General features: G+C 56.3%; 2 protein-coding genes and 1 long non-coding RNA gene across 4 annotated transcripts; all 3 read left to right on the top strand.

The window, feature by feature from the left end:
- The first annotated feature begins 17,986 nt into the window (after positions 1-17,986).
- Positions 17,987-23,373, top strand: Kbtbd11 (kelch repeat and BTB domain containing 11). Its single transcript, XM_026380160.2, has one exon. It carries the CDS (start codon positions 17,987-17,989, stop codon positions 19,955-19,957), a length of 1,971 nt encoding a protein of 656 aa, XP_026235945.1. The 3' UTR covers positions 19,958-23,373.
- Positions 23,374-26,107: 2,734 nt separating this feature from the next.
- Positions 26,108-32,048, top strand: LOC113175828 (uncharacterized). 2 transcript variants are annotated; one of them, XR_003300008.2, is made up of 4 exons: positions 26,108-26,282; positions 27,072-27,214; positions 27,815-28,410; positions 28,531-32,048. It is a non-coding gene; the product is annotated as an uncharacterized LOC113175828 (long non-coding RNA). The 2 variants fall into 2 exon arrangements; XR_003300007.2 differs by lacking the exon at positions 26,108-26,282 and adding an exon at positions 26,513-26,733.
- Positions 32,049-38,070: 6,022 nt separating this feature from the next.
- Positions 38,071-101,202, top strand: Myom2 (myomesin 2). The gene is made up of 37 exons (XM_026380158.2): positions 38,071-38,179; positions 41,950-42,067; positions 43,268-43,417; positions 47,408-47,546; positions 47,665-47,822; positions 48,853-48,945; positions 58,269-58,357; positions 58,437-58,487; positions 59,274-59,438; positions 60,467-60,628; positions 61,633-61,774; positions 63,619-63,818; positions 64,362-64,415; positions 68,542-68,669; positions 70,983-71,166; positions 72,421-72,595; positions 74,027-74,148; positions 75,520-75,707; positions 77,194-77,320; positions 78,300-78,478; positions 79,499-79,613; positions 80,785-80,941; positions 81,025-81,131; positions 83,176-83,220; positions 83,644-83,780; positions 87,682-87,826; positions 87,920-87,979; positions 88,970-89,037; positions 91,763-91,876; positions 92,065-92,152; positions 92,660-92,698; positions 94,253-94,358; positions 97,987-98,150; positions 98,392-98,428; positions 99,360-99,382; positions 99,854-99,909; positions 100,589-101,202. The coding sequence occupies exons 2-37, from the start codon at positions 41,961-41,963 to the stop codon at positions 100,904-100,906; spliced, it is 4,392 nt and encodes a 1,463-aa protein (XP_026235943.2). The 5' UTR covers positions 38,071-38,179; positions 41,950-41,960; the 3' UTR covers positions 100,907-101,202.
- The last annotated feature ends 38,374 nt before the right edge of the window (positions 101,203-139,576 follow it).

Below are 139,576 nucleotides of genomic sequence, written 5' to 3'. Positions count from 1 at the left end.
CATGGTGGCCGGCGAGTGCCTTTCCTGGACTCTGGGCTGTCCATCTGGAGCTCACCCCAGCCTCGGACAGCATACTCAGGGGGTCCTGCCATCTTCAGCAATTCAAACAGCCTGAAGAGACATGGCTCACTGGCACATGTAAGCTCCACAGTTGATTTTTAACTCATAGAACAAAACATTTTCATATTTGGGAAGAAATCAATCGGTGAAATGAAGCTGGGAGATGTACCAGAGATGCCAATTGATTGTTAGCACACTGATTCCCGTACATGATGTCAGGACATGTGGGTGCCGTGATCACAAGCCTCCTGGTTTGTGTCTGCAGCACGGGTCGACTCGTTCATTTGGAAAGGCAGCTTTACATCATGAATGTCAACAAGGGCTTTGGGCTCTGCAGGATAAGAATCGCTGCCTTACCCATGTAAAGCATGTGACCTTGATGATTTACATTAAACTCTCCAAACTCCACTCCAAAACCAAAATGATGCCCACTTCCTGAAGCAAAGCCAGTGACCCATCACAGTAGAAGAGCAAGGACAGAGAGTGTCAGACATTCATATAATGGCATCCCTCTTCCTTTATCCAGCATCGACCAAGCATGACTGCACAGTGCTGGGCCCTGGGGTGCAAAGCTGAACACAGACTCTCTGATTACCTCAGAAGCTTCATCTCAGAACAGAGCTGTCTGGAGCTGAATCCCTGGAATGACAAACCAGTGTGGCCAGCATTCGAGTGTCCGCCACAGCGGTCTGCAGTGTCTTGGGTGCTTAGCATATTGCTCCCTGCGAACAAGGCCTTCAGGCGCTTGCTGGGGCATGCCGGAGGAACCAGGGCCCAGGGAAGAGAGAGGTCATAACATTCATCAGTTTCCCAGGGATGTAGGTGCAGAATTGGTCAGAGCTGCAGGGAGTGGTCCAGTCATGGTGAGGTTGGCGTAGGGGAGTCGACGGAGATGGCTTGACTTTTACACAATATGGATGCAATTTTAAACAAACCAATGCACACTGTTTCAAACCAAAACACATTTTCTAATTATTCTTTAGTGCCAAGAGCTGGAAGCACTTATAGCAATTGGCTCTATTCCTGACAGTTATTGGAACTTAATTGCTTTGGGGGTGGGGAAAAAGAAGTGCATGGAGTCTTATGGCTGCTAAAAGCCCTGGGGAAGTTGTCTGTGGTGAGGTCCCTGTACGTGTAGGAAAACAACACTGTGTCCCAGCAGGATCCAAGCCTCCGTAGGGGGGTGAGGAAGCCCAGAATAAGCAAGGGGACCTACAGACCAGCTGCCTCTTGTGCATCACCAGTGCTGTGTATGTGAGGACATCTACACAGGGGACAGGAGAACCAAGAGGTACGACCCATTTGCTGAGAATCACCCTGGAGTCATGGTGGAATCAGAAGTGACAAGTGTGAGCCAAGCACAGTGGCCACACCTGTAATCCCAGTGACTTGGGTGGCTGAGGCAGAGGATTGAAAGTTCAGGGTGAGCAAGAGCAACCTAGTGAGATCCTGTCCAAAGTAAAAAGGGCTGGGGTGTGGACCAGTGGCAGAGTGGTCCTGGAGTCAATCCCCAGGACAGCAAAAAGAAAAGAAAGGTTAAGTGTGAGTTTGCTCCCTGGGAAGCACACCCATCCGGTGTTAATCCTCAGGTAGGGTCATTCCCTCCTCCTCTACAGAAGAGGAGACCCAAGCAGAGGGAGGTCAAGAACCTTGCCCAAACGAGGAGGCCTGTGAGGGCGAGTGTGTCTGCTGTCACTTGTCATATTCCAATGCTGGCTCTCTGCACTGCCAGAGCAGCTTTCACATGTGGTCCAGAGTCCTCCGGCTGGGACCCCAGTGATTGGGGCCAGCATCCAGAGGGCATGAACCGCTGCACCTGGAGAGTCTGGGGACCCTGCATCAGGGTGCATGCTTCCTGAAGTCTGCCCGCTCTCGGTCCTTCCTGAGCCATAAAGACTGTGATGACATATCACGACCCTTGAAAGAACTTCATCATTTAAGATGCACCCCTTCTTCCTGTCATCATACCCCAGGTTCTGCTTTAGGACCCGAGAGACCCCTGTCGATACAAAACTCCCCGTAACGCAATCTTCCCTGACCTTATTGGGGCTATAGCCCATTTTCTAAATAAAACATTTAATGTATGAAAGCGGGTGTGGGGTACAGGGATTGAATGGATGTTTTATTTTTCATTCAGTAAGAATCCATGGAGAGCCCCGTGTAGGCCAAGCATGGTAAACCCAGTGGGGCTGAGGGAGGCCCCACATGGTCCCTGCTCTGCATGGCTGCAGAAGGCAGACAAGTCAGCACCACGGTGGGCCAGCGGGTGGGCACGGGCTCATCCCCAGGTCAGGTCAGCCTTCTCAAGCTTCTCTTGAAGAGTGGGTGTGAAGTTAAATGTATTCTCCACCAGAAGGAAAGCAGAGAAGCACCTAAAGACAGCAGGAGTCTCAAGTGTTTTGGAGTAAATTGAAAAAACTAACAATGGAGCAATTTGGGTAACATGTCCCAAACAGGAGTTAACTGACAAAATATTTTATCCCAACACTTTACCAGTTTCTGCCTCGTGTAATCCAGCTCCTGAGGCAAGGTGGGGTTTGGTGTGGCAATGGAATGGAAGGTTAAGGATATTCTCCGAGTGCGCTTGGTGCTGGAGGCTGCAGGGCAGGACATCCATATTCATCTGGCAGAGACTGCCAAAAGCCAAAGAAAGGAAGCAGCGAAATTCCAGGCTCCCGCTCTCTCTGCTCACGGGAGTGCAACCATCGCACAAACCATCACAACCAGCATTCCACCAGTCCGCCTCGGTGGAACTCTAGGCCCAGCTAGGTCTGGCGGCCTGGGCAGTGTCAGCGCGCAGCAGGGACTCCGGGACCTGGGTGGCCAAGGCGGGTTTGGGACACGAGAAAAAGTCGTCCTGCTCCGTGTTCCCAACTTTCTCAAAAGTCCGGACGGAACCCAGTGGGCTGCCGTGCTCCAACCGCGTCGGCGACGCACGCTGCCCGTGTCGGAGAGGCACACTCGACCCCTGCCTCGCGGTGGCGGGCAGACCTGCTGGCGGCCCCCGCGGGAGCCGGGCTGTCGGATGCCGAGCCCGGGAAGGGTTAACCGCGAGGCCCCGGCGCGGCGCGCGGCCCTCGGGAGGCGGCTCGCAGCCCGGGCGCCTCCGCGGACCCCGGCCCGAGGCGCACGCGCGCCTGCCGCCCCCGCCCCAGCTCCCCGGCGCGGTTCTCCGAGCGCCCGGCGCACGCGGGGTGCGCGGCCCGCTGCCCAGCCCCGGAGGCCGGCCTGGCAGAGCCCGGGAGCCGCGCTTCAGGCGGCAGGAAGGACTCGCGGACCGCGGCGCTCGCACAGGTGCCCGAGGGCCCTCCACCCCCGCCTCCGCCGCGCTCGCACAGGTGCGCGGGAAGAGGCCTGTGCGCATGCGCGTGCAGACCCCCGGCTCGGGTGGGCGTCGGGGTGGAGGGAGAGCGCGGAGCGGCGAGGTAGGGCCGGCGGGGCTGCGGCCGCCCGCGGGCGAGCACGGCGCAAAGCCCGGGAGGGGCTGGGGCGCACAGCGGGTGGGCGGGGGCGGCGCGGGAGTCGGGGGCGGTGCGGGGGCGGGGGCGGGTGTCCCGGCGGGCGGCGGCGGGCGTGGGGGTCTGCGGCGCCCGCCCGAGACAAGGCGCCGCCCGCGCTGGCCTCCCGGCGGAGAGGGCCCGGGCCGCCGGCGCCCGCCTCCCGGGAGCTGCGCGAGCCGCCGGCGGGGCGGGTGGGGGGTCGGCGCCCCCTCCCGCGCTGACCGGCCCCGGCCGCGGACGGCCTGGCGACCCGCTGCCCGGTCCAGGCCGGAGCGCAGCCCACGCCCGCCGCCTCGGCCCCGGCCGCGCGGCCTGCGGGACGTGGGCGCCCACACGCCGCGGTCTTCCCGGAGCCGACGCCCGGGCGCGGGGTGCCCGGTGGGTACGTGCCTGGCAGCACCGAGGGGAGGGTTGGGGAAGGAGCCCGCCGCATCTCAATGAGCCCTGCCTGCAGCCCGCTCCCGGCCAGGCCCCTGGGAGACGCCGGGACTGCAGTCTGCGGGTTTCCCTGGCAGCCCTCCGCCCCTCTGGGACCGGAGACCCCCCTGGGGCGACTGCGCCGGTGACATTAGGGAGGGCGTCTTTAAAATTCCACCACTGCTTAGATTCCCACCAGCCGAGTTCTCCTCCCCCCCTCGCATCTATGAGGAATGAAAAGGGCGCACTAACCTTCAGGGCTACTCTACCCACTAAGGCACGTGATGAGGAGGTTTTCAGTTCCTAAGAGTTCGCCCTGTTCCCTGCGGTTCTCGGCACCCCCTCCGTGTTTCCAACTAAATGGCAGTTACTCTTCTCTAATTAGGAACCCAGGGGATGTCAATGGAGGCCTTCAGCCTTTTCTCCCGAGCTCTTGGTTCCTATTATTAGAATAATCCTCCCGCGCCCTGCTGTCACAGAGGGAAGTCCCCCTGCTTAGCTGCGGACTCCCGGGCGCTATGTGTTAGGAACTTGGCGTTCCAGGGCTCCCTTCTGGGTACGATTCTGCAGGTTTCCATGCCCGTGGCCTGGACCTGTGTGATCACATCATCAGAAAGCACAGAAAGAAAACAGTGTTTTGCTCTCAGGGTTTAAGGCAACCTTGGGCTCAGCGGGAGGAGAGAAGGCTCCTAAATGTTAGGGATAGTGGATTGCTGGACCGGCGGCCTTCCCAGGCAGCAGGGTTTGTGTGCGTCCTTTGGTGTTCTCATGTCCAAGCCCTGACGTGGCTCCTGGGGCACTTTTCCATGGAAGGCTGGAGGGCTCTGGAAGTGGGCTTTGGGGATTGTCACATCACTCTGCACATTTCCCCAGAGAGTGCCAGTTTGATGGGATTTCCTCATGTTCCGGCAGAAGTCACACGTCAGCAATGGCAAGGAGAAGGTTTCTGTCTCTGTACCTTTGCCTTCTGGGTCTTTCCCTGAACTGGATCCAAGAGGCACACCAGTTGTCAGTGCCTCCATCTGGGATCCTATTTCAGTTGTTCCTAAATACTAAAAGCATCAATCGCTCCTTAATAATAGCTGGCTGCAGATCTGGAATTGCTGAGGCAGCTGTTTGCCTCTGAGCCTCCTTGCTCCTAGAGCCCTGGTCAGGGAGGTCTGCTGCAGAGTGGGCTTCAGAGCTGCCCTCTGAGCAGCTAGTTACCCCACCCAAACCAGCAGGGCCATGCTGGTCCTTCCCTGGAGTTCAGGGTTCTCCTCTCAAAAGTGGCCTCGATTTTGTCTTTTCTCTTGAAATTATCGTGGTTATGTTGGAACTCAGAATATCTTTGTAAAAATATTTAACAATGAATAACTTTAAAAACATCCACAACTTCCAGGAGCTTACCCACCAACCCTTCTCAGGCTAGACATGACAGTTAAACAGTGCCTCGTGAAGGGAAGTCCGCCTCCTGCCAGTCCTGTGCCATCGTGTTTCCTGCCCTCGTGACTGCGGTGCCTGCTGAGGGCCCGTACTCCTGATACAGCGGAGGACAGACGTGCAGTCTGGTCAGTTCTCTATAACAAACACGTCAGTGCTCCCAAGGAAGGGGTGCGTTCCATGAGCAGTTTGACGGAGGGCCGTGAGTTGAGGTCTTGGGATGAGATGGCGTGGCACAGACGCTGCTGCAGGGAATGGCATGTGAGAGAAGGCCACCTTCTGTGATGACTCATGGTCACCAAGGACTGTGTCCTGAGAGAGCCATCAGTGGAAGTGGGGCCACTGTTTCCAGGATGAAGTCACAGTGGGTCTCTCCTACTGTGCACAGAGGAGTCGGGTCCTTGCACCCAGTAGAGAGAGCACATCTAGTGGGTGCGTCCTCAGAGCTGTCTGCAGAGTGTAACCTGCCATGGCCTGCCTCCACTGCTAAGGTCACGGCCCTCCCGTGAGACAGGTCAGACGCAGGCTCCGCTTCCAGGCCCTCCAGTCTGGCGATTCCTCTCCACCTGAAGGCCTGTGGCGGGAGAGGTGAGCTCTCTGCCCCAGCGCTGCCAGCAAAGTCAGTGCAGTGCTGGCCTAGCATGTAGGAGGCCCTGGGTTGCCCTGTGGGGCAGGCTTAGGTCACTCCTGCCTACCCTCAAACTAGTCGGGGTTCCCTGAGAAACAGCCAGGAGAGAGTGTGTGTGTGTGTGTGTGTGTGTGTGTGTGTGTGTGTGTGCAGATTCACTGAGTAGCTGGTTGAAGGAATTGATTCCTGGAACTGTGGAGGTGTAGGCCAGCGGGCAGGAGACCCAGGTGCTGTGGTTTGAAGGTGACGTGTTTCCACCTAAACTCAGGTTCCACCTCAGTCCCCAGTGAAGCAGTGCTGGGTGGTGTGGCCTGAAGCCACTCAGGATGACTGCCTCACCTCTCAGTCCTGTTGCTGGAAGACTGCCCTTGTCTCTGCCTCTCCTGCGTGTGCCACTCACCCTTCACGTCCCACCGTGGGTTGGAGCCGCTTGACACCCCTCAGGTGCCCAGAAGGTGTCAGTACCGTGTCCTTGGACTCCCGGCCTCCTGCACTGAGCCAGGGGGACCCCTTTCCTTTATAACGTACCCCATCTTGGGTGCTGGGTCACAGCATCAGAAAGCCAATGATCCGGGAAGAGCAGAGGACGCAGAGGTCTCTCCTTGTCCGAGGCCTTCAGTTGACTGGAGGAGGCCCACACTCAGAGTCCACTGAGCTAAATGGAAGGAACAAGGACAAGAAAACAAGCCCTCCACAGTGATAGGTGGACCGTGTTTGACCTGGATACGGTGGCCTGCCTGAAACTGACCACAGGAAACTGACCACAGCACCCTTCTGTTCTGGGGAGAGAAACAGGTGGAGCACCTGGCCCTCCCAGACCTGGACACAGCTGGTGGGGCGGGTAGCCAGGTGAGGGGCTTGCCTGACCTTGGGGAGACCCTCTTTGCTCTGCCCTGACCTGAGGGGGCCCTCCCTCTCCCGGGAGATGCCTGGTGTTGGCAGCCGAGTGGTTTCTTGGCTGCGTCCTGCCCGGCACCTTGTGAGCCTCGTGTCCTGTTTGGTCTGGCAGCGTGACAGCACCAGGGTTTCTGTGGACCTGCTGGGGTCCGTGAGCTGGACACAGCGGCACCAAGCTGGCTGGCTGTCTTTGCTGGGACATGCTCCAAGTCCACTGTGAGAAAGTCCTGGAAGCCCTGTGCCCTGGAGGAGAGCAGAGTCCAGGGTCCTTTTTCTGACCATTCCTGAGGGACTGCTTCCGGTGTTTAGGGCATGGTGGCAAAGGACCTCACTGCCCTGTTGGATTTAGGTTTTGCCTGCAGGCTGCGAAGGGAGTTTTACTTTCAAACCCAGCACGGCCTGGTTCCCTCCGACTCCAAGGAGCTCATGTAGCTTCCTGGCAACCCAAAGCAAAACCCAACAGTGTAGACAGCAAAGATGGAGAACCAGGATCAAAGCGGACAGCTGGAGAGTCAGCTGACCACAAGGAGGGTAGCAAGACAGGAAGAAAGGAACAAAGACCATGCAAATAGTGGGAAAACTGAGAAATGGCAGAACTGAGTCCTTACCTGTGAACAACTGAGATCAGATGGGTTCAGTTCTCCAATTGAAAGACCTGGAGAGATGGTGACTCACACCTGTAGACTCAGGAGTCTGAGGCAGGAGGATTGCAAGTTAGAGGCCAGCCTGGGTAACTTAGAGTTTATCTCCAAAAGGGCTGGGGATGTGGCTCAGTGGTAAAACAACCCTGGGCTCACTTCCCTGTGGGGGCGTGCGATGGCTGTATATGCTGCCTCGGGGAGACACAGTGAGCCTTTGAAGACGGCCTGAGGTGAAGGGACAGGAGGGGTCTCCGTGCAGTAGAAGCCACAGAGGGGGTGGCTGTAGTATCAGAGCAGACTAGAGAGAGGCTGCAAGCCCGCCTGCAGCTCTGGGTGGTGCGGGGAGCAAAGGGTCAGCTCTTTAGCAGTGCAGCTTCCCTGCAGGTGGCTGGGCAGGGCCCCCTGGGTGGGCTGGGCATGGGGGCCCTGGGCAGGCTGCGGTGCTAAGGCAGCGGGGGCCGGAGGCCATGCCTTGCTGGGGTTCTTTCCTGTGCCCCATTCAAAGCAGAGCCGCGTTGGGACCTGTGTTCTTGAGGCTCGGCTTGCTCCTTCCTGCCATCTTGCCACCCCTCTGCTGTGGTTTGACAGAGTGTGGTGCTCTCGTCCTCTGGGCAGGCCTCTGGTACTCTCAGGACATTCACAGGTCTGTGGAAGTCCCTTTGTAGGAAAGCCTCCTAGCTAGGGCCAGTCCGTGACCCCCAGGGAGAAGGTGCAGATTGGCCAGGTGCAGAGCATCAGGAAGGCTCTTCTGGTGGGGGTGGTCCTAAGGCTGGAGCCACTTCCAACCCTCCCCCCAGCAGGGGCCCTCGGGAGCTGGTCAGGACTGGAGACCCAGCTGTGCAGAGTCAGAGCCCCTCTCCTGGTCTTGCTGTCTCACAGCTGTCCCAGGCACAGGGCTGAAGTTTCAGCCCTGGAGGGACCTCAAGAGGGACATGCTGCCCGGGACACCTCTCTCCAGGCCCTGCACTTCTCACCTGAGGCTGCGGCTCCACCCTTGCTGTTTGGCATTGACGTCTTAAATGACATATTTGCCAAAGTTGGACCCTTGTTTTGCAAAAGAGCGTCTCTGAGCCTGAACTGTTCTCTCCCCCTGTGTATATTGAAGTGATTGACTCCAAACTTTCATTTTAAGGGGGAAACGTGAAATCAAAATCACTGTTGGCAACTTTCACCTATAAACCATATTTATCCAGATGTCACAGATGTTAAAAAGAGTTTGCAAAACAGGAACTGGTGGCCCAGCTTGCTCCGATTCAGTCTGGGGCATGACTGGAGACAAATGTGCTTCCACCCTGGAGCCCGCCCAGCGGGAACACGGGGCAGGACACTTCTAGTTCACAGTGACAGATCACCCTCAGTCATCGGCCTCCTCCCTCCTCCCGGGAGAGGGCAGACCACCAGGCCTGGGCGAGGCGCCTCCCGTTTCTCCTCCGCCAGGCCCCAGGCCCCAGGCCCCAGCATCCAGGCAGCAAGTGCAGCTGTAGCTTCACCCACATGGAATCAGTGTTCCAGCACCTGAAAACCAGAACTCGCAGCTGCTGAGGTTCTATAGAGGAGAGACAAGATCACAGCCACCGTTGGGTGGGGTTCAAGTAGAACGTCAGGGGTCCTGATCCGTGCCTCTTCTAAGTTTATGGCCACTGGGTACAGATTGAAAATGGGGTGGGATGCCCTCTCCCACCTCTTTGATCTGTTTGGTTAGGATTTGAGAGTCCCTCACTCAGTATTGTCACAAACGGGCAGCACAATTGTCAAAAAGAACTGGTGCTGACTGTTCAGGTGTGGCAGACCCCAGACAGCTGTCGGCTGGCTGTCACTTGCCATGAGAGCTGACTCTTACTCTTAGAAACCCCAGGATACAGGAAGCACCTTCCAGCCCCCTTCCTCTTGGTATCCGACCCTAGCCTCCTGCCTCTCTCTCCTTCCTTCCTGGTTTTCACTTCCTTAAAAGACACTGGTATTTTCTGTGTTTAGAATGCATGTCAATGGCATTGTATGGTAACTTTCTGCAAATAAACCTTCAGAAATCAAGATTTGTGTTTTTGAGATGGACTTGGATGGACACAGGGAGATCCAGTTTTACCATTTTCAGAGTTCAGTGATGATGTGTACTCAGTACTCAAGCAGTCCTCTGTGTGTGTACAAAAGGTTTTGGAGGAATCTTGGTAAAACCTGGCTGAGCCCACGGATCCCAGCCCCACTGTCCTAGATTCATGTCTCCAAGCCATGGCTGACTTCCCATGTTGAGATGACAGAGTCCAGCTCCCCACGACTCCAGCCAGCCCCCAGTCCCCCCAGCCAGACTCAGCGTGGACCCAGGCTTCTTTCCACACTGTCTGCCTGGCTCTTCTCTCAGTTTTCCATGTGTTTCACATCCCAGAGGAGACTCACGGGCCCTGAGCAGGAGCCAGGGACACAAGCCCTTGCTTGTGTCCTGCCAAGGCCCTCACCTGGTTTGAAATCCATTAGAATTAGGCTGAGCTCCACGGGGCTGGGACTCCTTGCCATTGCGCAGGCACCCAGCCCTGTCTGCAAACTGCAGGTGCTCCCCACCTCTCCGCAGTGAGTACTGGTCATTTACCAGGGTTGAGGAGTGGGTGGGTATCTGAGTAGACGATTGGACTAGCTCCAGGATCCTGAGCCTGATGGCAGGGGATTTGCAGCACGCTGAAGTCAAGCTGACCTAGACATTGCTCGGAACTGGATCTCGGCTAGAAACCTGACAGGTTTACAATGGTACACCTTTCTCCAGGGTCTCGGTGGTTCTGGGGGTGATCTTCATATTCATGCTGCACGTCCAGCTGAACAGATAATTCTGTAATCTGGGCCTCCAGGAACAGCAAGTGCTTCCAGTTTCACAGTTTGCATCCTGATCTCACTTGCAGAAACCCAGAGCACGATTTGCATTCATCTGATGTGGAGACTCTTGAATGAGTCCGTCTTCTTTCAGTACTTCAGTCTGACTCAAGGGATTCAGCCATGCCTAGCAGAAGCAGGTTGGCAGAGTTGTTCTTTTAAGTCTTGCCATAAGTGGAGTCTGGGTGCCCACTCCCCTGCCTGCGAGGGTGGTCTTTCCAGTTGGGAAGCCCAGCACTCTTATCTCAGAACTCTCCAGCTCAAAACTTCCCTGATGGATGGAAGTGGCAGATGGCCAAGTCTGTCCAGCAACTTCCATGACCTGGGTGTCCAACTAGACGGGAGTAAATTCAACATCTCTAGGAGTGCTTCGAATTCCTGCAAATAGCTATGCCCTAGACCACCACCCCCCGTGAACCCAGGTCAGAGCTCCCGTCCCCAAGGCTGAGACCAGGCTTCTTCACTCCTGGCCTGCAGGAGGGAGCCCTGCCAGCTCCCCTGGGCCAGCAGTCTCAGACGTCTCTGAAGCCACCTGCTGCACATGCCAGAGGAGGAGCAAGGGGCCAGTATCAGCCCTGTTCCTGTTCTCTTGCTAATGGTGCTTGGGTCTTTTAGGGACAGGTACTTGATAGCGATCCTTGAGCATCTTCTCATCTGTTGAATCAGCAGTGATTCTCCCTCCTGTGCTGTGTGTGTGGTTGTGGGGCTGGGTGGGCCACTGCTGTGAGTGCCGGCAGAGTCCAGGGGCCACCGGTGCTCTCACCCTGCCAGAGGGAGCCTTTGTGATTTGGGGATTTGTGGTTCTTGGTGGGGACGCTTCTTTGTGCTTGTGAAGGTTCACGGGGCAGAAGCCACCCTGTATGGGGCTCCTTATCAACACCCCGTTCAATCCTAAACACTGGGCAAGGGAGGGATTTAATGTGTTTTTTGGTAGTTGTAGATGGACAGATGCCTTTGTTTATTTTTATGTGGTGCTAAGGATGGAGCCGTGCCTCACACATGCTCAGCAAGCGCCCTGCTACTGTAGCAAGTGCCAGGCCCCAGCCTGAGGGGGGTTTTGAGCTCAGAATCGCTCAGGTTTCCAGGGATGGGGATGCTCTCATGCTCACTGCAGCCAGCCACGGAGCCACCAGCTCAGACCCAGAAGCTGCGTAGAGCTGCCTCTGGGCAGGACCCATTCCGGCTCCTGTCTCAGATGTTGTGCTCTGTTGAGTTCCTTCTCTTCTGCTGGTGACGGGCTTTCCTGGGAGTCCGGCCGCTGGCTCTGGCCCGGAGTGCATGTCCACCACCGTGTCTGTGCACAGGCTGCTGGGACTGGCTGGGCCCCTGGGTATTTACTAGGATGGGGCTTTTCCCTAAGGAGCAGAACTGGGAGCTTCCATTTCCACATTGGAGTCGAGGTGACCACTGGTCGTGGTAATTGCCTCAGGTCTCAGCTGTAGGCTGAGGGACCTTGGGACCTGGGTTTGCGATGCCCAGGGGACACAGGATACACAGAGACTTCTGGAGCTCTGTGGCTGTGGGCTGACTCAGTCCTCGTCACACCTCGAGGAGGCCAGATGTTCCAGACGAGGGACTCTCACGGTGGGTGCTCTAGTTGAGGAGCGTCTCACTTTAATGCCTTTGTTCTCAGAGATGCTGGGAGCCGCGTGTTTTCCCAGACACCTGAGTTCTTGGTCTGTTCTCCACACCAGGGGAGCCCTCGGCTTGCACTGAAGGAGGACCTGGGGAAGTCCCCACCTCGGCACCTGCAGGGGAAGCGGCACCTGCCCAGTTGAAAAGGAGCGCCAGCCCACCTGTCGCCAGTGCCTCCCCCAGGTGCACACAGGACAGGTGAGATGAAGGTAGGACTCACCGGGGGAGGGACACACTGGGCAGCCAGAGGTGGGAGCCATGACGGTTCTCAGGCTGGTGATGGCGTGTGCCTCGGGAGCAGGACCTAGGACTCTCACAGGTTCGTGCTAGAGAACAGAAGCAAGAGAAAGAGCCCTGTCCCAGTCCTCATCCCTATCGCCAGGTTTTCAATCCGTCATGCATTTCAACTCCCCCGTCTTTTATTGGTGCAGTGTGGTGGTAGGCCTGATGGGATCTGTTGTGACGTGTTCATACGTGCACACAACATAGCAGTCTCATTGGCCAGCATCCCTCATTTTAAAGACAGACATTTATGAACATGACAACAGTGTGTATTTGCTTTAGAAGACCCCAAAACTCAGTGACGTAGACGATGGCGCCTGCCTGGACCCCGCCTCCAGAGACTCCCACCTTGGAACCACTTTTGGTGAGATGTGTTTCAGAAGCCGTCTCTATGCACGCGGTGCCTAAGAACCCTCTTCATGCCCGTCTGGCTGCCGTCTGAGCTGGGTTTTCTCTCCCTGCTCTTCACTCTCCCCTGCCCTCCTCGATGCCTCTCAGAGCCCACTCTGCTAGGGATGAGCCTTACTGCAGCCCTCCCTGTGAGATCTCCCTCTCTCAGGTGGAGGACGACACCGTCAGCACTGGTAGGCTGCAGTGAGGAGCACGGGCTCAGAGAACCACCTTCTCCTGGCTGCGGGAGAGTCACCTGGCAGAAGGCTCTCACTGCAAACACCGACGCCCCGTGCACACCTGCCACCATGTGGTCCCCGCCCTGAGCGCCTGCAGCAGGCGAGACTGGCAAGTGAGAGGAGCAGGTGCCCCGGACCTCACCTTCCAGCCGGAGCAGGGGGCTTTAAGAGCACCGTCTACACTGAAGCTCTTCAGGGAATTCTCAGTGATGTACTCCTCCCAGTGAAGTCCCGCCAGACTTGACCCCGTCACCCCAGAAACCCTTCGGAGACACGCTGGAGGCATGCCACAGGGCTCAGGCACTGCTGCAGCAGGCACCACCTGAGTCATTCACGGGGGCTGGCAAGCCGCTGCCGGGTAGCGTGTTGGGAGGGTTAGGACGTGACTCTGTGCCACTCAGGAGACCTGTGCCGGGCAAGGGGAGCATCAGTTACTTATTAGTGCCCAGGCACGGTCAGGAATATCACTGTCCATGCAGTCTTAGAGTGTCCTTCATAAAAACAACTTACAGGATGTCAGTCCACTCTGGTGGAAGAGACCCAACCCCTGCCACCTGACGTCAGGGACTTACTGCTGACCTGTGGTGGTGCCATTTCTGTGCTGCATGGAGAAACCTGCCCAGGGTGGGGCTGGGTTTTCTTTCCTGGGTGGATCCTTACTGCTGGGCTGTTGGATGTCCTGCAGACCCTCAGGGCAGTGGGTCAGATCTCAGGTCCTCAGAGTCAGCAGGCTGCCTGACTTTTAGAGCAAGTGGTGTGCACTCCTCAGTGAAAACAGGCTCCGTGGGGAGTGCCCCCAGCAGCTCTGGAATGTGCAGCCAGTGCACAAGGTCCTCCCCAGCTGGGCTGTGGCCTGAGCAGGTGGGAACGGGGCGGGAGTGAGGACTCACTTGGGTCTCCCTCAGCACTGCTGGGCAGGCCCCCTCCCACCGTGGTCATGTGTGCCAGAGACTCTGCCCAAGGAGGCCATGACCTTGAAGAAGGATAATTGCATGAACAGCTGCAGGCAAATCAGTACATTCTGTACTGAGATCCGAGTCCCTGGTGAGTCTCTGAGACTAGATTTTCTTTACTTCTTGTATTTTCTTTCTTAATTAACCTTTCAATTTGCTGGCTCTTAACTGGGTAAATTCTGGTGTTGGGGAAGGCAGACGGTGGGCGCGGCAAGGTGGTGTTCCTCAGGAGCCTGGGGCGGCAGAGGCGGGCACGGTGTGGAAGATGTCCACAGCCCATGCCACAGAAGTTCACAGGAGCTTCCTATGTCCCTTATAACCAAAGAATTAATTCCCTGTGACTGAGAGGAAGCTTCTTCACAGCAACTGGCATAATGAAATTTTATATTTAATTATGTATAAGCTAACATCCAAGTTAAATGTGCACAGAGGGAAGTAATTTTGTATTTTTAATTCCTATGAATAGTGAAGAAACTTCAAAATATTTTTGTTGAGGCCTGTATAAGGTCCAGAAGAAAGTCATGTTCTCCAGGGGAGAATGCTATGTAAACCATATCTAGCTGAAACTTGCACCACCTCCTACTTTCAACGCAGAAGGAAACTTTTGTTCCTCATCCCCATCCCTGGAAGCCCTCTCAGCCAGAGCCCGTGTGAGAGTCTGCCCCAGGACTGTGGCACATTGCAGGAGTGGTGCTCGGGGACTTTCCTGCAGTTCCACCCTCCACAGGAGCAGCTGGGGTTCCTGTCCTGTGCACAGAAGCCTCCCGGAGGGACTGATTCAGAGCCAGCCTGTGTGTGTGTGTTCCTGGGGGGGGGGGGGGTCCCAGCCTCTAGTCCAGAGAGATTTGATGCTAAGGGTCTTAGCAGGGTTGCTGCTGAGGTCTCAGAGGACTTTTTTTTTTAAACATCTCTGTTGTGCAGGCTTGAAATCTGACATTGCCCCTTAAGTTAAATAAGAAACATGGTGAATTTCAAGGATGAAGCACAGCTTAGAACTGCAGGACTAGCCGGCTTCCTGTGCGTGGCCAAGCAGGAAGAGCAGTGTCAGGTCAGATAGCTCAGGCCACCTTCCCTGGGAGAAGCCCGTGGAGCTCATCACCTCCTCCCAGGGCTGGGAAGTGAGCTGACTCTGCCCATCTACCTCCAGGGAAAATCCCAGCATTGGGTCACCCCCCAAAACAGGAGGAGGACCGTTTAACAGCCTCTGCCTTCTTCGTCCCTTCGTGGGGGGCAGGAGGCCGGATGCCGCTGGCTCTCTGCAAGGCTCTGGGAGACCACGTCAGTCAGGTGCCCCCCACGCTGGGGAAGCGGCTTTCGGTAGTGCAGCTCTGGCCCTGGTACAGGGGCAGCAGAGGCCAGCATCTCAGCCCTCGGGACAATCAGCACAGGCCTCAAGGTGTCCACAGTGGTGTGTCCAGCACCAGCTTCGTGGAGGGTGCAGGCGGGCCCCATCGGCTGGGTGGCTGTGCCATGCCTCTGTGGGCCACAGTGGGACTGCCCACCCCTGCCTGGGCCAGCTCACACTGCCAGCCCTGCTGCGGGACAGGGGAGGTCCAGTGGAGTGAGCACAGTTCAGGAGGCCGTTTAGTGACACTGGGTTGGAGGACATGCAAGCAGCTGTGGCGAGCCCAGCGGTCCTGCCTTCCAGACACCTGAGCTCTGCCTTTCTGGGCGAGTGGGAGTAAGAGCCACTTCCATTCCTAGAAAAAAATGACATTCATTTTCCAAAGTCTGTGGTCTTCTGTGTTTGCAGAAGCAGTGTTTAAAAAGCCAGTGATCACAGCCAGCTCAGATTCTGTGTCAGACACTGATGTTCACATCCACTTCTGAGCAAGGCAGGCAATTGTGTCCTCATTTTGACCTGGTCACCTTGGATGACTCAGCTGGAGTCCCCCTGGAGCCGCTGGGGGCCGCACATGCTCCTGATCTTCACGGTCCACAGCTTGACCTCATGCTTATTGCTGTGGCCAGCGATCTCTTCACCCCCTGGACAGAGCACTGCTGGATGGTGGGTGGGAGGCTGTGCTGGGCTGAGTCATGGCCCAACCAACACAGCAGCCTGTCCCTCGGCATCCCCTGTGACCACACAGCAGGACAGGGCTTGAGGTTACTCCTGGACTTCCCCAACACTGCATTTCCCAGGAATTTCACAACAGTGTGTGCAGCATGCCAGAAGGTGATGGGGAAAGCTGTCTGGCAGGGGGAGGGGGACGGCATGAATTCCCAGCGGGAAGACCTTCCATTTCTGAGAATAAGGAGAAGGCCTTTCCAGGGACAACTAGCAGGAGGAGCGGGCCTGCAGGTGTGCACCCTTCCCCCAGGGTTTACGGGGACTGGCAGTGGCCTTCTGTGTGATACGCAAACATCAGGACCTGCTAAGGGAAGGTGACTGCCAATTGCTCGCCCATTTGAGAGGTCAGTAAGCATTCTGTAGAATGGAGAGATGCCAGGCTCGCTGTGCATGCTCTCCTTGTGCACATCCTTGAGGAAGCTACTGTCCCACTTGCCTCTCCCCTAGGTCAAGCCGCCTCCGGGCAGGTGGGAGACTCCCCAAGGCTCTTCCAGTTTGGGAGAGACACTGTGTGACACTATCCTACACCCCTCTGCAGGGCACATGGGCCCTCCCATGCTGGTCTTTGCTTCCGTTAGCTGTCTGTGCCATTGTTCCTCTGAGGGTTTTCAGAGATGAGATTCCAAGGATGACCAGGTCAGGCTGGGGCTGGGGCTCAGTGGTAGAGCACTTGCCTGGCATGTGTGAGGCACAGGGTTGGATCCTCAACATTGAATAAATAAATAAAGGTATTGTGTCCATCTACAACTAAAAAAAAAGAAAACAAAGAGTGATGAGTTAGCAGATACAGGCACTGGACTCCCGGGGGTCCTCAGTGTGGCCGACCGCAGATAGGTTCCCTAACACTTTCAACAAGTATTTGTTGTCACCGAGTCTGAATAGGTGACTGAAAAGGAATGAGAGAGGCTGTCGACACTGATACAATGACAGCCCGGCCATGCTCTCTCAGTGAAAGACTCCGTGACTGCATACATGCAGTCAGGATGAAAAGGTGGGATGGTTCACACTGGGCTGCTTTTGACCTATGGAACCAACAGCTTCATTCAGCCCGACCCATTAGACCTGAGACCGGGTCTGGTCATGCCGTTCTTGAGCTGGTTCCCCAACATGATGCCTCTTCCTCATTCCTAGATAATATTCTGCACATCCCATTCACCAAGTTCCAGCAGTGAGAAGTCACATGCCCGCAGCACCACAACCAAAGCTGTAATCGGAAACCTGGGGAGGGACTGCGGTAGAGCCCAGTGACAGAACAGGCTCACTGCACGATGCAAATTCAAATCTCCTTTTTCTCCCATCAACAGGAACAGGGTGTGAAGGATCTGGAAGCACCGGATGACAGACGAGGGAAGCTGAAAGCAAGGTCTCCGATGTGCACAGTGACCTTTCCTGACGCCCACTGGGCAGGTGCGGATGTGGACTCGACAGAGCCTTGAGGCCAGGACATAGACCACACCCTCCAGCTGACCTTTGGGTGTAACTACAAATGGGAGTCAAAAAGAAGGATCCGGTCTGTACCTACAGTGGAACTAAAAACAGGGTCCTTAAGGTCCAGGGCCCTTCTGTCTGAGGCAGCAGCGTTGATACAGTGCTCCTGTGGGGACACTGGGGGTCAGACACACGTGACAGACCAGTCCCACAGACAAAGCCACATCAGCCAGCGCTGCAGCCTCAGGTCTGTCCGGTGCGTGGACTAAAGCCTCACAGTCTTGGCCACGCTGCTGGCCGGTTCCTCTCCACCTGAGCGAATCCCCGGCCAGCGCTGAATCCCCAGCGTTCAAGAGTTCAGCGAGTGCTGGGCACGCCCTCCTTGCAGGGGAGGAGAGGGGAAGGGCAAGAAGGGAGCAGTGTGCACAGGGGGAAAACTGTGGACATAGTGAAATCTGATCGCGTGCCAGAAAAGCGTGTGAAGCTAGTGACCCCTGAACAACGCCTGGCCACGACCAGGCATGTGCGGCCACTGAGCGTGCGGGCGGCGGCAAAGCACAGACCGCCATGGAGAATTCTGTGGCCCCCTGCGTCCTTTACCCAGGGGACCGCGGCGTCAGCGGGACGGAGCCTGGGGCTCCGGGAGAGGGCAGCCTGCAGCCGCCGGCCACGAGCGAGGGCGCGGCGTCCCCCACTCAGACACCCTGCAGTCTCCGCGCGTCCCTGTGCTTCAGCTCCGGGGACGACTCTCCGCCGCAGTCTCGCGCTGCCGCCGCGGAGGGCGCGGCGGCTTCCTCGCCCTCGCACCGCAGCGGCCAGCGCGTGGTGGAGACGCAGTGGGAGGTCGGCAGCGCGGGCGCCGCGTCGCCAGAGGAGCTAGTGTCCCCGGAAGAGCCCGTGTCCCTGGAGGAGCGCGCGCGCCCCGAGGATCCCGTGTCCCCGGAAGAGCCCTCGTCCCGCCAGGAGCGCGCGCGCCCTGCGGAGTCTCTGTCCCTGGTGGAATCTGAGTCCCAGGAAGAGCTCGGAGAACCCGCGCCTGTGCCCCCCGGGGTCGGGACCGCGCACGGAGAGCCCGACCTGGTTATCGAGGTGTCCGGCCGGCGGCTGCGGGCGCACAAGACGGTGCTGGCGGCGCGCAGCGACTACTTCCGCGCGCGCGCGTCTCGGGACGTGCTGCGGGTGCAGGGCGTGAGCTTCGCAGCGCTGCAGCTGCTGCTGGCCGACGCGTACAGCGGACGCATGGCGGGCGTGCGGCCCGACAACGTGGCTGAAGTGGTGGCTGGCGCGCGCCGCCTGCAGCTGCCTGGCGCCGCGCAGCGCGCCACCGACGCCGTAGGGCCGCAGCTGAACTTGGCGAACTGCTACGAAGTGCTGAGCACCGCCAAGCGGCAGCGGCTCTCGGAGCTGCGCGACGCCGTCTACCGCTTCATGAGCGACCACTACCTGGAAGTGCTGCGCGAGCCCGCTGTGTTCGGGCGCCTGTCGGGCGCCGAGCGCGACTTGCTGCTGCGCCGCCGTCTGCGCGCCGGCCGCGCCCGCCTGCTGGCCGCCGCCCTCGGGCCAGCCGGGGAGCGCTCAGGCAGCCGCCCGCAGAGCCCGTCAGGGGACGCGGACGCGCGCGGCGACGCGGCCGTCTACTGCTACCACGAGGCGGCCGGCGAGTGGCGCGAGCTGACGCGGCTACCCGAGGGCGCGCCGGCGCGCGGCTGCGGCCTGTGCGTGCTCTACAACTACCTCTTCGTGGCCGGCGGCGTGGCGCCCGCGGGCCCTGATGGTCGCGCGCGCCCGTCCGACCAGGTCTTCTGCTACAACCCGGCCACCAACAGCTGGAGCACCGTGCGGCCGCTGCGTCAGGCGCGCTCGCAGCTGCAGCTGCTGGCGCTGGACGGCCACCTGTACGCCGTGGGCGGCGAGTGCCTGCTCAGCGTGGAGCGCTACGACCCGCGTGCCGACCGCTGGACCGCGGTGGCCCCGCTGCCCCGGGGCGCCTTCGCCGTGGCGCATGAGGCCACCACCTGCAATGGCGAGATCTACGTGTCGGGGGGCTCCCTCTTCTACCGCTTGCTCAAGTACGACCCTCGCCGCGACGAGTGGCAGGAGTGCCCGTGCAGCAGCAGCCGCGAGCGCTCAGCCGACATGGTGGCCCTGAATGGCTTCATCTACCGCTTTGACCTATGCGGGGCTCGAGGTGAAGCTCAGGCGGCGGCCGTTCCGGGCGGCGGGGTCAGTGTCTTCCGCTACCACTGTCTAGCCAAGCAATGGAGCCAGTGCGCCGCGCACCTGCGGCCTCCGGGCGCCCCAGCCGGCCTGCAGCCCTTCCGATGCGCCGCCCTGGACGGCACAATCTACTGCGTGAGCCGAGCGGGCACCTGGCGCTTCGTGCCCTCGCAGGATGGTGAGCCCGGCGGCGACGCAGGCGCCGGCGGCAGCTTCGAGCCAGAGCCACTGGGAGCCCCCCTGGACATCCGGGGCACACTCTTCCCATTTGTGCTCAACCTGCCTGAGAAGCCGGACCGGGGGGAGCAGGGCGCGGCCTAGGGCAGGCCGGGATCACTGGGCATCTCCCTTGGGCAGCTGTGGGACCAAAGGGGTGGCCCCGAGGGCTGCAGTTCCCAGTGGGTAGGGGGCAGAGGAGAGGAGGAAGAGAGAGGTGGGGTGGGTTGCTGCTCACTGCACCATGTATCCGCTTTGAGGGTAGAAGCTTTGGGGCCCTGGGGCGTTTTTCCGGTGCCATTCTCAGCGCTTCTCAGTTATGGATTCTTTTTTGCTTCATTTTGCTTAGTGGGTGGATGGCATAAGATGTAAGACGTGCACAAATGGCTTTAGGATGAGATGCAGGATACCTAGGGGAAGAGAGGGGGGTCAACCCATGGGTCCTCAGGTGCAGCTGCCGCCCTGGGGGTGCAGGAGGGTGAATATAAGGTACAGCCCTCTGGGGAGCTGAGCCCTGAGCACAGAGGAGGCGATTAGAGGTGCTGGGCAGGGTTCCCTCCTGGCCAGGCCACAGAGGGAGTCCTAAAGTAGTGCAGCTGAAGAGAGAAGTCACCCTTCTGTTTTGATTTGGGCCTGAGGTTAAAGCCAGAGCTGATAAGTAAAGCTTTCTGTGATTTAGTTAAACAGCTCGTGTCACCTTGTGCTGCAGTGGTGGTGGGCTCAGCTGTAGAGTGACTTAACCTTTAATTACCAATGGGATTTCTAGGCCCTGGGGCCCTGCAGTGTTTCCTCTGCCAATCATGGACACATCACCGGGGTCCCCACAAGCCAGAGCAGTGAGGCCATTGAGTGGAGGGGCCTGGAGTCCTTGGTGGCATGGTGACGATTCACTGTGACTTGACCTTTTGATCTTTGGTGATGAACTGTCACCTGGCAGCACATGGAATCAGGAAAGTTCACTGAGAAGGCACTTGTCTGTTTTGAAAGGACCCTGTGACAGCCAGTCTTCTCATTCCTGCCACCTTCTAGAAGGAGCCAAGAGGGACACTTCCTAAAAAAGAGGGTTAGAATCATTTTTGACAGTTCTAAAAATGAATGATACAGGCACATTTTAAACCCATTAGCTAATGTTTTAAATGTGTATCATGTAATTCTGATGAGGGATATTAATTTTTACCAACATCATTCTAAGAGAACAAGGCAGAGTGACATGTCATAGGAATATAACAAGGGAAAATGTCATGTATTTGGAATTCATTGTGAATTCCAAAATACCTGAATAGAATGGAAGTGAAACTCACTACTTTGAGAAAGTACAAAGATATAAAAGAAATCAGTTGATTTCCCCTCATTTGTTAGGTCAGTTGACTTTTCAGAAATGCTGGCCAGGACTTCCTGTCCATTAGTAGTTCAAGGGTAGAATTCACGCTCATGAACAGGCAAACTGGTTTGGATTGCAAAGCCAATTCATCTTACTGTAATAGGACAAGGGCACAAGTTTCTGGAACATACCTAGATGAAACCGTGAAGACCTTGACATGACTTCCTTATTAACCAGTGGTGGGATAGTGGGACGTAGGCGGTGCTTTTTAGAGTCTTTGGTTGTGAAGGTCTTGGTTAAGTGTGTTTAGAAATGGTCAGCATGAAACTCATGCATGAGGGGAGTGGGATTCACAGTGGCAGTTGGAGTGTGTTCTGGTGGTGTGCATGCTTGCTTCTGAGTGTGCATGAACCAAGAAGATGTCTTGGAAACTTGGCCAATCATTTTGGGAAAGAAAGAGAGACTTACTGATTTTGTTGGCCTTTTATAGGCGTATACTCGAGAAATACTTAACAGCAAAAAGGAACAGGTAGTGTTTTTTGAAGAAATGTACATTGTATATGGTAGTACATACTCTCTAGAATGTTATTACTAATGCTAAAAGTTTTAATATGAAAAGGGTCCAGGCTAATACTTTCATCCCTTAAATATCAAATTCATAAAACACCAGCATTGTGATTCTGCTTGACAAGTCACTCCTGGGACGTCCACTCTTGAGCTGGACCTCCGGAGTGACGTTGCTCCAGAGAGAGGGTAGGAGTGCTGGGTGTCGAGTGGCATCCCCCGGTGCCCCGGGAAGCCAGCTGTTCTTGTTTGGCTTAGTGGCAGAGTGCCTGTGGGAACTGGTGGTAGGTCCCCGAGGCGGAAGCAACGACTGCTTCCTTAGTAGTAAAGGGATCCTGGCCAACCCCTGTTGGACCGTCACGTGAGAACAAAGGCCGGAGGCCCTGACACCTGGAGAGCACCAGGCTGCTTGCCCTTGTGGGGCCGGGCCCTGCGGTGGGCAGCAAGGCTAGCACCCATCAAAGACGCCCTTTGAGGACATCGCTGAGACTTGCCCCGAGGCCTGAGGCCTGAGGAGGGTCCTGCTGCCTTCTGTCAGGTGTCTAAGTCTGCGTCCCACACAGCTGAGGAAGGTAGTTGGTGTGAACAATCGCTGGTCACTGGGGCGTGGGAAGAGGTTTCTAGGTTTAGGACACCCGTGTTCTCCTAAGGTCAGCCTTCACACACTGGCCTCTCCTGCTGGGAGGACAGTGCTGCTCTCAGGAAGTGTGCACGCGAGGGCTCTGTCCTCTGGGTAGCTGGCAGCGTTGACTCTGGGTTGTCCGTCGAGGGCACGTGCTCCGCGCAGCCCTGTCTCCCTTCTGTTTCGTGTTCTGGGGGGGAGCACCCCAGCTCTGACTCTTGACAGCTCTCTGGATCTGGGTCATGGTGATTTGATCTTCCAGGTTGTGGTGACTCCTGTGTCTTTTCCTCTTAAGAAAACGCTGTGGGGATTGAGTTGCCCTCAGTTAAATCTCTGACCTGTACTGGTCTTGCTACAAATACTGAGGCAAGAAATGAGCCATCTGCTCCACTTGGTTAATTCTGGGCCTTCAGTGATTCTGCTGCAGCTGTGTGCTCTCCCGGTCTCTTAGGAAACTTCCTGTTGCTGTTGCTGTTGATGTCCGCAGCTCTGGGCTCTTTGCTGAAGTTGGGACACAGTCGGCGCACAGTTGCCGTCACCTCTTGTTTGTGCTTAGTCAATGCCTCCCTGGCTGACGGGGGCTTTCCTTGGCGGTTCAGTGTCACTGTTTTGACCCCCTTCTTCTGCAGTGTCATTATCCGCGAGGAGGCAGGGTCAGGGGCTCCAAGTGGAACCAGAGGTCGGAGCTGTGTCAGGGTTCCTTCCAGCAGCCACCACATTTGTGCTTTCTTCACGTCCACAAAGGCGACCGGACTGGGGAGCAGCGGGCCCTGCACAGGGCCAGTGTGGCAGGAGCTCTGGGTGGCTGGTGCCTGGATTCGGATTGAGTGAAAGCCCACAGTTGTATTGTGAGTTGAACACCCCAGTGCTTGGCAGAGGCTACGTAGTCCCACTAACCAGTACTTACATGCTGCCCTTTACTAATGACCAGCTAGCTGTACCTGTGTAAGGCCAGTTCAGAGCAGCTGTTACTGTGTCTGTTACGCGTTTATCAGCGCTTGAGCATCAATGCTGTAAAACCCTGTATGTGTGTCCATCTATGCAGAGGTGAAATAAACTGTGTGGAACGCCAGTGCCCACAAGTCTGTGTGTGCTTGCTTCTCCCCCTCTCGGCAGCAGGACGCCAGGCTGGGCGACCCCCAGGGCTGGCCTCCCCCATGTGTGAAGCAAGCTGTCCAGCTCAGAATGCCCGAGGCCGAGTTGCCCCTCACAGGTCCTCACGGCGTCCTGCTCCTTTGACCCCCTTCCTCTCCTTCCAGAGAGGCCACTGATCTGAGGACCTGTCCACGGCCTGTGGTGTGGTGGGGTCAGCTGGTTACAGGGGGAAACCAGTTGAGGCTTGGGAGGAAGAAGTTTATCACCTGCGGGGATCTCATGAGGGTCACTTCATCCAGGCAGGGTCAAGGGGAGAAATGCCAGGTGGTCAGGACAGGGGAGAGGACAAAGCCAGGCTGGGCCCTTCCCTGTGCTTCTGTGAGAAACAGCCGGGCAGAGCAGTCAGCTCAGGACTGGCTAATTTCAGTGGGTGAGCCATGGGTGTCTCTGGTGGCCTGGTCCCTGGCTCGGGGGTTTTAGGCAGGGAGCACCTTGGTGGGTGTCTGAGTGTCGGGGCGGAGGTGGGGTGTGTGGGGGGCATGCCCTGGGCAGGCCTGCGCTGGCTGGAGGGACCGGCTGAGGCTGAAGGTGGCCGTATCTGCCCAGTGGCCAGCTCTGCAAGATGCCCAGACCTGGAGGGACCAGGGAGTGTCACAGGCTCCCCCGTCCCCTTCCCCCCAGGAGCACCCCGTCATCCCACTGGAATCCCAGAGGGCCTGGGGCTGGAGCCAAGGTGCCTCCCTGCCCCTGTGCCTCCCAGCTCTTCAGAACAGACTGAGAAACGGGCTCAGTGGGGAGCCGAGGAGACCAGCGGCATGTGCACCCCCAGGAAGAGCAGCACTGGCCTCTGCAGAAGGGCTGTGAAGCCCCATCAGTGGGCCCCAGCGCACTGGGATGCAGAGCCTCAGGTGCCTGAGGTGGGCCCAGCTCACAGGCAGGTCCTCAGGACAGGCTGCCTGTGAGGAAGGGGCAGTCCCAGTGTTTTCCCAGGGACAAGGAGCAAGGCGGGCGAGTCACAGCCAGGCCAGAACGTGGCAAACTCCTGACATTTTGGAACAGTTCTGGGAGTGGCCCTTCGAAGCCTCGCCTGTCCTTGGGAGCAGCAGCTTTTCCTGTATGTGACAGGAAGTGACCTCAGTGGCCCAGAGCCCTCTGAGCTCTCAGGTCACCGCACACTCGGTCCTGAATTCCAGAGCTGGATGGTAGGTCACGAGGTTCTATCTGCGGTCCCTGAAAACGAGGCTCTGCGTTTGCTCGGCCCAGAGCCCTTGGCCCCAGCCCGCGCCACCCACAGATGCCCACAGAAGGGGGGGTGCGGCTCCAGCCCAGCTCAGCAGGACGTGTGGACCAGGCTGGCCATGCCCGGGAGGAGAGGGCTCCGTGACAAGGCGCAGCACTGCCTGGTGTCTGGAGAGGTGTCGATGCTGATGCACATGCTGGGGTGGGCCACCCAGTGCCTGCACCATGAGGTAAGTGTTCTCCCGGTCCAGTCTTCACCCGGGTCTGGGCGACAGCCATCCTGTCACCCCCCAGCTCCCCTCCTCAGCCCCAGCCCTGTCTCCACCCTGTGAACGGGAGTGAGCACTTGCAGACCAGACCTCACTGCTCAGTGGGCCCTGGAGGACCCCAGTGCCACTGCTGGTTGGTGACAGTCGGTCCAGGCAGTTTCCCTCATGGATCTCTCTTTACTCAGAGGGGACAGGAACGTTGCTGAAGGGCGGAGGTGTGCTCAGTACCCCAACTGCTGTCTGTCTCTCTCCTGCATTTTCTTCTGCAAATATTCTTCAACTTGAACTTCCCTGAGCCTCAGTGTTTTCCTTGCCAAGTTTTAGGATTTGGATAATCAATCAGAGTGGTTTTCTTTGCAGCCTTTGAAACCAGATGTAATGACAAAAAACATACAGGCTTTTCAGATTGAGGTGATGAATCATCTAACAGAAGTCGGGTGAACGAGATCCAGGAGAACCATTCACGTAACTCTAATAGTCTTGCTCAGTGAGAAGAAGGATTTTAAACCTCTTTAGATAAATGAAATAAAAGCTATTTGTGCAAAGAGGTGCGCCCTGTGTGTTGTGTTGTGCTGACCAAGGCGCTAATGCGGCCTGTGGGCACTGAGGCTGTGCCAATTGCCATTGTGTGGCCAATACCTTAGAGCTATCACATGGCGACAGTGTCTCCACACACTGCAGTGGCAGAGATCAAGCCATCGACTTGTGGACAGGCTTGGTCTCCAGTTCTCAGGGAGGGCACAGGCTCATGGCCCTTGGAGTGAGAGGGACAATCCTGGCTGCTTATGTCCTAGATACCCGGTTCCTGATGCTAGGTGGCATTGCAGAGGACACAGCACCCCTTGCAGCAGCTCTCCCAGGCAGGTAGTTTATGAGGCCTAGGTCTTGGAATGAAGCAGAAGTGACAGTCCTGCCAACATCCAGTGAGTGCCACTACCCCGCTTCTGCATGGCACTGGGACTCAGCAGGCAGATGAGACTTGCTTTGCTCAGGGGAGCTCAAGCGGCTGTGACATGTGCCGACAGCTGCTTGTTCAGTGCCAGCAGGCGTCCTGGGGTGCCAACAGGCCACGCCTGCTCCAGCACTGTGTTTGCACGTGGCCAGGCTGGAAGTCCAGAGCAGCCGCACGCCACACTCACCTCCTGTTCTCCTTTCTGGGCTGCACACTCATGTTCAAGGCAATGTCTGGCTGACAACTCCTGTGGCTTGGCTGTTACCATTGACCTCTCCAGTCCACAGTCTGGGGTCAAGGTCACTGTATCCACCACTGTGAAAGGAACTGTGGCTCCCAGATGGGACACCTCCCTTTGGAAGCTTCTGGTGAGTGTCAGAGCCAGGGTAGCACATGGGTGACAGCAACGTGAGGCAGGGAGAAAGTCTGTCTGGGTGGCACAGATGCAGCCAGGAGCCTGCCAGGAAACAGAAAGGCGAGTCCTGGGATGTGAGAGCGGAGGCCCAGGGCTGGCTGCGCCCTCCCTCTCCCCCGTGTGACATTGACACCGTCCTTCTGCACTCAGAGCAGACAGTTGAGAACGGGCATGGTGGCCTAGGGACACTGCAGGCTGACTTGAGAGGAGCCCACCAAGGAGAGGGAGGGCAGAGGGAGGGGCCTGCGGCAGGCGGCCACAGAACCAACCGGTAGAGTCAGGCGAGGCTCTGAAGAGGAACTGCAGAAGGAGGAGACGGCAGAGGCTCCTCAGCTCACTGGGAGGCACGAACCAAAGGTTCTTAAAAATAGTGATTTGGAGACAGCAGCAAAAATGAGTGGAAGGTACAGAGATTCCCCTGTCCCCCAGCTGAGCCCAGCCTCCAAAGCAGCTCCCCTTAGAGCCGAGTGTTTGTGGAGCTGGTGGGCTTGTGAGACCCCTCCCCCAGGGCCCACAGCCTACGGGGGGGCCACGTGGTTCTGGAGACGCCCTGGGTGTGGGCACATGTATGCTGACTCGTGTCCCCTGCAGCACCAAGAGTGCCTCTCTGCCCTAAAGGCCTCTGTGGCCTTGTTCTCCTCCTCCGCAACCCTGCTGACCACCGGGCTCTCACTGGGCCCACAGATTCACCTTTTCCAGCATGTCCTGTGTGGGACTCACAGGGCACCTCCTCCCCTGGCAGGCGTGGTCCTCAGGTGTCTGTCCCTGGGGAGATCCCCCAGACGCCTCCAAGCTGCCAACAGAGTGGCAGTCTCTTGATGGTATGAGCTGGAATGCTGTTGGGCACGAGCCATGTTTCTGTTGTATTTTGCCCACACTGCACAGGTAAGACCCGCTACGCCAGTCCCCTCCACGCTCTAAGGTTCCTCTCAAGTCAGGTACAGGACCAGGGCGAGGTTCTGGGACTTCCACTTAGCCACCGTGGAACACCTCCACATGTCTGGGTGGCCGTGCCCCCCCACCTGCCAGCATCCAGGAGCCCCCCTCGCACACAGCACCCCCATCGTCACGTGCCTTATTTTAGTCAGCCTGTCCTTCCCCTGGACAGGAGGTCACTGGCTTCACGTGTCTTTTCCTGCCTCCTCTAAGCCAAGAAACCTCTCACTCTGGGACCTGCCGATTTAACTTCTTTGATCTTTTCATTAAGTGTTTCCTGTTGATTTGTCGAGCTCCTGGTAGACTTTAGAGAGATCACTTTATTGTGGCTGTTTTTAGATATATTCTCCCACCTACCAGTGGGCACTTTTGGTGGGGACCTTTTACTGAATAGCAATCCTTAACTTGAATGAATGTCACATCTATTAACTTCCGCAGAAGGCTTCTTATTTGGGGATTAATCTTTACTAGAAGAATAATGAAAATGTTTAATGTTTGTTAACAGAATTGTGTAATATGTAAGCTGTCTAACTCTTAATTTATTGTCAGGATTTCCTATAAAAGGAAATAGTGTATTTCTTAAGAAACTCTTTTCTAAACATGTTCTCGTAACACACGGAGCGGTGGAATCCTACCATACACTGACATGGACTTAAGAAAACAGAACCAAACAGATACCAGGAGCAGAATCCCCGAGATCTAAGGGAGCGGGGACAAGGCCTGCGTTGTGGATCTGACTGAGAAGCAGCAGGGGTGGACCACGCCGTTCACACAGACACGGTGAGCACCAGGGGTCACAGAAGGTGCCCCGATCATGGTGAGCACAGAGCCAAGATGGAGGTCCCACAACCCCCCAAGCTGCAAGATGAGCTCAGTTTTCAAGCTTAGAGCCAAGTGTTCTAATTACACCTGGGTGAAGCACAAGCCACCGAGGAAACATTGAAAGACTGGATGGCTTCTGGGTGGTGACTGACTGGCAATGGGTGCATCCTCCGGCAGAGCCAGTGCCAGTGTGATTGCCAGGCCCAGGAGCAGCCTGCCTGAGGGCAGGCACCAGCCCTTCCACGAGGTCCCCTCACTGGGCCCCTGCCTCCTTGCCAAGGGTCCCAACCATCCTCCCCCCGGGTCGAGGGCCTGGTGAGCAGGTGAGTTTCTGAACTTCAGAGCAGACTGAGCAGCTCTTTTGGAGGGAGGCTTGGAGACAAAGGGGTTGAAATTTAAATCTGTCCTTTGACCTACAAATTTGACATTGTCCTTTGCAACAGTCTTACAGGTCTGCTTCTGCTTCCATGGTTTAATTTGGAACCTCTAAAGCGTGGAAGAGGACTGGCATAGCTGGTCTTACCTATGCATTATAAGCAAAAATATAACAAGAGCATGGCTCGTGCCCGCCAGCAGTACTCCCGCGTCCTGTTGTCATTTAGGGCCTTGCTGGTGGCAGATGCACAGTCATGCTTCCTCTTGGGTTTCAGAGCCCCTGGATTAATGTGAGTGCCTTGGTACAGGTCTGTGGAATTAAAAATGCCCTTCCAGTCGGAGGATTTCCTGGGAATTAGGAGGTCAAGCACTGGGTCCCACTTCCAGCTGACTTGCTTCCCCACAGCTGGGGCTAGTTAGATGTGTTTACACTTAGAGACTGACTGGCTCTGGGGTTCAAGTGGGAGTGGTCGGCCGATGCACAAGGACTCTCTGAGGCCGGCTCCCACCTCCACCTCCCTGCAGTATGAAGGAGACCACCAACAGCAGAGCCGCGCCTTCTCGGAAACCCCTCTGTGCAGAGAGCCCCGTCCCAAGCCCAGCGACCTGGGCTGGTCCCAGTGAACCGTGTGACCAGGTTCCCACAGTGGCACCAGGGGTGAGGATTTGGGCACCCAGGGGCAGCTGGCCCAGGACTCCAACTGCATAAAAGCACCCCAGGTTTTCTGCAGAAATCTGCCTTGGAATTTCCCATCTGTTTCCTGCTGCACTTCTCCTGCCTCCCAGCCCCCTTCCTTCTAAGGTCTCACGGACAGCGTCGATGGTTTCCGGGCTGCATTCCTACACAAGATGCTTTCTTTCCTGCATCTTGCTGGTCACAGATTACCCTCTGTCCAAAGGCAGAAGCAGAAAAACAGGGCAGAGAAGTGCCCATTGTCCTGCTGGGTGCAGGGAGGGACAGGCTGCAGGAGGCAGCTGCAGACAAAGGCTCCTTCTCTCCCTCCTGCCTGCCAAACGGATTTCCTCCCAAGACAGAGGCCCAGCACCGGCCTGCCTGGCGCGGTGGTGGATTGAGTCACGACAAAGCACCACGGCCCTAGTGCTTGTCCCACCGCTCTGGAGGCTGCAAGCCCAGGGACATGGTGCCTGCAGGTTCTGTGCCTGGCCCGTCTGGCTTTTAGAGGGCACCTCCCGGGTGTGACCGCTGGGAGGAAGCACAGTGTCCTCCTCTGAGGATACCAGTCCTACCTACAGGCCCACCTCTGACTTTCCTCTTTTCCTTCCTGTGGGCCTGACACCAAACAATCCTATGGTGGGGCTGCCACCTGAGAGGGACAGTCTTGGCCCAGACAGGCTCCTGACGGAAAGAGACAAGGGCCACAGCACCCCAGTCTTGGTAGGCTTGACTTTCTCACTTCCCACTGTGGGCCCCCAGCTGACCCACCGCGGAGCCGCCTCCTGTGTGAAGTAACCGTGTGGTAGTGCCAGCAGAGGGAAGCCTGGGGGCCACTCGGACTGTAATCTCCGGCCTTCATTGGATCGGCCAACTGCTCAGCGGGTCCTCCGGGTCCTCCAATTAGGGCGCAGGGCCGCGGTGGTCAGGGTGTGAGCGTGCGGACTGGCCAGGTCCTGCTGCTGCCCCTGGGCCGGAGTCCGGGCTTGCCCACCCACCTCAGAGCAGGCCCTCAGTACTTCCAACAGCGAGCTCAGTGGCTCCAAAGGCCCACGTGGTCTTTAGACCTCGCTGCGCTAGGAGCTGAGCGACCTTGGGAGCGCCTGGGGACACAGGTCTGAGGACCCCTGGAGGGAAGCAGCCGCCCGCTGCTGCTTTGCCTTCAGTGCCAGGTGGGACAGTTTTTTGAGGACCGGTGCCCTCCCTGCGGTGGCCACGTGGCCTCCTGCACACACAGCAGACAGGTGCCCACAGTGCTTCCTGAAATCCCGGCCATCTGGCCAGACCACGTGTGGCTGTTGTCACTCTGTCAATTTCAGTGCGTGAAGTAGTGCGAGATCCATATATATACATATGTGTGTTTAGTTTGAAAAGTTCATGGGGTTTTGGTTCTAACATCTGCTCTCCTGTTCTTCCACTTCTCAGGTCTCCTTCTGGGTTGTACTTTTGTTTTTTTTCCTTCATATTTTAACTTTCTCTGAAAAATCTTTTTTTTAAATTTTTTTTAGTTGCTTATGAACCTTTACTTTACTCAGTCATTTATATGCAGTGCTGAGACTTGAACCCAGTGCCTCTCACACGTGAGGTGAGTGCTCCACCACCGAGCCACAACCCCAGCCCTCTTAAAAACCTTCTGTCTCCTCCTTCCCTTCTAGCTTCGCCCCTCTCTTTTGGCCTTCTATATCTTTAGGGCGTTATTTGCTGTTTTTAACCATTTCTTGTATTCCTATGGCTTAGTCCTTATTTCTAAAATGATTTAATTTTTTCCCAATTCTTCCTGGTGCTGTTAACTTATTCTGACTTTTCTTTTATTTAATGATCTTTTAAGAATCACATTTTTCTGAGTGTCTTTCACTTTCTTTTGAAATATAGTCTACTTATTTGAGTGTGATATGAACTGTAGGGTGGTCTAGCTTCTATTTTCTTTACATAAGAACTTTGGTGAGACATTCGGATTTCTCTTTTGTTTTTGTTTTTTTTTTGAGATATCCAGTGTTGCTGGTGACAGTGGCCCCCCTGTGCTGTAGGATGGGGGACCTGCTCTCTTCCTGCCGTTCTGTACCCATGGCCCACTCTACTTCCTGTCCTGTCCCCTTCCCAGCTCAACTGAATTTTTCCAACATTGCCATATTGTTGGCAATCATTGTGACTCTCTACAGCTGAGTTACCATCACATGATCCTTTTTTCAAAATCACAAAGTATTTTTGGTAATCACATTATTTAATTTTTTTTTCTTTCCTGGCTTCAGAACCAGGTTTCGAGTTTTGGTTTGGAGCTCCCTCTCGTGGACACAGTGACTATCCACTGAGGCCAGGTTGGCAGGGCTTCCCAAGGTGTGGACAGGGCTCAGGACCAGCAGGGGTGGAAAAGAGTGCAGTGACCCCCAGGGGTCCGTGACTGTGTTGACAATGTGACTTCCCGAGTTCATGCTACTGTCCAGTGAAGGATGGACACTACCATTTCCCAAATGACCAGTGTCCTACATCACAAAATTGCCAATGGGAAAAAAGTGCAAAATGCATGAGAGTGTGAAGGATTTTAATGTGACCAAGTATGGGAAGGTCACTGGTGTGCTGGGACTGCAGGCGGCAGCTCCTCCTTCAGACACGCTCGCTCCTATTGTTGGTGAGGTCACAGGTCAATGCACTGTTACCCGGGGAAGCGTGCATCTGTCCAGGATGGATGTTTTCATGTTTCAACCAACAACTGCATGCCAAGCCGTGTACCAACTGTCTCTCCCAGAGCCAAGCACCAGAGAGATGGGTGAGCACGCAGGAGTTCACATTCCCTACCTGCTTCCTGCTGCGGTGGGGTCTTGCTGTGTGTGCAGGCTCGCCTCCAACACGTGTCCTCCTGCCTCAGCCTTCCGAGTCGTGGGTCACAGGAATGCACCACCGTGCCTGCCCATCTTTCTTTTTGTTTATTTCTGTTTACAAAATATTTATTTTCAATGTATACGATGGCTTCATAAACATGAGCAAAAGCTCCGTAAACAGGGACTTTGTGTGTTTATGGGAGGAAGAAGAATGGTCTTAGGGAAAAAGCCGACCACAGAGAGGGAGAGAGGCCTCTGGAGAGCTTCCTTTTCCAAATGTGTCCAGACTTGTAAATATCTACGTTCCCCAGGTGCAAAGGCCCCGGCCTGTGTGGGTGGTTGGACAGAGTGCACCCAGAGGCCCTGGGCAGCAGAGGCTCGCTCTCACCACGCGGGGATGGACGTCCAGGGTCGAGGTGAGGCAGAGCCCTGTCAGCCCAAGGCAGGGTCCGAGGGTGGAGGTGGGGTTCTCAGGTGGGGGGGTGGGCCGTGGCCCCTGAGACCTTTTATGAGGCCGCCAATCCCACCATGAGGTTGCCCCCTGCCCTCAGCACCCCAGCACCCACCTCCTGGCGCCCTCCCCTGGGCTGAGGACGTCAACACACTGGTCCCCGAGTGTGGGCACCGGTCCCTAGTGAGAATCGCGGCCACCTGGGCTGCTCAGTGCTTGCCTTCTGTCGACCATGTGCTGTGACTAGGGACGCCGCTCTGTGCCTGCTGTCCACTAGTTCTCCGTGGGCATCTGGGGCAGAGAGAGATCTCAGCTCTCTGTCCAACCTCTCCTTCCTCCCCGGCAGGAAGTCGCTCAGGCCTCGTCCAGGGCCAACAGTGGTGTGCTGTCTGACGGGGTCAGACTCCCTGAGTCATGTGCTGGACTGCATGGGGGCCCTCTCCAGGACCCTGACCTGGCTTTGTGGTCCCCTTCCCTTGGTGGCAGGTCAGCCCTCCAGGAGGCTGACTCACAAAGGCCTGGAAACCCAGGTGTGGGGATCCTAGTTCAGACCCGGGGGGCTCAGGCCCTGGCCCCTCTGGGCCCCAGTTTCCTCCCTCCTGGGGTGCAGCCAGGGTGTCGAGGGTGAGCTCCATTGCCCCGTGCCGGTCTGGGTGCCGCCTCTCTTGGCCTTGCCTACCCCTCCCTCTTCTTGAACCCAGGGCACACAGCTTGCCTCAGGCTCTATGTAGGTCTTAGCATGTTGGTCTGTGCCCTGGATCCATTTCCTGGATCTTCTTTGGGACCTTGTGCTGGCCACTTGTTCCTGTGTGACCGGCTCTGTCCCTGTGCATGATCATTCAGCACTGAACTGAGCCTGTTGGGGCTTAAACCAGCAGCATCTGTGTAAAATCACAAGACGAGCTCTGGGCAGGGCACGCGACTCCAAGGACAGACTGACAGATACAGAGCCCTGCCCTTGACGGCCAGCTCGGGCGCTGTGGCCAGCACAGCCTCCCGCTTGGTGTGGTTATTAATGGCACTGTAGCGATCAAGTCCCCAGGAGCCCTGTGTGCAGAGCCCCCAGGAGAGCCACGGGCAGAAGCGGGCTTCCACGCTGGGTGAAGATGCTCCTCCTTGGCTTGCACAGCGTGCGAGGCATTCAGCCCCAGCTAAGGTGCAGATCTGGACCGACCATCATCTCCAAACGAGTCTTTGGCCAAGTGGCATGGATTTTAGGAGTGAGTCTTTACCCTTCAGCCTTGACCTGGCCAGACAGGCAGCTCTCAAGGCTTTAGAAGCAGCAAAGAATGCACCGCCGATCAGATGACAGCCCTGCTTCTCCAAAGGTAGAGCCGTGTGTCTGCCCAGCCTGCAGGTGATCCACGCCTCCCGCCCCCGCCCCTGCCTCATCACGCACCAGGCCGGCATGTCCTCTTTGGTTTCCTGTCTGTTGAGAACATCTTTATCCTCTTCCTAGTCCAGAGGGACTGTGCTGTCTGGGGGAAACCTCCCCCTGCTCTGCTGGGTTCTGGGCTTCGTGCCGCCAAGGCCTGGGCACGTAGCACACAGTGACCAGGGTCCGTGCCAGAGTCCGCACACATGGTGCCTGAAGGGCGCAGAGCTGAGCCCTGCTGACAGGTTTCCTAGGATATGTTTTGATTTACAAAATATGGAAAAACCTTTGCACTACATCACAGAGTGACGCCAAACCACGAGCCATCTAGTGGCAGCAGAGTCAGGAAGAGCATGACCGTGTCACATGGAATTTCTGGCTGCCGTGGGCGGGGCGACTCAGCTAGTTTAAGTGTTTTGTTGTTTTACTCAACAAGGATTTGCTGAGCGGGTTTTGTGTGCCAGGTTTAAGGAAGGTCCTGGGACTCCACAGCATCCCGGTTCGAGGTGGGCTGGGACAGCCGCTGTGACAGACAATGCTTGGAGTCCAGATGTGGACCCGAAGGGAAGGAACTCGGCCCGTTGGTCACCGGGGAGCCTAAGCCAGGCTCAGCTGAGGCACCCCAAACCTGGTGCCTGTGCTGAAGTTTGAATGGAGGGGAAACGGGCGGAGAAGACCCTGGGGTGGGGGTGACAGTTCTGCAGCATGGTGGGGGCAGGCCGTGCAGGGCCTCGAGCACGGATCCTCGAGCACTGTTCTGGTCACAAGGGGCTTTAGAAGTGTGGGGGACTTGCTCTGGCCTGCATTGTCCTGGAGGGGACAGGGAGCTGGAGCACACCTCGGGGTGGGATGTCCTGCATCTACAGGACGCTTCACACTGACTGAGAGGGACAGAGCTGGGAGCAGTGGCTACAAGTCACCTGTGCCTCCTGGTGTGCCATTCAGCAGCACTCTCGGATGGCCCTGCCTGGCAGGGCCACTGGACTCTGGGCAGGACAGTGCAGAGTGCCATGCCACTCGTAAGCAAGAATGGGGTGGGCACGTGCAAGCCCCACACGAGTGCTACTGGTGTTCTGTCTCAGGGACCCCTGGGGTGTGTCCCTGCCCGTGTGGAGGGAGAGGCAGGCTGTGGACACTGTGGTCCCACAGTGCCACGGTGCCCAGGTGCCATGGAGCTCCCTGGTCACCACAACCCCATCAGCTCCTGGTGAATGCTGCCCACTCCCTCTGATTTCATCTCTTTTCCCGGCAGTCTCCCCTGGGAAGCTCCTTCCAGAGATGAGGAAATAGGCTGCGAGGTGTCCCTGAAACTGCCCCAATAACAGGTGACGGTCTCACTCTGAGCTCTGGGGACACTTCTGCAGCCCCAACATGTCTCCACCACGATGGCCCCACTCCCGCTCTTCTGCACCAAGAGGCTTCATCCTTGCGTTGGGAAGAGCTCTGAGCGCCGGGCAGTTGGCTATCTTCTAAAACCCATAGGACCACGTTTTGTTTTCTGAGGCCAATGTGTGGAAGTTGTCAAAATATCTTCAAGAATAATTTTATTTCTTGCAAATATTGAAAGTGATTCTCCTGATTTGAACATCAGTTTTGGCCTTGTGCTTTAAGAGCATAATTCTCAGGACTCCACTTGGCCAACAACCATAGGACCCCAGAGTCCTGCAGGATGAAGACACCTCCAATCCTGCTTTGTGGTCCCCTTTTCTAGGTCACATGACATTTCTCACTGACCATTTAGCAAGTTGGAAATTCCAGCTGTGGATCAGGATGCACCTTACTGACTAGTCCTTTGTAGCAGTCGGGATTCTTCTTTTTTTAAATCTACAAACTGTTTTATTTACTACCTCTACTTTTAACATAATTCGTGCACTTCTAAATATCGGATGTTCCAAATAGGACTCAAGTTTGTCCACTGTGTACCTAGTAGTGCTGGATCAACCACATACATGTCACCGTGGTTATATCTGAAAGGAACATTCTGGCCTAGAATATGCCTTTCTTTCTTCCACTCTGTGTCACATGTGACGTAGGCAATGTGTCACTCTGATGTGATGTCATAATTCCACTTCCAAAAAGCCTTTTCAGAAGGTCTCCTTTCTAGGAATTTTAGCACAACCTCTGCCCCACAGCTCACCCTCTGGCCTGTGCCAGCTGCAGCCCACCCTCTGGCCCATCCCCTGGCCCTGCAGCCCACCCTCCAGCCTGGGTGGAGGACCCCGAGGCCTGGGAGCAGCCACCTCCCCTTCCCACTGTGCTCTGCCACATCTTGCAGTTGGGAATCTTTGGACACACAGGAGCCCACCCGAGTAGCTTCCGCAGAGACAGCTGGTCCACCTGCTGGTGGAGACCTAGGCAGAGGGCCGCATCTCGGCGGAGCGTCATCTCTGGGTCTGTCTCTCACTGTTCTGCTTCTGGGTTCCAGTCAGGGCCACTCCACCCAGGGCTGACAGTGGGGTCCTGGGGAGCCAAAGTTTGGGCACACTCCTGGTGCAGGTGCAGGGCTGAAGCGCAGGTCGGTTGTGCATTTACAGTTTGCTGGGAAACTGCAGGGAAGACCCACGGGCCACCTGGGGCAGTCGTGGTGGTCATGGCTGAAGACGGCTGTTTTGTGTGAGGCGGGGTCCATACCTGAGGCCCCTGGGATACGGAGGGAGTAAGGCCCAGAAAACAAGAGCCCCTGGTCAGGGACAGGGAGAGGATGTGGAAGGCCTTCCTTCTCTAGTGCTGCCTCTCCTGACTCATCCACTGGCCTGGCTGGCTCCTGGGGCTCCTGGCAAACCAGAGGTGGAGCATGGAGGCATTTTTTTAAGGTTCTAGACACTTCTCATGTGTGATTTTCTAACAAACTCACAGGAGAGTGGCTACTGCACACGTTTTCAGATGGGGAGCCAGCTCTGTGAGGCTGCTGGCTGAGGCTCACAAACCAGTCTGGATGCAGCTCGCAGATCCTCAGGAGGCCCCTCTTCTTGGCCACAGCACGGTGCCAGGTGTGCGCTATTTATATTTGGACACACACTGTGCAAAGTGACGGACACCAGTGATCATGGTGCAGCTCAGCGGCAGCACACGTCTGTGGTGGTGACTCTGATCGAGACTTGGTCTGTGGAGAAGGCCTGCCCCTGGCCATGGCAAGGCAGATCCTGCTGAGTGGCCTGAGGTAGACCCAGTGCAAATCGAGGTCGTTTCTGAAGTTAAAACACATGCACTACACACAGGGCTGCCAGTTTCCCTTGTCCACCCTGGGGGAGGTGCCAGTGGACAGTCGGAGAGCTCATCAGCCCTGGGGGGAGGTGCCAGTGGACAGTGGGAGCTCATCAGCCCTGGGGTGAGGTCCCAGTGGACAGTGGAAGAGATCATCAGCCCTGGGGGGAGCTGCCAGTGGACAGTGGGAGAGCTCATCAGCCCTGGGGGGAGGTGCCAGTGGACAGTGGGAGATCATCAGCCCTGGGGGGAGGTGCCAGTGGACAGTGGGAGATCATCAGCCCCTGGGGGGAGGTGCTAGTGGACAGTGGGAGATCATCAGCCCCTGGGGGGAGGTGCCAGTGGACAGTGGGAGTTCATCAGCCCTGGGGGGAGGTGCCAGTGGACAGTGGGAGATCATCAGCCCTGGGGTGAGGTGCCAGTGGACAGTGGGAGATCATCAGCCCTGGGGGGAGATGCCAGTGGACAGTGGGAGAGCTCATCAGCCCCTGGGGGGAGGTGCCAGTGGACAGTGGGAGTTCATCAGCCCTGGGGTGAGGTGCCAGTGGACAGTGGGAGATCATCAGCCCTGGGGGGAGATGCCAGTGGACAGTGGGAGAGCTCATCAGCCCCTGGGGGGAGGTGCCAGTGGACAGTGGGAGTTCATCAGCCCTGGGGGGAGATGCCAGTGGACAGTGGGAGATCATCAGCCCTGGGGGGAGGTGCCAGTGGACAGTGGGGGAGCTCATCAGCCCCTGGGGTGAGGTGCGAGTGGATGGTGGGAGAGCTCATCAGGCCTGTACAGACTCACCCTGGGTTAGGGTGCACGTGCCAGGGAACCTGCAGCACAAGAGGACTGAGCACTTAATCAGAGACAGGCGAGTGTGGACAGCCACCAGCAGGGAAGTCGGTGGCTATCCTTTCTGGTCAGCAGCCGATAGCCCCTCTGCTTCCTGGGAATGAGAGTACATGCTGGGGCACAGGATGGACACTTCACACTTTCTAATTTGATTCCCCCTACAGCCGGACGTTTCCCTCTTGAGACCAGGCCAGTGATTTATGATGCGGCTCTCATTTGGGAGAGGCAGGCCCATGTGCCTAAATATAGCGCCTCCTCAGGCCATAAATGGGAGGAAGGACGGGGCTCCAGAGCCAGAGCCTAGGAAGCCAGGTGACCGGGCGGCAAGAGCCTCTCTCCTCTGTCACCTCCTGTAGTTGGGTAAGTGTCCCGTCGTCTCACCGTTGCTGGGCGGTGGCTTTGGGGGAAGAGCCACCCTGGGGTGGACCTGGTGCCGGGTGAGCTCTCCCAGGCTGCTCTGTCCAAGACTCCCTTCAGGGAAGCAGAGCATCAACTCGGGGGTCTGGGTTTTGTGGCGAGGCTTTGTGCTCCGCGAATCCTCTTCGCTTCCCAGTGCTGGCCTGTGTTGCCATGCTGTTCTCCACCCCTCCGAGAAGCGGGTCTCTTCTGCAATCTGCAGCATTGCACGGATGTCCCTCTGTTGACCAACACCTTTGGTTGTCACGAGGGTCTCAGAAATGAAAAGGGGGAGAGGGCAGATTTGCAGAAGGTATGAAGCAAAGGGGAGGTGTTCTTAGGGAGAAGGGAGAGGAGGGTCACTTGGCTTAGACCCAGGGGTGGCCGCTTCCCGGAGGGACTCAGAGGCTGGCTCCGGTGAAGGTCTTCTCCAGGTCCTCCCGGCTGCCTGCTCAGCCCCGTGAGGAGCTGTGCACTCTGCAGGGCTGGCAGTTAGGCTTCCAGGAAAGGAGAGGGCTGGCAGCTGTGCCTGAGGCCAGGCAGGACATCCAGCAGGAGAGAGGCGGCTGACATTCCCTATCTCCCTGCCTCGCATTCTTTCCTGACTGAGTACAAGGAAGATAGGAGCCTGGAGCACGTGGCGTGCACCTCTTCAGAGGTGTCTTCGTAAACAGGGTCCTCAGAGAGACTCTCGGGAGCCTGGCACTGACCTGCTGGTGGCTGCCCACTCCCTGCACCGACCTGCCCCTTCCTCCCTCTGGAGGGGCTTTCAGTCCCGTGCGCCCAGACCTTGACCTCTTGAGCTGTCCAAGTGGCAGACTGGGCAGAGTGGTAAGATGCGAGTGCTCTGGAGGGGTGTAGAGTGTCACTGTCAGCAGGTCAGCAGTGGATCTGTGGGAATGCACATGCCGTTCTTGGTCCCAGCAAGGGGCCTCTGCAGTGGAACTGTGGAATTTTGAGAACTGTTGATTGAATTCTCATGCCCGTGACAGCACGGTGGCTCCCTGGTTGCCGGAGAGCCAGCTGGTGCAGGAGGCAGTGTGGGATCCAGTTTCTCTGACTCTGCCCTATTCCAGCATTAGGGTGAGATTAGTCAGACTTCTCAGTAGCAGGAGGACTTTGTAGCTCTGAGGCTGGACTCCTGGAGCTCACGTTCTGGCTCTGGCAGGTTCCTGGAGGAGTTCTGGAAAATTTAGCTGCCAGAGATCAGACATCAAGCTATAGTTGATTGACCCCTATGTTTTTAAGGACTTTTGTGCTGTCATGATTTTTGATAACCAGTTTGGAAAAATCACTGGCCCACGTAACTCCCGGGGTGGAGGCACAGGAGAACGCCCGTCACGGGACCCCAGGGCTTAGTCACTAGGGCCTCTCCGAGTGCCAAACCCCTGCCTTTCTCCCCCCTGAGTGGCCTTCCCTCTGGGTGTGACTCTGGACTTCCACATCTTCAGCTGTAGAATCAATACTTTCTTCCACCAAATGGAAATAAACAGCTCTGAACTTGAAATGTCTTTGCAAATTGAAGCGGTGCCTGGCTGCATGAAAGAGGAGTTCAACTGGGCTCTTCCCAGGAAGGGCTTAGGACCAGGCATCCCCAGCCCTCAGTCCCAGGCTCCAGCACAGGCTTGGGTTTCAGGGTGATGTCAGAGTCCCCAGTCGTGTGGGGAGCACTTGTGCGTGGCCCCAGAGCTAGGCCGAGTCAGAAAGTGGCCGGGAGTGGTCAGAAGACCAGCTGACGCCTGGGCTCTGCAGGACCTGGGTGGGGGGTGTTCCTGGGGACCTTCAGCTCACACAGGGCAGGGTTCCACCAGTGTTATTTAACATGGCGGTGGACACACACATGGCTGGGGCTTCAGGGATCTAGTTACCACCTAGTGCAGCTCTCTGGCTTTACAGGGAATGGAGCAGGGCCCCGGAGTGACAGAGGGCTCCGCTCCCAGGTCCCTGGGGAGTCGGGCTTCTCAACAGCCCTGCACCATGGGCTCCACCATGAACTGCCCTTTGAGGAGAGGCTTCTCCTGGCCTTGGGGGGCACTTGTGCGACACGTAGCACAGCTGAGACCTCTTCTGCAGGAAGGCCGGGTTCTCTGTAGGGTGGCAGGGGCGGAGGGCCCCTTCCCAGCCTGGCAGCACAGTGGCACCGGGCACGTTCTCTTGAGGACCCTCTGCTTGACGCACACCTGCCCAGGCTGCACCACAGAGCCCACACGGAGCTCAAGGAAGGTGCTTCCGGGTCTCGCCACACACAGTGCGGGAGGGGAGGTATCCCAGCCTGGCCAGGGAAGCTCTGAGTTAGGAGGTGGCAGCAGGGAAGTGCTCAGGCCTGGACATGGCTTGATGTCCTGCTGCCATGTCTGGCTGGGCAGAAGCTTGAGGAGGAGTGGAGTCCAGGGCAGCTTGGCACAGGGGTCAGTGCCTGGGTCAGGGTTGCTGCAGGGCCAGAGCTCTGAGAGGTCCCCCTTCAGGTCCAGGGGTTCCAGGACCTGGGCTTGGACAGCACGTGGCAGGTGCTCGCAGTGACCGGGGTGAACTTGCACAGGGAGGTGACAGCATGTGGAGAGCACTTGGTGGCTCCTGAGTTTGACGTCCTGATGAGGAGAAGGACAAATCTGGGAACGGATGTGGCCAAGCCTGCCTCACCTTTCTCCGTGTCTGGGGGACACCTTAGCGGGTCTGTGCCTCACTGTGAAGAGAAGTGAGCGAGCTCGGCCCCAGCTGTGCCCCACTTGTACTCACGGAGCCTTTGGGGACTTCTAGGCCACCGGACCACACGTCAGGTGGAGTCAGCAAGGTCGAGTGCTGATGGTGCAGGAGCTTGACAGGCGCTGGTCCTCGCCCTAAAGACATGGGCCTCTCCCTCCTCAGAGCGTGGTGGAGCCAGTGGGCACTCCCTGTTGGGGACAGCACCTCCTGTCCTGTGATGTGGGCCACATTTGGGCAAACACACTGGAAGTTAACTCAATGTCGGTGTCAACACAAGAGGCACCAGGACGCCTCTTCCAGCCTGCCCTGCGTGGACACCACAGCTTCCCCACAGAGGCCCTCTGCACTGCTGTCCTGCCTGTGTGTGGCTCCCTCGTTCCCCAGATCCCCCCGCTGTCCGGCCAGCCACCCCTCATCCCACCTGGCCTCTGTGCTCCCTGCTGCCCGGCCTCCCGGCTGCCCTCTCCTCTCCCTTCCCAGGGTATTTCCACCTCCCCGGCCTCCGCCTCTTCTCCTTTTGTGTTCCAAGAATGTGTTGACTTCTCGATCTGTGTTTTAATTATTTTCATATTTTAATTATTTTAGTTGTAGGTGGACACAGTACCTTTATTTTATTTATTTATCTGTGCGGGGTGCTGAGGATCGAGCCCAGGGCCTCGTAAGGCTAGGTGAGCGCTCTACCCGAGCCCCAGCCCAGCCCCTGTTTTAATCATCTTTCTCCTCAGCACTGACGCTGCTCTTCACAGGGCCATGAACACACCAGGTGCTCTATAAACATGGGGTTCACAGTCGGACGAGGCAGACAGCCCCATCCTCCAGTGTTGGTGGAGGAAAGCCAGAGAGGAGCTGGGGCCCAGGGCGGTTGGCTGGGCTCCTGACGCCAGGCCCCATGACTCGCACCTGTGAGGTCTGCTTCGCTCCCCCGTGGGCTGCGCCTAGAGCGCATGTCCCATGATGCAGACGTGAATGCAGACGCCTCAGCAGGCCGACTCCCCAGAGACAGAGCTGGGCTGACTTTGACTCCTCCCCAGGAGCACGCACGATGTCGCTGGTGGCACTGCCCTTCTACCAGAAGAGACACCGGCACTTTGACCAGTCCTACCGTAACATCCAGACCAGGTACCTGCTGGACGAGTATGCATCCAAAAGGTCAGTCGCCGCCGGCTAGACTTGCCTGCTTCTGCCTGCGGGCCCGCGTGTCGGGTAGGAAGCATTCGTCCCCCGACCCCAGTGACGTCTGCTTTGTGGGAGAGCCGGGATGGCAGTGTCCCCTGGTGCACATGTCCTCTGTGTGACTGCACGGCATCCTGCAGGGTCCTTGGGCCTGGTGCTAAGCCCCTGGTGGAGACCACGACCCCAGGGACTCTTGGTACAAGCTCATCAGTTTTGCTCTTCCTCTGTGTCTTCTAGAAGTAGGATCTAGAAAGTCACCCAACTAGAGAGCAGAGGGACCGAGATCAATGGGACCATACTGGCAGGTGGAGCCAATGTCAATGGCTCTCTACATCGAGATAGTCCTGCGGCAGGAGACGGTATTCCTGCAGATGCAGCTGGCCGCAGCTCTAGGACATCTCTGGGCAGTGGCACATGCCTGTCCCATGCTGTTTGATGGCAGCATCTCTGTGATTTTAATGGGCTGGCTAGAAGGGAGAAGAGACCTCTGGCCTGGCACTGAGCTGTGGGTCCTGCCACATGTCACCCACACCCTATATTTAGATCACTTGTGGCACTCCTGTTGAGTTGCCATCCGCTGTAACCAGAAGTCAAACATCTGCAGCCCCTCCTAAGTGCCGCAGGGAGATTCGGATCCCTGAGGTGCACATACTCAGGACTTTGATCCAGGAGGGACCCTGGGAGGCAGTGACTAGCTTGCAGGGAACGGCCTCAGACCCAGAGGGGCTCAGGCAAGTGTGTGAGGGTGTGTGTGAGGCAGTGACTGGCCCTGGACCCGGGAGATGGGGGAACCTGACTTGGGGGATGTGGAGGGAGAGAGGACGTGATACAGGTTAGGGTTTGTGCATGTGTGCAAGTACTCATGTGTAGGCAGGTGGGAGAGCACACGTGTGCATGCGGGTGTGCCCCAGGTGTGCACTTGTGTGTGAGTATGTGCATGTGTGGACATGTGTGTGTGTGTGTGTGTGTCCCTGTGAGCACGCATGTCCGTGTTTGTGAGCGTGTATTAGTGTGTGTACCGTGTGTGCATGTGAGTGCGTGCCTGTGTGGGAGTGCGCTCTGTGTGCACATGTGTGTGTGGCCAGGACGGTTGGGGTGTATGAAAAGCCAGTGGTGCCTGCTGGGATGCGTGTCAACGATCTCCGGGACAGGTAATTGTTACCCGTGTCTCTCCAGGAGGGCGTCCTCCCGGTCATCCCAGAAGTCCCTGAAGCAGCAGTCATCCGCACAGAGCGCGTCTGGCCAGACCTTGACCGGAGGGACAACCTGCCAGCTCTGTGCCAAGCGGCTGAGCGCCTCGGAGGAGGAGCATAAGAATGAAAGAAGGTAACTGCCCAGCGGCCCCGCGGCTGCTCAGTGTGGTCAGAGCAGACTCAGCGAGCTGTAGGCTGGACGCCCAGGGTGGCACTGGAGTGGACTGGCCTGGCAGTGGGTGGACCCTGACTTCTCCATGCCCATGTTGAGCCTTTGCTGCGTGCACTCTGTGAACCCCAGCAGGGGCTGCTTGGGGGAGTCTCCTGCTCTGTAGCCTGGGGGCTGCAGCTCAGGTCCAGGGGGGCTGGAGGGCCTCTGCAGGAGTCGTCTGCTCACTCTGGAGCGGCCAAGCCAACCGCTGGAGATGGAGTCTGGATTTCCACTCCCAGCCTCTCTGGCTAGTGAGGAACAGTGGCTGATCCCAGCAAGGTCACCTTCCAAAGAGGGAGCCAGGGCCTGAGCAGTCGTCCCAGTGGAAACTGCAGGTCAGAGGGGCTCCATAAATCGTCGTACTTTGCATTTCTGTGGAGTTGGCTCAGCGGACAGAGCGTCATAGGAGAGAGAGGACGGAGTGCAATGTCAGTCCTAAAACTAATCCCAGGTGTGGAAAAATGGCTGGTGGCATTGCTTTGGTCTTTAAAGAACAAAATAAACAGATGGATACTTTACACCGTGATATTTCCCTCCAGCTCCCTACTCTTGCTTAAGGATTTTCTCTATGTCTGTGGACAACACGGAGCCTGAAGGAAAAACGAGACTGGGTTAACATGGCTCCTTTTGAAAATTGTTTTGTGATGGAGTGACTTGTTCAATCAGCCAATAGGTAGCTGTAAGACAAGCTCCTATTTTCAAAGCTTGGAGTTACCTTTTAAGTGTCTTTGGCAAATTTGCCCTGTAGATGGATTTTATTGCCAAATGAAAACTTCTTTTATTAAGGAATCACTTCAAAATGTAGACACAAAAACAATCTGCATATTTAAGTATTTAAAAGGTTTCTTCTATCTAGATTTAAGTTCTCGGAACTGGACAGAGAAGACGTGAGCTGTACCATGTCATTTCATCCGTTGCTCTTCCGTGTGACCTTGCACCGAGGGCATGAACTCCTGTTCCTCAGGTTTCCCACTGGTAGCTCACCACGGGAAGGGCCATGGGTGAGCATATGGCCATGGCTGCTGTCCATGTGGACATGGTGGAGCTGGCCCTGTACTGACCCCCATCCTGCTGTCCTTCTTCCTGGCCGTGTAGCCTTCCACTCTCAGATCCCACATGCACTTTTCCATGTGAGGCACCTGGACAGTGATCCCGCCTCCTTAGGAGGCAAGTGCGTGCTGCCGGGGTTTGATGAGCTGCCGGGGCCTGGTGATTCCCCTCGGATGCTCGCTGTGCTCGTGTGTGAGCGGGGCTGAGAGGTGAAGTGAACTGTGCCCTGTTTTCACACTTCACCTCACACACTAGCCCAGGTGTTATCCCAGCGCTGAATTCCTTACCTACGCGCAGATGACAGTTCACCAACCTGGACCAAGGTGGCGTCAGGGATCCTCAGGTCGTGCTGCTGCTCATGTGAAACAAATACGGGGTCCCGCGGTGGCCTCTGATCCCAGCTGAGGGAGGAGGGTTGCAAGTTGGAGGCCAGCCTCAGAGACTTAGCAGGAGACTGTCTTGAGCTTCAGAACAGGGCTGGGGAAGTCGCCCAGTGATGGGGCGGCAGCCCAGGGGGTCTGAGGCCCCGGCTTCCCCCAAACCAAGCCAGATGCCCAAGGGGCACTGTGCACTGTGTGGCGCTCAGGCGTCCTGGGGACATGGCAGATCAGAAGTGCCCTCCGATGCCTTCGCTTCTGGGCTGGCGAAGGGTGGCCCCCGAGTTCTGGCTGTTACGGGGCTCACCCTCTAGAGTGGACGCACCAGCGATGTCTGGTCAATTCTTCCCACAGGCCAGAGTCCAGCTCAGCTGGTGGCCGATGGGCAGAGACTCTCTCTACATGCCCAGCTGGGGCGGATGGGGGAGGAACTTCCAGACCCACGTTCGTCCTGAACCACGACTGTCAAGGCGGAGCGGGCCTGGGCTCTGTGCTTGGTCTGAGGAGCAGGGGCAGGGCTCACACGGCTTGGAGCCTGACCCTGGAGGCAGGCAGGACTTCTGGTCCTTCCCCGTCACTCAGGGACTCACTGGGCCTGGAGAGGCGCACGCTCCCTGCTCTGCAGACCCACGTTCTAGAGCTGGCCCCGGGAGGGGGGAAGCAGGAGCAGCCTCCTGCCTGGGTGGGTCTCAGGCACCTGTGAAGCCAGTGCCCCGACCCACAGCCGTGGATGCTCAGGACCCAGGCCGCACTCTGCAGGGAGAGAGGCGCCGAGGGACGCAGGCAGTGGTGAGCCGGGAGAGGCCCTGGGAGCCGACGGCGGGCGAGCCCCAGGAGAAGCGGGAGTCAGCGTTCAGGATCCAGGAGAGGCCCGCCTGGCGTGAGGAGGTGTCCTCTGACGGGCCGACAGGGGCCCAGCACATCTGGGCTAGACGGAGTCGGGCGGGGGACTCGGGGCCATGTGTCAGAGGTGACAGGAAGGCCTGTCAACATGGGCCGAGTGATGCTGGCTGTGTGTCTCTCTCTGTGTGAAGAAGCTGTGGAATTTTCTGGAATCCTGATCTCAAGTATGTAGCACTCAGTCTGAGTTTTATTTGGGGTTTGGGCAGCTGCCAACCTGCAGTCAGGCCTGTGGGTTTGTGGGAAGGGCCTTGGACGGGAGCCCTGCGCCTGGGTGCGGACACCCATGGTCCCTCTGATCTGGATGACTTTCCCCACCCCTGGGCACAGGGTCCCTCCAGCTCTGGTGGCCTGGCTCTGGGGCCTGGTGCCACCTCTGATGGCAGAGCACCAACTCTGACTTCCACAGCTTCTCCTTCCCAGACTCCCACACAACCCGCCCCTCCCCACGGGCACCAGAGTACCCCCGAGTCCTAGTGCGGGCATTTACTGGGGACAGTAGTAGGAGAGGTCCCTCCTGAGGAGGACAAAGGACACAGGCTGTCTGCATAAAGCCCACAGAGGAACTAGCAGAGCTCTGGGGCCCGTGGGCAGTGCTGGGGCCAGGAGGGGCTTCGTGGGAGGACAGAGTTTCAACAGGAGGGTGCAGTGGGGAGACGTCTGTGAGTGGGGTGCAGTCCCAGGGGTAACGAGAGCAGCCGATTCTGGTGGCCAGTGGGGTGCCTGACGAAGACGGGGATGAGGTCGGGACGCAGGGCCTGGTTCTGAGGACATCCCTGGCGCCGTGGGGTCAGGTGGAGCGGAGGGGCTCACAAAGGCGGGCTGTGAGCACTCAGCCACTTCTCCGTCCTCACGGACCGGAGGCTCTACGTCTTCTGCTTTCCTCTCTGGAACACAGACTTTTTCTTGACTGTTTGTTTAAAGCTGGCTGAGTCTCACATGGGTTCAGAAACCACAGCCTGCCCAGGAGACCAGGCTCCCCACACCGGTCCACATTCCCAGGCGTCAGTCAGGTCAGGGCCAACACAGAAGCGGCTCTCGTCCAGCAGCTTCTGACTGCTGATCTCCTAGGAGACAGCCGAGCCCTCTGCTTCGTCCAAGGAAGAGCCCACCTCTTGGCTTCAGTGGCCCCGTCTTTATGAAGTGCCTGCTGGGCACGAGTTCCGTGGACATGAGAACAGGGGCTGGCCCTCCTGAAGGACAGTCCCCCCACCCTCTGGCCCTGCAGCAGTCCTCCATCTCTGGAATCTCCAACCAGCACACGCAGCTCCCCGATGCCCAAGGCGGCCAGGTGTGAGTGTGGCGTTTGCCACGGCTGCTCCAGGTCTCTAGAACATGGCCAGCTGTGACAGTCAGGCCTGTCGTGGCCCAAGAAGACCTGAGCCTGTCCCTCCTGCCTGGTTCTCTTCATAAATCACACACATGCTCTTCTTCACAACTTCTTCCCCAAAATACACTCTAAAAGAAAGAGGCAGAATGAGTGCAGGTGGCGCGTCCCACTCTGGGCGTCCAGGAGGGCCTGTGGCCGGTCAGCCCACCTGGTCTTCTCTGCACTTGACCTTAACACAGCCTCTTGGACCTGCAGGTACCAGTCCCTGGTGGCTGCCTATGGAGAGGCCAAGCGGGAGCGCTTCCTCAGTGAGCTGGCCCAGCTGGAGGAGAACGTGCACCTGGCGCGGTCCCAGGCCCGGGACAAGCTGGACAAGTACGCCCTGCAGCACCTGGTAGGAGGAGCCGGGGTCTGGGAAGCGGGGTGGACGCGGTTGGCCTCCTCCCAGGTGGTGAGTGCCTGGCGCCCAGCCATGCCGCGCTGCCCCGACCCTTCTTGCTCCTGTGTGGCAGGTGGAGGACCAGATGGCGTGGGAGAGACACGCGTTTGAGGAGCGTGTGAGCAGGGCCCCTGAGATCCTGGTGCGGCTGAGGTCCCACACCGTCTGGGAGAAGATGTCCGTGAGGCTCTGCTTCACCGTGCAGGGCTTCCCCACGCCCGTGGTACAATGGTGAGGGGCTCTGCTGTGGAGGGACAAGGTCCCACCGTGTCTCCTTCCAGGAAGGGGGCTTGGAGAAGCACGAGGTGGAGACAGGTGAACAGGAACTCACAAAGTCTCCGTTTAATAATGTGCTGGCGTTTAGTGACGTTGACTCAGCCCATCTTCCAGAGCATTTTGAAGGCAGTTCCCTGTCACGCCCTGTGTTTGCAAGCCCCGCTCTCACCCAGTTGGCCTCAGCACCACTGCTGGTTCTGGGCGCCAAGCCCACGGGTCTGGCCTGTGGTAGGAATCAGCATGAGAACTGAAGAGCTGAATCTTCACCCCCCACAGACCCTGCTTGCTTCAGCATCTGCTGCAAAACCAAGTATCTGTGTGTGCGTTCCCTGGTGGGTCAGTACCAGGGAGTTCTGCCCTTCAGGGGAGGCCCTCCTTGGCCATGGGTCAGTGCTGTGGGTTCACCCCACGGGCTCCAGGGACACAGCCTGATAGGCCAGACTGCATCCTAGCTAGCACAAGCTACAGTTTTTTTGTTTTGTTTTTTTAATGAAATGAACTTCTGAACTCTTAACAAGGCTCAAGCAGATGTTTGGAGGTGGCCTTCTGCAGGTCAGAGGTTGCCTGGACAGCCCTAATGATGCAGCACAGCCTAAAAGAGAACCCCAAACAGAGCCAGGCTCAGTGGTGCATGCCTGTGTTCCAGCTACTTGGGAGGCTGAGGCAGGAGGATCTCAAGTTCAAGGCCAGCCTGTGCAAATTAGTGAGACCCTGTCTCACAGTTAAGAATAAAAAGGGGGGTAACTCAATGGCAGAGTGCACCTGGGTTCAATCCCAGTACTGCAAAATAAATAAATAAAAATAAAAATATAAAATATATAAAAAGCAAACTAAAAATGGACCTCATGCCTTCTGGATCCCCTGTGTGGTGCTGAGGAAGGGGCCAGGCATTGGCAGAGCAGATCTGCGTAGAGGGCAGTGTGGGGTCTGAGAAAGGTTGCAGACAAGTCTGCCTTTAAACTAAAATAGAGGTTTCCTTGACCAGGTACAAAAATGGCAGCCTGATCTGCCAGGCAGGTGAGCCAGGGAAGTACCGGATTGAGAGCAAGTATGGCGTGCACACTCTGGAGATCAACAGGTAAGGACCTGTGGGTGGTGGTGTATGCTGGGACTGCATTCTGGAATCTGTTCAAACTCAAGAGAAGGCAGGGCCTCACCTTGGCCCTGGTGCCAGGACTGAGCACACAGATTCTGGAAGCAAAGACAGAAGTGGTTTACGGAAAACGAGCAGAACCTAGTCTCCTAGCTGCACCAAAATGCAGGGCGATCCTGAGGACCCCTGCTCAGCAGACTGCCTCACTGCCAGGCCTGAGACATGACCCTCAGCTCAGGCCTTGCCCAGTGGACTGGCCTTGGTCGCCTTCCCTTGCAACGCACTAAACAATTGTAGAAGGTGCAGACGATTATGTTAAAACTGTGCCCACAGCCAGTGTTCAGTCAGTGTTTCGCTGTGCATCTAGCTGTGTCTTTTCTCACATGACATAGCACACACAGACACAGCACACACAGACACAGGGACACACAGACTTAGAGACACACACACACACACACACACACACACACACACACAGCAACAGATGGCATGTGCACACAGAAGCTCATGACACTTTGTTCTTCCAGCGGCGAGCTGTGCCGTCCCTGTGCTACTCACTGAGAACCTACGGTGTGCCCTGTGCTATGCTAGATGCTGGGGTATGCTGGCCACCAAAGCCCATCCTCCAGGCTTGACCTTTCACACAGCATCAGAATGTCACATGCCTCCTCTTCCACCCACAGCCCTCTAGGACACCATCTGATGGTGCAACTGTCACTTTTTAAACCAATGAGACGGCTTCATTACTGTAATCACAGTGCACACCTGCCCTGGAGGTGAAAGACCTCAGGTTCCCCGTGACCTGGATGGATCCTTAGCCCTTCCTGAGCACATTCTCTTCTGAAGGTGATCGTCGGGAGGCAGCAGAGCTTCCCCACAGCCCAGCAGGGACTGTGGAACTCAGGTCCAAGGTCACACATCACAAGTGTGTGAGTGTCACACCTGTGCATGATCTGTGGTGTGCACTGTAGGACAGCCGGAGCCCGAGCAGGCGGGAAGCAGGATGGGGCAGAGCCCGAGCAGGAGCGAGGAAGGCACTGGGGGGGAGGGGACCGGCCAAGCCACCTAGAGGGCTCTTGCAGAGGCATGCCAGAGTGACGAGGCCCCATGTGGTGGGGAGCCCTGAGGAGCAAGATCAGGTATGAAGGAAGGACAGGTACGGAGGGGATAAGGTGTGGGGGAATCAGGTATGGAGGAGGTCAGGTATGAATGGATGGTGCATTGAGGAGAACCATGATGGAGGAAGACCAGGGTGGAGGGGGACCAGGATGGAGGAGACCAGGATGGAGGGGGACCAGGATTGAGGGGGACCAGGATGGAGGAGACCAGGATGGAGGGGGACCAGGATGGAGGGGACTAGGGTGGAGGGGACCAGGATGGAGGGGACTAGGGTGGAGGGGGACCAGGATGGAGGGGGACCAGGATGGAGGAGACCAGGATGGAGGGGACCAGGATGGAGGGGGACAAGGATGGAGGGGACAAGGATGGAGGGGAACCAGGATGGAGAGGGACCAGAATGGAGGGGGACCAGGATGGAGGAGACCAGGATGGAGGGGACTAGGGTGGAGGGGACAAGGATGGAGGGGGACCATTGTGGAGGGGAACCAGGATGGAAAGGGACCAGAATGGAGGGGGACCAGGATGGAGGGGGACCAGGATGGAGGGGACCAGGATGGAGGGAGACCAGGATGGAGGGGGACCAGGATGGAGGGGGATCAGGATGGAGGGGACCAGGATGGAGGGAGACCAGGATGGATAATACCAGGATGGAGGGGGACCAGGATGGAGGGGGACCAGGATGGAGGGGGATCAGGATGGAGGGGACCAGGATGGAGGGGACCAGGATGGAGGGGGATCAGGATGGAGGGGACCAGGATGGAGGGGGATCAGGATGGAGGGGACCAGGATGGAGGGGAACCAGGATGGAGAGGGACCAGAATGGAGGGGGACCAGGATGGAGGAGACCAGGATGGAGGGGACTAGGGTGGAGGGGACAAGGATGGAGGGGGACCATTGTGGAGGGGAACCAGGATGGAAAGGGACCAGAATGGAGGGGGACCAGGATGGAGGGGGACCAGGATGGAGGGGACCAGGATGGAGGGAGACCAGGATGGAGGGGGACCAGGATGGAGGGGGATCAGGATGGAGGGGACCAGGATGGAGGGAGACCAGGATGGATAATACCAGGATGGAGGGGGACCAGGATGGAGGGGGACCAGGATGGAGGGGGATCAGGATGGAGGGGACCAGGATGGAGGGGACCAGGATGGAGGGGGATCAGGATGGAGGGGACCAGGATGGAGGGGAACCAGGATGGAGAGGGACCAGAATGGAGGGGGACCAGGATGGAGGAGACCAGGATGGAGGGGACTAGGGTGGAGGGGACAAGGATGGAGGGGGACCATTGTGGAGGGGAACCAGGATGGAAAGGGACCAGAATGGAGGGGGACCAGGATGGAGGGGGACCAGGATGGAGGGGACCAGGATGGAGGGAGACCAGGATGGAGGGGGACCAGGATGGAGGGGGATCAGGATGGAGGGGACCAGGATGGAGGGAGACCAGGATGGATAATACCAGGATGGAGGGGGACCAGGATGGAGGGGGACCAGGATGGAGGGGGATCAGGATGGAGGGGACCAGGATGGAGGGGACCAGGATGGAGGGGGATCAGGATGGAGGGGACCAGGATGGAGGGAGACCAGGATGGATAATACCAGGATGGAGGGGGACCAGGATGGAGGGGGACCAGGATGGAGGGGACCAGGATTAAGGGGGACCAGGATGGAGGGGACCAGGATTAAGGGGGACCAGGATGGAGGGGACCAGGATTAAGGGGGACCAGGATGGAGGGGGACCAGGATGGAGGGGACGATGATGAAGGGGACCAGGGTGGAGGGGAACCAGGATGGAGGAGGACCAGGGTGGAGGGGAACCAGGATGGAGGGGACCAGGATGGAGGGGGACCAGGATGGAGGGGGACCAGGATGGATAATACCAGGATGGAGGGGGACCAGGATGGAGGAGACTAGGATGGAGGGGGACCAGGATAGAGGGGGACAAGGATGGATGGGGACCAGGATGTAGGAGACCAGGATGGAGATGGACCAGGATGGAGGGGTCCAGGATGGAGGGGGACCAGGGTGGAGGTGGACCAGGATGGAGGGGGACCAGGATGGAGGAGACCAGGATAGAGATGGACCAGGGCACATTCTCTTTTGAAAGTGATCATTGGGAGTCAGTAGGAGATGGACCAGGATGGAGGGGACCAGGATGGAGAGGGACCAGGATGGAGGGGACCAGGATGGAGAGTGACCAGGATGGAGGGGTCCAGGATAGAGCGGGACCAGGATGAAGGGGGACCAGGATGGAGGGGGACCAGGATGGAGGGGACCAGGGTGGAGATGGACCAGGATGGAGGGGACCAGGATGGAGGGGGACCAGGATGGAGGGAGACCACGATGGAGGCAGCTGCCAGAGTTAAGCATCATGTCAGGTCTTGGGGACCTGTTGAGGGCTGATACTGGTGGAACGGCTGGTGGAGCCTGGCTGGAGCTGGGTTCAGGGGCTTCTCTGCCAGTCCCTCTCTGTGTGCAGAGGCCAGTGCACCTGGTTCTCTCCTGTCCAGCACTCCCTTGCCTTCCCCTCAGCAGCTCTCTTGCTTCCTGTTTCTGCTGACTCCTGCCTTCCCACTCAGGCTGGGAAGAGAGCCTGTGCCTCTGCGGGGGGTCCTGACCTTTAGGGGTGTCTGCTGTGACTGGCGGGGGCACGTACCAAGCTGTATTTAATCATTGCTTTAAGCAGAAAAGCAGAGGAAAGTCACCCAGGGATGTTTGCAGCATTCACAGTGGACACTGGGCACAACGTGGAGCAGAGTGGAGTAGAGTTCAGATAAAGCTGGCTGATGGCTGACGGGAGATCACAGCTCAGTCATCCACACGCTCAGGGGTCCTACACGCCCTGCATTTTGAACAAACCTGCAAATATTTGGGAAATTTGGGGAAAGGAAACTTCTGAGACTGGCTTCTCTCTCAGTCTTCTTACCCCCATCGTTACGTTTTTAGAAGATGAAATACTAATGTTCTTCAGGAAAAGAGCATCAGGGAAGCCCACAAATTATAACTAATCTCAGCTGTTCATTCCGAAGTGCTGAGCACACACCATCTGATCCGAGCTGATGGCAGGGTGTGGATGTGTTCTCCACCCCTCCCTGGGCTGGCACGGAGCTCCCCTCTGCCCAGGATGACATTTGCTCCTATGAATAGTCTTTGGCTACTGCAGCTGAATTTTTAAAGTGCCAAAGCAGCTCACCCTTTGGTACTCTCCGGATCTGAACTTGTGATTGACACTGTTTTATGTGCTCGTCAGTGTTCTCTAAGGACCCACACTGGCTTGAACGGAGACCCATTTCTTTACAGGGCACATGTGGGTGTTTAGGAGAACCTGCCTTTCCATTAGCCACGCCACCATTGCCCACTCCTAGCAGAATGATTTTAGAACTGAAATTTTCTTGTATTTGATTTTTGGACTTTGGCATTTAGATTGTGATTTGAGTTAAATTTTAAGTCCAGTGTCTGCCTCTTAACACCTGAGGGCACTGGGCCTTGTCTACCCACAAGGGATTTACTGCCCATCTGGAAACATGAAGTAGCCTTAGTTTCTTAATTGCTGTTGTGTTGGGGACGCTTGAACTGAGACCCTGGGAGGCAAAGTGCCCTGTGAAAGTTTCTAAAATTTGAGACCAAAGAAAACTCTCTCTATTCTGGGACTCTGTCCAAGTAGAAAATAAAACCCTTGCAAGTTCCTGCATCATGAAGTCAGGGCTGGAATTAGACCCCAGGCTTGCTGAGCACTGTCTCTGGTGTGGCCTGGGCAGGAGCAGAAGGCTGGGTCCTGCTGAGGTAATGGGTGGGATCAGCTCTTGCCTCTTCAGTTTAGCTGCAGACAGAGTCTGGCTGGACACCTCCCCCTCCTGGCCTCCCGGCCTCCCTGCTGCCTCCCGCCTCTGCCCCAGGCACTGTGCTTCCGCAGCCCTGAACAGTACCAGCCGTGGACAGACCCCTTTGTGCCCTCTCCTCGTACGTGTGTGCTTGTCTGGGACATGTCCACTTCTACTGCAGCATGTTTTCTGCTCTGTGAAACATTCACTAGAGAGACCTGTGGAAAGAGTGAGAGGAACAGGAGCAGGTGGAGGTCCTCGCCTATGGGGCCCTTCCCCGGAGTCCCCAGCTCTGGGGACCACTGCCGTAAGTCAGTGGGTCTCGGTCACTTTACAGCCCTCAGGCTCTCCTAAAAACCAGACGGAAGCCCGTGGACCTGTCCTGGGCGCGCCCAGCCTGGAAGGTGCAAGCTCTGGGCACACGGCTCTGTCCGCTTCCTGTGTCCTGCCCTGGGTGTGAGCACGAAGTGCTAATGGGTTACTTGACAGCTAATTGGTGCTAATGCGCTAGGTGGCTCTGGCCACCCTGTGCCCCAGTCTGTCTGCGAGGACAAACCAGGAGCCCAGGGACAGGCTGCTGCCTCGGCCTCTTGGGCTCAGCCTGCTGCTCCCCTCCTTCCCTCAGCCTCCGCTGGACTCCGTGTGTTCCATGTCCCTCCTGTTCCTCGAGCTCCTCCCTGCTCAGGAAAGGGAGGCAGCCATCATCCAGATTCAGAAAACGGAAGAGCTGTGCGTTCTGTAGGAAGGTGAGGGCCAGCAGGGCCCGAGTGGTGCAGAGCGTGCAGGGGACCTCTCCTGAGCCTCCGGTCCTGCTCCTGGAGTTCAGCTAAGACATCTTAATGGAGGACATGTAGGCAATGTTGATCCTAAATCACAAGGTTTTCCAAGTACGTTGTTTATCCAGTCATCAGAGTTCCCCTCGGAGGCGTAGGTGCTGGATACACACGTTCTAAGGGTTTATAGTAGGCACGGTTTTTCATGATAAAGTGAACCGACGAGAATCACCAGTCAGGGTCATTACCCTTCCATTAAGCACAGAGTTGAAGCCCAACTTGTGGCTGATGAACTCAAGTCTCATCCTCCACCTCCCTGAGGGATCTGATGGCCCAACAGAGAATAAAACCCTGATTCACAAGGATAGATGGTTGCAAAAGGAAGCAAGATTTACCCGGAAGTCTCAGGACATGATTCAGGTAGTAGGAACTCTCCCCAAGGCCCAAGCACAGCAGATTTGACTGTCATGCAAAATCCTTGTGATTGCCCTTTGTCAGGTACTGAGCGTATGATGGGCCTGAGCACAGGCTTTCACTACAGGCTTAAGAATCGCTAAAATACATAATGAACAAGATGTTTTCAGCACAGGATTCAATTTGAAAACCCTGGAGTGCAATTTGGAAACCACCTTACTGACCGTTGCCCCCGGGTGTCGACAGGTAGACAGGCTGGTGAGATTTCTGGTGACTGTTCCAGTCTCTGGGCCATCATCTGCCTGCTCCCTGAGGTCCAGACAGATCCTCTCTTCCCTTGGCAGTCGGGAGCCAGGGTTTGCCCTGTTGACTGGCCACTCCTGGACATCTTGCGTGGGGCTGCCCCGTTGGCTCCGCTATGTGCTGGGTGGTTGCATTGGGCTTCTGGTTCCCCCTTTCCAAGGCTTGGCCTGTCCCTGTGTGACCCCCACATGGGCTCCAGGTTAGGGGGGGTTGAGTGGGCCCTTGGCGCAGGACGCTTTGCCTCTTGGCCAGGTGCTGTGACCCGAACACTTCCAGCCAGGTCTGTGGATGGGTCTGTGCTTTTCCTCTGTCTGTCGAGTTATTGCTAGCAGGGGTGGGGTTGGAGAAAGGCTTAGGGCTTATCCCAGAAGGGCGTATTTCTATTTGGAGAATGCACTTAGGAAATTACAATGCTGTTTGAAAGAAGTAAACAAACAGTGAGTGAATATGGACAAGGAGAGTAGTGACCCCCAGCCCAGCCCAGGTGTGCTCGGGCGGTCCTGGTGGGCGTGAGCATGTGTGCTCCCCAGGCAGAGCCACCTAGGACGTGGGAAAGGCATCCACACGAGGACAGGACTTGTGTGCTGGCACCACCCTGTAGCTGTGTGTCGGGCAGCACATGAGGAGGTGCAAGGGAGCGTGGTTCCTAAGGAGCAGACACCAGAACCCTGGTTGAGCATGGCTCTGCAGTGGGCCGTGGCTACAGGGGGAGCCAGAAACATGCACTCAGTCTCAGCTTGATTTCTCCCTGAGCCGTGGCTCTTAAGGGAGCCAGGGGGCACAGCAGACTGCACTGAACCTCAGGAGGAAGGGAGGGAGTACCGGCAGGGCCCAGGCCTCCGAACCATCCCTCCCCTTCATGGGAGGTGGTGTATTGTCTGTTCAAAGAAAATATTTCTAGCTCCGAGATGAAGAGAGAAGAAAATAAAATTATTAATGACCCAGGGATGGGTTGTCATGGGGGCATCGCTTCTTAATGCACTTTAAAATCAGACTCTGGTAAACTCTTCTTTTTTCAACAGTGTGATTTTTGGGGTGTGTTTTCTTTTCTAGGTGAAGATCTTACCACGGGTCTGGCAGGGAAACTGTTCCAAGAGTGCAATGTTTGGGGTCTGTGGACTCCTTTCCCCAAGTCTTCCAAAGATTTGGGGGAAGATTCCTTCTCCCACAGGAATGGGAGAGCAGCACCTGTTTTCCAGGGTCCCGGAGGGGGCCACTGTGACGTCACTGGCAGAGAGCCTGGACAGGGAAACCCCAGAAGGAACGGCTACTCACAGCCCCTGCCGAGCCTCGGGTGGGGGGCGGTCTCAGTAGGACTGAGCTGGGCCTCTGCAGGACTGAGCTGGGCCTCTGCAGGACTGAGCTGGGCCTCTGCAGGACTGAGCTGGGCCTCTGCAGGACTGAGCTGGGCCTCTGCAGGACTGAGCTGGGCCTCTGCAGGACAGCTGGGCCTCTGCAGGACTGAGCTGGGCCTCTGCAGGACTGAGCTGGGCCTCTGCAGGACAGCTGGGCCTCTGCAGGACTGAGCTGGGCCTCTGCAGGACAGCTGGGCCTCTGCAGGACTGAGCTGGGCCTCTGCAGGACTGAGCTGGGCCTCTGCAGGACTGAGCTGGGTCTCAGTAGGACTGAGCTGGGCCTCTGCAGGACTGAGCTGGGTCTCAGTAGGACTGAGCTGGGCCTCTGCAGGACTGAGCTGGGTCTCAGTAGGACTGAGCTGGGCCTCTGCAGGACTGAGCTGGGCCTCTGCAGGACTGAGCTGGGCCTCTGCAGGACTGAGCTGGGCCTCTGCAGGACAGCTGGGGTGGTGTGGAAGTGCCGGCCGAGGCCTGGGGCTCTGCTACCTTCAGGTCATGGTCTTCCCAGGTTCCCAGGGATGGACCTGCACCCCTGCCTCAGGTCGGGTCCAGCGCAGGCTTTTTGTTTTAGTTGTTGATGGACCTTGATTCTATTTATTTATGAGGTGCTGAGGATCAACCCCAGGGCCTTGCACATGCCAGGGGGGGCGCTCCACCACTGAGCCCCAGCCCAGCCCTCCAGCGCAGGCTTTTTAATATGTCCTGATGAGGAATTTGCATTTGGGGGACCGTTTTGTTCGAGGTCCTGGGCATGACTCCTAGGAACTGGAAATCCTGTTGCGGGGCGGGGTTGGGTTACAGAGTGGGTTTTGCTGTCTAGCAGGGCGTGGCTCACTTGGGAGGTTAGTGGGTCTCTGCACACGTCTGGAACCCCCTTGCTTGTGCCGGACAAAACTCTGGTCCCTGCTGGGCCTCCCTGAGTTCTTGTGCACCTCTGCTGGCTGTCATCCTGGAGGGTTGGGGACGGTGCCAAGTGCACGCGCTGTCTGTCATGGTGGAGGTCATCAGGACCTGGAGATGGGGCTCCCTGTGCAAGTTCCTAGGCTGCCTGGACCTTCTTGTCATGGCTCCCAGGCAGGTGGCCCCGGGCCATGCTGACCAGGGGCCTGGCTTTCCCTGCCAGAGTCCTTGCTCTCGGCAGAGCGGGTGCAGGCCCCCGTCTTGCCCCTGTACGTTCCCCGCCCGGTGATTCTGCTGGAGGTGGAGGTCCCGGAGCCTGCATGCCGTGGAGGAGAGTCCTAGGCCCAGGTGGAAGAGGCTTCCCAGGATGAAACGGAGGCCGTCAACACCTGCGTCTTTTCCCTCTCAGTCAAAGCCCAGCTGTGGTCTGGGATCGGATGTTCTTCTGTCTATAATTAATTCCGCTGCCGTCCGCCGCTCCACGGCAGCGCTGGCATTGTTCTTGAACACACGCTCAGGAGCAGCCCATCCAGGTCACGGGGTTTGCTTTCGAGGGATGTCTTTGTTCAAGTTCAGGTCGCGGGCTTTTCCAGAGCCGCTCCACAGACCCGCTTTTTCTATTCAAGGGCGGACTTTGATGACACTGCGACCTACTCGGCAGTGGCCACCAATGGGCACGGACAGGTGTCAACCAACGCTGCGGTGGTGGTGAGAAGTGCGTGCCCACCCGGGGGGCGGCCAGCCTGGGCCCGGCTGGTCTCTCTCTTTGCCTTGTTCACCTGATTGTCCTGCAGGGTTCCGAGGCGACGAGGAGCCACTCTACTCCGTGGGACTCCCAATCGGACGTGAGTGGGGCAGGGGCTGGGAACACGTGTGCAGACAGCATCCGAGGGAGAGCCTGTGGCTAAGTCAGGTCCACTCTTAGTTTTGACGTTACATTTTGTTAGACTCCCAGGTCTAAAACATATACAGCTGGTTTTCCTCTGACACGCACCCCTCACACCCCTGCCCAGCGTACCTTTGAGATCGGGTCTGCCGACACTGCTGGGTCTAGTTAATTCGTTTGATGCACTAAAAATGACACTATTGATGAATGGCCACTGTTCATTTTGAAACTGACTTCTGAGGCCTCAGTTGGGTATGAGGTGGGGAGTTGGCCTTTGCTTAAGCCCAAGGCTCGGTCCGAGCTGTGCCTGAGTGACCGGACCTGACTCTGGGATGCCCGTCTGCCTCCCACCTGGCTCAGCTCGGCTGCTCTAACAGTCCTGTGGCTTATGTGACTGAACAACAGGTGCTAATTTCTCAGGGTTTTGGAGGCAGCAAGCCCAAGACCAGGGCACCGGCAGGATGGATTCTGGCAAGGTCCACCCCTGGTTTGCAGATGGCATGTCCTTGCTGTGCCCACACCTGCAGGGACCAGTCCTCAGAACCTCACTCAGCCCTGCTCTCCTCCAGGGCCACTGCCTGCTAGCCTGTGGGGCTGGGCTGCAGCCTACGAATGTGGTGGACACACGTTTGGGCCGGCAGGGCTCCCGAGAGGGGGCGCAGTTTGAGGTGGAGCACTCTGCTGTGGTCAGGGCACCTCTGGGCAGAAGCCACCACGGTGCTGACTGCCCCACTTGCTCCTGCAGTGCCCCTGTCCTCGGTGATCCCGTACACACACTTCGATGTTCAGTTCTTGGAGAAATTTGGAGTTACCTTCCGAAGAGAGGGTGAGACGCTCACGCTCAAGTGCACACTGCTGGTGACCCCAGACCTGAAGAGGGTGCAGCCACGGGCCGAGTGGTACAGGGACGGTGAGTGTCTGGCCGCCCGCCCGCGCTGAGTGCTGGGCAGCAATGGTCCTTGATGCTGGCATGGGTCGGCCTTCCCCCTGCCCCTGGGCTTGCTGTGGTGGCAAAGCCACACCAGGGACTGGGGGGGGGGGCTTGGCAGCCGACACTGACCTTGAACTCCATCTGGGAGGACCCTGGAGAGGTAGTGAGGAGCTTCCTGAATCCAGACGTGTCGGTGTGGTGTCCACAGCCCCGTGCCAGGGTGCCCACACTGACCCCAGAGGAGTCGTCCACACCTGCCCCGCCCAGCAGTGGCTGGCCACTGTCAGGGCGAACCGTGAGCCGGCATGGCTCTCTGTGTGTTGAGGGACAGCCAGGTGGCTCTGTTTGTAGAGGAGGGGCTGCCGTGACACCTGGCCAGCTTCCTCACTGGTGAGACACCCAAGACCATCCAGTGTGACCAGCCTGGGGGCTGCGGCCATCCATGGAGACACTCAGGCTGTTCCAAGGTGGAACAGCCCTGTTCAAGGCCCGGGTCCAGCCAGGTCTGCTGAGGTCCTGTCCAGTGTCTCTTCATTTTACTTATTTATATGTGGTACTGAGAATCGAGCCCAGCGCTCACTCCTGCCAGGCCAGCTCTACCCCTGAGCCCAGCCAGCCTGGTCACTGCCTTTTGATGCGTGGGTTGGTTGGCATCTTGTCCCTTCCCAGCCACAGTGGTGAGGACCTTCCCAAGGCCAGCCCTGGGGCGGGCTCTGGCCCACGGGAGCACCATCCAGTAGGCGCTCCTGAGTACCTGCTGGGTGCCGGAGGATGCGGGTGGGAGCAGGCTGTGTGCGAGAAGCGGGACCCACAGGGAGCCTGGCTGGAGAGGGCTCGGCGGTGGGGGCCTCTGCTCCCCCGGGCAGCTCTTCCCACTGCGCTTCTCTGCGCATGTGCTGTGCGTGTGACGGGACTGTCCTGCCTCTGGGAGCTGTCCCAGCAGCCACCTGGTGTTCCTGTGCGTCGCTGGGAGGCTTCTGAGCCAACCTGAACTGGTGCTCTTTCAGATGTGCTGCTGAAAGAGTCAAAGTGGACCAAGATGTTCTTTGGAGAAGGCCAGGCATCGCTGTCCTTCAGCCACCTGAACAAGGACGACGAGGGCCTGTACACCCTGAGAATTGTGTCCCGAGGCGGAGTCAGCGACCACAGTGCCTTCCTGTTTGTCAGAGGTGGGGCTGGGGCACGGCCTGAGCCTGCAGAGAAGGTGGGCCCACAGCGAGAGGGTCCGAGCAGGGGGGCGGGAGGGGCCAGGAGGCCGCTGTCCTTGCAGACCTCCCTGATGCAAGGCAGGCACTGCCCCGGCCCGCTGGTCAGCTGCCCTGAGAGAGGAGCCACGTAAGTCAGAAGAGAGGGCATTAAATGTACCTTCATTCTCTTGCCTTCTTCTGGAAAGATATTTCACCCCATTACAGTGTGATGATGCGACCCAGCTGGGACTGCCTTGCTTATCCCGCAGGAGGGGACCGTGCCCACGTGGGCACTTCACCCGCTGATGACTTGTGGGGACAAATGTGAGGGAAAGTATGGGCCCATGTCCAGAAGCCCCAGCTCTTCAGGTGCTGGGGAGACTGTGAGGGAAGCCGTGAGCTTACACTGCGGCACGTGCTCCAGCCAGGCCTGCCTTAAGCCCACCTCCAGACAAGGAGACGAGGTGCTCAGAGTGTGAGCTGCAGACACCTCTGCTCCCTCCGCTCAGCCAGAGTTAAGACCTGAACACACGACCTGACTGTGTTACGGCGGTCATGAGTCTGTAAAAAGAACAGGTCGAGTAGTGACCCAAACTTTTGCTTACGACTTCCAGAAAAAAAAAAATCCCTCCCAATTTTAGGGATTTTGAAATATGAACGTGTCTAAGGCAATATTTCTCAGGCATTAAAGTGCCGACCCATCAATCTTTGACACCGTGCCATCACGTGACCATATGAAACTAAGAAAAGGTGGACCTGAATCTCAGATCCAATTAAAAAGTCACACACTTGAGAGTCTTGCAGAGGGCTCGGTGTTCCGAGTTTTAAAACAACTCCTAGGTGTGTCCAGAGGGTGGACGGGTCTGAGTGAGCGAGGCGGACATGGCGGTGGTCTAGCCCAGCAGGCAGATCTGAGTTTGCAGGGGCAGGACCAGGCTTGCAGTGACCCTCACTTTAAGTGACAGTGATCATGTCTTCCCACTCAGATGCTGACCCGCTGGTCACAGGGGCTCCAGGAGCACCCATGGACCTGCAGTGTCATGATGCAAACCGAGACTATGTCATCGTCACGTGGAAGCCACCCAACACCACCACCGAGAGCCCTGTCCTCGGCTACTTCATTGACCGGTGAGTGGCTCGGCTTTCCTCCTGTGACGGAAGCTCCTGAAATCAACGTCAGCACAGACAGCAAATTCGGGTACATTTGCAGATGCAACCCTCTGTTGCTCTTCCTGACTGGCTCGGGAACATCACTCCTTGGGTGTCTCACGCTCTTGACTAAGTGGTTGGGAAATATTGCCTCCTGGTCTGAGCCCAGGGTAAGCCCGAGGCTACTTTGTGTTGGTATTGGAGCCTTGTTGGCCGGTGGCACCCAGTAACAAATCCGGGCAGGCTCCACCCCGGCAGCCCATGTGCTGAGTGTCCCCTGGGCCTAGAGCAGAAGGGGCGCCCATGTGGCCGGCGATGCTCGGCCCCCACCCTGAGTGTCAGCGCGGCAGGAGCCTCGCCAGGTCACAGTCCCCACAGCTCTGGTCTCTTGTTCTATTGAGTAAGAAGGTTTCTCTGCTTTCCAGGTTTAGCTCAAAGGATAAATACTGGATTTGTCTTTGTATTAATAACTTAAATTTAGGCCATCGTTAGATCCCCTGGTTTAGCTCTTTGATTTTCCTTTATTGGTTTAATCCTCAGAGCCTGGGAGGAGTACTGAGCTGGCCCAGTGCGTTTGTTAGATGTGGAGACCTTGGTCAGACGTTTCAGCCATGGGAAGAGATGGCTGTTACAGAAAGTGAATTTAGAAGGGGGGCAGAAGGGGCAAACTCTTGGGTTACGAGGGGGGTTCTGGCAGGGATTTAAGATACTATGGATATGACAGTAGAGTTGGTGGTTATTTCGGGAAAGAAATCAGTCGGTGTGACTTTTTGGCTTAGGCAGATGGGCTTCTCTTCTCCAGCCCAGTGGAGCCCCCTGTTTAGCTAGGCATCCGCCATCCAGAGACCTGGGAGCAGGCAGCAGGCCTGAAGAGTGCCGTGTTCAGGGCTTCCCTGAATCAACAGGCCTGCCACCCCTGGGACGCCTGTGTGTCCACCCGTGCCGTCACATTCCTCCACGCACCTTTCAGTCAACAATCCTCGCTCCTCCCCCCACTGACACCTATCCAGAGCCACAGAAGGCACGTCCTTCCGCGGCCCCCACCGTGGACCTGCTGGCTGTGCTGAGTCAGTCTCCTCAGACCCCAGGGCTGACCATGCAGGACTCTGGCTGGCACAGGCCAGGTGCATGGATCGGAGGACCTTCTGTCTGACCTGGGGAAGGGAGTCGGTTTCTCCTGACATGATTGCACCCTCAGGCTGACGTTCTCGTGGGCACTGAACACGAAGCCTTTATACTTAGATTTCTTGACCACTGAGAAATGGGGGCTGATCTTTCCTGCATTCCAGGCTCTGGTCAGAACTTATTTCCAGGTATTTCTGGACAAAAATATCTTAATGTTATTCAGTGTACTGCAAGTCAGCGTCCTAGGAGAATCTGTCCCCTGGCTCAGCAGGAGAAGGTGCATGTGGGGGCACTGAGGGAAAGGGGCTGCTTTGGCACACAAATTGGGGAAAGAACTCTGGAGGTTAGAGCTGCAATAACTGCTTGCGGCTATTGTATCCAAATGTGTTGGAAGGCAGGATGATCTGAAGCTGTAAAGTATGAAGACTCAGTAACTTTTCTACCTTCTGTCTATCTGGATATGATACCTATCTGCTGTAGGAGGTATTTATAAAGAGGTAGAGAAAGATACTGCATTTCCTGAGTAGCGCTGTCTTCCAGTTTGTTATTCTTCTGTTTGTGGAAATCCGTATTTTCACGGCCTGGATTTTGCCCTGTGGGAATCTCCAGGAACAACTGAAATGTGAAGATTCGCCTGTGAATATCTGGTGGTTGTCTGTGAGTGTTGTTTTCTACTTTCCCCCTGTTTTCATTTGAAGATGTGAAGTGGGAACTGACAACTGGGTTCAGTGCAACGATGCCCCAGTGAAGATCTGCAAGTACCCCGTGACGGGACTTTTCGAAGGACGGTCTTACGTGTTCCGCGTGAGGGCCGTCAACAGTGCCGGCGTCAGCAGACCTTCCAGGGTCTCCGATGCTGTGGCTGCCCTTGACCCTGCTGACCTCAGAAGGTTACAAGGTAGGCTGGGGACATTTAAGTGAAAGGACGACTGGGTGATTTGTCCTTTCCCTTGGACCCTCCATGTGTGAGCCGGGCCTTCCGGGATGTACTCCCGACCCCAGGTCTCTGTCAGGGTCCTGCAGGATGCGGGCGGCCAGGCTGGCATCTACACTTTCCAACCAGTGCTTCCTGTCCTGGAGCTCTGCCCTGGAGTCCCTTCTCAGTCCACAGATGACATATCACAGCACATAATGGGGCGCGGGGCCTTGAAGCCAAACTGCCCTGAATCTGAGTCTTCGCTTCATGTGATACAGGTTCCTCTCCTTAACGGCATGGGACCCTTAATTGTGGCTTTAATCAAGCCAGGGTACTTTCCTTACCTGCCAGGGTCTTTGGGTCCACTGTGAGGAGCTGAGAGGTGCTAAAATGGCCAGGAACCTTCCAGAACGCCGTCTCCGCCTGCTCCCGGGGACTGGCTGTGTGGCAGGCAGATGCAGAGTGGCTGCCAACTCTTTTAGGCACCCTTGGGTGCCAGCTCAGCATCACCCTTTCTCTCGGCAGCAATTCACCTGGAGGGAGAGAAAGAGATCGTGATCTACAAGGACGACCTTGAAGGTGAGCCACTCCGGGGCACTTGGTTTCGGCTGTGCTGCTCCGTGGTTAGGATGCTGCTTAGAGACATGGAGGTCAAGACGTTCGCACGATGGGCACAGTCTTTCCAAGTGGGAAGGAGGCTGCAGGTTGAGTCTGCAGGCTTAAGAACCACAGATGTTAAAGCAGGCAAGTGAGGCAGTCTGAGGAGCAAGAGGTGAGGGCTGCGGTGGCCTGTCCAGCTGGGCTCTCAGAGCATGCTTCTGGGGACCACGAAGGGAGGGCAAACTGAGCCTGAGATTCGGTGGCACTGGCCTGGGTCAGTCTTAGAACTGGGTCCTGTCTTAGAACTCTGTTAATAGAAGTGTTTTATTTACCTTTTTTTAAAGCAAAAATTTCACTCCTGACATTTAAACTCAATGGACTGAGTCTTTTCTGTGGAATGATGTTCGGTTGGAAAGCTCCCGTCTTTCCTTATATTTAATATTGTGAGCACTTCTCATTGATATCCTTCTCAGAGGCAGCTAGAAAGAGTAGCTAAGGAGATTCCAGTGTTGGTGATCACCTCACAGAGTGCAGGAGGTGAGATTCTGGCCCAGAGAGGTACTTCTTGTCTCTTCTTTATCAACTCCCACAGGGCCATGTTGGAAGAGCTTCTTCCCTGAGACAGCCGCACACCTGGGTTTTGCTGACTTGCTTCCGTGTTTGACGTGTGCACCCTCCACAGTGTGCCTGCTTTGTTTCTTCTGCCCGGGAAAGATTCCTTTCTAGGGCCCAGGGTGAAGGTGTGTCTCGGCTGCCCTCAGGGAAGTCAGGTGCTGAGGAAGGCCCTCAAGGGCTGTGCACAGGGGCCGAGGCAGCACCGAGCCCTGGGACACCTCCGCTCCGGGACCTTAGACAGCAGCAGGGGTGCTCCATACATAGGAACAGAAGGCAGTGTCCTGCGCAGGCTGACTCCCGACTCCCAGTCTCCTTCCCCCAGCCAGCGCCGTGCCCAGTGCACAGTCACGCTCTACCTTGCTTTGGTGGTTAGAATATAGAGGCTCGCACGATGGAGAAACGACTCCGGGCTACACTGGGGAGATTTCCTTGCCGCAGGCCAGCCCTGTAGGACAAGGGGTTCTGGTGTGCCCAAGGAAGGGCAGTTCCACCTCAGGGGAGATGGGTCAGGGGAGAGATGCAGTCTGCCCACCAGGGCGACACCTAGGCATTCAGACAGCACAGCACAGGGAGCAGGTGTGACTGGCTTCACACACATCACTAATGGACGAGACCCTCTCTGCGTCAAGGTCCTTGGGATGAGCAGTGGGGACAGGAAGTGACACAGACTGACAAGTCTTGGGGGCAGGGACCTTTCTAGCTATGCCTCTTGGTGGAGCAACTCTTACCTGTGGACGCCAAGTGCTGGTGTGCAAGGCGGGGCCAGCCCTCAGAGGCCCGAGTGCCTGGAGCAAAGCTTCACGGACAGCTTCTCCTGTGCGGTGGCTGGGCAGCTCCTGGGCTGCCCTCCTCCTCTGCCAACTCCTGGGTGGGGTGGTGCTTTGTCCATGCCCTGGGGACATTTCCAAGGCTCTGTTTACACAGCTGGCCATGGAGGCAGAGGCCAGGACCCTTAGATGAGGGCTGACCTCCTGGGACATTGACAGGGAAGGGGCTTTGCCAGGTTGAAGGCTCTGGCTTGGCCACAGGAGCTGGAACACTTGTCTGCTCCCCGTGGTCACCTAACACTCATCTGCTCCCCGTGGTCATCTAAACAAGGGGACCTCCCCTAACTGAAAGGTCCTCAGCGAGGAGGAAGCTCTACAGTGTTTCTAAGCAACTCACCTGGGCCGAGCATTTGCTGCCTGGGAGCTCCTTTTTCTACTCTGTCTGTCCTTCACATAAGCCGATTTAAAACATGGCGGTAGCCATTCCCTTTAGTGAGGTCCCTCTGCTCGCGGAAAACGGCTGCCTGGCTGCTGTGGGCTGCTCCCTGATCATTTTGGTCTCCGTTGGAGGGTATCTCCTTCAGGCCCGAGGTTGGAATGAACACTCCTTCCTTGATGTCGTCCACCTTGTCCAGTATGTCTTCCACCACCCTTTGGGAAGGCCAGGGATGGCTCCTGCAGAAGGACGTGAGGTTGTCTGTGTTCTGATAATGGGCTTCCCAGCGTCCAGTGAACTGCCCTGGACTCGGCTGTGAGAAGCTCAAGTGCCTGGCAGCAGTCCACTCTGGGTTCTGCCATGGGCCTTCCTGGCTGGGCGTCCTCTTGAATTCTGGGTTCTCCAGATTCCAGCTCAACCTCAGGTTTCTGTGGCTGAGAAATGTCTCCTGGGTGGTCATGGTGTGCTCAGGTTGATGGAACCAAACTTGGGATTTGGACTCCGAAGACCCAGGCTTGGAGTTCAGTTCAGCTATGATGGTGGTGGGCTCTGGAAAGGTCCGGGCTCCATTTCTGCATTCTGACGCTGAGCACGCTGACTCCTGTCTGAAATCCACTGTCATCTTGCTCCATGTCTAAGATGATGGCTGTGGAGGCTTTTCTAAGCAGCACCTGGATGAAACCTACACGCATACACACACGTATAATGTATGCAGTGTGTATACACACACGTGTAGTAATGCACACATAGTGGTAGATATGTATGTGTGTAAATAAGTGTTTATATATGTATGTGTATACATAATTTTTTTTTTTTTTAGTTTGCAAAACCACTTTTTCCTGAAAGCACAATCCCAGCGTGTGGGAGGAGCTAAGCGATCTGTCTTCTCCCACTGTCTCCTGTGCTGCCCTGGTGCGCTGGACGGGGCTCCAGGGAGGCCTTCTGATAGGAAGCAGAGGCCAAGGGCAGCGTCACCGACTAGCTGCTGGGAGGCATGTGCTTTTGCCTCCTGGGTGACACAGAACGTCTTCCTGACTCAGGAGTCTCACCCCGCGGGGGCCTCCTCTCACCAGGACCCGGTTCTTTTTCCTTGCCTTGGAGTCAGACAAGGCATTTCTCATTCCACTTTCTCTGGCTCTGCCTCTGCTTCTGCCCCCACACCTGCTGGTCATCTTTGTCTTCCCCTCTCTTCTTGGGAGCTACTAAAATTTCTAAGATTCATCTTTGGGAGCTCAGCGTGGGGTTCCCGTGTCTCCTCGCTAGCTGGGATCTCTGAGTGTGGACCTGTGTGGGTTTAGGGAGGCCAGCCAGGGTCCCCCACTCCACTCCTCTGCCTCTGCTGCTGCACTCCCCTGGGACACGCTGACTCCTATTTGAAATTCAACCCACTCACCAGAATGATCCTAGATCAGGCCTGCGCTCCTTCTAAAGTGCACTGTGCTCATGAAATGAAACCCAACCTTGTTTTGTGCTGTTTCCATGTGGCTGTTCAATTCCTCGCCTGCAGCCGGGTCCCAGGGGAGCAATTGGATATTGTGAAGGGCACAGAGAGGTCCTGGGGACAGTTCAACCATTCTAATTATGTGCTAATCTAATTGGAAGCTCACAAGATTTTATTTCACAATTAAAGGGGCCACAAGTCTGGAAAGCCTCCACCCTTCAAGAATCTCTTATAAATTCCAGTATAGATCTCTAACACCTCACCTCGTTTTTAAAAAGATGAGATCAGAAGGGAGGCGTGCCGGATGTCTCTGGTTGCAAATACTCTGTCCTGGTCATCTGCTTGCTAATGTCCCTGCAGAAGCTCAAGCACACAGGCGTAGCTCAGGGTCCTTGTGAATGTGCACAGACCCCCTGGGTGAGGGGAGAAGCGGATGTGTCAGGAGCTGACTTGTGAGTCGAGTGCTTGGAGGGCACAGGGGAGGAAAGCATTGGGGAGGGTTGTTGGCTCCAGCACGGTGTCCACAGCTGCCCGGGGCAGATGCAGGTGGCGGTCTTCCTGCACACATTCCCAGTGGGGTGGGAACTCGTGCTGGGGAAACACTGATTCCTTTCTCGCAAATCCTTTCCCCTTCCAGCTTTTGGATGACACTCTTGTAAATCAGAGAGAAAAGTAGCTGGACTATCTCTAAGGTGCCTCATGCTCTGGCTCTGAAACCGTAGCCTGGGTTGTTGGCCTTCCCAATGGCTCTGTGACAGCAGCAGGGCCCAGGCTGCACCACCGGGCTGCACCCAGGAAGCCTGGGGTTGGTGTTCACACGGTTCATGCAGTTCCTTTCTCCTGCAGGTGATGTTCAGATCCCAGGCCCTCCCTCCAATGTGCACGCCTCCGAGATCAGCAGAACTTACGTGGTCCTCAGCTGGGACCCGCCCACGCCCCGGGGCAAGGAGCCCTTAATGTATTTCATTGAGAAGGTAATCTCTTCAGACCCTGGCCAGCAGACCTCATGCTGTCCCTTTGCTGTGCTTGACAGAAGGGCTGGGTCCCACTGGTCTCCACAGACACTCACAGGGATAATGGGGGGGCAGAGTTGTGACTGTGTGGAGTGTCTTGGAGTGGGACCTGGCTCCAGGGGAAGGGGTCCTACCTGGGCTTTGCCACCCAGTGCAAGCAGAGCTGCGGCTCTCCTCTCTGGTTTCCGTGCCCAGCTGAGCCCAAGGGATCTGCAGACTTCCTCCAGCCCCCAGTGCTGCAGGTCCTGAGAAATGCAGCCTGTGCCCACTGGGTGGTGGTCTTAGAGGGAACCACCTGGTGGAGCAGGCTTAGGCTAAGGATCAGGCCAGTGCCTGAGGCCTCGATGACGGGGACACACTTAGAGAAGGCAGAGTGCACTGCAGCCCAGGATGCCCACACGCGGGTGCCGCGGGTACACAGGCACAGGTGCCCTGGATGCAGTAGGCTTTCTCAATCAGCCTCTTCTGTTGCATTGGCAATGCAGGCTGCGGCACTCGACTGATCTGGAGACCCACTGTTGGGTTGTGGGCTATGGTGGAACAACACTGTCAAGTCTTAGAAACCCTGCAGCTAAGGTTTTGTAATTTGCTCAACGTAGAGCTCAGTGCATGGTGTGCACAAGCAGTGTGGGCGTAACTCTCAGTGTGAGCATGTGGCACACCACACAGCTCCGTGAGGAGGTGGATGGAGAGGAGCGAAGTATCAGACTGTGCCTGGCGACACCCGGCCCCCACTGGCCAGCAGGCCAGCCGCCCAGGCAGTGCTACTTACTCTGCATGAGCAGGTGCTGTGGGCACCACAGAAGCACACAGGGCACCCACTCGCGGCCTATCCCTGGTGGAGGCACCTCCTCCCCACACGGCCCTGCTCTCCTTCTGCCCATGCCGTACCAAGAACCTGCGGACACGTTTTAGGAGGAGGGTCCACCTTTGGGCCAGGGAGTCGGGGCCTTGGTTCTTACTGGCAGAGGCCAGGACGGGCAGACTGGGAGTGATGGGTGGGAGCTCCCAGGCTCCTGCCTCGCTGTGTTCACCTCCTCCGACAGGAGACGTGCCTCCCTCCGCCATCCGGCTAGAGCCATGGGGCAGTCCTCAGGGCATCAGGGGGCCCTCCCTCAGCAGCTGGCTCCACAAAGCCTTCCTGAAAGCTGTGGCAGTGCCCACCTGTAATCCCAGGGACTCGAAGGCTGAGGCAGGCAGACGGCAGGTTCAAGGCCACCTGTGCGATTTAGGGAGACCCTGACTCAAAATACAAAAGGACTGGAGATGAGTAAGTGGTAGAGCATGCCCGGGTTCCACCCCAGGACGGCAAGATTTCAAAAGATGACTTTTACTTCTGCCAAACCGAGAGGCGATCTCCCCTTTCCAGGTGAATGTCACTCCCAGGGCTGTGGCTGCTCCCCAAACACCTGCTCCTCCTGCAGGCTTCAGCAGGCTCACAGGCACCCCGTCCCGGGCACCCTACCTTCAGAAGGCAGTCTCCCTCTGGAGGGAAAAGTCGAGGGACATTTAATAGAGATTTGGAAGCCGTGACCAAGGAGACACATTACCTATGCAGTACAGAAACGTGGAGACTCGGGAGCCCTGGTGAAGTCCGACTCACCATGGTTCCAAGAGGTGAAACAGTGCTGTCACCCCGAGGGTCGTGTTGGCAGCCTGCCTCATGGCCTTTTATGTGTGGCACGTCACCCACAGGCCTCTTGTGCTATACAAGATGGCAGGACCCTGTCATCGGTTAGAGACCTCCACACCACCATGCAGGTGGCCACAGGCTCTTCGTACACACACACCTGGCTGCGCTCGCAGCTCGGGTCACAGGCCCATCACACCAGCACCCTCTAGGCAGCTGCATCAGGGTAAGCCACCAAGCGACAGTGGGGTTCTGTGAATATTCTCCTAACGTACCTTTAATTGTATATAGGCCCTTCCGTTTTATGGAAATTGCAACCTGCGTATTGATTCCTTTATGCTGCTAAAATGCCTTCACTTTAACAGAATCACGTTTATTAATAAAATTTCCAACCTGGGCAATTTCTTACCCACTTCTCCAAATTGGCATCCCATTCATATAATTAGCAAACGAGTCCTGTTGTCCCCTGTGTGGGACAGAGGCTCCCAATGTCCTCTGTGCAGGACAGGGGTGTCTTACCGTCCACGGTGCAGGACGGGCACATCTCGTGGTCCTCCGTGCGGGATGCCATGGTGTGGCAGCTGGATGCTGTCTTCCTCTGCCCTCCCGGGGTCTCTGGTTTAATTCTGCCCTTCCCTCTGCAGTCTGTGGTTGGGAGTGGCAGCTGGCAGCGTGTCAATGCCCAGACGGCCGTGAGGTCCCCTCGGTACGCGGTCTTTGACCTTGCAGAGGGGAAGTCGTATGTGTTCCGCGTTCTGTCAGCCAACAAGCATGGCCTGAGCGATCCGTCGGAAATAACGCCCCCCCTCCAAGCTCAGGATGCCATTGGTAAGTGGTCATGGTGAGCAGCCAGGCTTGGGGACAGGCCAGCAGCAAGGTGACCTTGGAGACCAGTGGAAGAAGTCCCTAGTGTCGTGTGCACCACAGGGCACGTTGGTGTGGGACCCCATTTTACCAGCAGGGCAGGGACTGAACCCAGTGGCACTTAACCACTGAGCTGAGTCCTCAGCTCAACTCACCAGGTTCTGGTCAGTTCTCCACAGTCCTCCAAAGTTCTGTCTCGTCTCCATGAAGTCAGCAAAGGGGCCGACAGTGGGTTCAGGCCAGGGTCCAGCCCTCAGCATGGTTCAGCCTCTTGACCGTGTGGCTTGGAAGACCCTCTTGGAAGCTTTCGAATGTGAACCTGGGGATGTTTGACTCGAAGTCCACGCTGAAGCCCAGCAGCTAGCAGGAGGCCTCCCTCCCCCTGGGCCTCCCACGAGAGCTGGCTTAGGATTCCCACTCTGGCCCAGGTGTCTCCTCCCCACTCCAAGCCATATTTCATGGGAAGGCAGATACTAAATGAACCAGGTGGGGAGGCTGTATGGGGAGTGGGGTCGCAGCTGCCCCAGGTCTTGGATGCCCTGGTTCAGTTACTCAGGCTTCTGGGGCTCAAGTCTAGACCCACAGGCTGGACACTGCCGCCACCTTGCAGAAGCAGCCTGTTTGGCTGATTGGCACACACAGAAAGTGACAGTAAGTGGCAACAGGGGGCGTGTGGCTGAGGTGGTGAGCTAACTGGTTCCAGGGATGTTGGTGACACCAAGGGCTGAAATGCTAGTGGCCACGGCCCACGGGGGCCTGGCAGGGGGGAAAGGTCAGAGGGTCAGACTGATTTGATTCTGGCTCCCCTTCCTCCAGGCACCCTATTTGCTTAGAGGGTGTGACTTGCGTTTGGAAAGCAGCCTGGCCCAGCCAGGAGAATCTGTCCTTCCCGTGATCTATCTGTGGACTTGTGATGACAGTTCCTTTTGGGGGGTCGTGTGGGGTGTGGGGAGAGCACCCTGCAGCCCCATCTCCCTTGCTCCTTGTCCACGTTCCACCTGCAGCTCCCACCAGCTCCCCATTCCCTGGGGAAAAGCCCAGCTCTCTGCGGCAACACCTGTGTGCTGACCCTCTGTCCCCCTGCAGTGGCCCCTTCAACACCTGTGTGCTGACCCTCTGTCCCCCTGCAGTGGCCCCTTCAACACCTGTGTGCTGACCCTCTGTCCCCCTGCAGTGGCCCCTTCAACTCCTGTGTGCTGACCCTCTGTCCCCCCGCAGTGGCCCCTTCTGCCCCTGGCCGAGTCCTTGCTTCGCGGAACACCAAGACATCCGTGGTGGTGCAGTGGGACAGGCCGAAGCACGAGGAGGCCCTGCTGGGCTACTACGTGGACTGCTGCGTGGCTGGGACTAACCAGTGGGAGCCGTGCAACCACAAGCCCATCGGATACAACAGGTGCCCCACCTGCTGCCCCCGAGCAACACACTGCCTCGGTGGGCAGGCAGAGCACACACCCCAGCTCCAGAGCAGGGCCGACGTCTGGGACACCCCTAGACACCGTCTGTTAGGCTGGTCACAGAAAGGGGTGGGTAACTTAAAGCTCTGCCCACACGGTGAGCTGGCACTGTGCCAGCTGCTCTCCATGGAGTTGATGTCTGTCCATCAGACAGACTGCCCCCGTCTGAGCTCTTCTTACTGCCACAGAGGACTTTGCAGGAAGCAGGAGGGTTAAGACGGTGACTACGACGTGCCAGGAGCTTTGTTTTTCCATACTGACATTTTGAACTTTGCCTCTATTTTTTCAGTTATTATTGTAGTTGTACAAATTTATGGGGTTCAGTGGGACAATTGGGTTCACACCCCTAGTGTGCAATGACCCTACGTAGGCAGTGGTGCGTGTTTCTGGGGTCTGCTGCGGCTTCTGTGCATGCAGACCTCAGGCAGCCCTGCTTCACTCAGCCCCGACTGGGAAAGTGGGGCTGCCATGTCAGTCTGTGGCAGGCAGCACAGGGCCGAAGCTAGCACCGCGACTCCTGGAACTCACTACACCCAGGTCGGGCCGAGTGCAGGGAGGGCCCGCGGTGGGTGGGCCTCTATGCAGGAAAATACAGGCAGCCAAACAATGGCCCTGTGGGTGGTTAGCAATGATGGGGTGGCAGTTTTCAATTTAAAATCTTTTTAAAAAGCATGCTATAAAAAGCTATGGTTAGCAAAGGCAGGAGGAATTGAGGAGAGCAAAGCTGGATGGTCCAAGAGTCCTTGGCCCCAAATGGAGAAAGACCGAGCAGAACAAGAGCATCAGCAGTGTTCTCACATGAATGTCCACTACATGAGCTAGATGGCCATCGCTGGGGTTCACTGGATGCTCGCCACACGCAGGCTGGCTGGCTGTGTGCTTTCTTGTCGTTTCCCCTTGAAAGCTCATAGTGCCACCCCAAGCAGGTCTCATCACACCCGCCGTACAGATAGGAGCACAGAGCCCTGTGGGGCCGGGTCTGGTGAGGACACACTGTCTGCCAAGGGCACCGTCAGCCTGTCCTGTCTGCAGTTTGGTGGCTTCTCTTTCAGTTCTAGATGCATGTGGTTCCCGAGTGCCAGGAGCTGGATATTTATTTTCAAAAGGCCTTTGATTTGGACAAGACCCAGAAAATCACAAGTAAAGGCAGAGGCTCAGAATCAGTGACTCTGGTGCGAGGTTGGCCGCTCCTGGTGTGTCTGATGCTGTGCTGCCAGATGCTGAATCAGTTAATGGAGACTGAAAATGAAGGCCGTGTGGTGCTCCTGTAGGAAAGCTGGCTGGGTCTTAGTCCAAGGGAGCTTTTTGTCTGAAGAGCTGCAGGAGAAGGACCTAGATGAGCCTGTGCCATGACGCTGTTGTCTTCCCAGGTTTGTGGTGCACGGTTTGACCACGGGCGAGCAGTACATCTTCCGTGTTAAAGCCGTCAACGCTGTGGGCATGAGCGAGAACTCGCAGGAGTCGGAAGTCATCAAGGTCCAGGCGGCCCTGAGTGCGTAACCTGTGGGTGTCCTCGAGGGTGCCATGGGTTCTGCATGAAGAAGCTCTCAGGGTGCACTGCAGAGGACCGGAGGACAGGGGTGGACTCTGGCTGGGGGAGCACAGGCCTTCTGCTGAGGCCTCTGGTCAGCTGGCTGCTGTGTGGAAATGACAGTGTGGGGGGAAGCAAGGGGGTGCCCCTAAATCCCCAAGGGAGACAGACACCACTGCAGGCAGCTTGATTCCCAAGGCCCCCTTCACACTAAAAGGCAGGCCGCACGCAGGGCAGGACTTTCTCTTTTCAAAGTGTGTGGAAACAGAACCACCAATGGCCTGTAACTATTATTTTATTCATTTTTTTGGTTCCAGGGACTGAACCCAGTGGCACTTAACCACTGAGCTGCATCCTCGACCCATTTTATTTTTTATTTTGAGCCAGGGTCTTGCTAAGTTGCTGAGGCTGCCTTTGAACCTTTGAACTGAGGCTGATCTGTGAGCTCAGTGTCTGTGAGGGCTGCTGTGGATCTTTCCTATGGAACACACCATATCTTTGGTCACATTCAGCGATGTTTCAAAACACAGTTGTCACACATTTTGAATCAAGTATTTTCCTTTCACTTCTGAGAGACAGTGGTGGCTGTTTAATTGTTTTTCATCTGCAATTAAATTTACAAACATTTTTGGAAGTTCAGGTTTCCCTGCTGGGATCTCCAAGGAACGTCAGGTCTGACCAGGTGCAGGGCTCCAGGGCGAGGAGTCAGCCCCATTTTTGCTCAAGGTCTGGTCCTTCCCAGCTCTCCCAGGAGGGACGTCCAAGCGCCTGTCTGCCTTCTCAGCCCACCCTAGGGAAGGTGGGCCAGTGCTCCCAGTCAGCCGCTGGCCCTCAGTACTGGGGGCAGAGGCTGCAGGTGGCTCAGTCAGGGAAGCTGTTGGATTCTTGCTAACTTCCTAGGACGAGGTGGCCCTTTCCCAACGTGGGAAATGTGCTCTCATGAGCATCTGCTTCGATCCAAGCCTCCACGGTTGCAGGAAGCCAAAAGGCACGGGGATCGATGCTGGTCCCCCCGGGCCACGCCCCGTGGTGGCTCTTCCTTCTGAGTTCTCCTTAGTGGGCCACGAAGGGAACCTTCTGTGGTCCACTGTCCAGACCAGATTGAGACGGTGCGGTGCCTTGCATCCTGCAAACACTGGTAGATGCATTTAGAAAGAGCAGCGCTGTCCATGAGAGAAGCTGTCTACCCATCCACTCATCACCTTTAAAGGGCCAGGGTCAGAGGCAGGAGGGAGAGCTGGAGGGGCATGGGTCCATCCCTGCCCCACACCCATGGGGTGAGATGAGGGCACAGTGCCAGGCGGGTCACTTGTACACTGTGCTTTCCTGCAGCCGTCCCATCCCACCCATATGGGATCACACTTCTGAACTGTGATGGTCACACCATGACCCTGGGCTGGAAGGTGCCCAAGTTCAGCGGCGGCTCAGCCATCCTGGGTTATTATATAGACAAGCGTGAAGCTCACCACAAGAACTGGCATGAGGTCAACTCCTCTCCTGTTCAGCAGAGGATCTTAACGGTGGGTTTCCCTTTTCTTTTGGCCTGGGAATGTTGGCACTCTCTGTTCAGTGTTCCAGAGCTTGATGACCTTAGGTGGTTTGATAAGGAAATAAGTGAGTGTAAAAATCCTAGCATCGTGAGGCCATGGAGTTTTGGATCTGGAAAGATCTTAGGCAACATTTTTTTTTTCCTGAGAAGAAGTAAAGGAGTAATTGAGGCAGTAATGAGTAATTGAGGGATCTGCAAACAGTGGGTGACCAGCTGGGTCCCTGTTGGAGCTCTAGCATCTGGAAGGCAGGCGCCCTGTCACGTGCTCAGCTGGTGCAGAGCCCAGTGCTGGGCCAGTGGTGCTGAGCAGGTGCTTGTACAGCAATGTGCTGCACCTTTCCTATGAAATCCTGAGTGGTCCCTTGCCACGGTGCACGTTGTCCGCAGCGTGGAGAGAGGGGGACTGAGGGAGGGCCACAGGCAAAGCCAGGCAGCCCTGGGCTTCACAGTCCACTTGCCCGAGCCTCTGGCTCCTCATGGGCATGGGAAGAGCCACCGGAGCTGTCATTAGCTTCTGGTAATGATGCATCTCACAGGGGCCACATATGCTGGGAGACAAGGGCTTTGGGGCAAAGTCTACTCTCTGTCTTACAGAAAATTCTGCTTTGTGATGTTTTATCTTTATGGTCTGTGCTTCATATGGAGCATGTCATGATACATGCATGTTATAATACATGTGGCCAAAACCCAGGTTTGATGTGACCCTGTTTATATTTGCTGTGTTCAGCCACAACCTCTAGATGTTCTCTATTGGGTTCTCTGTTCCTGAGAAAAATACCCTCCTCTTTTTTAGGTGCAAGTAGCCTAAATGAGGATGGGCTCTGCTTTCCAGGGAGTGGGAACCTTTAACTGCCACGTCTTGTTCTGGGAGCTCTTTTCTAGAGTTCTAGAGAGCAGGTGCTGGACATGGCCGAAGCCCGTGTCCTGGCTGAGGCCTTCCCCAGGTCTCACCCATAGCTGGCAAGTCTGCAGGCCCCACGTAGACAAGGGCTGTACTGCCCCGGGAGCTGCCAGCGAGGCCCTCACCTTGCAGAGCAGGTGGCCTGGTGGGGCGGGGGTGGGCTGCCTGTGGCACTCAGCCAGGCCTGAGGTGGGCTTCCTGCGGGTGCTGCAGCTCCGTCCCACAATGCCAGGACTAGGTCTGGGGTCTGCAGGGACCGGCAGGGTTCAGGGGCCCCTGCTCTGCTCACCTGTGTGTGCTCTTTGTGGGACCCCTCTCTCAGCCTCAGTTTCCGTACCACCCTAGGGCATGTCCTGTCATCCTGTGGAGTGTCAAGGGGTGAATGGTCTGACCTGGGCCTGCAGCTTGCTGGGCCTGTCAACAGCTCTCTTTAGGGGATCTAGTTTTCCCACAAGGACCCTTCCCCGGGACTCATTGACAGACCACCGTAATGCCCCCTCCTCAGTGGACCGGGATGCGCGTTATTTCCTGTAGTAACTGAGGCAAATCTGCGCAGGTGGAGGGCTTGGTGGAGGGCTCATTATATGAGTTCAAAATCGCTGCCGTCAACCTGGCGGGGATCGGACAGCCATCGGACCCCAGTGAGCTCTTCAAGTGCGAGGCGTGGACAGCACCAGAACCCGGTGAGACGCGCCCCTGAACACACCACCCAGACCTGGGCTAGCCAGAGGGCTTTCCAGGAGGCGTGTGGTGGGCAGCTGAGGTGGATGCCCTCCCCTCCCAGTGAGCAGACCTGGCGACGATGGCAGAGCCCACGAGCCGAGCCTGGGAGTGGCCGAGCAGCCACAGGGTCGCAGTGCAGGCAGGGTGCTCAGGAGCAGGCAGTGGGCAGAGGAAGGGCCAGCCAGTGGGAGGGACGGATGGCTGACCAAGCCACTGGAGGGTCCATGTTCCCAGGGTGTGGCCCCAGCCACTGCTTCCTGGGAACAGAGAGGAGCCCAAGGCAGGAGAAGAGGGCAGGCAGGGGGAAGCCGCCAGGGCCCCGGGAGTGGACACAGCAGACATCTCTCCTCCCTCCTCCTCTTTCTAGCTCCCTCCCCTGCCCTCCTTCCTTCTCTCTGCCCTGCCTGTTCTAGTGAAGCCGACTGTGGGCCCTGAGGGAAGTCCAGAGGAGAAGACCCTCTTGTTTCCAGGGCTGTCACGGGGCACCTTGCCGACTTGCTTAGACCCTGGTGTTCTAGTTAAGATGGCACCTGCTGGGCAGCTTTCCCTTCCTGTCCACAGCCCGTCTGGGGCTGGGAATCAGCAGCAGACAGCTTGAGGCCTACCTGGTGTTGTAGAGAGCAGAGGGGCCATGCGCTAGCTGGCCTCGGGTTTCCATGCCAGTGGCTGCAGCACGCACCTGCCCATTTCTGCACTCCTCTCTCTGATGCCACCTGCTGGCCTGGGCCATGGCTGCACACCCACTATCTCCCTGAGGCCAGGGGAGCTGCAGAACAGAGCTGGGCTCTCCCCAGCCCCAGCCCAGCATCAGGACAGTCCTTCCAGGAAGGGCGAGCCCTCGGTGTCATGAGGAGGATGTGGGGAGGTCCCGGCCTGTTTGCCGGTGGCAGAGGTCAGGGTGTGCGAGCTGGCTGAGCACAGGTCCAATTGGCTCTGCAGGTCCTGCCTATGACTTGACGTTCTGTGAGGTCCGGGACACCTCTCTGGTCATGCTGTGGAAGGCCCCCGTGTATGCAGGAAGCAGTCCTGTGTCTGGGTACTTGGTGGATTTTAAGGAAGAAGATTCTGGGGAATGGAAGACGGTGAATGAGGTGGCAACTCCAAATCGTTATTTGAAGGTGATTCGTTCATGGTTTCCTTTTACCTGAAGGTGTTTTTGCTCAAGCCCCTGAGGAACTTGTTCAGTTCCTTGGATCTGACCCTCCTGGGCTCTGCACAGTGAGGGCAGGAGCCTGGCCGGGCAGGAAGAGCCCGGGAGTGGGTGGCAGGGGCTGTGTGGCCTGCCCTTGACCTGGCCATGCCGCAGTCTAACAGAGTCCAGCACTGCCACCGTCCATGTTGACATCTGGACCCAGGAGCTCTCAGCAGGGGTGACCTGTAGGCTGTGTCATGCCCCTTCCACCCACAGCTCTCTACATAGCTCAGGTGACACGGATAGACGTCACTTGATGTGAGTGCACACAGTGAACGTGGCTCAGTCCTCTCTCCAAACATTCCTGTTTTAGCACTTGGGACGTATGTTCCTGGGTGGCTATGACAGCTGTCCTCGGTCCTGCAGGCCCCTGTGCCTGGAGGCTTGCCAGCTGCCCCGTGATCCCTCCTGGTGTGGGCCTGGGGTATGGTTAGATGCCACGCCTGCATCAGGCTCTGGGTGCTCAATCTCGGCGCCCTCTGCACCCTGGGAAGCGCTGCTGGTGAGTGAAGAGATGGGCTCTGAGAACCCCACTCTCCACCCAGGACGGCCCGCATGTCTGTGTATGGGAAGTAGCTGACTTCGTTTTGATGTGTCCAAGTGACCGTTTTGCAGTCACAGATCACACCTAAGAGAATATTTCGCCTCATGGCTCTGTGTCAAACATAGTTTAACATAGTTAAATCTGAACAGCAGATTGCAATCTAGTCAAAATGATTTAATTGTGCTTTAAAATGTGCAGAAGAGAACGCTAGATACCCTAAAGTGTTTCTTCCTGAAGCGAGATGGGCCTGGTGTGCATCTCTTTCCCTCTCTGCTGCTCGGTCAGTGCAGCTTTTCCAACCAGAAAAGCGTTTTAAAGGAAGGAAGGTGTGCTCACCTTAAGACGTGAACATGGCAAAGTCGGTGTTTCCTACCTACACTGACACTCCCCTGTCTTCTCAAGGTCTGTGACCTGCATCGAGGTAGGACGTACGTGTTCCGAGTGAGGGCAGTGAACGCCAGTGGGCCGGGGAAGCCCTCCGACACGTCAGAGCCTGTGCTGGTGGAGGCCAGGCCAGGTGAGAGCCGCCAAGGCCGCGGAGCAGCCGTAGGGGCACGTGCAGGGGGCTGCTCGGGTGGCTGGGTGAGGGAAAGGGCGCCCCTGCAGTTTTGGGGCAGATTGGCGTTAGCACAAGAAATAAAGTCGCACTCCACCTCTGCTCGTGCTCTGAGACCCAGGGCAGGAGGACAGTGCTTTTGGTCATCATGACGTTCTGGAAGGAAGGTGGCTTCTTGTGTAGCTGCTGAGTTTAGATCAGAAATTTATAAAGCTGTCTGGTATTTTCTTGGTTGCAATGAGTTATAAAAAGGAGACCGCTGGGCAGGATAGCTCCTGGGATCTGTGTACAGGTGTGTGGCCTGAATTGTGGGAGGTGATGGAGCCACTCACAGAGACCTTGCTGTGTCCTCTGGGGCCTTCACTGTCCTGTGGACTCTTGTTCATTTAGTTCTGCTGTCTCTTTGTGACTTCTCCATCCTCTGGAAGCTTGAGAGCATCTGTATCCTGTGGCCTCAGTTCTGCTCTCCCGCAGAGGTCGAGCTGTGCCCCTCCCGTCCAGTTTCTTTCCTTCTTTTTTGTTTTGGTACCAGGGATTGAACCCAGGGAAGCTTAATCACTGTATTTTTGTATTTTGTATTTTATTTAGAGACAGGGTCTCACTGAGTTGCTTAGGGCCTTGCTAAATTGCGGAGGCTGGCTTTGAACTCATGATCCTCCTGCCTCAGCCTCCGGAGCCACTGGGATAACAGATGTGCACCACTGTGCCCTGGACAGTATCCCATCCTGATTTCTAAGAGCTGAATTCTGGCTGGCCACATGTTGGCCATGGCTCCACCCCTGGGTGGACTCAGCAAACAAGCAGTACTCCCCAGAACCAAGATAATCACCTGTGTGGGTGAAGTTGGCCAGCATAGGTGAGGGCAGGTTAGGCCTCAGGGAGAAAGGGATCAGGCCTGAGAGGCAGCCCCTGGCCTTCTAGGTAGTACTGGACACGGAAAGGAAGTGGACAGAAATGTGGTGACCTAAGCGGCCAGTCCAGAGCTCCCTTGAGTGCCCTGCTCCCCCTCGGCCATCTGGGTCAGTGGACATGAAGTGAAAGTGCTGATTAGACATAGATACGCTCTTCACCTGTGCCACCACCTCAGAAGACAGGACACTTGTTGCCAGGCTCAGTCACCCTTGCTCTGCAGGCACGAAGGAAATCAGCGCTGGCGTGGACGAGGAAGGCAACATCTACCTGAGCTTTGACTGCCAGGAAATGACGGACGCCTCTCAGTTCACCTGGTGCAAGTCCTACGAGGAGATAGCCGATGAGAAGCGGTTCAGCGTGCACACGGAAGGCGACCAGTGAGCCCCCGGGGGCGGGTGCTGGGAACCCTGGACATCCCAGACAGCAGCAGGAGCTCACCCAGCTCTGTCTCTGTTTCCAGCTCGAAGCTGTACTTTAAGAATCCAGATAAAGTGGACGTGGGGACCTATTCGGTGTCCGTGAGTGACACGGATGGCGTGTCCTCCAGTTTTGTTCTGGATGAGGAAGGTAATATCTAAATGACGCAGGCTTGCTGTTTTGTTTTTATTCATGCTTTCAAAGAGCGATTCTGGTACCGACTTCTGTATCCCCCTGTTTGACTAGAGAAGGGGTGTTTGTTGGAGGCAAAAGGCGGCGTATTCAAAGGAGTCAAAATTTACAATCCAGCAAATCCAGAGTGGGTGGTCTCTGCCACACAGAGCCGTGGGGGCTCAGGTTTCACAGTGTTCTTGGTGAGAGTACAGACGGTGGAGGAGGGCTGGGGTGGGGGAGAAGTCGGCCTGTGCACCATCCACTGAGTTCATAGGCAAAGGCCTGAGGCAGGGGGCTGTCTTATCCCCACCCCGGGGGCGGGCGGCTCTGCGCTCCTGTCCAGCCCTGCCCTCCCCTGCTCCCTCAGCCCTGAGTGTTGTGAAGAGGTCAGCCGTGGGGCGGGCGCTCTGCAGCACCCACAGTAGCGTCACAGGACCTCTGAGGGCCTTGGAGGCCAAGGCGGCTCAGGTAGTTCTGCAGGGTGCAGGCTCCCCCGGGGACTGTAAGGCACACCAGCAAGTCTTTGAGTGGTCGGTGGCTTCCTGGTCATGGCAGACACCACAGACTGGTGATTCGTAGGGAACAGAGCCTTGTTTTCTTATGGTCTTGGAGATTGGAAGCCCAAGATCGGGGGCTGTGTCTGTCTGTGAGGACCTTCCTGCCTCTCATCCCCTGATGGGGGTATCACCCGGGAAGCCCAGGTCCTCCTTACTTCAGCCCCCACTCTCTTGGTATCAAGCCCACGCCTGGGAACATGGCTTTAACACAGTCCCACCTCTCAGCACCACTGCAGTGGGACTAAACCCCCAGCACATGAACCTTGGGGGCACATTCAAGTCACAGCCGCGGGTAGGGAGGACAGGGAAGACCATGATGGAGACACGTCAGGTGTGGCTCTGGCTGAATCCAGGAGAACTTATGCAGTGAGCCAGATGCAGCAAGAGCCGTGGGGGAGAGGGCGCCGGCCTCGCGCTCTGGGTCCTAGTGTGCTGCACATACACGGGCTGACTGTGCCGGCCCTGGCTCAAACAATTCTGTCTGCAGAAAACACCCTTAAATCATTCTGAAAAGTGGACGTATTCCTCTGCACTTGTGAGTTTTCATATGACATTTTCCATTTTAATTTTAAATCACAGCAAAGGGTGAAATTCCCACCTTGTTTTATACTATATGTAGACTTCAACTACACTTGAGGAGAGACCTTGGAGTTGCAGGTGTACCTCATTCAGTCTGTGGAACATTCTCCCAGGAAATCTGAATGGGAAAGCCAGTCAGTCCTACAGTCAGACCAACAGCCAGATGGAGTTTGCTCTCCGTCAGGAAAAGTCTGACGGCATTTTCCAGTTCAAATACACGTGCTCAGACATTGGTGGCCGTCATCTCATTTCTGATTCCGGATCTAGGAAGGAAGGGGGTAGAGGGGAAGAGAGAAATGGCTCCGTGCTCTGGTGGCCCCGACTCTGCTCGGGTCTTTCTGAGAGCCGTGTGTCTGTCTGCTCTCTTATGCTCATGGTAAAGCACAGGTCAGGGCTGGAAGGCTGATCACGTACACGCTTTCTTGTTAATAGATCCAAGAAGGAAGTTTTGAAGGGGAGGAAAGAGCATATTCCCAGCCAGGTTAGGTCAGGGAGAGAGTTCCCTTGGAGTTAGGCCTCCGTCTTCTCCCGAGGGCTCCTCTAGCTCCCCGGGAGCTGCCTGCCTGCCCAGCTCCTCCTTCCCAAGATGCAGCTCGACCTTGCCCTCTGCTTCCCCTGAGCAAGTGCATTCTTTTTTTTATCTTATTTTAATTTTTTGGTGGTGCTGGGGATTGAACCCAGGGCCTTGTGCATGGGAGGCAAGCCCTCTGCCAACTGAGCTCTATCCAGCCCAGCCTGCGAGCCATCTTCTCACTGTCAGTTCACATTTCTTCCGTATCCTCACAGTGGATCGTGGTGACACAGTCTCTGCTCTTGTTTAGCTATTGTTTACAGGCTTCTGAATGCACAGGTCAAAATTAATTAAAATGTTTTCTTCATTCTAGAGCTTGAGCGTTTGATGGCGCTGAGCAATGAGATAAAGAATCCCAGTAAGTAATCTGCTGCCCTGCTGCATACTTGTAAGCCCACGGGGCAGCTCCCCAGGGCAGGGCAGACCCACCCGGGTCCCAGCCTGTGGGCTCTAACTACAGTTGCAAGTGCCTCTTGATACTCTGGAGAGCTACAACAATGTGTCTATCAAATGCTGTCTTCAGTCCCGAGTCGCACTGAGCACGGAGGAACACAGGCAGCTGCAGTGGCAGACGGCACCCTGAAGGGGCCCCCAGGACAGGGTGCGAGGCGTCAGTGACGCACAGGCTCCTCACCGACTCACCCTGAGTTCTGGTTCCAGTGCTCAGTGCAGCTCTCCAGGGCTGTGCTGTCCCGTGTTTCAGGCTGATGTTTTCCTGCGATCGGCTGCGCTCCTCCCCACGAGGACAGGGCATTGACTTCAGGCTTCCTTCCTCCTGCAGCCATTCCTCTGAAATCAGAATTAGCTTATGAGATTTTCGACAAGGGCCAGGTCCGCTTCTGGCTCCAGGCTGAGCAATTATCGCCAGACGCCAGCTTCCGATTCGTCATTAATGACAGAGAGGTCTCAGACAGCGAGGTGAGTTCCTGGAGCATGCTGTGGCCCTGGTGGAGCCGGGTTTGGTGGCCATCTATGGCTCTGGATCAGTATTCTGTGTGTCCGCCTTCCTTTTGAGCTTTGGAAACTGGGGGTAGGCGGTTGACAAGACAGTGAAGATGGCGGGTCCTCGAGGTGCTCAGAGATTGCTCTGGGTTGGATGAGACTCAGTAGTCTTTGAAATCCAAGCCTGTTGGAATCCAAAAATGACAAATTAGGTTCTAGGGACTCGGAGCTCAGCCTTATGAAGAGGTTCTGGACCTGGGGAAATGTCCCCATTGAGCAGCTCCTCTGGGGGTGGCCTGGAGGGCTTGAATTCTGTCTCTGTCCTGAGAACCTTCCTGCATCCTGTCCCCGATGCCTTCCCATGGGAGAAGCAGCACACTGGAGCTTCACACTGCTGCCTTCTTGTGGAACATCTGATCTGGCCAGGGGCGGCTAAGCCACCCTGTGGACCTCTGCCCTGTTCTGCCTTAATTGTAAGACAAGCCTCACCATGACCATAGGCCCCTCAGGAGTCCTCCTGTGCTCTCTGAGGTGTGGGTCCTGTGGGATCTGTTCCCTCTTGCTGATACAGCACGCCAGCGCACCCCGTCAGGGGTCCACCTATTTGAAGGGGTCTGTATTATTCGGTGGTGGGGTTGGTGCCTCTCGGATCCTTGTGAGCTCTTCTGACCCCTCTTCTCTTGACACTGAGTGAGTGTCATTGATGCACTCAGCTGGCCTGTCACGTCCTGATGCCCTGGTCATGCTCGAGGTGCACGGGTCACCAGGCCATGTGGGCAGCCCAGTTCTCTTCTCCCGAGTGGCCGCCTCATCTTCAGTCCTGCTATTCTGCAAAGCCAAGAGGGGTCAACTGCAGTCCTTCAGATAGAAATCTCACATGGACGAGGATCGCATACTCATCACCTGATCTGCTCAGTCTGTCCTGAGGGAATCACAGCATGCTTTAGGACTTGTCCGGGTGGCAGAGTTGGCTAGTGGAGAGCACGTAGATTCTTTGGGCTGCAGAAGAGCCAGCTGTCCAGGTGCCATCATCGGGAGGCACTGCCTGATAGGGTGGCCGGAGAGGTGTCTCTCTGAGCAGAGATCACGCCAAGAGATGAAGCGGAATTCAGTGTAATTGCGCTTCATTTGCAGAACATCTTTTAATTAGCTTTTCCTACCTGCTTTTCCTACAATCTTTAGAGATTGTATCCTGGCTGCCCGGCTACACTTTGGAATGTGGTGCACTATTTCACTTCTTAATTAGCAACCCACAGGAAGCCTTTACACTTGAAGACTGATGCTGCTTTGTGAAGGTCACATAAAATCCTGTGTTTTTGGCACTCACAGAATCATTGAACTTTATCTGCTGCATAATGGCAGTAGCAGGAAACCTAATTATTTTTCTGAAATCTGCCCAGATACTGCAGTGCAGAAAAGACTGTGGCACTGCTGAGGGTCTGGTGGGTGAGAATCCTGCCTTCACGCTCATCAGAGCTGAGGAGAGTCTGCTAGGCTGGAGACTGCAGGCCTGGGTGGGCCTCTCGCAGGGTCAGGGGTCCTCCTCCGGCTCAGGTGTGGTCTCACACTGCTTCAGCTCCAAGGTCGAGGGTCAGTGTTGCTGCTGTGCCTCTGTCATTCATTCCCTCCCCAAACAGGCGGGACCACGCCTTCCCCTTTGCCCCACCCTCTGTCATGTAGATTCCCCTTGCAGGTCACCTTGGAACACATGTCCTGCTCTCTCCCACATGTTGTGGTTTTCAACAGTGAGTATTGGAAACTCTCATTGTACAGGTGATTTGAGGTTTCATGAAGACGAAGCGTGGGGTGGGGGAGCAGGCTCTATTCTCTTAAAACCTGAAGTCGCACTGCAGATATTCACAACAGCTGCATTGCAGTTAGCCCAGAGGACGGTATGCACCCAGGGGTGGCTGGAAGTGTTCTGCTCCTCACCTGGTGGCTTTCTGCTGTGGCGTCTCTCTTCTGCCACTGGAGTTTGGGTATAAAAACCAGAAGCAGCCTTAATGAGAAAGGGACATTGTGGGAATAGATGGGCAGGTAGGAATTCCCTGTGGAGCCCCGAGGGGAGGGTGCGGAGGCCTGGGCTCACACAGGTGGCTGGGCTTTCATTCTGTCATGCTTCCTGAGGGCCCTCACTTTCATGCCTAAAACCAGGACATCCTTGACAAATACGGCCTGTTTTTAGCTCAGGCCCCGGGGTGCGGGGAGGTCAGGCAGAGGAGTCAGTCCTGCTGTGATTTACAGGAGGTGCCCTGGGCCCTGCCCTTTGAGTCTGGGCTCCCCCAGGTTCCTGCTGCATTTGGGACGAGCTGTTCATTCACGTGGGTGTGGCTCTTCCTCCACCACCCCTGCTTAATTTCAGATGGTGCATTATCTGGGGGTGAATCAAACACAGCACCTGAGCAACCATAAAACCTTCCCGTGTCTGTGGCTCATCACACAGCGAGAGGGCAGAGTCTCAGGGCATGTGAGGTGTGGCTAGGCTGGAGGCATTGAAGGTCACCACCCAGGGCCACCCAGATGGGCTGTGTGCTCAGGGCATGCTGGTGTGGTTGGGGAGTGGGTGGCTGTTGAAGGAAGGGAAGTGTCAAGGACAGGGAGGGACTGAGAAGGGAGGTCCTGGTGCAACCTCCCAGTTGACTCTGATCCAGGAGACTCGCCTGGTCACCGACAGCCCCGTGGCCCTCACCTACAGCCTGCCCCTTCTGTCCCTGTTCCCTCCATGCAGCGTGACTTTGCATCTGTTAGTCTCCCTGTTAGTGCGTATCCCTGAGGCCCGTGTCCTGCCTGGCTCGTCTTCAGGTGCGTGGTTGTCCCAGCCAGGCACTTAGAGGGAGCTGCTTCCTTCTGCAGGGCCGCAGGCAGCTCAGAACTCACAGGTGGAGAGAGAGGAAGGCTCAAGGACTAGGATGCCCCCAAGGAAACCCCAGTGCCAGGCCACAGCTGCAGGAGGCCACAGGGAGAGCCCGCTGCCTCTCCACGGGGCTGACTTATTATGTTACTTTTATTGGTGATTTTTGCTGGCTAGGTGCAGTGCTGGGTGCTGGGAGAGGTTGCAGATAAGAGATGCCGGCTTCTCCAGGACCCATTGCTAGTGAGCCAGCAAGGAGACATTTGGATGGGGGATACAGAGACCCACAGGAGGGCATCCAGCCTCACCCAAAGGTGACTGGAGAGTCTCTCCTGGGGACTATCACAAGAAGTGGGGCTCGAGCGGGTCAAGGGCAAGAGGGCCACCAGATTGTCATTGGGATACAGACACTGAGGCTCGGGAGCTGGGGGACAGGCTGCACTGAAAAATGTGAGGTGAGGCCTCCCTCCAGCTCTCCCACACAGAGCAAAGGAGGCAGGGAGGCCAGACCTCCCTGAGGAGGTCCTCCCCTACCTGTATCCTGAGTGCGCTGGATGGCATTGGGGGCAAGGTCTCAAGCCTGCTGTGCTGCATCTGTGCTCAGCAGAGCCTGCTGCACCCACGTGGGCCGCACTGCAGAGGCTGTGGCTGTGCACCCCAGGGACTGAGGACCACCGTGATGAGGGCCGCACAGTCGTAGCTCTGTGCATGGGGTCTCTTCTTTCTTCTTTCTCTGTTGGATTTTAACTGTTTGCACAGATGCTTGTTTTGGGTACAAGGCTTCCATGCTGGGCATGAGTGTGTGGGGTGGCACTTCCAGGGATGTCCCCAGGGAACCTGGGCTTTGTCAGGATGCAGGCTCCTGCTCTTTGGTCCGTGGTCCACCAGAGGCTGAGTTGATGACATTTCACTGTGTTACTCTGCAGCACCAGCCCCTAAGTCACAATAGTCAATGCAACTTCTAAGTGCAGGGAGGGAGGGAGCCAAGGGATTCCGTGGGGTGACTCCCTGTCCCTTTACTTGCAGACACACAGAATCAAGTGTGACAAATCAACTGGCGTCATTGAGATGGTGATGGATCGGTTCACCATTGAGAATGAAGGCACCTACACTGTGCAGATTCAGGATGGAAAAGCCAAGAGTCAGTCTTCCCTGGTTCTCATTGGAGATGGTACGCTGTATTGCATACTTTCAGTGTCAAAGAAAATTCTTCAGTAGGGGAAAGCCAACCTGCTTATGTCTCTCTCTTGGATGTTGACCGTAGCCTTCAGGACCGTCCTAGAAGAGGCTGAGTTTCAAAGGAAGGAGTTTCTCAGGAAGCAAGGTAAGCTGCCTCCCCGAGGCGCAGCAGGGAGCCAGGACCGGGGTCTGAGCCCTTGCACCCTCTCAGGACTCTGCGTCTTCAGTGGCAAAGCCACGCTCTTCCGTGGCCGAGGGAACCTGGATGCTTCTCTGTCCTCTGCTTTGTGCGCACCCTGCCTGTTGGTCTAACTTGAAACCCCAGGACTCTCTTGTTCCTGTGTCCTGTCACAGCCCATGGGGAAAGTGTCCATCTGGCCAGTCTCTGTGCCAACTTGCTGACTAACTGGTGTTCTGCACGCTGTCCTTCCCAACCACTCCCTGGCTTTATAACACACGTTGGCAACTCCACACAGCGTGAGACACGTGGGCGCACTCCCACTCCGTGACCCCCGGTGTGACCACATCGTGTCTCCCACCTCACCCAGTGCAACCTCTACCAGTCAGCAGTCAGATGGACGTCTGCAACGGCCTTCACGGTCCAGGGGCCTGTCATTTTCTGGCTCTGCTTCTCCTTCTTACTCTGTCTCCATCTGAACCAGGGGCCTGTCATTTTCTGGCTCTGCTTCTCCTTCTTACCCCGTCTCTATCTGAACCAGGGGCCTGTCATTTTCTGGCTCTTAGCCCGTCTCCATCTGAGCCAAGTGTGTCGAATGTGATTTTATGAAAGGAGTTGACACTTTCTAACCCTGCTTTGCATTTTTGTGTTGATGGGACAGTCGTATTGTTAATATATTGCTTCTACATTTATTTTAAATAAAAGTGATTGAGATTTTAAACAAATGTACATAATCTATCCTTGATTTTAAGAGCCGCACAAACATGCTGTTAGCCAGGTCGGCTTTAGGGCCGTGAAAGCACTCAGTTTCATAGTGAACGGAAGTGCTGTATGTAAGCAGTACACACATGTGTATATCCACACACAGCTAGAAGCACACACCACACATATGTGTATTCAACATCTGTACAATACACACTTACTCATGGGTATAAGCTCTTTCCCTTTTCCCCCCAGGCCCTCACTTTGCTGAGTATCTGCACTGGGATGTCACGGAAGAATGTGAGGTTCGGCTGATGTGTAAGGTGAGGACCTGGTTCCAAGGTGGAGCAGACAGGGGCCACTCTTGGTCTCGGCAGAGGTTGAGGGTTGGGCCCTGTGGTCTGGCTCAGGTGTGTGCAGAGGGACGGCTTGGTTCTGGTGGCCTTGAGGACTCGGCATTCAGGGCTTGCCCTTCCTTCTTTGTGAGAAGACGGCAGGATGGTGACCTGCAAGAGAAGGCTCAAGTGGGTCTTGTTTAAGTTTTGGCAGGAGAGTTTGTGAGAGAGCCCCTGATGGAGTCCACCCATTGTGCACTGCTCTTGGCACTTCACTGGGCACATTGGGAACGTGATGTTTTTCAAGTTTCAATAACTCAGCAGTTAATCAGCTTTCATTTTGGTTAGATTCATTTTCCCCAGGAGACCTGTGACGTGTTCGCCCACTCAGTGACTGCCACTGGGCTGGGTGGGGGTAAGAGGTCCGTTATGCACGGTCTCTCTCCTCAACGTAATCGCAGTCTGAGGGGACGGGAGACACAAGCAAGCAGGGAGTTTTAGCAAGGGGAGGACTCCAGAGCCGAGTAGGGCAGCCCAGGACCCAGGTCAGTAGGTGAAGGGCGGCCCGCAAGCCCAGGAGCAGGAGCTGCCAGGTACCCCAAGCCCCCGGAGGGGAGCACGTACAGTACCAGTGTCCTGTACAACATCCAGAATGAGGCTGGGGCCAGGAGGGCTGGACACGAGCAGAGCAGGAGGGTGGCCCCTGGAGGCTTGTCCAGGAGGGAGGAGAGTGGGGGCAGAGTGGGGGAGAGCTGGATGCACCCGGGACCCACGCGCTCCCTGAAATCTGTGGGACAATTTAACTGTCTATTTCCTGACCATCACTAGTGTTGGTGATTGATTTTCAGTGTCCTATTGACACATCTCTTCTTAGTGAAAACTAGGGCTAAAGCTTTGGCGTTTAATATGCTTAAGGTTATCCTACATTTATTATAAAAAAATTACTTAGTATTTTTGTAGTGAATTTCTTGCCCTAATATGTTTAATAGGAATATTCAAAGACAAATCATTTCTTTTTCTTTTTGTGTTTAGGATTGAACTCGGGGTGTCTTACCACTGAGCCACATCCCTAGAGAGTTTTACTTTTTATTTTGAGACAGGATCTCACTAAGTTGCCCAGGGCCTTGCCTCCCCAGCCTCTGGGATTGCAGGTGTGCAGAAACACTTATGAAAGACGTTTGCTTGCCAAGAGGTGGCAGGAGAGCTGCCTCAGCCAGGCTCCCTCAACAAGTGAGAGCGTTTCAGGTAGCTAAAGGAAGATGCCCCTGGATGGCCAAGGGTAGCTATCCACTAAGCTGTTCACGCTGGTAAACAGCAGTTTCCTCAATGGTCACCATGTGTGTGTGGGGAGGTGTGCGTCTTCTGGACATCAGTCCACGAGGTGGTCAGCACTTAGCACACACGGGGGCAGGTGCTTGTATGCTGGCTCTTCTCTTTCTTCTGACCACTGGGAACCCGGGGACATGCACAGCCATGGGCAGCAGCAAAAATAAGAGTTCTTCCCTGGGGACTCTGATGTCACCTCAGTGGTGGATTACTCTCTGCAGGTGTTTCAAACTACCCTGTGTCCTCGACTAAAGGCTTTACCAACCTTTAAACTCAGGTGTCGGAGAAACCAAATAAATATTGCTTGAGATCTGAGTATTTTTGCAATTTAATGCACCGACTTTACATGAGTAAAGTCAATTCTGAAATTCTGTGGACCAGTCTTCCACTGAGTTTTCATCTAACGATACTGTGGCCGATGGCTATTTTAAACTCTATGTATGTGACAAAATATGGGGAAGGTGGTCTATGACTTAGAGGAAGGTCCTGCCTCCCAGCCCCTGTGTACTTGTCCCCAGGTGATCCTCAGACACTGTGCCAGGCAGACTCCCAAACTGGGGGCAAGTGTGACTGGGCAGGCGGAACCCCTGCTTTATGGGGACTGTATTTTGGCATTGCTGCTGCTGATGATGACAGCAGTGCACACAGCTGCTGTGGGAAGCCTTCAGCGTGCTGCGTGGTCGCTCGGTCACCCCGAGTATGTTTCCTAAGCATCTGTGCTTCCCAACCCTGCTATTGTCTCCTGGTCCGAGTGGGTTAGGGATGCAGACTGCCAGGCTGGAGTGGGGGAGCACAGCTCCCCTGTGCAGAGAGCGATCTTCACCGCCCGCAGCCTGGGGCCTGTGTGCAGAGCACCTGCCTGGGCTCCCCCAGCCCAGCTTCTCAGCCAGAGACAGGCCGGCGGGCGGGGCGTTCAGGAGAGGGAGAGTCCTCTTTCTGCCTCCCCCTCTGCACGGCAGCACCTGGAGTCACACTGTACGGGAGCAGCCACTGGGTAGTTTCACATGCTCCAAGGACAGTCTAGCTGTTTATAAATAAGATGCACCGCTGATGACTTGTCCTGATTAGAGGCACTTCACATAAACCAAAAGATCTGATTTCATGGTCCAAAATGACTTCCCACCTGTGAAGTGGGAATCTAGGAAAGTATTGTCATTAGAAGTGATAAGGGCCGGGGTATAGCTCAGTGGTAGAGCACTTGCCTCACACCTGAGGGTCCTGAGAGGAGGGAAGGCTTATCCATGGGCCTCTGTCTGAGAGTACAGTGTGTGTGTGTGTGTGTGTGTGTGTGTGTGTGTGTGTGTTTAAGATCTTTAATTTACAGTCCTAAAGTCTTTCGACAAGCCAGAGTGATTCATGTGCTACACTAAAGATTTCTGTTTTGTAGGTTGCAAACACCAAGAGAGAAACGGTTTTCAAGTGGCTCAAGGATGATGTTCTGTATGAGACTGAGACCATGCCTGACCTGGAGAAGGGGATCTGTGAGCTGCTCATACCAAAGGTACTGATGCTCAGTAAAATCAGAGAACCCAAGCAAGTTAGGTTTTCTGGTAACTCCTGAATTCTGCATTGTCTTCCAGTGTGTGTTCTGAAATTCCATAGTTTGCAAGGAAATGGATTAGCATTTGCTACATTTTGTGCCCCAAACATATTGATCGTACATAAATATGGGGTGTGCTCTATTTGTAGTTGTCCAAGAAGGACCACGGTGAATACAAGGCGACCTTGAAAGATGACAGAGGTCAAGACGTGTCCACCCTTGACATAGCTGGCAAAGGTAAAAGGAACCCTTCATCCTGCCGGGAATCGCCCTGTCCCAGGACGAGCTGGCTGAGACGTGCGTGCTCCTGTGTCCTCAGCGGGTACACACACTGTTTCTGGAGCAGAAACTCATAGAAGGAAACATTCATTGCATTCAGAGCTGCTGAAGTGTTTTAGAGAAATGTATGATTCTACTGCAGCTTAGGGGAAATGTCATCTGGACCCTTCACGGGAAGCCAGCTCATCCCACACCAACAGAGCTGAAATGCTGGCAGCTGTGATGGAGAGGTTCATTAAACCTACAGCTGGATTTGTGCTGAATGAAATGTTCTTGCCCATACTTTGAAAGAGACTAGATTAGAAGGATTTATCGCCCACTTGGGCCTTTTACGGATGAATATTACCTTTTTCATGCTTCATTTTTCAAATGAACATCCTGGTTTCTGGCGTCTAATGCAATGTTGGAAAGGCTGCTTTCTATGAGAGGACATGTGGTCACGGTGCATTCCCTTCTCCCTTCCAGTGTACGAGGACATGATTCTGGCGATGAGTCGGGTCTGTGGTAAGCAAGTGCCCTCTACTTCTCCAGTCACTTTGCATGCTAAAGTCTATTGCCTGAGGTGGCATGCGCCCCTCCAGGGACGGAGCCTGTGGGCCACAGTGCACGCAGCTCCATGGTGCTCCCTAAGTGCTTTTCCACGTTGGCTCTGGAGTCTGTGTTTTGCTTTAAAATCAGAATTCATCACCTCTTCCAACATGCCTTGGTTAAGCTGGACAGTTGCTTTATCCAAATTTGTTATCAGCATCTTTATTTCGAATGATAAATAGCAATAATAAAATTTTAAAACTCTGGCTTTGTGTCACAGGCATTAGATTAATATTAAATCTGCAAATAAATTCTCTCTCTTGATTTGCCTTCCCGTGGAAACTGTGAGAGAAAAATATGGGTTAATAACTCAATAATAATATATGTACACAGTGGTTTATGCTGACAATCATGTGATTTCACTATGTAGGCTCTTTAGAGAGGTCATAATCTGCATCTTCTGATGCAGTAACCGAGACCTGGGGGTCAGGAGGTCTGACTGCATGGGCAGCCAGCTGCGGTCAGGACCCCAGCAGAAGCCCTCGGCTGAGCACAGGGTCCACTGCAGTCTCACACTCCGTCTCTGGCATTCCTGTGAGATTGCCTGTCCCCACTGCTTTCCCCAGGCAGTGGGTAAGGAGACTCTCCAGCTTTGCCAGCAAGCCTGCCTGGTTGTGCTGGACCGGTGTTCTTCTCTCTGGGAAGGTAGACCGGGCCCGTGGAAGGCAGGCTCTCCTCGCCCTCTCAGGAAGCCTCTCGTGCACGTAGGGCATGCAGCTGGGGGCCACCAGGGGTGAGGCTTAGATTTTTCTTCTGTCCTCTCACCCAGGAACTCCTGGTGCTGGAGGACTGACCCCAGGCCCCCATCTCCTTGACCCGCGCCACTCCTGCCGAGTGTCACTCCTTGGCTGACCTTCCATGACACCTAAGATGCAGGCCAATGAATGAGTGTTTTCCATGCTGCACGTTTATGCCCTTCTGGCTCGTCCTCTGAAGCGAAGCAGCTAGGGGCAGATGCCGATCCTCTTCCAAAGCCTTGAGTCTCTAATGTGTTTAGCAAAGGGCTTTCCAAATCATCCTGGCCTGGCCAATGCTCATGTAGAGAATGAATATTACACGGGAATGTGGAGCAAAAGTCTTTGGCTGCATAGTTCACCACCCTCCAACGAGAGGATGGGGGTGTGGGTGGACACACTGGAGTGTCAGGATCAGAATGGAAACGGCCGAGTGCAGTGGGTGTGCCTGGGGAGGTGTGTGTTTGAAGTAGAGAGTGTCACTGAGAATAGGACCTGGGGGCTGGCACACACTTAGGGCATCCCTCACCAGAAAAGTGTGCTGTGTGGTCAGCAAAGATAAAGAGTGTGGTTACAACAGCGTGTGACAGCCTATGGCTCTCTCACCACTGCCAAGCAGAGAGACTTTATATGTGGAATCTTTAAGACATCCACAGTATTCCACACACAATATCCAGTGTGCCGCTGTAGATGGCTCACGCTGCTCCCCGACACCTGCGTGGCTCTGTGTCTGCAGGGGCGTCTGCCTCTCCACTGAAGGTCCTGTGCACCCCGGAGGGCATCCGGCTCCAGTGCTTCATGAAGTACTTCACAGAGGAAATGAAGGTCAACTGGTACCACAAGTGAGTACTAGGCAGCAGCCGTAGCCCAGCACAGGGCCGGGACGGGGCTGGGTGCCACGGCGTGGCCGGGACCTTCCCGATTTCAGTTCTGAGCCGTCGGGAGCCCTGGGCTAGGGTGGGGGCCGTCTGGCTGTGGGGAGGACCTGCAAAGGAGAAGGAGTGACTCCTGCGGTTGTGAGATTTTCCCCCTGCACCGGGCTGCTCCTGGTGTGCCTCACTGGGAGCGAGCAGGGAGGGAAGAGGGAGCAGCCCCTGGAGGCCAGGGTGCACATCCCCAGCAGCTCCATTAGGAACCCGGGGCCCAACATGCCAAACTGAAATCATGCAGAGGCCGCTCTCCTGCCACGCGAGCAGCATGGCCTCTGTCCCGCTTACCTGGGAGGGCCCCGGCACCGATAGAGCAACTGCGTGGAGCTGTCCCTCAGCCACCGGGGTCTGGCCCTTCAGATCTGAGCTGCAGGCTCCTACCTGAGACCAGGCAGGTGGCATCTAAGTCCCAGGGTTTCTGTGTTGGGATCACCATCCCGGACCCCACAGCTGCTGATGTGGGGACCTGAGGAGGGGCAGATGGAGCCAGTGCTGCTTTGCTGTCCCTCGTGACCCGAGAGAGGCCAGAGGGCAATGTCCATGGGCTGTGCTTCCAGGGTGTCCCATCTCTGTCCTGGGTGTCCATACTGTGCCTTTGGACATTGCATTTGCCAGAAGGCAAACATGGTCATAAACAGTATGATTAATTTTAAACAGTATCATTCTGTCCAGGTGGGTCTAGCTATGAGCAACTCCTAGTTTTAAAGCGCTACGTGTTCCTGTGTTTTTCTGTTGAGAGTTGGCATACTACAGCCTTGTCTCGGATGCTGGGCTTAGAAACGGAATAGTATGGCCCTCAGAGCTTGGTGCCTCGTGCTTGGAACTGGCGCTGCTGTGCTCTGGAGTGTGAGAGCCAGCACCGGCAGACTCCTTACAGACCCGTGCGGAGGAGCTTGGTGGAAAAGTGTATTGGAGGCAGGGGACTAACACTCGGGTACGCTTTGTGGTTTGTTTATAGGACTTATTTGTTAAGATGATGAATCTCTTTCCAGCTGAATCAAACCCCCGGAACCCAGGATCTATTACCTCTTCTCTGTTTCCTTCTGGTTTTTTTTAAATCAGAAATTGAACCCAGAGGTGCTTGACCACTGAGCTGCATTCCCAGCCTTTTTTTTTTTAAATTTGTTTATTCTGAGACAGGGTCTTGCTGAGTTTCTTAGGGCTTTGCTAAGTTGCTGAGGCTGGCTTTGCACTTGCAATCCTCCTGCCTCGGCCTCCCAGGCCTCCTCTTTTATGGCAGCGTGATTCATGGAAAGCTGTACACAGGTGCAGCTGTGCCCTGCATCTGGCCCTGGTGGGGCTGGTCATGGTGTCCATGCTGGACAGGCTGCGCCCCTTCAGCTTGTCTGGCTTGTCCGAGGGGTGTGCTCTGTGCTGGGTCTGGGGGTTTGGAGACCACACTCGCCCATACACACCTGCACGGGCACACACAGTTGTGTGGATGTGCGATGTCAGCCCTAGCTTGTGGCACTTGTGCCCAACACCTGACACATGGTTTCATGTGGTGCCCACAGATGCCCGGTGACTTGGGTATTGATACCCCATTTTAGAGATGAGGAAGTTCAGGCCTAATGAGAGAAATGTCCCTTGTTCAAGGCCACACAATTAGTAAGTGAGGAGCAGGGAGCTGAATGGAGTCTGCAGTTCCTACCAGGCATTCGTGAGTGACAGGGAGCCTCATGAGGGTGTTCGTCCCAGACAGTCAGGGCACAGTGCACAGGTCTGACCACCACCATGCAGCATGCAGGGAAGAGTCACTAGAGACACAGGGAGGCAGAAACACTGCAAATTCCCGACTTGTTAAAGGGGCATTATTTCTGCTTGCTCTTCTCCAAACAGGGTTTGTTAGACAATAAAACTGGCACTTCTTTAGCAGTTTTATAACCCAAGTATAACCTTTGGGCCTCAAGGTGTTATATAAACTGGAAAGGATGTACTTTTGGCTACATTTTACCATTGACTATTAAACAGCATTGAGCTGTGTGTTCATCTGCTCTGTGGTTGTAGTCCATCACTGAGATGCAAGGCTTGGCCATTAAAAGTAGATGCTCTACTTGGCTATTAAAAGAGCTATCAGGTGGCAACTGCAGACAGAGAGCACTGAGCAGGGCTACGGGGCCTGGGCTGTCCTTAGGAAGGCTTTGGTGGACCACCTGCAGACCCTGCCATCTGCAGAGAGATCGCCCAGGGGTCGTCTCGTGAGATTTTCCCACCCTTCCTGGCATGGGGCACTAATGAAAGAAAGGGAGATGTCTACTGTGCCTTGAATGACCACTCTGTGCCCGACGGTGGACCTGGTCCACTGCGCTCCTCCCTGTGAGGCTGGTGCTACCTCATCCCTGTTACTCCTGCAAGTGACAGGTCAGAGGCCTCCTCCTTGTCTGGAGCCATTCCCTGAGATCAGTGTGTGGGCCCAGGAGCTGCCTCCTGGCCTGGCCCCTGCAGCCCCCTGAACCCCATCCTGGGCTGCCGCCAGGGTGATAAGACACACCGTGAGTTCCAGGGCTGGCTCTCTGCAGAACCCCTACTTGGCCAAAGTTACTGCGGCCTCTGCTTGAAGCTGGTGGGTGGAGAGAGACCTGCGTCCTAGTGTGTGTCGCCCTGGAGTCTGCTTCCCTGTGCCCAGGACTGTGACTTCTGTGAATCTTTCCCTCACCCCCTAACTCCCAGTGACTGGGAGGTGGTCTCTGCAGGCCTGTCAAACAGGCTGGCCTCACAGTGTGGCCTAGGGGTCAAGCTGGAAGGCAGGGCTGGCACCTAGTCCTTGGTCAAGCTTGAAACCCCCTGTAGGTCCACAAAGCGGGGGCTCAGCGCCTCGGCCGTCTGTAAGCTGACAGCACGATGACACGGAGCGCAGCTGGCCCGGCTGTCCTCCTCGGAGCTCCTTCACCTTGTGGACTGAAGCTCTGTCCCCACGGAACACCGGCTCCCTGGCCCTCCCCCAGCCCCTGGCAGGCACCAGCCTACCTCTGTCCCAGGGCCTCCTCTGAGTGGGCCCCATGTGGCTGTCCCTGTGTCTGCCGTTTCACCCAGCTGGCGTCCTCGGGGTTCACTCAGGCTGTGCTGGGGTCGGAAGCTCCTTATCCATTTAGGGCTGAGTGAATCCCGCCATCTGTAGAGACCACCTCGGCTCATCCTTCTCTCAGGGGACATGGGTTGCACACATCTGGCTGTGTGTGCGGTGCTGCTGTGAGCTTGGTGCAGGTCTTTGGAGTGTACTCCCATAAGTGCAATTGCTGCGGCATATCAGAGTTTCATTTGCAGCTTTCTGAGGAGCTCATGCTGTATGAAGTATTTTGAAGTTGATCATGTGACAGGTGTATATTATATACTCATGCACCTTTAAAATTAAGTACAGTATAATTTCAGGAAGCCTCAGGTTTGAGTTACTGACGTTCTGGGTGAAACTGTAGTAGCCAGAACATCTCCAGGCCATTGGCATCAATGAGCAAGACCCCACCCCAGCGTACATAGTGTTGCCCCCAGCACTCTGCGTCGGACATGGAAAGTGAATCGAAGTGTTGCTGTGGCTTCTTTAAAGAGATGCCAAGATCTCGTCCAGCGAGCACATGCGGATAGGAGGCAGTGAGGAGATGGCCTGGCTGCAGATCTGTGAGCCCACCGAGAAGGACAAAGGCAAATACACTTTTGAGATTTTTGATGGCAAAGACAACCATCATCGCTCACTTGATCTCTCTGGACAAGGTAAGAGACCTGTGCATTATCTACCCGTGCCTGGTGCCCAGTGATCCCTTCAGATCCCACACACGGGAGATGTCCTGACCCTTCACCGAGTGTGTGACTTCATTCAGAGAAGATCTCTTCTGGGCAGTGCATTGCTCATTTGGTCATTGATCATTTCTGCTGCTCAAATCTGTAGTGGAACATCTGCAGATAGGAGGTGAGCTCTTCCACAGTTAGTAACGTGTGCACTGTTTCCTTGCAGCCTTCGATGAAGCCTTTGCGGAGTTCCAGCAACTCAAGTAAGACCCTCATACATGATTATTTTTATATCAGAGCGTGGTCTGGCTGGCTCAGGGCATTTTGCTATGTGAGGGAAGGTCTATGAACGCCCAGGTGATCCCGGGAATGTGCTGTTCAGGTGGTTCACTCTGTAGCGGGCAGCATTCTTCTAAACCAGAAACACATTTATGAGTCAGCTTTTCAGAGTTGTCACGACCCTGCTTACTTTACATGATAAAATTTCTGAAGTCATTGAAATCATGGTGACACATCAAACAGAACAACCTTTAAACAAATGATTGGGGGTTTCCGCATGCCTGTCTGAGTCTTAGAGATTCAAATGAGCGCTTGCTAGTCATGTGTCACATCTGCACAAGTAAGATAAACCCAAACCCACCAATTCAGAATCACTTTAAAAGTCTTCAATGTGATCTGGTGAATTTGGTGAAAGAAAGTAAGTTTCTCCACCTGGTGGGTCTGCCTGCGGCCTTACCTCTGCGACCCAGCGTCTGCTGGTGCTCCCCATCACAGAAAAGGCAGAGGAAGAGATCAGAAAAGTCACCTTTGGCCTTCGTGAGCAGAGGGTCCATATCCCTGGGTTCAGCCAACCGCGGTAAGAAGTACTTGGAAAGAGATTGCATGTGTGCCGACCACGCACAGACTTTTCTCATCATGATCCCTAAAATAATTCAGTGTAAGTGCGCCTACCAAGGGTCCACATGCATTAGGAGTTACAGGCAGTCTAGGGATGACTTAAAGGAAACCAGGTGCACTAGGTTCTATGCAGACACCAGTCCTCTTCATCTGAAGGGCTTGCGCACAGTGGGGTTTGGTGTCTTTGGGGACTGAGGGAGACTGCACAGAGGAGCAGGGGCATTCCCCTCCTGTGCTTGTGTGTGGTGCGTTTTGACAGCAGCATGTCTGTTCTCTCTCTCCTCCCCGTGGTGTTAGGGCTGCGGCTTTTGCAGAGAAGAGTAAGTACAAGTGGGATGATAACAGGACGGCACGTGACCTGGGTGCAAAGGGTGCACGTTTCCCGTGACTGACTTGGTGTGCAGACAATAAGCGGCCAGCGTTCCTGCCCCCATTCAAACATGTCCAGCCTCCATCTAGATTCGCTTTTCTTAACCTGGACCTTTCTCCTTCCTGTCTTCCACCCGCCTTTGCAAATCCTGCTCCCCATGCCACAACCCCTCTCCTCCTCCCGGGTATGGGTTGGCACTCTTCTGTCACCCTCGGACACACATCCCACATTTCCTCTGGAGCCTGTCGCCTGCCCCTCAGCAGGGTCTGCTATTCTGGCCTGCCTGCCCGTGGCCTGTGGTTCCTCTCCACCGTGCATGTATCCTTCTCTTCCCTGTCCCCTCCCACTTCCACCTTGGTGCCACGTGGTGCCAGGGAACGTGCTGTCAGTGCCTTCCCAACACAGTGGCTTCCTGTTGCAGATCGTGGCAAGGTGATCGGAGGCCTGCCTGATGTGGTGACCATAATGGAAGGCAAGGTGAGAGCAGGCTGCAGCGTGCAGAGCTGGGCCAGAGGGCCGCTACGCAGGGGTGTGCAACCCCATCCTCAGGGCAGAGGGCAGCCAAGCAGGGGTGTGCAACCCCATCCTCAGGGCAGGTGCTGCCTCCAGCTTGCTAGCTGTCGGAACACGCGTTCTCTGGGTGTGAAGAGGAACTGGTAAAGGATTCATTTCTGACATAGAGGAACGGTTGGGGCACCTGCTAGGAGATGCAGAGCTCGATGCCCACACGTTCTTGACCCCCCCAGGCCCCCTCCCAGCTGGCGCTCAGCCAACCACGCCTTTGGTTTCTGGTGAGCTGCCATGAAGCGGGCCCTCCTCTACCTGCTCTCCCAGGACTGTGAACGGGAAGGGCTGTCAGAGCGTGCAGCGGGGGTCCCAGGGCGTGCAGGGAGGGCTCTCTGAGCTGTGGGAAGGGAGAGGTCTCTGAGGTGAGCAGGGAGAGGTCTCTGAGGTGATCAGGGAGAGGTCTCTGAGGGTGTCCAGTGGGCTCTCTGAGTGAGCAGGGAGGGCTCTCATGGCTTGTGTGGTTCTCTCTGACGCTGTCTGGGGTGACTTGCTGCCCGGGTGTGGGACAGGCTTGCAGACTGGTCACTGTGGGGAGACGGCCTGACCTCCCTTTTCCCCTCTCCCCCCCTCCCCCCTTGTCCCCCTGAAGACCCTCAATCTGACCTGCACGGTGTTTGGAAACCCGGACCCTGAGGTGGTTTGGTTCAAGAACGACCTGGGCCTGGAGCTCAGTGAGCACTTCTCAGTGAAGGTGGAGCAGGCCAAGTACGTCAGCCTGACCATCAAGGGGGTGACCTCCGAGGACTCCGGGAAGTACAGCATCAACGTCAAGAACAAATACGGGGGAGAGAAGATCGACGTCACCGTCAGCGTGTACAAGCACGGGGAGAAGATCCCGGACGTCCCGCCGCCCCAGCAGGCCAGACCCAAGCTCATCCCAGCGTCCTCCTCTGCGGCAGCGGAATAGGGTCCCAGCCTAGGGTGGGCGGGAGGGGCTAGAGGTCACGGGGTGCCGTGTGCTGTGTGAGCGAGTGCCACCTGAGTGGGCTGCATGTGCGTCCAGAGCGGTCACGCGTTAGTTTCTGGTTTGGGCATTTGGTGATTGTCCTCATTGGCTTTTCCCAAGGCTGGACGGCTTCTGTGCTCGTGGGGCCAGGACACAGCTCTGTTCTCCTGGTTGTGGGTGGGGCCCAGAGCTCTCACGTCCCACTGTTCCCTGGCCAGCTTTCTCTTGCTCTCAACTAATAAAACTTTAAAAGTCGCCTTGTGTTTCTGAACTGATCTTCCTGACTCCACGTCCCCTCCTGACTTGACCAGGTCAGGATTTCCCTGCAGTGGCACGGCTACGTCCAGAGGAGAGCCAGGGATGTGGGCGCCCCTCCAGGAGGGCTCCACCTCACAGCTCCTCCCCTGGGGCTGGGCAGCCACCGCTGACATGGGCAGAGGGGCCCTGAGCGCCCAGGTCCCCGGGAGTGAGCCTGTGTGTGGGGCTGGAGAAGCTTCCTGGTGGCACCAGGTCCAGATGCCTCCGCGGGAGAGCACAACCCTGGACGGCTGCCTGTCCTGTTTCAGAGCTCATTAAGTGGGAAGGGAGGGCCACCCACAGGCCACTCACTGGAAAGACCCAGGACACCTGAGGGGGCAGAGACCCGGCCGACCTTGGGCCTCCTGAGAGGTTCCAAGGCTTCACGTGTGAGCTCTCCTTCCCTCGAAAACTTCCTTTCTGTTTTGGAAAGAGGCTGATTCCCCTGGCAGAAGTGACCCTACCCAGTGGTTCAGTTCTGTTTGCTTTATTTGGGGTGTTTTTTTTTATGTGGTGCTGGGGGTGGAACCCAGAGCCTCACACGTGCTAGGCAAGTGCTTTTGGCCGCCCCTGCAGGCCAGACCGAAGGTCATCCCAGCATCCACCTCGGCAACCGCTGAATAGGGGTCCCAGCCGGGGGTGGGCGGGAGGGGCTAGAGGTGTGGGGAGCCCTGTGCTGTGCGAGCCCCCGCTGAGCCCCGCCCGACCTTCTGTCTGCTGGATAGCAGGAAAGCGTCAACATGACGAGCCTTTTCTCTCTCGCTGTGTCGGCCAACACAGATCCACCGTTTTGGTTGTCTTTCCCTGAGGTTTTACTAGCCACCCACACGTCCTCAGGAAGCCACAGCCTGCCAGGAGGTCCCATAGCTGCAGAACCAGGGCCAGCAAGAATTTTGGGGTGTCATTTTTGCTTCTCTGTCAGGTGGGTGGCTGTGGCATTGAGTGGTGGCCAGCGGTCCTGGGAGCACCTTTGGTGAGGGTGGGCGTAGGCAGAATGTCCGGCACTTGACCTTTATTTTGTGACCAGCTTCACTTATTTTCCAAGTTGCAGTAGTCTTTTTGTTTAGCAATTGTGGTTTTTAGGAAAGAAGCAAACAAAGAAATGAGTACCTTAAACCACATCTTTAAAATTACAGGAGCAGTTTCAGGTTCAGAGAAAAATTGAGAGGAAAGCACACAGACTCTTCCTACACCCTGCCCCCATTCATGCAGAGCCTCCTGCCAAATTAAACCTCCACAGAGTTGTGCACGTGTGTGGGCTTGCACAGACATGCATGCCACCACAGGCCACCGGGCTCACCAGGGTCCACTCTCCGCCTGGTTCGTTTTCTGTTAATGTCATGCAGTGCCTGAGGCCTGGTGCCTTGGCTGACTTTGGAGGTTCCAGGGCGTCTGCTGATGGCTGTCATCCCGGCTGTGGTGAGGACTCGCGGTAGGTGGCATCACAGCAGCAGAGGTGCACAGAGGGGAGCTCGCGCCACCAAACAGAAACCAGAGCTAGCGAGGGGCTCCTTCCTAATAGCTTGCCTTTGGGGCCCTACGAGGACTGTGCTGTCCCTTTGAGGGCACACCGATGGCCTTGGTGCCTCCTCTAAGCCCCGCCTCTTCAATGCCGCATCCCTGCCACACTGGGCTCAATCTTCCAGTGCTGCACCCTGGGGACCCGTTAACCTACCCAGCCCCCGGGAGCAGGTGGGCAGGTGCCATGGCATGGGAGCCCCGGGGCCTGCACCGTCAGCCCCCACGCCTCCCCGACCACTGATCTCTCCACCAGCACCTTGGCTGATACCTTCAACGTTTCCTGAGGAAACCGCCTTTTGTTCCGAGTGCTCCGAGCCACCCTGAGGCTGTACAGACGAGGCAGAGGCCCGCAGCCCCGGGACAGGCTCCGGTCGCCTCCCGCTTTCCCAGGCTCTGGCACGGCTGAGAGCCGGGAGTGTGGTGGCCCTCTCCTCCCTTCCTCCGAGGAGTGGGCCGGTGTGGCTTGTCCTCTACTCCAGGGTGTGGGGTGTTCTTCCATCGTGTCGGGCGCCCGTCTCTGTCAACCTTCACGACTTGCTGAGGTGGTGTCCTCTGCTCTTGCCCATCTCTACTGTGGCCCGAGCCCAGCCCTCCCCTTCTGCACGTACTAATTGAAATTCTCTCCCAAGTAAGGCTCGCCTCCTCTCCTTCATTTGCTCGTTCATGGGATCTGTGCTGTGCACCGGCTCGGAGTCCACACAGCCCTCTGTCCTGTCCTTCACATTGCTCCAGCTCGGCCACGTGCCCTTTCAGTGTAGCCTGTGTGCTCCCGGCTTGGTTTGCCGAGTGGCCCCAACCTCTGGTACCATGCGACACCAGGGTCATCTTGTGCCGTCTCTGCTCCAGCCTGGAGTCTTCTCCCAGGGCCCGTGGTTGGAGAGTGGGGTTAGAAACCCAGACGGGTGGAGGGTCCTCCGGTGTGTCACACACCTTCACCCCACTGCACTGGAGTAAGGGGAGGACGAGTGAGGGGGAGACTGCTCTGATGGCCAGTCGCCCCTCAGAGGCCGGTGGGAAGAGCCAAGGACCTGGGGAGGATGTCTAGGCCGTCCACTAGCTTCCTGTGTGGCTGGGACCGTGGCCGAGAGCGGTGCTGGAGTCAGGAGGTGGGAGGTCGGGCCGCCCGACCTCCCTGGTTTCCCTCTCTGTCGGCCTCACATGGTGGCCAGGAGCTGTGCACGGGCCACCACACCAGGCAAGGAACAGTGGGGAAGTGCAGAGAGCCCTTCTGGGCCGCTGATCTTGGGCGGGACAGAATGGGCTCTCCCAGGACCCCAGGAGAGCCTCTGCCCAGGAGCCGTGCTCTGCCTTCTGGTCGGTAACGCTGTGGCCCACGCTTCCTAAGGGCAGAGGACGTGGGGCGGTCTCCCGTCACCATGGTGCAGCCATGGAATCCAGGGAGCTCAGGCTTGGCACTGTGCACCATGACCACACCCCAGTCTCCCCAGTGGTCACTATCGTCCTTCACCACCCGTCTGCGGGAGTCCAGGCCAGGGGAATCAGCCCTGTGATGTCACCACTTTACTTTGCAAAAAGAAGTTTGTCTTTAATCCACTGATGATTTTGAAGGCAAGAAGACAGTGACTCAAGGCCAGCCTCAGCAACTTAAGAGAGACCCTGTCTCAAAATCAAAATCAAAAGGAGCTGGGGTACAGCTCCGTGGCAGAGTGCCCTGGGCTCCATCCCCTACCCCCGGAAGCCCAGGGTGAACGATGCCACTTGTGATGAGGATGACACCCTCAGAGGGCTCGGTGGTAGCCGGAGTGAACTTGGGTCCTGTGACCTTGAAATGGGGCACCGGGGCTTTGTACCCGAGCAGCTGCCTGCCGAAGCGTCCATCAGTGCCACAGGAGGTGCGGGTCCAGGCAGCTCTGCCGTGGGCCGTCTCACTCCAGGAGCCTGGAAAGGGACTTCTCCCGCTGCTCGATTCTTAGCCGAAATCCCAGATACCAGGCCCCGGGGCCAGGGCCATGTGTGGCCAGCGTCCCCGGTGTTCTCAGGCGAGATGGCCCCACCATGCGGCAGGCTCCAGGCAGCACCCACCACATCAACACAGGCGGCTTCTCTCTTGATTGCTTAGAAAGCTTTTCTTCACCAGCACTTTCTTTCTTTTAATTATTCTTCTTTGTGATTTCATTAAATTTAAGCCATTCTTTATGGAATCTCCCATTTTGTCCACCGAATTTATTTCTTAAATTTCATCTCAATTGACAAAATGGTTGCATATGTGGATGGTGCAATGTTCTCATGCCTGTTTACAACCTGGAGTTGTCACACCGGAGCCACCAACGTATCTGTGGCTTCACATACTTGCTTCTCTTTAGTGGTGAGAAGTGCAGACTCCACTCGGTATCGTGAAGTGCAAGGTGCACTTCTGTATGGCTGTTGCTCCTCTTGCATGGGTCGTAGCCTCCTGTCTTTGGTCAGCCCCCGCCCCTCCCTGCCAGCCCCAGGTGGACACGGTCGCTCTTCCTGGGGCTCGCTGCTCGACACTCCACCGGGGGACGCCCATCCTGGTCCTGCAGCTGCAGGTTCCCCAGGTCACCTCGAAGAGCAGCACCCCCCCTCTGAGGTCGGGCTTCCCATCGCGGGCACCACCTTGTCCTTGAGACGATAGCCTGTCCTCTCAGGGTGGCCACTGCCTGGTGCTGGGTGCCCTGCTACCTGGGCTTCGTGCCCTTGGGAATCATGCTCAGTGGTGGGGCCACGGCATCCTGTGGCACCCCCGTCAGTGTCCTGAGGAGCCTCTGCAGCTCCCCGCGGCCCCACTGGGCACGTGCCCTCTGCCTGCCCTCTGTGTCTTTGTGACAGTCGCCTGGGGTCGATTGGCCCTTCCCTGACGGTCACAGTGAGCAGCCCTGTGAGGACCTTTGGCCGTCTCTGTTCTCTGACAAGTGTTCATTTGGGCCCTGGGCCCATTTTGGGGCATTTTGAGCTATTGTGCCGTGGAGTTGTGCCCTGGCGTGTCTGTGTCTGGGCATTAGTTCTTGCCCTGCATGGGGGTCACTAGGTTTTCCAACCCCTCTTCTGACTCCATCTGTGTTCACGTTTGCCGCCTGTCTCGGGGTGTGTCCACGGAATCTGTGCAGACCGAGTCCTGGGGCGTTCCCTGCAGCCTCCTGGAGTTTCCAGGTGGGGCCTTCCATCCCACTCCCTGATCCCTGTTGAGAGACTTTTCCCTGCGGTGGAGGTGAGCCTCCAGTTCCACTCCTGGGCTGTGGACTCGCAGTTTCCAGCAGCATTTGGAAGAGACGATTCCAACTTCCTCCTGTGTCTTTGGCAACTTTGTCAGAAGTCAGGGCCGTGACCGCAGGTCCAGGTCTGCCCTCTGCCCTGGGCGGCTGTCCCTGTCTAGCTTGGTGAAGTGTCACATGGTGTCAGGGTCTCTCCCACACCACTTGCACGTGGCCTTAGAGCCACGAGGAAGATTCTCTTTCTGTCTCTGCAGTTCACTGGAAAAGCAGGGCAGTTGGGTGCCCCTCAGTGGTGCAGTGCCGGCCCAGCGTGCACGAGGCCCTGGGTTCTATCCCCAGGGCAGGGGGAAAAAAGAAAAGGCTGTTGGTAAGTTGGGGTTGTGTCTCACTTCTTTCAAAATTGCTTTCCCCCCAGCAGTTCAAAATGGAATTTTGGATACATCAGAGGCCATAATTACAACAAGACTTGTCAAATGTATAAGTACACGACCTCCGTTCAAATCAAATCACAGTTAACCCCAGGGTTCTGCATGAAGAGAGTCGCCAATGCCGGTGACACCCAGCCTGACACTTGGTGCAGGAGCCCCCACAGACACACTCACGGCCATGTGGCTTTGCACAGCCTGGCGCCCTCTGTGCATTGGCCCGCCAGACTCACAAGCTCTGAAATGCCCATGGGCCCCTGGCTGCTGCGCCCTGCACCGTGTGGGCCTTGGTGGGTCAGCGGGATGTCGGCCAGTCACAGGTGGGGGACCCCTGAACTTCTGAGCCGGTCAAGCTGAGAGGAGGGGCTGCCCAGGAAATGTCTTTTCAAGTGTCTGCGTCCCGTGTGCGGCCTCGACGCCCAGCTCGCTTGTTAGAAAAGCTCTCCTTTAAGGCTCCCAGCCTGAGCCTCCCAGCGGTCTGCAGCTAGCACAGTCAGCCTGGTGCACCCCGGGGCGCTCCGGGGCTCAGTGTGCCCCCTACCCAGCCTCAGTCCTTTCCTAGGACCTGTCCTCTTGGTTTCTTTCTGTCCTGGCATGTGACCCATGGAGTTGGAAGTTTCAGCCTTTTAAAGTTTTTAAAGGCCTGGCCTGCGGTCATGGTCCTGGGGGACCACTAGATGGCGCTCATGCAACAGACACGGGGGGGGGGGGGCATGCACAGGCCAGCTGGTCCCCTTGTGCAAAGGCGTCACTTAGGGAGTGAAGATGGGCTGAAGGCAGAAGGCTCCACCCCAGTGACAAGGGCGGGCTGGCCAATGTCCGTTTCCAGGAACTAGCAGGCCATTTTGAAGGCAGATAGAGCTTCTGAATTGTCCGGTGATTTGCACCTGGAGGAGGAAACACACCTGGTGAGGTGCAGGGCTCTGACTGCCTCAGCGCAGCCATGAAAGCGTGATCTACCTGGACAGCAGGTGTGGGGCGTGGATTCTGCACCCCGTCAGGGAGTGTGTGAAAGGCAGCAGGTTCCCTTGTTTGTCAGAGCCATAAATCAGGGCACTGACATTCCCCCTGGAGCGCAAGACGGCTGCGAGCTGTCACAGCAGGGCCTGACCAGGACCCCGGTCCCTGTCGTCCTCCGACACTTTCTCTGCCCTTGTTCTGCTTCTTGATTTTATAGGACTCTCCTGGGCATCTGGGCGGAGCTGGGCCTGCAGGCGTTGGATTTCACGGTGACTAAACATGATTAACTTTTGTCATCTTTGCTTTTCTGTTTTAATTGACTCTGTGAGGTTTAGTTAGTGATGAACGGGATGAAAGCTTACTCATGATAGTCTCATTTTTCACTGGCTTAACGTGGATTAATGTCTTATTTAGATCTTACCCGTGGAAACATGACCGTATTTTATAAACAAAGGGAGCATCTTACAGAGGCACACTGGAGGAGGACGTTGGAGGAGGGTATGGAAAGAGTAGATGGCACTTGACACCGGGCAGAGAATCGGATCCCTTTGCTCTGGACCCCAGCAGAGTGCGCAGTGGCCTTGGGCTCCCTTTGTGGCTTCACTCCCCCAGCCCTGACTTTCTGCTTTGGCGCTCTTGAGAGTCCGCTGCTTCCCCAGCAGGACTGCGCCTGTGCTTGGCCGAGTTGCTGAGAACTGGGACCTGGAGGAGAGTGGGGGGGATTCCAGATCCACAGCCTTGACACCCGCGTCCTTTCCTGTGCCTCCATTTCCTGTGGCACCAGCATCCTCAGGCTCGGTGGTGTCTGTGTGTGCTCCTGGGTCCCCTGGCCACAGCGGGGCCTCCTCCCGGCCCTCCAGGCTCAGCCTGTCTTGGCCTCGGGCTTTCCCATGATTCCCTCCTGCAGGCTCTCGGATGCTCACTTCTCATTTAGGATCAGGTTCTTTCTCAGGTTCTTCTTGTGAGAGATAGAAAGTCCAGTGGTCATTTTCAGAATGCACTATTTAGCCTTAAAAAATCGGCTAAAATTGGGATGTAGGAAAGGCAGCACATGGGAAATAGCAGAATGGAAAGCACCTCAGCCTACGGATGTGGCAGATCCAAAGTCCACCACCTGAGCAGCCCCTGGACAAGCAGGTAGGGGAAGGGGTGGTCTGACCAACAAAGAGAATCTCTCTGTTAAGAAAGAGTAACTTAGAAGAGGAAGTAGGAGCTGCATACATGTCAGAATGCATGCACCCCAGGAAGGCTTTCCCGCCACCAGAGAACAGAGGGAGGGGGCATAACTGAAGGGGTACTTCTTAAATAACCCAATTAGCCAATTGTGTAGATTGTAATCCCGAGTTCTTCCTGTCAGGTCAGGGGCACTCAGGGATAAGAGCCGGTGGACGCCCACCCGGTGTCCTTGCTCTCCAGGCCTTGTTTGGGAGCACACCCTCTGCAGAAGTCCCTGGCCTTGCCTGGCTATTGCAAGCACCTGTCTAATTCCTCATGACACCCGGCACACCCAACAGCCTCAGGTCTGTCTTTTTCTGATGACTGTAAACACAGAACCACAGTTCCTGGCCTCGATGAGCTGAATGTGGCTGTGCTGACCAGAGGTGGGCGCCAGGGAATGGGCACTGCTCCCCTTCCTGCCTTCTGAGCCATGTCCAGGCTCCTGCCCAGGCAGCCTGCAGGAATCTGAGGTCCACTGGGGAAGTCCTGGATCCATAGTGCCCACTGCAACAGCAGACAGCCTGCTCTTTCTTCCTTTGGCATTCTTCACAGGTCCTAGTCAGACTGTTGGGAACTCATCCGTAAAACTGTGAAGGGAGAGGGCAGCTGGTCCCCAAGCTCCCAGGCAGAGGGCAAGCATCTCCAGGGCTCACCCGCAGCCTCAGGAAGCAATCTCAGGCCCGTGTAGCACAGAGGAGCCCAGCAAGGCAGGAAGGGCATCTCCAGCAGGTGCAGAGGGAGGCCAGTTGGGGCATGAGGAAAGCGGGGTCAGCTCATGGGGTATGCACAGGTTAGAATCCAGTAGCAAAGTAAGACTAAGACTTTCCAGGGTTCTGGTGCCAAGGAGCGTGCAGCTCCCTGTAGGTGCAGAATCCTGCTGAGGCCCAGGCAGGGCCTGTGGCTTAGAGGGAGCGGGTCCTGGTTGTGCAAGCCCAGGGAGGCTGCTTTGAAGGGTTGGGGGACCTGCCGGATAAGGTGCAGACCCTCCCTGCCACCCAAGGATGGCATCTCCGCCAGAGTGATTGTTTCAAGGTGCTCCACATTTTTTCTTGAACACAGAAGTTCCAGGCATATGTCTCCACATTTCCCCTTCTAAAGATTAAGAGAAAGAAACAGAAAATGAAAAGAGAGACGAGTTCTTCTGTTCATCCCTCTGCTAGGCAACCTGAGTCAGCAATGGAGACCTCCCAATGAAGCCAGATTTAAAGTTAGGTAGCCAGTGTAGTTAGGTAAATCGGGTCTAATACCGAGTGAAATCTAAAATGGAGGCCATGCTGGGAATGACTCAGGGAAAACAGGACAACTCATGGAATGTTAATGAAGTCCTGAAGAGGCCCTAGGCCAAAGTCCACCTGGAAGAAGTATTAATGAATAGCCCCCAGCAGATTTGGAGATAGCCCATCACAAAGGAGTGATAATGAAGTCCTTCCTGCTCAGACCACTTCTTTGGCCCACCTGTGTCCCACCCCTCAGGCCTTCCCACCTACATTCCATCACTGAAAGAACTATAAAAAGGGGAGACAACTGCACTTCCACGGATTCCACCTCCTGGGTCCCCTTCTTCCTCCGGGAGAAGTCTTTTCTTCTGTCCTTTAATAAATTTCTAATCTCTACTCTGGCCTTGCCTCGGCGTGCTTCTTTGGTGTTATTCTTCAACATCGGGGAAGCAAGAACTCGTCACCGGTCAACAGCGGTAACACCACCGGGCCCCAGCCACCTGCTTGCAGACTTTAGAAGTGTCCTTTCTCTGGCCAAGTGGTGCAGCCTCTGCTTCATCCCACCGCTGCCCAGGGCAGTGAGACCAGGCAGCATGGCTCTGCTGGCCCACTGAGCCCTCCGGTGCATGCTCAGCTGCTCACAGGGTGTTAGAGGAGAGCAGAGGTCAGGGAGGATGTGTTTCTTTCAGCAGGAATCCGCTTCATCAGCCGGGGAAATGGTGCTTGAACGGGCAACCTGAGATAACGCAGTTCGGTACCCACGTAAGTTTCATTCAGAATTACCCACGAGCAGAGGATTTACCAAGCATGATGACGAGTACGAACGAGGTCACAGGTCTCCTTGTTCATACAAAGCTGTTTCCCTGTCATCTTCAAGCACTATTACATCAGGCAGTGAGCCTGTGGCTTCTTTGTGCCACGGCTCCCCCAGGGCAGAATGCGGTGCTGCTCCCTGCTGCACCTCTGCTCTGAGAGTCATGCAGCAAGAACCAGCAAGGGCATATTCTGTTCACCTCCAACAGAGCTCGCAGCAGGTGCTCCGTGGCTGTCCCGCAACGTGGGACCACCGAGCTAGCCAGGGGAGTCTCTGCTGGGCACTCTGGGCTGGTCCACTTTGCATTGCTAGAGGGAGCTGAGGAAGCACCAGGTCAGGAGCTTTGAAACTCAGCCCTGCACACATCAAAGGGAACATAGTTGTATAAGTTGTAATCTGTCAACCAGACTCAACTGGTTGTCTGTCTGTGCATAACCAATTCAAGGACAATTTAAAAGCTGATGGTGGTGACTTCTGGACGGGTCACCATCCTCTGTGGGTTTTCTCCTCTCTCCTTTCCAGGCACTGTGTACTGTGCTGCTTCTGTTTGTAATGTAAAACCTAAGACAGAACGCTTTAGGAAACTGTGGATAAAGGGCACACACACACACGTGTGCACACACCCTTGGATTCTGGATGCAGCTCAACCTCCTTCCCTCCCCTCTCCTTCCTTGCATCCAGAATTGCCACCGAGGGCCCAAGGCTGAGCAGAACTCCCTTAGAGCTCTGGTTCTTAACTACCTGTGTAGTTCCACCTGCTCCTGTTGAGAAACAACTGGCCTATTTCCAATTTTTGATGTCGTAACCAGTATTAAATGAACGTCCTTATTGCTGACTTTTGTGCATTTATGAGCCTTTCCTAGGGTACAGATGCAGAAGCAGGAGGAGCCACATGCCATCGAGAGTCTGGGCACTGCCAGGCTGCTCTCTGCAAGAGCTGTTACACTCATGCTGCAGCTAGCTGAGTGTGGCGTTCCCGTTGCTCTGCGTTCTTGTGCACACCTGTCCGGATGGCGCACGGCCTCGGCTGCAGGATGGTGTGTAGTTGGAGACAGTTCCCTCTGGGGTTGGTTCTGATGGCTTGCAGATCCACTTTGGTTTTTTCAGCTGACAACTGCGTGGCTTACAAATGCCCAGTTCCTTTCTTTCTTTACGGTTCTCATGAGCTTTACTTTTCTTATTGGGTCTGCAAGCTCCACCCTGGGGACCCTCTGAGTAGGCACTGGTGTAGGAGGTGGCAAGTGCACTGGGCACTGTTTCTAGGTCCGCAGGTGCTTTTGTGGACACCACGTGAGGGTTAGTGAAGCCCCTTCCCACTCCTCCTTGCTGGCATGGCTGGTGTTTGATTTCACGTCACAGAATTCTTCGGTGTTCATCAGGTCTGTTCGGTGCTCGTTAGCAGGTTGAATCAAACACAATGCCTTCTAGGGTTCAGCTGTCCTTGAAGTCTGGGTCATTTACAAATAACTGTTGCTGGGTTATTTGCAGCTGTGTAATTGGGGACATTGCACTGGTGTTCCTGTGACCAGCCCTGTCACTGCTCCTGGTCTGGGTGTCAACCAAAGTCTGGCAGAAATCTCCTGTGGCGTCCTCTGGATCCGGTGCTCTTTGGGATCTGCCCTACAGTATCACAGGTTGATTGTGCCCTTCTGTGAATTCTGAGGCGACCAGAGCAGTGTAGTCTTACTTTCAGGTTCATTTTGTGCACACATGGCAGGCTCACTACGGCGGAGTCCTGCAGCCTGTCTTGTGACTTAAACCCCCTGTTGTTGCCAGAGTCGGACCCCCACGTCCATTGAGTCTGTGCTGCACTCTTCAGTCGACGGCGAGGGCCTTGGGTTCTGCTGTGCACGGCTCAGGCGCAGCCTGTTTCTGACGGCCTCCTCGAGGTCTCCGCTCACAAGTTCCTGCTCTATTTTGCCGTGGTAACTCTGCTGCCCTCTCCCTCAGGGATGGACGCCTAGTTCATTACTCTCCAATCTGTTTCCCTCACTGAGGCGGGCGTCAGACACACTTTCCACCCACCTGCTGTAGCTCCCTCCTGTGCCCTGGGGCCTGGCCGGTCCCCACCGCGGGCTGGGGCTGTCGCTCCCAGTGGCTGGCAGTTTGCCAGGGCCCAGCATGGCAGCTCAGGTAGGATTCTCACTCCCTGCAGGCCTGAGCCTTAGAGAGTGCCTGTGCACTGGAGCAGCGACACGGAGGGAAGCCCCGCCCGCACCCTGGCTGCTCCCCAGTCCAGACCCCCACCAGAGCATGGCGTCTCTCAGTCAGCCGCGGCCACACGTCTCCCGGGGCCCACAGCTGATGGACCAGGGGCTGCTGCGGGGCTGCGCATGTGCCCACTGTTTCCACAGCTCCCCCTTCCCCCAGGTGGGATGCAGCTGGACTCACGCTGCACCTGCCCCCTCAGATTGGCGGGTCTCACTTCCCCTGCACCCAGGCTCCTCCTGGTCCTCGCCGTTGGCGAGTGGGTCTCTATTGCTGACAGTGCCTCCGTCTGCGTGTGCCACCCCCCGCTGAGGGCACCTGGCAGCGAGTGTGCCTGGCAGTTATGGGAAGCCGCTCTCCACATCAGTGGTTTCCCTTGCTCCTTGTTACCCCTGTCGATAGGCCACTTCTCTGTTGTGACCGCTGCCCTTCCAAGGGCCGCCCGGTTCCCAAGGCCGGGGTGTTCTCTAGGAAGCAGAGCTGGAGTTCTGTAAGGACATGTGATTCCCAGGAGCCTGGAACCCTCTTCACAGGTGATCCACGTGTCTTCTTGCACAGTCCAGGCCAAGCCCTCGAGGGCTTCTGGTCTCCTGCCACCTGACCACCCAGCTCCCCGCTGGCCTTCCTAAAGCAGAGCCTCCATAGGGACCCCTTCCAAAGCCTTCCAGTGACTCCCTGTTGCCTACAGACGGAGTCTAATCCAGTCCACCTTCCCTGAACCACTTCTTTATTTAAAATATTAATTAATTAATACATTTGTTCTAATTTGTTATACATGATAGCAGAACGCATTTCAGTTCACAGTACACATAAGGAGCACACTTTCTCATGTCTCTGGTTGTTCAAAACATAGAGTCCCACCATTCCTGTCTCCAAGCATGTACCTAGGGTAAGGATGTCCATCCCATCCCACCGTCTTTCCCGCCCCGTGCCCCTCCCTCCCCTTTGCCCTATCCATGGAGACATTCCTCCTCCCCCCTCCATTATGGATCAGCATCCACTGGTCAGAGAGAATGCCCAGCCCTTGGTTTTGGGATTGGTAACTTCACTTAGCATGGTATTCTCCAGCTCCATCCACTTACCTGCAAATGTAGAACAGAGGTTGAATCACACAGGTCACTTGCTGAGTGCTTAGATGGATTGAAAACTGAGGTCCTGCAGTGCCTGGTGTCCCAGGAACTGCTGCCACTTGGAGTCATGTGACAGTTTTGGTCATTCAGATGGATTTCTGCAGCTGCCTCCTCAGGATCGAACCCTGTCTTGAACCACCTGCCATCTCTGCCCGTGGCGAGCTTGGTTGCATTGCCACATCTTTTTTGAACATTTAGTGAGTGTGTTTGCCAGACACATTGGTATTTATTATGTACGTGAAAACACCGCTACTCAAAAGGACCCACGTCATAAGAGACTTCTTCGAGTTTCTCATCTTGACTATAGGGGCTTTCAGATTCTCCCCATCTAGGACAGTGACATCTAGGGTCGTGGCATTAGTGAAAGCATCACACAGCGTGCTCCATGACTGAGGTACGCACCTCACCTGTCACGGTCAAGACCCTATCGTCATCCCGTCATGCTGACACTATTCTCTCCGAGATGTGAGTTTGCCCTGTGTCTTCCACCTCACGCCGTCAGAACCCCCGAACAGAGTGATGGAACAAGTTAGAATAAATCGACCTGAGTTGGACACCCATGTGCCTGTGGCAGAGCCTCTGCTTCTGAGCCTGTCTCCCAGAAACAGGAGGACTCCAGAGGCCTGCGTAAACAAGGACGCTCATTCTTAGTGACCAAGAGAGCCCTGGTGGGCGGTAGGTGCTCACGAGGAAGGGTGGAGGTGCTCACTGGGAAGGTCAGAGGTGCTCACGAGGAAGGGCGGAGGTGCGGGGTGATGCCAGGCAGCCCTGGAGCGAGTATTGACCCAGGGCACTGACCTCAGTGGGTTCTGCACAGCGCTGAGAGTGAGACGGATCAAGGATAGAGACATGAGCCTGTTTCTGTAACGCAGACACTCACCATGAAGGTCGTGCAGCGAGGATGGACGTGGGCATGCTCAGGATCACGTTAGTGGGGGAGTCGTGCCTGCCCCTTGCCGGTGGCCTGGGCGTCTGCAGGATAGGGGTGGTGGTGATGGTGAGGAGGCCAGCCGGGGAGCATGCGTAGGAAGGTACTGCACATGTAATGTGAATCCTGAGCAAAAAGCTGCGTGTGGGCCACAGGGATTCAGACCTAGAAAGACAAGATCAGTCTGTTAGAGTGAAAGCAAACTTGCTGCACGGTGTCACAGTAGGACTGGGCTGTGTTGACAGGAAAAGGAACAGGACGTGGTTATAGCTCAGTGGTAGAGCGCTTGCCTAGCACGTGTGAGGCACTGGGTTCCATCCTCAGCACCACATTAAAAAACAAAAACAAAACCAAGAAACAAAACAAAAACAACAACAAAACCCACAAAGTGATCCTGTCCATCTACAATTACAAATGTTTTTTAAAAAATTAAAGGAAGAAAACCCCGTGCATGCAGACAGGTGGGAGATGCCCCGTGCCCCAGGTCCCTGCTGCGAGGATAAGCTGCACTTCATTGTCCTTGTTCATCCTGCAGAAATCATCTAGCAAACAAGGAAAGGAGAGCAAACAAGCAGAGGCCAAACGCTGTTGTAAGGAGCACAGTGGGCAGGAGAGGGGTCAAGGTGAGGGACGGGCCTGTGGCTGCAGGAGGAAGGCCGCGGGGCCCTTTCCTGGCCTCTCCCTCTATGAACATGCACCTTTCTGCTCTGACACACCAGCTGGCCTCAGTGTATCCACTCCTGAATTTATGCTCTTTTTGGAGCATGGGGCTGAGCACAGTCTCTAAGCCAGAAATCACGATTCACAGGTGGGACAGATGACAGCCACAAATCACCTCCTGTGACTTGCAAGCCATAATGTCAGCCAGATTTAAACAGAATCACATCTGTTACTTACAGAAATCACCATGAATCAACTCTCGAAAATTTTGAAGACATTCTGAACCATACCACTACTTTTCAGATTTATAGACTAGGTTTGCAATGAAATATTGAAATACAGTGCTGGGGAGCTGGGTTAATGAAGGAAAGGAAGGTTTTTAAAAATCCAGTTGAACACCATGGATTGAGCCCCCACTCTGTGCGAGACACATGCTGTGTGTGCAGGAAACGCGTGAGCCGTTCTCCTCCCAGTCCAGGGCGAGGCGGACCTGAGAGCCGCGTCCTTGTTGCTGGGATTTGGAAGGATGAGCCCACTTTCCCACGGGGAGGGCGACGAGGAGATCAGATCCTTGGCTCTGCCGCAGCCTCAGCCGCACTGGGACCACCTGACCGCCCAGCTCTCCCAGGGTGGCCCTTCCTCAGTGACCCCTTCCCAGGCCGTCTCTGTGCACACGCACTGGGGATCTCCTCACCGTCCCCATCAGTTAGCAAAGTGTGCTGCTGTTACCTGTGGGGTGGAGCCAGGGGCAGTGGAGTCTGGCACTTTCCAGGTGTAGATAAAAGTGAGTGTGGCTCTGACCTGTGTCTCCCGTTGGCCTTCTTCAGGGGCAGATCTCTAGCTCCAAGGGCCCTGCTCTCGGTGCTTCCTCTGCTGACCCTGGAGGAGCAGAGGCAGTCGCCTGGCGCCCCCTCTTACCTCCCACACGTGCCGGACGCTAGGCAGACACAGGCCCCTGGAAACTTCTGGAGCCCTTTTCTTCCTGGTTCCCGTCCTTCCTCCCCTTTCCTCCCGGCCTTTCCCGAGGCCAGGCCTCTGGTCTGCTTCGACTCCTCCCTTGGTCAGAAGGACTTCCTGCACTTGGGACCCTTCCTCCTTGGGATGTGAGTGAGCCTCTGGGAGGAACCCGGAGCAGCCGGGGCTCAGGTCACAGACTGCCGCCCGTCTCCCTGGGTCTAAGACCTGGCTCCGCGGGTCTCAGCCGTAGTCCCACTTCAGGGCAAAGGCAGATCCGGAGCCTTTCGCTCCAGCACGGCCCAAGTGGAAGCCTTCACCCTGCGTTCCTGCATGTCCATGTGAGTGTGACTCTGTGGTAGCTGACCCTGAGTCTCCTCAGATACGCAGGTGCGTCCTCACTGCGGAATAGCCACCTCTGTCCCAACCTGGAGTCCGTCCCTCTTCACCTGTGGCAGGCGTCAAGTCTCAGAGACAGGACGAGCAGCTGCCCTGCCCTCGGCCAGCCCTGCTCAGCTCAGAGGGACGCAGACAGGCCTCTGCAGGCCCTGCAGCAAGCAGCAGCCTCCTAGGTGCCTCCGACACCAAGGCCAAAGAGCTTGAAAGTCCCAGATCACATTACCGTCTGGATTCACTTAGGGACAGCCCACCAGGCCCACGGAAACTCACAGCAGGGGCCCTGTGGGCACTGGGTGTGCGGGAAATCCCACCCAGTTCATTCAGACATTCCACATTTACAACCCAAAAGTGCAATCGACTCTCCTAATTTACACCAGTTCTGTTTTTGACATTTCTCACTTGAAATTGTGGACATTTTCCTGCACTGCTCTGCTTTTCAAAGAACCAGAGATGCTGCTGTTGTCTTGGTGCCTTCCAGGTCGTGCACACCTGCTTCTATGGCAGGGCTGTGTTCTCTCTGCATTCTTTATTGTTGTTACTTCTTTTTTGTTTTCTAATGGTGAATGCTGAAAATACCTTGTGTTTCCCATGGTTGGTAGTAAAATGTTCTAGACGACTAGTATTCACAGAATCACAATTTTGTCCAGATAGCCCTCACACCTGCTTCCATGGACCCAGGGTTGCCTTTCTTGAGGACCCTCTCGCTGGCTGCCGTGGTGAGTTAGGTGCTGCTTCTCCAGGGAGCACGCAGGCTGGGCCCAGGCGTGGCCAGGTGTTCAGAGGTGGTGCTGGGAGGAGAGGCAGTTCAGACACAGACGGCCTTCACATGTGCAGATGGTCATTATTATGGTGACTTTCTCCATGACAGTGATTGTAGGACCAATGACAAAAGATTATTCGATTATTTAATGTTCAAAAAGTCCTTCATATTCGGGCTGGGACCTCAGGGGCTGGACTGTTAAAGCGAGTGTCCAAGGAAACTCACAGGTGCTACCTATCACTAATGTCCACTGAGCAGAGCAAAGAGCCAGAAGCCAGAGCAGAGCACACAGCGTCTGTGCTGGTCAGACTCAGTGCAGGACACCAGCACTGATGGCTTGGGCCTGGTGGGCAAAGGGCAGCTGCTGACACAGCGTCCCTTAGCTTTCCTTCCTCTCTGGTGACCTGCTGTGGACTGGCTGCATTCTTCAGAGCAGTTCACAGGTCGCAGCCTGGTTTCAATAACCAATCAGACCACGGAGCTGCTGCCAGGGCACTGCCGAGTCAGTGACCCCCACAGAGCAAGCCGGCAGACAGCCGTGGTCTTGCGATGTGTGCACCACTGGAGAGCCATGCAGGGCCCTAGGCCGGGTGTCCAGGTTCCTATGGGCGCCTGAAGCAGGTGACCTGGTGACACGTCCTGCCCCGTGGGAGTCAGGATCAGTATCAGACACATCCCGAGTTTTGGGTCTTTGAGTGGCAAGTCCCAGCCAGCAAGCATCCTAGCCTACCTTCCCATTCTGGGGTTCAGGGCATTTCAAGATCCTTGTTAAGATAAAAATGGATTCAGATGAATTTAGAAAATGGACCTAGATGTTGGCCTTGGCCTGCCTGTGACCATGACCCTGCCTTCGCCGCTGCAGGTCAGCAGGCCCACTCTGGGCCAGCTCTGCACTGCCGTGCGGCAGCCCTCACTGACATGCGGAGACTTGCTCAGCTCCCAGCTTCCCCTGCTGACCAGCTGAAGTCTTGCATGGGGGACCATCGCTCCTGCAGAGACCTGTCTCCCCCTTAGATTTGGGCTAATGGGGAGCCCTAAACCTCAGCTCTCCTCTGCTTGAAACTGTGGCTTCAGAGCAGTGCAGCACCCCGGGGTGACACGGCAGGCTCCCAGATCCCAGGAGGAAGCCTGAAGTCAGTGCAGCGGCAACGGGCTCCCTCTCCTGTTGGCGGAGGGAGGAAGTGACGTGGATCTGCACACCGTGCTCACTCACGCTCGGACATAGTAGATGAAGCAGTCTGGAAGGTCCAAGTTTAAGGCCGATGCTTCCAAAGCCGGTCGGTCTCACTCTTCACGAGCGGTTGAGCTGCGTTCCAAGGAGTGCGTTTGTGACTTCCAGTTTGCTTCGTGGTCTTCTGGGCCTTCACGTCTTATTGCTCTGCCCCTGGGCTTGGATTTCTCCCAGACTCCAGAATCCCAGCCCAACAGTCACGTGTAGAAAGCAAGGGACAAGTTGGATGTTTGTGATGAAGTATTCAGAGTCCTCCAGGAAGCCTGGCCTCAGCCTCACACTCTGCCACTCTCTGTACATGGCCGGAGGCTGGGCTGTGAAGCCACTGTCCACTAGGTCACCAGTGATCAGAGCTGACCTGCCCTGCGCCAGGACCTGTGCTGCGGGACTGTGGCGCTGACGGTGAAGGCGCCCAGTTCTCCGGCTGGGGAAGGGACCCTCTAGCCCCCCGCCAGGGGCTCACAGGAGGCAGGTAAGATAACAACCACCTCCTCCTGTGTGTTTCCTGACTATAAATCAGACTTTTCTTCACAATAGATCTCATAAAAGTGGAAGTTCATTTTATCTCTTTTAATTTCTATATTTTCTAAATAAAAGAACTTGTGATTTTTAGGATGATTTTACAGAATGGGTGACGATCAAGTAGGGCGCCTGCTCTCACCTGATGTCCCCTGCTCTTCTTCACTTGGGGCTTCCCTGGGGTCCAGAACTCGCTGGCCACAGGAAGCCCACCACCACGTACAAAGACCTAAAGGGACTGCAAAGCAAGTCACAGCCAGGTCTGGGACTTTGGTACGCCCGCCGTGTGCTGGCTCAGGTCTGTCCCCCGCCCTGTAAAGCTGTGAGAGTCCTCGTGGGCCCACCTGACCTCACCACCTCCCCAAGGCCCGGCCTCCAAGTTCAGCCATCTGTGGACTTGGGGTGACCTGTCTGGCACATGAGCTTTGGGGGTCACACACAGGCAGACGTCCTTGGAGCCCCTCGATGCGGCAAGTGATGGCCCAAGAGAAGGCCCTTGGCCTGGGTTCCCGCGGCGATCTCATCATCTGGGGAGTCCTGGTTCACAGGGCGGACGGGGGTCGGAGCCACGCCAGGCAGACTGCTGGGCCACACCACACTACAACACTAGGTGGACCCTGTCCAGAGTCCCGTGGGAAGTGGGACTGCCCATGTGAGTAAATTCCCACCTGGGCTGGCTCCAGGGGAGGTGAGTGCAGGTGAGGGATGTGGTCTCCCACTGCTGACCTGTGGGCCTGACCTGGCGTTAGCAGTGGAGAACAACAGGCTCAGATTGAGCTGTTGTGTTCAGATTCCCCAGAGCACTGAGGGACAGGTGTGAGGGCAGGGCCGGGGGGCGGGGAACTGACTCTTCCAGCAAGGTACTCTGCAGGCATCTGGGTGGAAAGATAGCAGGGCAACGAGCAAGGAGGACCTCCTGTCTTGAGATGCAGGGGTCCTGCAGGAACACCAGGCCCAGTGCCCACCTAGCCATGGCACGGCTTTGGATCTCCTCCAACCCTGAGCCAGATGCGGGTCAGCCACTAATAGTGACATGAGCATGAGAAAGACCTGGAGCTCACACTTCCCGTGTTCCCAGGGAGCGGTAAGAGTGTCCCGAGAAAGGGAAGGGCACCCGAGCCCCTGGCAGTGCACATGTGGGGGTCAGCCTCACGGCAGCCGTCCAGCTGAGAGCAGGCTCTCTGGCCTGGCCTTAGCAGTTCCTTCCTTCCGCAGTAGGACCAGCGAGCCCACGGCGGACAGCAGTCCCTGCACCCGTGGCCTGTGGCTGCAGCTCTGTAGGGGTGACCGGAACCCCTGATTCACATTCCTCCTGCTCCTGGGTGGGACGGAGATGAAGGCAGCCTGAGCTGATAAACAGAGACGGATCAGCACCAGACTGGCAGTGAGGGCCTCAGCCTGGCTGTGAGATGATGAACCCCGGCAGTTAGATGATAATGAGGCAGACCATGGAGGAGCCGCGCCCGCCCCTCATCTGGCAGATCAATGAAGCTGCCTGGTTTTGGGTCTCTTTGGAGTCATTGATGGGATGCAATATTTCATCTAGCATTAGATATCACAGCATTATAATTAGTAAATACCAACCTCATTATCTCCTCTGACAAGAAGTCGTGAAATTCCCTTGCTGCCTAGAGCCAGGTTCATGTTTTGTTTCCAGGCAGAAGCCACTTGTCCCTGTGGAAGGGGGCGTGGCACTCAGACCCTCTCCGGCTCCTAAGTACCCGCCTTCCTCTTCTGCTAAAGTGCTGGAGTCCCCAAACAGAGCAGAGGGGCAGTGGCTTCCTTTTGGATTGGCCACAGGTTCTGCCCTTCCTTAGTGTGACCCGAGCCACTCAGGACCCCTGTTGCGGTCCCACTGCACAGCTCTAGCTCTGCGTCCCTGACAACAGGACCAAGCAGGACATGGGGCCCCAACAGAAAGGAGGACCACCAAGGTCTCGGCAAGACCACCAGGAGCTGACCCTGGATCTGAGTGGGCTGCTCGTCCACCTCCTTCCGCCACACATTGTAGACTTTCGTGCTTCTGACTAAATTTCATGAGTTCTCATAAAAGCCCTTTGTTGTAGGTCACTGTCATTACAGTGCCCTCACATGGCGGAGCTCGTGTTATGCTCGGATTCGGGACCCCCAAAGACCACCAGAGACCCAAGATCGATGCAAGCAGCAAAGAGGTGTTTATTGCGAGCTAGCTGGGTCCTCCGCGCGCACACACAGCAACTGGTGACGCTGAGAGGCCCCGAGCCCAGGGTTTGCAGCAGTTTTACACATTCTCTGGAGAGGGCAGGGACCCCCACATACATCATAGCAAATCATCACACACCGCGGGAAAACCAAATAACAACTCTAAAACATGATTAGCACATTCACCGGCGGGAACAAGTTGGGTTAAGGGTGATTGGTCAGTACAAAAGGGGGATTCCTTTGAACTGATTGGTTTAAGCCAAGAGGGGTGTTCATGCTGAACTACATGGTTTCCCAACACCATAAACCACTGGGAGGGTCACCTGGCATCCCAGGTATCTCCCTGTCTCATGCTGATTGGTGGCTGCTAGGGGTTGCTCAGGGTCCCCACCTAGCCTGACTGAGTCAGGGACACCTGGCGCAGCAGGTCTCTCCTGTTATTTGTAGATAAACAACTCAGCAGGGTGGGAATGTGCCTAGGAGTGCTCTGTGGGTCTTTCCAAGGACAAAGGCCATGTCCCTTCCTTGGACAGCTTTGCTCTGAGATAGAGGCTGGCTTTTCACTCTGTCCCCACGTCTGTTCTACTCCTGGTGCTCACCAGAATGCAAGACCCACAAGGATCCTGAAGGGCTTGGTCTGTTGAGAGCTCGCGCAGCCCCTGGAACAGGAGAAGTGCCAGAGATGCGGAGGATGAGTGGAAACATGCCCACGGTGTTCAGTGAGGGACACTTGGCTTCTGGGGACAGCTTCCTCTGGCTGCCCTCCAGGGGTCAGATTAGATGAGAGCTTTTCCATCTGCCCAGGGGGTCGCTAACTCAGAACGAACCCCCACAGGGTGAGAGGAGCTCTCCTCTCCTTCCAGGGTCCCAACGCTGGGGACAGCATGGCATAGAGTCATCAGGCTGCCGTTGGACTGTCCCAGGGAGCAGGGTGGACGCTTTGGTGGACAGGGGCCAGCAGGGTCTCACTGAGAGGACAGGGGAGGTGCCCATGACTTCCAGCTTGTGCTCCCTAACTGACCAGGTGGGATAAACAGCTCTTCTCAGGCACACGGTGGGGGGTGTCCTGGTGTCCGATGCAGGATTCACTATAGAAGTTGGAAACACACGGTGACTGTGGACAAACGGGAGGTCACTCACCTCGAGCAGCGAGCCACCGCCTGCTGAGGCCAGTGGCTTGGTGAGTTGTTCACTCCACGGTTCATTGAGAGCCCGCTCGTATCCTCCTTTGACTTTTAGGATGGCTGTTTGGGAGCTAAGTGACCCAGAAGAAGATGAAATTAAAATAGATTTATAGCGGGAGTACCTGACAGTTTGGAGTTTGATAGCCTATAAACACTCGAAAATTTCTCTCTTTGTATTTGGCCCTAGGGCATGAGTCATTGATTGAGCTGACAACCTGGAGCTGATGTAGTGCAAGAGCATTTCACCCATCATGTCTCTGTTGCTTATCTAGTGAGCACCCTCCGCACGAAGGAGGAGGAAAAGAACCACGTGGTGAAAATACCGCCTGCCAGCTGCCCCGGGCGGGAAAGGCCAACAACCAAGTGGCCCTACCTTCTAAGCAGGACTCGTCCTCCTGGCATGGCTGACTGCTCTCTGCAGCTCCGGGCCACCCTTCTTCCCTGAGCGGCCCAGCAAGGGCCACTACCCATAGGCTGCATCCATGGGGCCCAGCGAGGCTGTGGAGGGGAGCTGTGCCTACTCCAGGCTGGCCACCGCGCGGGACCAGGGGCTGGCCACCTGTGGACAATGCTCAGACAGTCACCAGAAAGGTGGTGTCTTGCCTTGTGACAGGTCTGATCTCCATCCCTGGTCACCAGTTCACCACAATGTCGTCTGCAGATGACAGCGTGCACTGTGTTTCCAGGAGCTAGATGAGGGTTTTCACCACAGGGAGGCGCTAAGGCCTGAGGAGCCGCCGTAGCCTGACCTGAACCTTGCACACTGTCTCTTGTCTCCAGATGTCGCTGGGCCCTCCATGAACATGTGCTATTTCTATGTTTTTATGTATCAGTTATACATTCCTTAAATTTATGATATTTCAACCTGAGCTAACCTTTTTCCAATTTAAATGATTTTATCTCTCTAGGGCTGTGTAAAATGGATTTTATGCCATTGTGGGGGTCGCGTAAGATGACTTGGAGAGACGCCCCCAACTCCAGGTCCCACTCGGGACGTGCTGTGTGGGTCCTGCCCGGCAGCAGGAGGAGCACTGTGTGGCCTTCGTTTCTCTCCCTGCAGATGGACGCAGGCGCAGCCCGCAGTCCCTGGCAGCTCAGAGGAGCCACAGGTGCCGGGGCTCTGCTCCTCCGCCCAGGGCAGGCGCCTCTGCCTCCCGCCCCTGGTGCAGCCGCCAGGTGGAGTCGGCTGCGCTCCCACAGGAAGGTGGTTTCAGTGCACCTCACAGCCCCCTCCCAGTGCCTCTGGGGTGACTCTGGAGTGGGGTACTCGGAGCCTTTCCTCTGCATACGTGTGAGCAGAATCAGAATCACAGTGATGTTTTCCTCAGTTTTGTATTTTCTTCCCATTTCACTTTGTGAAGGTTTTTAAAATCTGTAGCACCTAGAAATAAGGCTTGCACTGGATTTTCGTGGTGTTTTATCACAGGAAACCGGACGTGGATGCCCTTGCGTGTGAAAGCTGCATCTCCTTCGCACTTGGTCGTTTCTCATCCACCTGACCCGCTCTTCATGTGTTCTTGGTCCTACCACAGGACATTTGCCTTTTAAGTACTGTGGGCCCATGTGCTCTCACTGCTGTTCCCTTAGTTATGCACGTGGCTTTTCCCTAGTGAGGCAGAGGCTCTTGTCCCCACCATGCAGGGGACAGCCCACAGACTTCCTGAGCACTCAGCACAGTGAGTAGCAGGCTGGAGGCTGCTGGAGGTCCCTGGGGCCTCCCAGGTGACAGACCCACACCTGAGGTCTCCACCAACTCCTGTGGTCAAGTGCCATGAGAGGGAAGGACCTGAGCGCCCCCTGTGGCCCCACACTGACAGTTCCAGGCTTCATCCTGAGGTCCCACTGTGTGCTGAGTTGGCCTTGAGGGTGTGGCCTCCAGGAGGGACAACCACAGTCTTCTTGGGGAGGGTGGGGCGTCTGGGAGGAAGCAGGGTGGCAGCCCTTGGGGGGCGTCTAGAGGGCTCTGGGAGCCTCCCCAGTGCTTCCTAGGAGGGCCCCACACCCGGGGGATGGTGCTATGTGCGTTCGAGGTCCTCGGGCTGCGCCATTGGCTGGAGAACAGAGCGGGCTGCAGGATCCAGTGTGTGAGCCTGTCAGCCCGGAGCAGCTCCCGGCCTCGCAGGAGGACGGGGAGGTCCCAGTGCAGCGCGTCCCTCCCGAAGCCCACAACACCTGGCACCGTGTGTCGTTGCCTGGTTCCCGTGAGGTGGGGAAGCTCGGATTCCTATCATGTCGAACATCACGAGTGGGTTGTAAATGCATCTGTACTTAATTTATGCTTTTAATGCTTCTAGATGCATTTTTTTTCCTCTCCTGGGGTCTTGCCTGAGACCAAGAAAATCGCCTGTTTCAATTCCCCGAGAGCCGAGTTTTCCCCGTCCTGCACTAACTAAGGGAATATCTGTTGGTTCTGACGATTTCTGCTTCTGGCTGGCTGGGAGTTAAGCAGTGCCCTGCTCCTGAGGGTGCTCTTTCTCAGCACCTCAGCAGAGACACGCAGGAATCCAGTTCTCACCTCCCTGCAGAGCACCTGATCCCCCAGAGACACAGGCAGCGCCTCCCATGGTCCATGTGGCGGGAGGGGCGACTTGGAAATTGAGACCCCCAGAGCCCAGCAGCCTCCTTGTGCACGTCTCCTTTCCACCCACCGGCGTCAGATGAGCTCTGCTAACAAGCAGAAGCACCTGCGGCTCGGATTCCACCCCCTGCCTCCTTTCACACCAGTGCTCCCGGAAGAGGCCAGACATGAAGCCCACTGCCCTAGAGGAGCACCCACCCCCAGTCCCTGGCTCCATGGGGCGTGCACAGGTTGGATTTAAAATCTCTTAGAAGCTTTCTCAGGGGGAGCACACCGGGTCACCAGCACATAGCTGTGATGTTTCAGAGTCTGAAATGCACATAGGTGCACAGACCCCTGCCCGTGGCTCACCGTGACCCCTGTGCTGTAGATTGTGCTGTGCCACTGTGCATGTCTCTTGTTTATGACTCGCTGTCACCACCCAGCAGAGGCAGAAACAGGGGCTCCTGTTATTCCTGCTGCACCCTGGGTTCCAGCGGAGGGAGATCATGTATGTGCATGTTTCCACGTCACGATACATGAGGTGTTTGGCCTATAGGGTGCTACACACCATTCTCTATTGTGCAAGAGGCTCCCGTTATTATATTTTTAAAGGAGAGGCCCTCACAAGCTTGGCACACAAAGCACACATGGAGTTCCGTGAGGCCGGTGGCAGGAGGAGCACCTGTCAGCTTGACTGTGAACCTCTAGGAACTGCCCATCTTGCTCAGAGAAGCTGAGATGATTCTTTTGGAGAACAAGTCACTCACCAATCAGTGATGCCTGTCCTTCCCTGGCCTCTGCTCTGGAGGGGCCCCGAGCACGCTGGACGGCTCCCGGCCCTCTGCACACTCTGCCCTGGCTCTCGGTCCCCCAGGGTTTAACCGCAGTGATGGGGACCTAGGGTGCGGCACGGAGGTTCTCCTGTGTCAGGGCACACCCTGGCTTGGTGAACGGGGCAGGAAGGAGCCGTCACAGACCTGGCCGCAGGCTCTGAGATACTCCATGCTTAGGTTTGGTCTCCAGGCCATCCATCATCAGTGTGAAACAGGAAGTCAGGTGGCATTTATTCCCCACGTAGATCACCGCTGTTGCCTATGACTTTCCTGATAGCAAAATTTGGCTTAAACTATGGGGAAATCTCGTGATGGTGTTTATGGCAAAGTGTTTTAAAAACGGATGACCACACGTTTTCCTAGAGATTTCTAGGAAATCTCTAGGAAATCCAGAGTGCGTGTCCCAGGTGGGGTCACCTGACTCTCCTCTGCGCTGGCGCTGCCCTGCCCCTCCCTAACAGGGGGACTCCCTGGAGACCTCCCTGGGGCCCACCTGCAGCTGTTTCCAGAGACTTTCTCGGCTCAGCTGCTTTCTGGCATGTGGAATTCCTCATAAAATGCGAGATTCTGACTGAACGTCCACCTCTCCTGTCACTGGCCAGCTGAGGGCAGTCGCCCTGGTGTTGGACACACAAGGAGAAGCCATGGCACCTCAGTAGCCCAGGGAAGCAGAGAGATGACTACGACCTGCAAACAGCTTCCAACTGCACCGTGCGCTCCAGAACAGGGCTGGGGTAGACTGGGGTCGCCCTTCAGATCCTATCCTGCTCCTCCTCCACAGGACGCCAATGTCACAGCAGCGCTGAGATCACCGAGACCAGAGGGAGGGCACACCAGGACAACCAGCATGAAGCCTCCAGGGGAACCTCCTGGACTCGGCTGAGGCACTGGGTCTCCAGGGCACCTCCGGGACTTGGCCCACCTGAGTCTTGTTACCGCTGCCGAGGAGGAGCCCTGGGAGGAGGCCATCCATCAGGGGCCTGTGGAGTCAACGCTCCCAGGCAGCAGTTCCTTCTAGATGCCCAAACTGCTCCCCTTCTGTGAAGGAGGGAGGTCCCTGCTGTCTTGGGGGCTGACCTTCAGGTGGCCAGGCTGAACTGTGAAGAAAGAGCACGGAGCCTACTGGGCGGGAGATGGCCATCAGGTGGGTCAGATCCCTGGGCCCCGAATGACCACGTGCTTCCCTGTGCCGAGGGGCTGGGCAGCAAGTGGTGAAGGAGCGCTCTGGGCCACAGGCCTCCCCAAGGTCAGTCAGCAGGTGCAGGAGGTGCCTGCGGCCTCTGGGGAAGGCTGGCGGGAGGGCGGGAGGCAGGGCGCCAGGGCTCCTCCCCGACAGTCTGCAGACTCCAGTTTGCTGGAGTTTGGTGTGTGAAAAGCTGCAGCTGCAAACTGTTGGAAGACACCAGGAGGTGCCCCCATGCCAAGGTCTAGGGACACTTAGGGGAAGTGACAGAAGCCATTTTCTGTTCACAGCTGCTGTTCACGCCCAGTTTGTGAAAGGCAGGACAGAACCTGAGGAGTTTGCTGGGCGGCAGGGATGGGGCCCTCTGGTCCCAGCCTTTGTAGTCGGCTCTCCACAGCAGGGTGCTTACCTTGCCGTCACAGAGAGGCTGCGGACACACAGGCATGATTCGAAGCTCACCCACCTCCCCTGTCCCCCTCGCCCACTCAGCCCCACTGGTCCCAGACGGACCGGAGCAGACTGCACCTCAATGATGCGAGCTCGGTTCCTCTGCATCCGGTGTCCCTGCACACGCGTGGAAGCAGCCACACCCTAAGCAGGCGTTGGCACCTACGGCAGGGCCTGGCTGCAGAGGGCCTCTCATGTGGTATGTCCGCATGGGGACTGTCAGCTGAGGGGAGCAACGTGCTCCCTCCGTTGTTTTGAACCCTGTTTATCATCCCCCAAGTGCAAGCCCAGAGCTGGGAGGAAGACTGAGATAAGGTGTTCCCTTGCTTCAGACACAGAGAAGCCTCTGGCGGGAAGCCGGAGCAGGAAGCCCAGAGGAGGAGGGGTTAATTAACCCTGGAGGCTGTGGTCCTTCCTCCACCTCCTCCTCCTCCTTCTTTAAAGTGACCACTAACAGGCAACGAAGCAGAAGGAAAGTGTGCCTTCAGTGAACCCCTCTCTGGACGGACCTGACCACGCTGCCTGCTCCCGGGGCCCACCGCGGGGAAGACCCGGCTGGACTTTCACAAGGGAGTTTAGATGTATTTTCAAGTCAGGGGACTGGGGACTTTAGAAATGGTCTGGTGAAGGGCGTGGATGGAATCGCAGACGCAGCACCCACTCACACAGCCTCCCTGGGAGGAGGTTCCAGCAGGGCCACACGCCGCCTGCGTCTGCACAGCCCAGGCATGGGGTCACAGCTGCCTGCGTCTGCACAGCCCAGGCATGGGGTCACAGCTGCCTGCGTCTGCACAGCCCAGGCATGGGGTCACAGCTGCCTGCGTCTGCACAGCCCAGGCATGGGGTCACAGCTGCCTGCGTCTGCACAGCTCAGGCATGGGGCCACAGCTGCCTGCGTCTGCACAGCCCAGGCATGGGGTCACAGCTGCCTGCGTCTGCACAGCCCAGGCATGGCCTGCTCGTCTTTTCTATGAAGATCTCTTCTAGCTGGCTGATTGGATGTTTAAGTTGCGTGGCCAACTGAGCAGGAAAGCGTTGGTCAGACGGCAGACCTGCTGGGCAGTGCCCGCCATGGCCATGCGTCTCCGGCCTCTGAGAGTGGCCACTGTGCAGTCTCACTTTCCCCTTTCCTCTGTGGCCTGCTGGGGATGAGTCACAAGGAGGCAAAGCCAGATCTCTTCTGTTTCCCCAGGTCCAACTTCGGGAGTTCCTTGGTGGCTGACCCTGGTTTATAGGGAGCAACCCCGATGGAGAGCTGCGTCAGGTCTGGCCGCAGGATTGCCCTGGTGTGAATCACATGCTGGTTCTCTACCTGGGTCACAGGTCACTTTGCCCTGAGGTCCTGGGACCTCAATTGCAGTTTTCTTGCAAGTACATTTACCCTCCCGCAGGCGGAGTGCATCTGTTGGCTGGTCCATCTCTGCTCTAACCGTGAGAAAGCAAGCGCAGCAGGGACCGTGCCTGTGCCGTCCACTCTTTCATCGCCAGCACGCGGAACTGAGCCAGGAGCTTGGCGATTGGTTACTGAGGGAAGGACCACAGGGGACTGTGTGAGGAGGGCCTGTGGAGCCCCTTAGCTAACCTCAGCGGTGCTCTTAGCACTAGTGATAGGTACCGAGCACACGGGAGTGTCACATGGGAGTGTCACACGGGAGTGTCAGGTGCTGTGTTAGGATTCCACTGCGGGAGAGGGCAGAGTGGGCACCATGTGGACAGAGTTCCAGTTGGTAGGTGGCTGCTCTGTTTATAAGTGGCAGCTCGATGGCTTCCTGGACGTCAGGACGCCAAGCTGGTTCTCTAGCTGGGTCACAGGAGCTAGAGGGCTGACCCGCTCTGCCCCCTGTGATGACTGTGAACTGAACGGCCACACGACTTTTTTTTGCTAGTTCAGAAATCACCAGATATTTAAAGGAAAGTTGACTCATTTTCTTTAAGTCCTCTGTGTTGTGAGCCATTCCAGTTTGAGCAGAATTCTAAGCTAGGAAAATAATTCAATTTTTTAAAATTTTATTTTGGGTTCTGCCATTTCTGAAAAGACTCTCCGTTCTTGGATTGTCTTACTGTTAATAAATACTGCAATTCTTAGGAAACGCCCCAGGTCCCTTGCTGCCTGAGTGGCACTGTAGATGCGTGGACTTTAGCTCTCAGTGTGCCGTTTCTAATGGCGGGGGTCGGGGAGTGGCATGGGTCACAGCATCCTGAGTCCTTCACTAGTTCTTTTTCTTTCTGGATGGGGGACTGACCCCAGGAACCCTTTACCCCTGAGTTACACGCAGCCCTTTTGTTTTTGAGCAGGACCTCACTAGTTTGCCCAGGCTGGCCTCAAGCTCGTGATCCCCCTGCCTCAGTTTCATGATGGCCGCCCTGCCTGGCTGATGAGATTCTCACTCAGAAAGCCAAGTGCTTCCTGCCTCTGCTTCCTGTCACCTCATCTGGGTCATCGAGCCCCTCAAGGTTAAGAGTGGGGATGGTTCTATACTGTGACCTCTGAAAGGTCTGTCCAGGGGACAATTTAAAGAGCAGCCAGCTGTGCTAATGATTTGGCCACTTAGGAATGGCTTGATGCTAACAGTTTGCCACATGGTACACGAGGAGGCGTTGACCTTGTTGGTCATGAAGGGAGTGGCCAGCCATGAGATGACAGCCTGCTTTGCTCCAGCTGACCATCTCTGTGGTACACCATGCTTCTCTGCTTTCTTTAATCTCCCTTGTTTATCTTCCGTTCTTAATTGGTCGGTGCTACCTGTTTTCTGTATTCCCTACTAACTGAGATAGATCTGGATGACTTGGTTGACAGAATGAACCATTTCTTGGCTGTACTGGGGACAGGATGCGACAGTGGAGACCTTGTGTATTTTAATTAAAACTCACTCTACAGCACAGATTCGCTCCCAGGCAGACCCTCTTTCTGAGCCTCACTCTGTGTCCAGGGAGGCTGTCCACTCCAGGGAGGTGAAGACCCCCGCGCAGTCTTCTGACACCCGTGTGGTGTGAATCCTGGGTAACTCCAGCTGCATCGCGGCGAAGCCCCCAGGTTTGCTCCTGAAATTGGGGAGACGGAGGGACCGTTGGCCTGGTGGAACCTCACACTGACAACCTGCTTCCACTTCCCTGGGTCAGGGTCTCACTGTTGAGTGATGGGGCCGGGGAGCTGCAGGGCGGCTGAGGAAGGTCCAGTTCCTCCATGGGTCTTCAGCAGAGCTGGGGAATCGGGAGGCCACACGGGGAGCCCTGCTCTGGGGGGCCTGCCTCCCCACTGGGCGCCCAGCTGCAGTGTCTGTGTCTTAGATACTCTCCCTGAGGTGCCCTGGGAGGCGGCCTGGGGTGGAGGATGGGCCACTCAGAGTGAACGGGTTCCAGCGCCACGTGAGCTGGCAGGCGGGGCAGCTTCCTGGGCTTTGCGTTCTCTGCGGTGTCCAAAGATGACCCTTAAACCCTGTTAAGCCCACTGCATGCAGCTGACTCTGGCCCTCAAGGTTGTCCCTAAAGTCCTGCCCTAAGCCTGAAGCCCAGCGGAGCGAGGAATGCGAGGCCTGATGACCCCAGCCCCCATGGGACAGGGATGGGGGGACTCAGAATGCGCACGTCCAGGGAACAGCTGAGAGCTACAGAGCCGGCGGGGATGCTGGGTGGGTGCCTGGGCTCTCTGGGCGCGGAGCTGTGGTGCAGAGCCCCGAGGACCAGGAAGCACCACAGCCCCTCTGTGTGCGGCTGTGTCAGACTCCAGCTCCACTTGCAGCCTTAACCCTGGAGGATGTCTCTGTGGGCAAGTGTGTGACGCACAGAAGACAGAGTGACGCCCTCCGCAACCAGCAGGCGTGAAGAACGCTGGGTGGTGGAGCTCCCCTGAGCAACCCGGCTCCTCCACGGCGCTCAGTGGTGAGGCCAGAGTGCACGCTCACACGCACGCACACATGTACACACGCACACACGCACACATGTACACACGCACACACGCTCACACGCACGCACACATGTACACACGCACACACACACACACGCACGCACACACACATGCATTGATAGACCCAACCTGATCTTTTCTTAAAATTGGGCATCTCGCCACAAAACCATGAAAAGATAATTTCGGCTTTACTATAAATTACTGCAAATTCTGAACCTGCTTGGAATGCCTGCCCATGCCTTGAACTCACCCATGCCTGGCTCTCTGACCAGAGAGCAGCCCTCTCTGAAACTTAGTGACCCCTCACAAATCTTGGCCTTCCCTGGCCAGACAACAACCCTCTCTGAGGCTCTAATGGTCTTCATAAATTCTGATGTAAACTACCATTAGTGTGATGCTTGTCAGAGTTCTGTTATCTGTAACCCCCCTTGGTGTAACTTTCTGGGCTATAAAGCTGGGCTGCAGGAAGCTGGGGTGCTGTCTTGTTCCCACCGCTTTGGGAGGGAGAGGCAGCCCGGCCGGTCAAAATAATAAGCTTGCTTTAATTTGATTTTAATTGGAGTCAGTGGTCTTTTCTTGCGTCCTGGTCTCACAGCATGCAGAGGGGGAGGGTGGTGAGAAAGGTATTACCAGGAGCTGGCGCAGGTGACTGGAGGCTGGCAGGACTCAAGCTGCACTGTCCAACAGCTGGGACCCTGGAGATCCATCAGTGTGGCTGCTGGTCAGTCCAAGTCCTCAGGCTCAGTCAGGCAGGTGGGAGGATCCACCCTTCTGTACCACCCCTTCAACTGCTTGTGTGAGTTGTACAAGGCCCACCTACGGGAGACGCTGCTGAGCTCAGTCCACTCATCAGCTGAGCATCTCCTCCCTCACAGACACACCCAGAATGAGTGGGCCATTGCGTGGACACGGGCTCACCACCACACATCTAGGCTGGGGCCGAAGCTCTGTAGAGAGTCCTGCTGTGAATGTCCTCCCCCACCGGGAAGCTGAAGGGTCCTGGCAGTCTGATCCCACCCTCCTTGGCCTGGTGCGGCCTCTCCTAGGGAGTGCAGGGTGGGTACACTGTGAGTCCCTCTGGAAACCTGCCCTGGGGACGGGGGTTCCTGCTGCTGCCATGAGTGGCCCTGCAGATGGGACCTGCTGCGACTGTCAATGAGCCAGGGACTGCCTCAGAGCACTCGGAACTCCGCCCATCCTCAGTAGGAGTCGTGGTTCATCATGACCCGCTGCACCTTGAAGACAACACAGAAGAATGGCACCTCCACGTCCTCAGAGCCCTCGGGACCTCCACTGTTCAGAGCCTCTACTTCACAGGACTGGTGGAGCAGAACCACCCGGATGTGTCTGTTCTAATTCTGTATCCATAGTCATAACTGTGTCTGAGTCTGTCTACACAGCCATGCCTACGTCTATAACTGTGACTGCATTCATATCTACTTACCTCCACCTCCACCTGCATCTCCATCTCACCTCCACCTCCATCTTCCCTCCCCCTCCTTTTCCACTTCCATCTCTATCTCTACCTCCATCTCTGCTTCTACCTCCACTTCAATCTCTCCATCTCCATCTCCACCGCCACATCCCTCTGCACCTCTGCCTTCTCCTTCACCTCCATCTGCATCTCCTCCTCTATCTCTACCTCCTCCTCCTCCACCTTCATCTCTACCACCTCCTCCACTTCCTCCTCCATCTCTGTCTCCACCTCCACCTCATCTCCACCTCCATCTCTGCCTCCACCTCCACCTGCATCTCCATCTCTGCCTCCACCTCCACCTGCATCTCCATCTCTGCCTCCACCTCCACCTCCACCTTTCCAACTTCATCTCCATCTCTACTCCTCCTTCATCTCCCCTCCCCCTCCATTTCCACCTCCACCTCCACTGCCATCTCCATCTGCACTGCCACTTCTATCTGCACCTCCACCTTCTCCACTTCCATCTGCAACTGCACTTCCACCTCCACCTCCATCTCTACCTCCTCCTCTACTTCCATTTCCTCCACCACCTCCACTTCCTCCTCCATATCTACCTCCACCTCCATCTCTTCCCCATCTTCACCTCCAGCTGTACCTCCACCTTCTCCACTTCCATCTGCATATGCACTTCCACCTCTACTTCCACCTCCATCTCTACCTCCCCCTCCACTTCCACCTCCTCCACCACCTCCACTTTCTCCTCCATATCTACCTCCACCTCCATTGCCGCAGGCTTCCCGCCCCGGGCCGAGCGGGCTGGCTGAGCTCCGCTGCTGCTGCTGCCGAGCACTGCCTGCCACACCCCTGCTGAGCGCTTCCCTGCTGGGCTGTCAGTGCACGCCAGCTTGCAATCTTGCAACCCGGTTGGGCACAAAAACACAAGCCAGTCAAACTGAGACAAAGTTTTATTTAGTGAGAGGCCGTGTGCGTCCCCTAACAAGTGGGTCCACCACGTGTGTTCTACCTGAGCTGGGGGCACTCCACTTCCCCCGGAACACCCTCCTACCATCCTTTCCCAACCAATGGGAACTCTCCCATTACAAGAGTGACATGAGTAACCTGAGTCCCGAAACGGGCCCAGGTAAACAGCAGGAGACAATTACCATAATAATGTAACTTAACATAATCATAATTTGAATTGCTGGCTGGCAGTCACTAAACCCAAAGGTGCCTGTATCAATATTTTTGCTGTGGCTCCTAGCACTCCATCTCTTCCCCACCTCCACCTCCATGTGCACCTCCACCTTCTCCACCTGAATCTCCACTTTCTCTTCCACCTCCACCTCCACCTCCACCTCCATCTGCACCTCCACCTCCAACCCCATCTTTACCCTTACCCTTCTTCTGTGGATCCCCCTTCTTCTGTGGTCTTCTGTGCACCCCAGAGTTCCAGTGTCCCTGGCAACCCTTCACTGCTTACCCCAATGGCTGTCAAGCTCTGGTGAACTGGAAGTGAATTGGAAGGTTTCACCTTCAGCCCAAAGGTGGGCAGTGTAAGGACATAGGATGCCCTGCCCTCACCCGTAGGGGAAAGCGGTCTTAAAATCTCCTGTCCAAACATTCCCAGGTTCTCTAGTGGAAATAAGCCAAGGTCCGATCTCATTCCCTGGCCCAATATCCTGGAGGTGGAGGCCCCGGGATTGCTGGGCCTTGTGTGAACCTCTTCCATTCCTCATCTATCAAACAGGAGAATGGCTCCAAATTCTATGGTCACTTTTTTAATTTCCCATTTTCTTTTGGATTTTATTTGTCTCATTTTCTCAAAAACATTTTTTTGGGGGGCATTTACCTTAAGCCCTGGGATTGGACATTCAGGTTGCTTTTCATGTATTAATTTCTGTTATTTGGATGGATGAAGGAATTTCCCTATTCATAAATCTTGGTAGGTGATTCCCCACCAAGTGGGAATTGGTAGGTGGGGAATCTACCATAGTGGGCTACTTGAGGGACTTGCCTTGAGATACAGAGAGAGTGGAGTGGGGAGCAGCTAAGCCCAGTGCTGGTTAACGACCTCTTGGTCTCTGTGACTGTGGAGAAGGACATGTGACATGCCTCCTGCAGACTGTGAAGCTCTCCTCCTTTTAGTCAGTGGGGTGGAAGCCGGAGGAGGCCAGTGCCATGGCTGTGTGTCCAGTGCTGAGCCTGTCCTGTCCGGTGCTGTGCCTGTCCGGCTCCTGGTTGCCTGCAGTGCTGTGAACTGGACATTGCCTTGGTCTGCCTGGCTGTGACCTTTCCTCTGAACTTCACCTGTTCCTTTCTTGTTCCTGTGGTCACAGGACATGGGACTTCCCCTCCTCTCTCTCCTGACTGTGCAAGGCTCTGAGGTCGCAGTCCAGAGCTTTGAGGTGAGCCATGAGGCAACTCCACCTTTCCTTGTGTCCACGTTTTCTTTGCCAATGCCTTAGGCAATTTGCCTCGCCCCGTGAGGTGTGGTGTTCTGTCTTGGACCTGGGTGGCCCCTGTGTCTTGCATGTGTCAACAGGGCCACCACCTTCCATCTCCAAGTTGGCTTTCAGCTGTCCCCCATCACCAAGGGAAGGCTTGTGCCCTGTGTGACATCAGGGCATGGGTGATCCCCATTTTATGGCCCACTGCACTTGCTCTCATCATCCGACGTCCAGTCAAACTGGCCAGTCCCCCAGTGGTGGGAGGGGACCTCCTAACACCTGCCACCTGGCCTCAGGGCCGATGGGGAGCGAAGCTGAGTTTGTTTTCTCCGTTTCCCATGGACACCAGAGTGTCCCTGCATGTAGCCCTCAGCTGCAGTTCCAGCCAACGGGCCTATAGGTCAACACTGTTGTGAGTTTCTGACACACAGCTTCCCATTCTGGCAATCGTAAGGTGTCTGGTGTCCAAGGATGGAGACCACAGGGACAACACTAGGGGATCTACTGGCCTGTTCCTCGAGAGGCCACACAGCAGCGCCAGGCCCTCTGCTGGCATCTCTTCCTCGAGCCTTGGCCCTTCTCTCCAACCCTAACCCATTCTTCAGCTGGAGGGAAATTGGAACCCTGGATGGATGCTACAGTCTGGACACAGCGGGCAGTGGATGGTACTGGCCTGGAGGACGGTGCCTCCTCTTCTCCTCCAAGCTCACTCCCATGATGTGGTGGTGACCTAGGCTGCAGGAGCCCCAGAGCCCCTCACAGTGGGCAGAGCCCCAGCTGTCCCTGGGAGGTGGGCTGGAGGACAGCAGAGCCCCTCACAGTGGGCAGAGCCCCAGGTGTCCCTGGGAGGTGGGCTGGAGGACAGCAGAGCCCCTCACAGTGGGCAGAGCCCCAGCTGTCCCTGGGAGGTGGGCTGGAGGACAGCAGAGCCCCTCACAGTGGACAGAGCCCCAGCTGTCCCTGGGAGGTGGGCTGGAGGACAGCAGAGCCCCTCACAGTGGGCAGAGCCCCAGCTGTCCCTAGGAGGTGGGGTAGAGGGACAGCAGGTCCCCTCACAGTGGGCAGAGCCCCAGCTGTCCCTGGGTGGTGAAGCTGGAGGGGCAGTAGACTCCCTCACAGTGGGCAGAGCCCAAGCTGTCCCTGGGAGGTGGCACTACAGGGGCAGCAGATCCCCTCTCGGTGCCGTGGCTGCATTTCTGGGGCCTTGGCAGGATGGCCTGGTGAAGGGTGAGTGTAGACAGGCCACTCTCGGGTCTGAGTGGGTGGTGAATGCTGTGCCCGGGGACCTTGGCTGCCTCTGTCCCCAGCTCTTGACTGTTGGAGGTGGGGTTGGAGGGACGTGGCTGTCCGTCACCAAGGCTGCTCTCAGGCCCTCTCTGGGAGCCTGCAGTTTCCTGGCAGGAAGTGTCCAGGTGAGTGGGGCAGTGTGCTTGCAGGGCCAGGAGAGCCTTGTCTCAGAGGGAGCCGCTCAAGATGATGTCTCCGCCCCTTGGGTTGTGGGCTCCCTCAGCTGGCTTCCTGGTGGGCTTGGTGGTGGTGGAGTCCATGTCCTGCCACCCTCAGTGTGACCAAGCCAAGGCTGGCCTCGGAGAGCGAGGCACCTGGGTGCTGGGCCCAGCGAGCTGCCTGTGGTGGAGCCCTGGTCCTCCCAGAGGCCCCTCCACCACGAGGGAGCAGCTGGCTCCTGCAGCCACAGGACGGCCTCCCGAGACCAGGGCACATGGTGGCACGACCCATGGGAAGTGTCCCGGCAGGATGTGACTCCTGCTCTGAATGAGTGACCGATGCGGGGCACTGTCCTCCAGGGAAGGAGCAGGGAGGCCTGAGGACCCAGAGGGAGGGCAGGGTTTCACCTCTTTCTGATTTGCCCAATGTCCACATGACCTGCTGGCTTCCAGCTTGGGACCCAGGTGGGCTGTGGCCGGCACTCATGGGGCCTCTTGGCTCAGGGAGTCTCCTCAGGGGCCCTGGTTCTTGGGATTCCAAATCCCACGTCAGTGTGACCCTAGTCCCACCTAGTTTAGGGCCATTCCCCTCCAACTGGGACTTGCATATCCAGGTCCCCTGTTCTCAGGGCTTTGTGCTCAGACTCGGTCACACCACTGCTGTCCCGGCCCTTCAGCCTGCAGGTGAGAGGGGGACTTACTGCCTTCCAGGGCCACATGAGCCATCTGTGTCTGTATCTACATTTGAGGCTGTAGCTGTGTCTTTCTATATCACCCATATCTTTCTGTTATCTCCGTCTACCTGGATCATGTATACCCACATCATCTGAATGCCTCCGTATCGTTATATCTTTCTATATCTCTAGATCTATGTAGATACACACAAATAGGTATCTACATGTCGATAGCACGTGCATGTCTCTGTATCATATCTTTCTACATCCACATATATATATACCTAAGTACGTGTCCATATCAACAGTGTTTACATGTCTGTCTCTCTACACCATCCACGTGTCCATATCCACGTTATCCAGACAAGCCCTAGCCTGTGTACCTCTAGCCCTGACCACCTCTCGCCCTACCACCTCCCACCCTGTTTCTCTGGGACCCCGGCTGGCACAGCAGCCGTCGGCATCACAGGAAAGTGGAGCACCACTCGGGATGAAGATTTTGCCTGTCATCACGGCACAGGGACATTTGCGCACTTTGGAAAACAGGGAAATGGAATTCAAAAGAAAAAGAAAATGAAGAAATGTCAAAAACAAGTCTCTCCCCACTGAAGAAGAGGAGGCCATAGATAGGCCCCCAAGAAGGAATGTGGGGGCAGCAGGGGTGCAGTAGGCAGGAGCCTTGAGCACCTCCACTCAAGGAGAAGGGCCAGTGTCTCATGCAAGAGGCCTGCATAGGACGGGGCAGGGCTCCAGAATGACACGGAATGTGTAGAAATAAAATGGTCATTGAAAAAAATGCACGCAGGCTTTATATTAGATGAAGCCAAAGAGCCAAGTTGAGGAGCTGGAGGGGTCTGAGATTCTTACCTGGATGTGTTATGGAGAAAAAAGAATCAGTCTGGGAAATGGGCTAGAATGGAATTCTGAAGGGGCGATGGAAGAATGAGAGAGGAGAAGGCTTGGGAAGATCTTGAACCAGAAGAGCCCCAAATGGGGTGAACTCGCATCCTCGGGTGGAAGAAGCACAGTCCCGAGTGGCATGAAGACACACCAATGCATGCCAAGTGGCTGCAAATTGAAACACTGGGATGACTGGGGAGACACCCGAGGGGCACCCAGAGAGGAAAGCCCCTAGCGGGAGGCAGGGAGGGAGCTGCAGGGAAGGAGTCACGGTCAGGGTGGGAAATAGCACAGCTCTCAGACACTCGTGAAAGCACAGAGCAGATGATACGTGCCGTGGGGCCCACTCACAGTCCAGGGCCTGCCTGGGGAGCCTCAGTGGAGTGTAGGCAGGCAGGTGGGTGGGCAGGTGGATTGAGGGCAGGTGGGATAGGGGCAGGTGGGTGGGGGACAGGTAGCGGGGGCAGGGACACTGAGGGCAGGTACACTGGAGGTAGGTGGGGGTCGAGTGGGGTGCAGGTAGGCGGGGGCAGGGACACTGAAGGCAGGTGGGGGACTGGGGACAGGTGGGCGGGGGTAGGTGCACTGAGGGCAGGTACACTGGAGGTAGGTGGGGGTCGGGTGGGGGGCAGGTGGGATGGGGCAGGTGCACTGAGGGCAGGTACACTGGAGGTAGGTGGGAGTTGGGTGGGGGCAGATAGGCAGGGGCAGGGACACTGAAGGCAGGTGGGGGGCAAGTGGGGGGGCAGGTGCACCTGCCGGCCCTGGGGAGTCTGGGTTGAGCCACCCCTGAACAAGGGCACAGGGAACCGTGTCCTCCCTGGCGCCTGGGGAGTCCACTCCCCGTGCAGAACCTGCCTGGCGTGCTTGGAAGAGTAGGTGGGCAACCCCTGGAGGAGAAGCAGAGCCAAGAAGACAGGCAGAAGCCAGGCAGCATGGCCGAGCTCGGAAGGCCCAGGGCGGCCGTGCAGGGCTACAGCCACGGGAGAGCCCGACCAGCTGCCCTGAGGAGTCAGGGCTC

This window comes from Urocitellus parryii, chromosome 14, assembly GCF_045843805.1.
Source record: "Urocitellus parryii isolate mUroPar1 chromosome 14, mUroPar1.hap1, whole genome shotgun sequence".
Lineage (NCBI taxonomy): Eukaryota > Metazoa > Chordata > Mammalia > Rodentia > Sciuridae > Urocitellus > Urocitellus parryii.
The sequence above is the reverse complement of the archived record's forward strand: the minus strand, read 5'-3'. Positions and strand labels throughout refer to the sequence as shown.

Bases quoted from the DNA above. Each gene is read 5' to 3' on its own strand.
- Kbtbd11 (XM_026380160.2), top strand. From the start codon at position 17,987: ATGGAGAATTCTGTGGCCCCCTGCGTCCTTTACCCAGGGGACCGCGGC.
- Myom2 (XM_026380158.2), top strand. From the start codon at position 41,961: ATGTCGCTGGTGGCACTGCCCTTCTACCAGAAGAGACACCGGCACTTT. The intron at 91,877-92,064 runs GTACTGATGCTC...CTCTATTTGTAG, and splicing joins GTGAGCTGCTCATACCAAAG to TTGTCCAAGAAGGACCACGG. The intron at 94,359-97,986 runs GTGAGTACTAGG...GCTTCTTTAAAG, and splicing joins AAGGTCAACTGGTACCACAA to AGATGCCAAGATCTCGTCCA.